Source organism: Callospermophilus lateralis, chromosome 19 (genome assembly GCF_048772815.1).
Source record: "Callospermophilus lateralis isolate mCalLat2 chromosome 19, mCalLat2.hap1, whole genome shotgun sequence".
Taxonomy (NCBI): Eukaryota; Metazoa; Chordata; class Mammalia; order Rodentia; family Sciuridae; genus Callospermophilus; species Callospermophilus lateralis.
In genome coordinates, this window is record NC_135323.1 from 29,855,081 (window position 1) to 29,984,144 (window position 129,064).

At 45.5% G+C, this 129,064-nt stretch overlaps 10 protein-coding genes across 15 annotated transcripts; 5 read left to right on the forward strand and 5 right to left on the reverse strand.

Moving 5' to 3' along the window:
* Positions 1 to 6,939: 6,939 nt before the first annotated feature.
* On the forward strand, positions 6,940 to 8,143 carry Ppp1r35 (protein phosphatase 1 regulatory subunit 35). The gene is made up of 4 exons (XM_077106073.1): positions 6,940 to 7,247; positions 7,327 to 7,579; positions 7,660 to 7,796; positions 7,900 to 8,143. The coding sequence occupies exons 1-4, from the start codon at positions 7,017 to 7,019 to the stop codon at positions 8,071 to 8,073; spliced, it is 795 nt and encodes a 264-aa protein (XP_076962188.1). The 5' UTR covers positions 6,940 to 7,016; the 3' UTR covers positions 8,074 to 8,143.
* Positions 8,144 to 9,004: 861 nt separating this feature from the next.
* Mepce (methylphosphate capping enzyme) lies at positions 9,005 to 13,449 on the reverse strand. The gene is made up of 4 exons (XM_077105953.1): positions 11,451 to 13,449; positions 9,988 to 10,206; positions 9,684 to 9,810; positions 9,005 to 9,569 (listed from the first exon to the last, which is right to left on the reverse strand). Exons 1-4 carry the CDS (start codon positions 13,077 to 13,079, stop codon positions 9,517 to 9,519), a joined length of 2,028 nt encoding a protein of 675 aa, XP_076962068.1. The 5' UTR covers positions 13,080 to 13,449; the 3' UTR covers positions 9,005 to 9,516.
* An 8,151-nt stretch (positions 13,450 to 21,600) lies between these two features.
* Positions 21,601 to 35,300, forward strand: Zcwpw1 (zinc finger CW-type and PWWP domain containing 1). Of its 3 annotated transcripts, none has more exons than XM_077105929.1 (14): positions 21,601 to 21,685; positions 22,713 to 22,794; positions 23,247 to 23,398; positions 23,600 to 23,722; positions 28,711 to 28,827; positions 29,542 to 29,662; positions 30,348 to 30,423; positions 30,805 to 30,909; positions 31,910 to 31,993; positions 32,551 to 32,617; positions 32,983 to 33,074; positions 33,686 to 33,746; positions 34,226 to 34,360; positions 34,908 to 35,300. In XM_077105929.1, exons 1-14 carry the CDS (start codon positions 21,652 to 21,654, stop codon positions 35,225 to 35,227), a joined length of 1,569 nt encoding a protein of 522 aa, XP_076962044.1. In that variant the 5' UTR covers positions 21,601 to 21,651; the 3' UTR covers positions 35,228 to 35,300. The 3 variants fall into 3 exon arrangements, with proteins under 3 accessions (XP_076962044.1, XP_076962046.1, XP_076962045.1); XM_077105931.1 differs by having other exon boundaries at positions 34,878 to 34,999; XM_077105930.1 differs by having other exon boundaries at positions 21,635 to 21,661.
* A 701-nt stretch (positions 35,301 to 36,001) lies between these two features.
* On the reverse strand, positions 36,002 to 46,114 carry Pilra (paired immunoglobin like type 2 receptor alpha). Of its 2 annotated transcripts, none has more exons than XM_077105933.1 (7): positions 45,897 to 46,114; positions 44,741 to 45,007; positions 39,737 to 39,931; positions 37,957 to 37,987; positions 37,027 to 37,076; positions 36,763 to 36,794; positions 36,002 to 36,201 (listed from the first exon to the last, which is right to left on the reverse strand). In XM_077105933.1, exons 1-7 carry the CDS (start codon positions 45,958 to 45,960, stop codon positions 36,079 to 36,081), a joined length of 762 nt encoding a protein of 253 aa, XP_076962048.1. In that variant the 5' UTR covers positions 45,961 to 46,114; the 3' UTR covers positions 36,002 to 36,078. The 2 variants fall into 2 exon arrangements, with proteins under 2 accessions (XP_076962048.1, XP_076962047.1); XM_077105932.1 differs by having other exon boundaries at positions 44,741 to 45,127.
* Positions 46,115 to 51,729: 5,615 nt separating this feature from the next.
* Positions 51,730 to 52,912, reverse strand: Pvrig (PVR related immunoglobulin domain containing). The gene is made up of 5 exons (XM_077105997.1): positions 52,852 to 52,912; positions 52,428 to 52,760; positions 52,217 to 52,353; positions 52,081 to 52,138; positions 51,730 to 51,983 (listed from the first exon to the last, which is right to left on the reverse strand). The coding sequence occupies exons 1-5, from the start codon at positions 52,910 to 52,912 to the stop codon at positions 51,781 to 51,783; spliced, it is 792 nt and encodes a 263-aa protein (XP_076962112.1). The 3' UTR covers positions 51,730 to 51,780.
* Positions 52,913 to 60,536: 7,624 nt separating this feature from the next.
* Stag3 (STAG3 cohesin complex component) lies at positions 60,537 to 87,631 on the reverse strand. Its single transcript, XM_077105939.1, has 34 exons — positions 87,468 to 87,631; positions 86,394 to 86,490; positions 85,709 to 85,825; positions 82,283 to 82,379; positions 81,218 to 81,294; positions 80,743 to 80,947; positions 79,839 to 79,990; positions 76,623 to 76,696; positions 75,401 to 75,524; positions 74,798 to 74,896; positions 74,508 to 74,587; positions 73,729 to 73,836; positions 73,365 to 73,479; positions 73,110 to 73,215; positions 72,836 to 72,939; positions 72,483 to 72,575; positions 72,284 to 72,373; positions 71,861 to 72,061; positions 71,671 to 71,741; positions 71,485 to 71,572; positions 70,937 to 71,017; positions 70,768 to 70,860; positions 70,476 to 70,644; positions 70,230 to 70,366; positions 69,209 to 69,310; positions 68,557 to 68,705; positions 68,212 to 68,340; positions 67,958 to 68,115; positions 65,482 to 65,499; positions 62,936 to 63,086; positions 62,595 to 62,696; positions 62,234 to 62,315; positions 60,774 to 60,845; positions 60,537 to 60,609 (listed from the first exon to the last, which is right to left on the reverse strand). Exons 1-34 carry the CDS (start codon positions 87,629 to 87,631, stop codon positions 60,601 to 60,603), a joined length of 3,714 nt encoding a protein of 1,237 aa, XP_076962054.1. The 3' UTR covers positions 60,537 to 60,600.
* A 1,722-nt stretch (positions 87,632 to 89,353) lies between these two features.
* Gpc2 (glypican 2) lies at positions 89,354 to 94,776 on the forward strand. The gene is made up of 10 exons (XM_077106105.1): positions 89,354 to 89,519; positions 90,178 to 90,336; positions 90,658 to 90,980; positions 91,868 to 91,948; positions 92,542 to 92,704; positions 92,957 to 93,087; positions 93,229 to 93,381; positions 93,468 to 93,607; positions 93,700 to 93,875; positions 94,517 to 94,776. The coding sequence occupies exons 1-10, from the start codon at positions 89,354 to 89,356 to the stop codon at positions 94,774 to 94,776; spliced, it is 1,752 nt and encodes a 583-aa protein (XP_076962220.1).
* A 1,286-nt stretch (positions 94,777 to 96,062) lies between these two features.
* On the forward strand, positions 96,063 to 102,043 carry Gal3st4 (galactose-3-O-sulfotransferase 4). The gene is made up of 4 exons (XM_077106027.1): positions 96,063 to 96,135; positions 97,294 to 97,606; positions 97,792 to 98,095; positions 100,743 to 102,043. Exons 2-4 carry the CDS (start codon positions 97,482 to 97,484, stop codon positions 101,781 to 101,783), a joined length of 1,470 nt encoding a protein of 489 aa, XP_076962142.1. The 5' UTR covers positions 96,063 to 96,135; positions 97,294 to 97,481; the 3' UTR covers positions 101,784 to 102,043.
* A 313-nt stretch (positions 102,044 to 102,356) lies between these two features.
* Positions 102,357 to 107,119, forward strand: Trappc14 (trafficking protein particle complex subunit 14). 2 transcript variants are annotated; one of them, XM_077105980.1, is made up of 11 exons: positions 102,357 to 102,986; positions 103,189 to 103,284; positions 103,387 to 103,516; positions 103,687 to 103,773; positions 104,067 to 104,187; positions 104,291 to 104,438; positions 104,571 to 104,653; positions 104,741 to 104,904; positions 105,771 to 105,925; positions 106,110 to 106,303; positions 106,410 to 107,119. In XM_077105980.1, exons 1-11 carry the CDS (start codon positions 102,576 to 102,578, stop codon positions 106,561 to 106,563), a joined length of 1,743 nt encoding a protein of 580 aa, XP_076962095.1. In that variant the 5' UTR covers positions 102,357 to 102,575; the 3' UTR covers positions 106,564 to 107,119. The 2 variants fall into 2 exon arrangements, with proteins under 2 accessions (XP_076962095.1, XP_076962096.1); XM_077105981.1 differs by having other exon boundaries at positions 102,357 to 102,719.
* A 246-nt stretch (positions 107,120 to 107,365) lies between these two features.
* On the reverse strand, positions 107,366 to 110,675 carry Lamtor4 (late endosomal/lysosomal adaptor, MAPK and MTOR activator 4). 2 transcript variants are annotated; one of them, XM_077106006.1, is made up of 4 exons: positions 110,588 to 110,675; positions 110,032 to 110,112; positions 108,027 to 108,144; positions 107,366 to 107,698 (listed from the first exon to the last, which is right to left on the reverse strand). In XM_077106006.1, exons 1-4 carry the CDS (start codon positions 110,588 to 110,590, stop codon positions 107,601 to 107,603), a joined length of 300 nt encoding a protein of 99 aa, XP_076962121.1. In that variant the 5' UTR covers positions 110,591 to 110,675; the 3' UTR covers positions 107,366 to 107,600. The 2 variants fall into 2 exon arrangements, with proteins under 2 accessions (XP_076962121.1, XP_076962120.1); XM_077106005.1 differs by having other exon boundaries at positions 107,366 to 107,713.
* Between the last annotated feature and the right edge of the window lie 18,389 nt (positions 110,676 to 129,064).

The following is a 129,064-nucleotide window of genomic DNA, read 5'->3' on the forward strand; positions in this document are numbered from 1 at the left end:
GAGATGCTGCCCCCCCAGCTGCATTAGTTTCCAGTGACTGCTATAACAAATAGCTCAACACTCCATCTAGGCCTTCTGAATTCTAGCTTGGGGATGCTTGTTGGTCAGGAAGGATGTTGCCAGGAAACAGCAGAAAGTCACAGTGAGTCAAGGCCAGGACTTGGGGCCTCATCAGCGGGGTAGGTCCAGAGGAAGGCAGGAGGGTCTGGAAGCAGTCACCCCGCTCAGACTCAAACTGGCTCGAGGCCAAGATGGGCATGGATAGGCAGTCTCCAGTTGACTCACAGAGGTAAGAACAGTGAACTTCTCTTCTCTAATCTCCTACTTCCTTTCAGGGCTTCCTTCCAGAAGATTTCCCAGCCTCCAGGCTGAGCTGACCCATCCCTCTCAGAACATTCATTCCCTACATGCTGCTGTGGGTTTGCCCCATCTTTCCTGAGGGCCCTGTTCTGGCTTGGATATTAGAGCTTATCCTGAGCTCTGAGAGGGCAGACATGGCTCCTCTCCAAGCCACCCACTCTTCTCCCAGGACTTGGAAAAGCAGGTGTCAGTAAGCAGGGGGCAAGCATGTCATCTGCTCCATGGGGCTCTGAGTTCCTTAACAGGGGCCACATTTCCTGCCTTACTTGCTTTCTCCACTGTGCAGGGTTGGGGTCTGGGGCAGGGGCTGGAAAGGGGTGTGTGCCAGACCCAAGGAAGCAGAATCCCAAGGTGGGAAGCTCTGAGCCCCGTGTTGGAACCCTCCATCAAAGGGACTGTAAGCTTTTGTCCCCCACCATCTATTTATCACACCCCACTCATCTGCTTCAGAAACAATGAAATGGGGACTAGACAGGATGTCCCAAGGACCTGCTGGGGGGAAAGGAAAGCCAGAGGGTCAAGGGTAGGAGGGAGGGAGGGAGGGAGGGCAGGCAGGTAACAGCACATGCCTATGGTCTCTATCAGCTCCTGAAAAGCAAGGACTTGACATTATGAGGGCTTCAACTGGGCCCTGATTACCACTTAAAGCAAACTTTCCCCTCATTTTCCAGATGAGGAAGGGAGGGTTCCTGGGGGGAAAGTGAGGATCCCCAGGTCACGTTGTGAGTGCATTCTCACATGCAAAACATCATTGCGGCATCTGCTCTTACCGTGCCACTGCCTGGTTTTCCACAGGCCATCCTGTCCAGTAGCTGGGAGCTGGAGTAGGAGAGAGGGCAGATGGAGGGGGACTGCCTGACACCCCTGCCCAGGGCTCCCCAGAGGAGTTGGCAGGTCTCCTTTTGTTATATAAATTAACTAGTCCTCAGGTTCATCTTCTGCTCTGGCTACCAGGCAGTTCAATGCTAAAGTTTGGGCCAGATTGCAATAACTAGTCTTGCCTTAAGTTTCTAGCATGTTTCTGTCCTTTCACACTTAAAAATGAATGTTAGATGGGTGCAGTGATGCGTGTCTGTAATCCCAAAAACTCAGAATCACGAGTTCAAAGCCAGCCTCAGTAACTTAGCCAGGCCCTAAACAACTCAGTGAGACTGTGTCTCAAAATAAAATATAAAAAAGAGCTGAGGGATGTGGCTCAGTGGTAAAGTGCCGTTGGGTTCAATCCTTGGTACAAAAAACACAAAAAAACAAAAAAGAAAGAAAGGAAAAGAATGTGACACCCACATCACAGGAGTACTAGCAGGATTAAAGAAAAGACTTTGCATCTTTCAGGACCTGCTACATGTAAGGCATCTGCTTGAAACAAATCTCTCTAAGGTATTATCATTCCCATTTTGCAAATGAGGAAACAGAAGCACAAAGAGGCCAAGTAATTGGTTCAAAGTCATACAATAAGTAGGTATAGGAAATAGGCCTCATGCTCTGGTGCTCTTTCTTAGATCTAGAAGGTAATCTGTGAGAAAACGTCCTCCAAGGATGACATTTCATGCAGTTGGGGCTGCTGTTGGGATTGCAGACTTGCCTAATGCTCCTCAACACACCTCCTGCATTACTTCTCAATTGTAGCTCAGTAAGGTCCTGGGGCTGATCCTGTCAATTAGGCTGAATCCAAAGAGCAGACCAGTAGGGAACAGTCTCTGAGAACTAAGATGAGGATGCTCATAGCCATGAGTGCCAAATGGGGCATGGGGGATGGATGCAAAAAGTTCTTAAACTTTCTGGGAGAGGCAGTATAGTTGCATGGAGAGAATTGGGCTTAGGGCCTTCAGTCTGGTTATACATCCTGCGTCCCCTTCCTTACAGTGGGTAGGGAGTCAGATAATCTCTCTAAGCGTCATTTTCTTCATCTGTATAATAAAGAGATGATAAAACATCTTTCACGAGACACTTGGTGAATGAGTGAGTGTATGTGTGTGTGTGTGTGTGTTACTGGAGATGAAACCCAGGACCTTGCACATGCTAAGCAAGTGCTCTACTACTGAGCTTCATCCCTGGCCTTTTTATTTTGAGACAGGGTCTCACTAAATTGCCAAGGCTGTCTTTGAACTCGCAATCCCCTTGCCTCAGCCTCCTGAGTAGCTGGGATTATAGTTGTATATAACTGTATCTGGCTCACCTGGTGAGTTCTAAAGGTTAAAATGCTCCACAGACTAAATATAAAGCCACTTCACGTAGGGTGTTGTCACCATAACAAGCTGGCTCCCTGGGGATGGTTTCAAGAGCCTTTACCCCAGTACTCCATTTTCTTGGATTATAGCCTCATCTTTTATGCCTTTGACTCTGCCACCTTTCACATGGCCTCTGCCTGCTTTCTTATAGTTCCAGTGGTCTTTGACCAGTCTTTCCTTGGGCTCTTTTAGGCTCCAACCAATAAGTGTCAAATGCCTGGCACAGTGCACATGCCTGTAATCCCAGCAATTTGGGAGGACTGAAGTTTTGAGGGTAGCCTTAGCATCTTTGTAAGGCCCTCAGCAATTTAGTGAGACCATGCTTCAAAATAAAAAATAAGCAGGGCTAGGGATATGACTCAGTGGTAAAGTGCCTCTGGGTTCAATCCCCAATGCCAAAAACAAACACTGAACAAACAAAAACTGGCATTGATCAACCTATTCTGTGTTGATATCAAGGACATCCCCTCTCTAGCAAGCGCAGGACACCCTCCAGCGCTCTGTGCCTTTCCAAGTCCTGCTTCATTATAACCTCCACCTGCACCCCAACCTCAAAACCTGCTTCTCTTTTCTGGCTTCATCCAATTTTCCTTTTTCTCCACTCTGTCCAGATCATGGACAACTTCTTTCAAATGAAGTTCCCTCCCTCCAACTCTCCATTCCAGTGAATAGCCTCATGCTATGTCCCTGGAGACTTACCTAACAGGTCCCACCTTGGCCCTCCTCTTCCTGTTCTGCTGCTATAGGGGCCTGTGCTGCAGTGTGCTGGCCTGTGGTTATAGCTCACCCCAGTCCCTAGATTCCAGTCTGTCTGTTCCTCTGGGTTGGGAGAAAGGAATAGGTATGGTGGGGTGTGATGGCTTCAGGCCAAGGTACCTGCGATTGGATAGGATAGGAACATGCACTCTGGAGTTGGATGTGTGTTTGGGGATGGGCCACTCACAGTGTAATAGGGACACACTTTCCTATGGAAGTGTTTCTGCCTTGACCCCTACCCAGAGCCAGGAGCCAATTTGTGAGTAGGAAACAGGAGATGAGCAACGCTCGCAGGTAAGAGTTGGCAGAGGGTGTCTTTGACCTGTATTGGCCCTACTGGGGGCACCTTCCTGAATGGAACCCTTGTTCTTCCCACCCTCATCCCCTACCCCAGCAGGTCTTCTCATCTGCCCTTTGTACCAGCCTCAGCCACACCATAGCTCACTGTGTACTGGAGGCCTCCACACCCAGGGCAGGACCTCTGACCCTGACGGTCTCCTGTTTTACGTAGCCCACCTGTAGTGTCTGGTTCAGCAGGAAGCCTGGGATAATGCTGAATTACCCCTTCAAGCACCCAGACTCACCTTCTCAAAACCCATATCCAGTTTTGGGAATGTCTTCTAGCAGCCTCAGATGACCTAGAACATCTCTCTCTGGTGAGTTCTAACCCAAGATAACCTAAAGTCTTAAGTAGGACTTCCTTCTGGGGAATCTTCTCTTTCCCTCTTACCTCTCCCTACCATGCCCTGGATGGGACATAATGCAAAGGTAGAAAATCCTCAGACTGGAGAATGGAGGAAGGGCTGGTTGGTGAGAGCTTTGGCAGGGCTTCCTCTCTTTGGATCAGGGAAACTTTTATCTTCTTTTTTAGTGTGTGTGTGTGTGTGTGTGTGTGTGTGTGTGTAATAGTTCCTGGGACACCCGGGGCATATTTATAATTTTTTCTCTCTCTTTTTGGTGCTGGGGATTGATGTAGCTCAGTGGTATAGCGCTCACTTTGCATGTGGGAAACTGGAGATTTAATCCTCAATCCTGATATAACAAAATAATTCCTGCAAACAAAAGAAATGCCTTATACCTATTAGCTAGGTTCAGCAATCATCAACATTTGGCTAATCTTTTTTTTCATTTATATATTTTCAAGCATTGTTCTCAACTCCAACATAATTTTTAATAAGAACATGATTGAGATAAATTTTGGTTCACATATAATTGTTAAGAAATAATACAGACAGATCCCTTGTATATTTTCTCCAGTTTTCCTAATGGTAATTTATGTTTTTAGTTTTTAATTTTTTTTTTTTTTTTTTTAGTATCTGGATTGAACCCAGGGCTTCACAGTTGCTAGGCAAATGCTCTGCCACTGCCAACCCCAATGGGAACAGCTTGCAAAACTATATTATCACAATCAGAATAGTGACATCCATACAATCTACCAATCTTATTTACATTTCCCAGTTTTGTGCTCATTCATGTTTGTATGTGAATTTCATCATCTGTGTTCCTGGATCTACCACCAAAGACCATGAGCTTCTCAATACCAAAAGATCCCTGATGTTGCCCTTCTGTCACCACAACCATCTCCTCCCAGCACCACGTCCACTTGGTCACTAAATGTTTTCTATTTCTAAACTTTCATCATTTCTAAAATGCTGTATAAATGGAATCAGACAACATGTCACTTTTGGGGATCAGCACTTTTCATGTCAATAATTTGTTCCCTATTTTGGCTGGTTACTATTCTATTGTATGAATACACCATAGCTTAACTCTTTATTTGCTAAAAGACATGTAGGTTGTTTCCAGTTTTTGGCTATAATGAATAAAGCTGCTATGAACATTTGTGCACAGATTTTCAAATGCTTAGTGATGTGAAATTCAAATTCACATTTTTGGGGCCAGGAGTGCTCACTGAATCTGTCATTGTTTTTGAGGGCTTTTTAACGAACAGAATTAGGATATAGATTTAAAATTAAGGCAAAATATACCATGAATTCATACAGATACTTCTTATCTAAATTCAAGACTGCACAGATTTTGTGTATTATCATTCACTGATTTTGCATCTCCTACACCAAAATTCCAGTTTGTCCATTCCAAAATGGACACTATTGTTTTATCCTACATATTTTCACATCTTCCAACAAGATTACTAAAAATGGTTTAAGATTTTTATGGCAGTTTAAAAATGTCAGTTGCTTTGGTTCTCTAGGAGATGGGGATGTATAAATTAGTTTTTTGTTTGTTTTCTATTTTGGTCATGCTGAAGATTAAATTTAGATTGCATGAACTCTACAACTGACCTATATTCTCAGTCCCCAAATTACTGTTTACAGTTATTTCTAAAGACATCTGACACACATTTCACTTTCAATTTTTAGAGATTTATTTTCAAATAATAATAATAATGATGATGATGTAAAAATATATTTCCAAATTCATATATATTAAACAAAGTATATTCAGAGACTTTTAGACTCTTTTCCTTTCACTCTGGTCTTTTCCCCAGGTCACCATTTAAATAATCTATACTTGCACCGTTTATTTATATTTAGATTGCCCCATTCCCTTTAACAATCCGGTAAACCTGGTCTTGACTTCAACAGGAAAGGCTTTAGTTTCACCATTGAGATCCTCCTTTAAATTCCTTTTCTTTCTTTCGTGTGTGTGTGCGCGTGTGTGCGTGTGTGTGTGCGTGTAAAATGTGGGCTACGCTATCCCTTCTATTTGATTTCCCATAGCATTTCCTGGGAAGATAAACGATGTGAAACTCTCAACATGCTTGTACGTAAACATGCCTATTGACAGATCATCGGTCTCCTCCGGGAAAGCCTCAAGAGTCTGAGTCCAATCTACACATTTTACACAAGAATAAACGGAGTCTCACAGAATTGAGGGGACCTGCACCAGGGAACGTCCGAGCAGGCGGGCGCTCCAACCTCCCGCGGTCCACCGGTCTTCCCCAGCCTGGACAAGAGTGGAGCCGGGTTAAATACAAAAGTTAAAAAAAAAAAAAAAAAAAAAGTACAGAGCATGCAGATATCTATTTTATACCAGTCAATATTTCAGGTAACCCTCGAAGGAAAAACCAAGTCACAAAACGCTGCAGAACGGCTAAGTGCCTGGCGGGAGCCTGGGCTGGGGCCCACGAGAGCCTCCACTCTCGTGGAGTGGCCCAGGGAAGCAAAGGTCTGCGTTCCGAGGTGACGGAACCGGGGGATGCGGTGGAGGCACAGAAGGGGGAGGACTAGATGCGTGGACATGGGCGGTTTAGTTAAGGTTGCCCCTCTTGGCGTCCCAAAGAGAGGACGGACACACTCGGGACCACAACACAAGCCGGGAGAAGAGCCACACAGGTCGGATCGTCAAATCCGAGTTTTCGAAAGAAGTGGTCCTGCTGAGCACTCGTAGGGCTTCCAGGTCTTCGGCTCGCTCCCGGGCCTAAGAGGCGGTGCCAGACTCTGCGGGCGGAAGTCCGCCGGGAGGCTGGGGGCGGAGCAAAGGAACTGACACCGTAGGAACGCCAATAGGCGGGGTGGGTGGGTGTTGTCCCCGCCCTCGTGGGTTAGGGCTAACGGTTTCCTGCAGCGGCATCTGTGAGGGGTGGGGGAGAAGAGGAGGAGGAGGTGAAGCTGTGCCTAGTGGCTCCTGCGACCCTGCACCAACTCCAAGATGAGGGGCTGCGGGGAATCAGAGCTGAAGTTCGTGGAAGGGGAAGAGGCCGTGGAGTCCCCGGGACCACCCCCAGAACCACGCGCCCAGGAACCCCGAGCTCCAGTGCCCGAGCCCGGCCTGGATCTGAGTCTCAGCCCGCGGCCCGAGAGCCCCGAGCCGCGGAACTGCAGTCCGGGGCGGCGGAAGGGGCGGGCGGAGCGCCGGGGTGGGGCTCGGAGGGGGCGGCAGGTGAGCTGGGGGGAAGCCTGGCCCCCATCCCGCCGACGGCCAGGAGCGTGTGTCTTCACGGTGCTGCTCTGTGCTCCAGGTCCGTTTCCACCTGGCGCCTCCCTCACCCGTCCGGCCTGAGCCGCTGCCCGCGGCCGCTGCACCTAGCGACAAGCCCGCGGCGCCGCAGGAGCTGGAGGCGCCCGCGCGGCAGAGTAGCATGGCCCTGAGCCTCGAGCTGCAGGCCGCGCGGGCCGCATCCATGGGCCAGTTTGATGCCACGAAGGCCGTAGAAGAGCAGCTGAGAAAGTCTTTCCAGATCCGCTGCGGCCTGGAGGACAGTGTGGCCGAGGGTGAGCTGGGCGAGCGGCCGGTCGGGCGCGGGTATCTGAGTGAGGGGCATCACTCACCTCAACCCCCTCTGCGCTATCAGGATTGAACGTGCCGCGCTCCAAGCGGCTCTTCCGGGACCTGGTGAGCTTGCAGGTGCCAGAGGAACAGGTTCTCAACGCTGCACTCCGGGAGAAATTGGCACTCCTGCCGCCGCAGGCCCGAGCCCCACCCCCAAAGGTGAAGGGACCAGGGCTTGGACTTACCTTGGGTCTCCTGCCCTCGCGGATTCTCCTTCCTCCCAGCGTGTAACCTTGCTTTGCCACCCCCCCCCCCCCAACAGGAGCCACCAGGGCCGGGACCCGACATGACCATCCTGTGCGACCCGGGCACATTATTTTATGAATCTCCGCACTTGACCCTGGACGGACTGCCCCCTCTACGGCTTCAGCCCCGGCCCCGCCCTTCAGAGGACACCTTCCTCATGCATCGGACACTGCGACGGTGGGAAGCTTAGACCCCAAGGCTCCCTGGATAGCTAGTTCATATTTTTGTAGGTTAAAAATTTTTTTTTCAGAATAAAGTGGTTTTGCTAGTAAATGTAACTCTTTTTGGGAGCCAGGAATGGACTAAAACCCCTCCAGGGGTCTTCCACCTGGGGTGCATGTTGGAAGCTGCCTGGAAGTGAGTTTTTGGTCGTTTTAGGAAAGTTCCCAATCAGGGATTAGATCCCCATCAACTGCCTACCTTTCCCCTTCTTCAGTCACAGCCACCTTTGCACCACTAGGGTAGGTATAGATCAGTGGTAAAGTGTGTGCTTAGCATTCATAGGTCTTGGGGTTCAATCCTCAACAGCAGCCCCTACAAAAGCTTTTAAAACTTCCGCATTACCCATGAGTAGATACAAGGTACACATCTGGGTCTTGGCCTATTGCAGTTTATGGAGGCTTTCCCTCATTACCTGTCTGGAGGTATCTGCAAGGCTTGCTTTCATCTTTAAGGGCCTTGCCCATCTTATTTACACTTAACCCCAGAATTTTCAGTATTTGTTGAATCAATGTTCAGGATGCCAGTAAAAATTGACAGACCACTGAAGAGCTTCATGTTAATTGCCTTTGCCTAAGTGTGAAGCCACAGAAAAAGAGAAAAAAAAAGTGTCTTTGGCCAAAGTGCCCTCTGTTAAGACCTCCAAAATTAGCCTTCTGCCCAAGGTTCCCACAAAAATATTTTTCAACAAGGTTTTTGGGGTTAGTCAGACTCAAGTTGCACATCAAAATTTGTGTCACACTCCTTTTGTGACCAGGGTTCTGTGAAATGAAGTGTAGATGTGATTAGCACCCAGCAATCTTGCCAACCATTAAAAAAAATTCTCTTTGAGATCCTACAGTAGGAACTGGTTTGACAGGAGGTGCCATCCCTTCCCCAGCTAGAAAGAGCCACATACCAGGTGTGTGTGGGGGGCCACTGCCCTAGACATTAAGTTTATTGTGCTGTTCTCACATTCCAAACCCAGCCCCCACTCCCACTGGGGGACAGCAGAAGGAAGGATTTTCACAGTACCTGTGTGCCTCCCTGCCAAACTTCCCCCTCTTAAACCTCAGTCCATCTATTCATGGTTCACTGAAATGCAGTTAGGGGCAAGGGCTGAGGAGAAACGGGAATCTCCCTGGGAGAGCAGGAGGAAAGGGTTATGAGGATTTGACATTCCCCACTTCCCATGCCCTAGGAGAACAGAGTTCAGCAAACAGTCCAAGCCATCCAGCCCAGCAGGGCTTGCTGCTCAGGTGCCAGAGGTATAGGGAGGAGGCCGGGGCAGCAACTTAATAAGTATTCTTTGCAGATCCAAGAAAGGAAACTGTTTTTGGAGTCAGAAAGGAAAAACCTTGGGATGCTTTCCTCTTTCCCCAGGTCCTTAGGAGCAGCAAGGGCAGCCACTTTGCACTTTCTGTTCAGGGGCCACTTAGTGGCTGGGGGAACGGGCCTTGTGGAACAGGTACACAGGACGCTGGAAGCCTAAGGGGAAGAGTATGAAGTCAGGAAGCAGGTTGGCATATCTTCGAACTCTCCATTGGTTCTGCACCCTTTCAGCCAGGACCAGCCTCCCCCAACTCAAAGAACCAACCGTACCTTTGGAGGTGTTGTGGGGTGTGGCCACAAGCTCATAGCTGGAGAAGCCCACCTCTGGGGACATCAGATAGGAGCTGAACTGTTCTGGCTTCAGTTGGATTCGAAAGTAGTTCTTATAGATTGTTTCCTGGGAAGAAAGGCAGGAGATAATACCTCTGCTTGCTGCCTCCTCCCCCTAGCCAAGAATGGTGCTCACCCAGGGACCTTCTCCTGTCACTCAAATCTTTCTCTTTCTGCTTCCTTGAGACCTTTTTTTTGCCTCAACCAAAAGATTATTTCCCATTTCCACAGAAACCCAACTTACTGTGAGAGTCTTTCTCTTGCCATAGGATGACCATGGTTGGGGCTCCAGGACCAGGATGCCCCCTGGGCGTAGGTGCCGGTAGATTCGACGGAACATGCGCTTCAGTCCCTCGTCTCCCCAGTTCAGATGCACCCACTTGGTGAGGCTGAGGCAGAGCACCACATCATACTCAGGTTTTTGGGCCTCCACTAGCTCATCTCGATCCAGCACATAGTTACCCTGAGGGCAAGAATTGCGGGTGAAGTCTACAGAGGGAAAAGAATCACCACTGGCCCTCACAATTGCTCTTCAAACTTTAGAAAAGTCCTATTTCTTCACACTATGGTTACACTTGTCTCTGACACTTCTTACACTACGTTCCAATGGTGCCCTCCTTTCAGTCTCATTTTCTCTTTACATCTTCCTGCCTCTGCTTCCTACTGGTGGTAAATAAAAATAAGCTTGAAAGGAAGCTTGGTTAATTTTAAACTGAGCACATTATCCTCGAGATCTTCCCAGCTGGGGTCAAACTGTAGCTGCTCTCCAGAATCTATTTATTCCCACCTACAAATATGCAAGAGGACCCAGCCCAGGTATCAAAAGAAGACCCATGAGTCCTTCCCTAAGTTGGGGTTGGCAAAATGTCAAGCCTGTTTTATCCTTGCTCTGAGACAAATCAAGAGCCATACCTCCTAGGAAACCTAACATAAGCTCCTCACCATCCCCTAGAAAGTCCTCTCACCTACCCCAGTATGTTGGCAAACATTGCTGTAGATGGCCTAACTGTACTGTTTTGTGGGGAGCTATGTATAGTCAGAGGCCAGATGCCCTGCCAGGCTCAGTATTCTCCCCTGCCTTTCGGAGATGTCTCTGGCTGTTCCCCCCATCCCCCCCAACTACCTAGGGTCAATGTGGAGATCTAAAACCAAATCTCTTGGGTTTACAACCACTGACTTGTCAATGAAGTCTATATCTAAGGAAACAAAAGAAGCTGATGCAAATAAGATCCACATAAAAGGTCAGAAATCACAAATGTCTCTCACTGCTAGTGTTCCTCCAAGAAATTCCCTTTTGGAAAAAACCCTCATGCTCCCTCAGCAAGTTTAAGAACAAGGTTCCATCTGGAGTGAATCCTTTAATGAGTGGCAATAGCTGCCCTACAGGGAAGGTGGAATGGCCTGACAGTCTAGTCTGGGAACAGCCCAACAGGGGTCAGTCCTTATGTTGGGGAAGAGATCCCAACAGTCATGAGAAATGACCCCAGGGTTAAAGCCCCAAGGTAGAGACCCTAGCTTTCCATTATAGGAGGGGAGAGAAGACCACTAGTATTAGTCTCACCAATCCAGACCCATCTCTTGAGGAACTGGTTCTTAGGAGTAAGATACAGGAAAATACCTCTGGGTCATAACCTTCCGCTGCCACATTCCCATTTAACTTCACTTAAATATCCCATCCCTATTCCAAGACCCCCAGGACCCTCTTACCCTGACGAAGACAACATTGTTGGGGAAGACAGATGTGTCCGCTCCATCCAAGGGCAGTTGGGGTGCAGCAATGGGACCCCGGCTGGCTGTCAGTGAGGCTGGGAAACAGCTCCTTTTCCGAACAGTGGCAGTCCCTTCCTCACCCTCTGCCCCTGGGTCCCCCTCAGAAGTCTGGGGTGGGAGCCGCAGTTCCTCAGACAGGTAGTGTCGGATATTTTGGCGGGCTGAGTGGATTAGCCGGGCATCAATATCCAGCCCCACCATGCGGGATGGACCCCACTTGCAGGCAATGCTCAGGGTCAGATGGCCCACATTGCAGCCCAGATCTAGGACGTCCCGGCCGCGAAACCACTCAGGCTTCAAAACCCGAAGGCGCCCATCCTCACAGGAAGGATTGCGGTACCCATAGTACTTGCTATAATTTCCATACTGGAACTTGCGGTGTTGCTTTTTGAAGCCTGAGGCAGGTAGTGGGTGGTGATGGTGACGACCTCCCCCACTCCCTCGGCCCTTTTCCTTGGAACCCTGGCCTCCACCCCTAGCCCCTGCCTCCGACTTGCTGGAAGTCCTGCGACGTTTGCGATGTCGGGAGGAGGAAGACGAGGGTGCAGAGGTAACTGAGGCAGTTGGAGGGGCTGAAAGGGAGCCTGAGGGACCTTGCAGGGCAGATGGAAGGGGAGACACGACCTCATCCCTGCAGTTGATGGCTGTGTTGAGTTCATAGGGTTGGGGGGCATCCCGGTTCTGGCCCCTGTGCCGCTGCTGCTGTGTGGCGCCCTCCCCGTGAAGTGAGGGGGTGAGGGGGGCTGTGGGCAGCACGGCATGGCTATCGTTCCCTCCAGATGCCTGCTGCTGCTGGTGGTGCTGTCCCCGGTGCCTATGCCGCTTGCGACCAGTCTTGAGTGGCGAAGCGAGAACTACTTGGGCCTCATCAGTGCAAGTATTGAGACTGAGCGGGTCAGTGATATCTTTGGGGATGAGGATCTCCACTGGATCTCGCCCCTTAGCCGGAAGTGGGGATGACTTAGGGGTCTCCGCATTGAGTGCGCGACTCACTTCCTCATCCAGGAGGCTATTCAGGTTCAGGGGATCAAAAATATTGCCCCCCAGGAGGAAGTTGGAGGGTAACACAGAGTCACAGTCCGAATTCACCCGTCGGCGCCTCTTGAAGGCCGGATGTTTAAAGCCTCCACCGCCTCCCCCAACATTACAGCTATTTCTCCTCTTGCCCCCTCCCCCACCAGGGGCCCGGTGGGGCTGGTAGCCATTGCGGGGCCGTGGAGGGGCTGGGGGGCCCAGTTCCGTCCCGCCCCCTCCCCGGCGCTCCTCCCCCACGTCCGGGGGAGCCGCTCGCCCTGGGGGATCGGACAAGGGGGCCTCCCCGTGCGATTGCGCCTGGGGGCCGCCCCCTCGGTGCTGCTGCCCCTGGCCACCCCGGGGGCTGGCCGTGGCCCCTGCCGAGTGTGCGCTCCGTCCAGGCCCGCGCTCCGTCCTTCCGCGGAGCTCCCCGGAGGCGGCCTCTCGGTGTGGCTGCACCGCGGGGCCGCCCCCTCCGCCCGACTCATCTTTGAGCGGCGGCGGCGGGGCCGGCACCAGAAACGGCTCCTTCTCCGCCGCCATCTCGATCATTTCCTCCCCTTATGCCGTCCCAGTCGAGGGTACCGAGGGGGATCAGGGGGCTTAACCCCCCCCTTCCTGGCCCCTACTCCCTTCCCCCCTTTCCCGAGTGCGCGCGCAGCTCTGTTCTGCTCGCCTTGAGCCCAGGCGCCTCCCCCCGAAGCGCTCCCCACTCGCCCGCGAGACCAAAACAAGATGCCCGCGAGACCCAGACAACCCGAGAAATCAACAGCGCGTGCGCCGACCCCTTTCTCCACCGCCACTACCACTCGGCCGCGAGCGCGCACGGCTGGCGCGCGTTCCTCTCCCTCCGGAACCACGCATGCGCACTTCGCCACCGCCCTGGCTGCGCGCGCATCAGAGTACGAACCAACTTAACGGCTCCGGGAGTTTAAATATAGCCCCCCCAAGCCCCCCAGAAGCCCCCCACCCCAAACGGGCACTCTACTTCCCTTCGTAGCTATGTCCGGCCCTACTGATATCCTTTGTCTCTGCAGCGCGATCCCCCCCTCTGTAGGCGGGGGAGCTGGTGTGAAAAGGTCTCCTTGACACTCGACCCTTGTTCCTGAGGAATGAGTCTCAGCGGTCTCCGCCCGGCTCTAAACCCGACAACCTCCCTACCCCGCCTCCTTCCTCCCCCTAGTGGGTAGCGCCTGCGCACACCCTTTTGGGCTTGCGCGGGTAGCTGCAGCACGTGCTGGAGATGATGCCCCGCCTTCAGTCCTAGGGGCGGGAACTATTACGTCGCTTCCTCAGGTTTGGTATACGCAGCGTGCGTCCGCACGAATCCGAGGGGCGTGGTTTTCCCAGTAAAGGAGGCGTGTCCATAAATTATTCATGAGGCGATCGCACTCCTCCCTTCAGCCCGCCTACTTAGTAGGGCTTCGGAGGGAGTAGAAGGGAAAACATGAAGTAGAGACAGGGGAGAAGTGGAATGTACTGACCGTATTCTTACGAATTGTTCTCAGCAAAGTGCGATTGTGTCATTTTAACTCACCCCCCCCTCGGGAATATTCTCTGAAAAAAAAAAGACAACGGAAACAGCCAAGGTTGTCCCAACTTTCCCCGAAAAGGCTCGCTCATTTGCTTTTCTCCAATCGCGATCACCACAGAACACCACGCCTTACTCTCCGCCTCCACATCCACGTACTGACCCCAACGCCTCCGCCCACCAGGAGGCCCCCGGGCCCGCGGACGGCTCGCACGCGGGCCCTCCGGGGGCACCCTGCGACTTCGCACCGCCTTGCATGAAAGCGAGCGTGGGCGGGGAAATGTATTCAGCCCACCTTGGGTTCCTTGCCCCAGCCCTTGGGAAGCCGCGATTCGACGCCGTTTCCCCCGGGTGATGAATGTCCCGGTCTCCCTTTCAACAGTTTTAGAAGTGGATGGTATAAGTGGGAATGGAGGCCCAGGATAGTCTCAAAATTAAAGAGTGCGGAGACTAGAAGGGAGAATAAGTGTGAAAAGCTGACGGAAGAAGCAGTGTGTGGCAAAGAGATGGTAAATGTGCTTCAGAACACTCAGGCACTGTTGCTGCCGCCTATTTTAAAAAGTGAAGTCGACGAGGATTATGGGATTTGTAGTTTAGGGTCTTCGTTTGGAAGATGGCCGCGCAGCAGCAGCTGCAACTTCCAACTGCGCATGTGCCTTGGTCTTGAGCGCTCCCCTTGGGCGGAGCTTGTGCACGTCCTCGCGCCTTCTCCTCTTGGCGGGAAAAAAGTGGGTCGAGGTTGTAGGGGCTTGCAGAATCACGGCTGCGACACGCTGTGCTTTTCACCTTCAGGTCTTCCTCGCCCCAGAAGGTAGCTGGCTCCTCTCCAGTTGCAGATGAAGGTGCTGGGTGCTGCCAGTTTTGGCACCTGTATCTGAGGAGAAGGTTTCTTTTAAGAGCGATGACCAACTCTTGCCCCTTCTCCTCAGAACCTCTGAAACTCCAGCTCATCCCCAACAGGCGAAAATGACCAGTCCTGTGGCGGGCACCGGCGGTGTGCCAGAGAGCGAGGCTCCCAGGCCTGGGCGGGAGGGGCGCCCGGGGACACCCGCCCCAGGAGGAGCCTTGGTGGGGAGGGGACCGGCTAGTCGTCGGTCCACCCTCAGGGGAGTCGAGAACCTTTGGCTCTGTCCCTAAGAACTGGTGAGGGGAAAGGGAAAATGGAAGCTCGTCCGCAGTCGGGCTCGACCTCGTGCCCTTTGAGGGGAGGTGGCGCGGCGCCTGGGAGGTCACAGGGGACGTGCTTCTTTAAGCGAAAGCCACCCAAAAGCCCGGTTCGGGGGTTTACGGCTGCTGGGGAGGGATGTCCCACAGCAGGAACGTGAGGGCCACCAGCCATCGCGCTAGAGAAGCGGCCGACCCCGCTTCTTTGCACCCTCTGAACTAAGAAGCTGTAGTTTACGGTGAATTTATTGATAAGCTGTGAGAAGTTTAGTTCGGGTAGTTGCTTCTGAGGGTAAATAACTTGGTGTGGGCATAAGGGTTTCTGGAAACGACTTTTCATCTTGTGAAAAAGCTGAAAAATCAGGTTTGTGGAGCGTGCATGCGCCCGAGCCCACCTACGCTCAGAATGGACGGCTGAGAATGAGCGCGAACCACGTGCTGCTAGACAGTGATACCCAGGGGAGCTCAGACTCTGAGACTTTAAATACAGCCTTTAAATAAGTTCTGAGGCTCACAGAGTCCATGGTAAAGTACAATTCTAAAGGATTTGCATTTGTTAGACTAACGACTGGAGGAACAATATGAAGAGGGAATCTTAAAAGGTGGAATTAATTTTTTTTAATATTGCCAAGACTAAATTATTTTACTAGGTAAGGTCTTTAACTTTTTGATAGGAGAATTCTTTTGTTCTCAATTTATGGAGGGCTCCAAAGAGTTTTTTATGTGGTTTGTGTCTATTGATGTGAACATATTAGACATTAAAACTCTGAAACATGTAAAATTATTTACTTAGAAATAACTCATAAATTCGCTATGTAATATTTTTGGGAAAAATACATTTTCCTAAACAGAAGACATTTTAGTGGGAAGAGTGGCATTGTTTATATTTTCACAAACCTCATGTCTGCTTAGTAGAAAACAGCCAGATTCTCATCTGTTTCAATCTGTTGTAATATCTTGTTTTGGTATAAGTGTATAAGAAAGCCAGGCGTAGCTCAGGAGGCTGAGCCGGGCAACTTCAAAACCAGCCTCAGCAACTTAGGGAGATCCTGTCTCAAAAGATGAAAAGGGGATGTGGCTTAGTGGTAAAGTTCAATCCAAAGTAAAAAAAAAAAAAAAAAAAAATAGTATATGGAAAAAAAATGCAGCTTAACACAAATAATTAGTTGGAAAAGGAAAGAACTCCTCAGGGATTTTGGACTACATTTTGAGGATGCAGTCTGGGCTGGATAATTTTATCTCAGTATTAATTATGATTTTTTAGTGTTTTGTTTTTCTTCTTGGGATTGAACCCAGGGGCACAACCACTAAGCCACATTCCCAGCCCCCTGGACCCCCCACGTTTAAATAAATATTATTCAGAGACAGGGTCTCTACTAAGTTGCTGAGATTGGCTTTGAACTCCTGGTCCTCCTGCTTCAGCCTCCCAAGTCACTGGGATTACAGGCATATGTCAACACACCTGGTTTTCTTTTATTATCTTGTTCTAAGTTCTTTTAGTTCTTTTTCCCTTCTCTACTCTTTTTGTCCCCCATGTGCTGGGAATTAAACCCTTGCTAGTGCTAGGCAAATGCTCTACCACTGAAGTAAATTTCTGGCCCCTACCCTCCTTTCTTAGGTTGAGTGAGTGGGATACAGTTTATGGGATTTTTTGGTTATTTTACTTCCCATGGTAAAGGTTTTGGAACTGTCTCTGTGTCTTTATTGTCATCTCCATCTCTCCTTCCCTATCTCCTTTTCATCTAAGGTAAGAAAAAGAGAAATGCTAATCCTGGATCTAGAGTCCCTAGTCTGTTCAGAAGAAAGTTGGTGATGTTTTGTATATTTATTAACTGTGATTTCTTTTTTTTGTCTCTGAACCAGATTTCAATATTTGTTATTGTAGAAAGAAGGAAATTAATCTGAAACAGAGAGCAGAAACTTGAGTTGTCACTTCTTTGCTTTCTTTTCTCTGTTGGTGAGGCTAGAACTCTTGTTTAAAAGTAATGGTCTTCATCATATTTCTCCTTAGATTAAGGGGACCTTTAAGCATCACAACTTATAGATTTGCTATGTCTTGTTAATTTAATAATAATATACAATTCTATCCAGTTGCTTGGAGTTTCAGAAACACTTTGGCCTAGAAAGGTCTGTGTAGGTTTAGATAAGAATTTGAACCTAAATATTAGAAAAGTTTGTATTTTTACATTGGTCAAAGTATTCTTTTTATTACATTTGAAGAATTTAAAATAAAATATATATTTTTCATTGGTGTATTACAGTTGTATATAATAATGAGATTTTTTTTACATATTTGTATATGCACATGGCATAAGAGTATAATTTGGCCAATATTCTTCCCCAGTATTCCCCTCCTTCCTCTGATCCCTTTCCTCTACTGATTTCCCTTTGATTTTCATGAGATTCCCTGACTTTTCTAAAAGTTAATTTTTTAAATTGGTAATATGTATGTTATAAAATTCAGAAATAATGCAGTATCATGAAAAGCTTCCTTTCATTCTCATCCACCCAGATCTACTGCCCAGAGGCATTTTGATTAATTTTTTATATATTCTTCCAGAGAAAGTTTATGGATAAACAAGCATATTATGTAGACATACATTTTGAATAGCCAAATGTCATCTTAAAAACATTAATTTTCATTCTACTTTTCCTCCCTCAGTACAGCTGTTATAATTTAAATTATCTTCATGGGTACTTTTCATGACATTTTTCAAAATTTTGGAGTCTAGGAGAAGATATGTTTGTCATTTATGGTCACATTTTCATTTGTGGTTAGATATTCCTTTTGCAGCTTATTAAAGTTTCTAGCTTTTACTGAAGATCATATTAAAGAAAGAGAACAATTTGCTTCAGTGTTTCTCCCCCAAATTTCTACTTGCCTTTTTTTTCCCCCCTGGAGAAATTATGTTTGGGAATTGATGGTGATGAGTTAAGATGGACACAGTGAGGAAATGTGCTCCTTAATATAAGGGAAAACTAGTTACTTCATAAAACCATATCTGAATTGTTCACATTTATGAAGTTAAGAAAAGGAACAGAATAATATCAAAGGATAATTTAAAAATACTTTGCATGTAGCCATGAGGAGTGCATGCTAATCAAGCCCCCAATACCTTTTGAATTCACCTTCTGATCTAGATGGTGGAACTCTAACTTGAACAAGTTTGGCATTTGAGTATCTTAAAATCTTCAGATTCTTTAACCAGAAGTGTCTAGGAACCAAAAAGTCTATTTTATGTTGCCTTTATGTCTCTTTGTGGTGGGAGATTAAGTAGTTAGAAGAATTGAGTGTCAGTTCCAGGGTCTTCAAAATTCAAAACCAACAGCCAGAAACAAGATCACTAAGTAGAATGGATGTGTTTTTAGGATTTAGAAGCAAAAGTCTGGGTTGGTCTGAGTTCTAATATGTATTAAGACTAAGACTTTGGGCAAATCATTTACCTCACATTGTGTATTTTTCTTCTGTAAAAAGAGGAGCTGAGACTTTATGCCTCTAAAGCCCTCCTAGAGCTATATTGTTTGTTACAGTCACCAAAATAAGGAGGCTGGGATGTCATTGGGATAATGTTTGCCTAGCATGCTCCAAGCCTTGAGTTCAATCCTCAGCACTGAAAAAAAAAAAAATGGCGTGTATGCTTTAAGCCTACGTATTTTAACGTGTATTCTTACGTATGCTTTCTGTATGTTGTGTTAAAATGATGGTAAAGCATTGAATTAGACTATTGGGTTTCAGCACAGCACAGTTAACAGCACCAACTTTGACAGACATGTTCTGATTCTGGTTTTATGGTTTATTAATTCTTCAATATCTCTAAATTTTTGTAAGCTGCAGTTTCTTCACATATAAAATGGTATCTAAGATTTGTTGAGAATTAAATGAGATAATATATAAAAGGTAAAGAAAATAGTGTTGAATATATGTTAACCATTATCATTAATTGCAATAGTAAGAATGAAGCACATTAGTTGTAGTGTAGAACCCCTCTGAATAGATTGCTGAATAGCTATGAATATCAAAGAAGGTGCTGAAAGTTCTTATTACTAGGTTTTAAGTAGAAGAGTAAGATAGAAGGTTCAGTTCTCTGAAGACTTCTGCTGGTTTATGAATATTTCTGAGCTATAAATAGACATTGGTAGAGTCCAGTATTTGGGAAAACATTGGCCTTAGGATCTAAGTAAATGGAAAGCAAACATTACAATGATGTCAAAAAGGGGATTCTCTATGCATAAGAGAATTGCCAAATTATTGGTATTCTAAGTATGTAGTGGAACTTCAGGAAATGGAGAGAAGTGCTCACTCTTGAACTCCCAGGACTGTCCAAGCCCTACAAACACTACTTTTACTAATGCTTCCACCACTGCCACTCCTATGGCTACCTAGTATGAGTGCCCACCTTACATAAAACATGGTTCTAGGTACTAAAAATACTAAGGATTTTTGCTCATATTCCGTGGTATGTAATTGGTACTGCTGAATTGGGGAGAAGTATTGTCAAAAAAGCAGAAATGTAGTCAAGATTCCCAAGCAAATAGATATTGAACTCAAGAAAACAGGGAGAGGAAAAAGTTATCAGGGTCCGGGGTTTTAGCTCAGTGGTGGAGTACTTGCCAAGTGTGTGTGGGCACTAGGTTTGTTTCTCAGTACTACATAATAATAAAATAATAAAGGTATTGTGCCCATCTACAACTAAAAGAAGAATATTTTTTAAATGACCAGAATCATTCCTTTTTTCTAACAGAGGCAAAGAAAGCTGTGTTTCTCAGCTGAATGATGACGACATTGCAGAAGAAAGAAGGTGAATGAGGGGACTGGGGATGAGGCTCAAGCAGTAGCGCACTCGCCTGGCATGCGTGCGGCCCGGGTTCGATCCTCAGCACCACATACAAACAAAGATGTTGTGTCTGACGAAAACTAAAATAAATAAATAAATATTAAATTTAAAAAAAAAAAAGAAGGTGAATGAGGGAGGTTCACTTTAAACATTTATCTCATTTTCTCTTTCTGAACATCCTTCCCACCAAAGGGCAGTTCAGTTCATATATATTTTCTGTTCACTCTGTTCAAATTTCTACTCTGAAAGATACTTTGAGCAGAAATAAATATGATTTCTGAACTCATAGGGATAAGAAAGACATTTAAACATCTATAACATAAAGTTAAATGTGGTAAGTGCTATCTGAGAGGTGCAAAGTATTATAAAGGCTCAGAAGAAAGAGATATTACTTATACCAGAGAGGATCAGTGTAATTTCATGGATGAGGTAGCAAAGATTGGCCCTTGAATAGTTTGTAGATTTTGGCTAGTGCTTTGAAGCTAAAATTCTCAAAAAATTTTATTCAAAGTTAAGCAAATTTTTAAAAATTTACACTTGAATACTCAGCTTTCTATATGCCTATATTTTTATCACCTTTGAATTGGTTCCCAAACCAATTTGGGACTGTGCCAGAATCAACTAGTCTTATAAAATTATAGATTTCTGGGCCTCACTTTAGTCTACTTCATCATAATCTGAAGGGGGGGTGATGTGGAACAGGCAGGGACAGACCTAGGAATCTGAATTTATTAAAAATTCTCCCCATATAATTCTCATGTGGCTAGTAAAGAGACAGTGTTCAGCAATGTCTGTTAGACTGTTTCATAAATTCCATTTGATCAATTTCAGAATGTGGGAAGGGATCAAAGAAACCCTTTGCCCCACCTACACAAAAATTGCATAGCATGATACCGCATGGCCCCAACTCACACAGAGACGAGACCCTGGGGATCAGTTCTCCAGTGGCAGAAGCCAAGGCAAGCCCACCAAAAGCCAGGTTAGAGAAGGAGGAAAAGGCAACTACAGAGGATGGTCCAGGGGTTGGTCAGGAGAAAAAAGGAAAGGCTCAAGACAAGCCAGCAGAGAAGAAGGAAAAGGTATGAGTCACATTAATGAACTCTCATAGGAAGTTTCCTCCTACACTGCCCCCAGCCCCTGGGGCTAGACAAACAATCTTTTCATGTTGGGGAACTTCATCCTGTAGTTACAATATTATATTTGTGGTTTTTATTTTTTTAACTTCTGTTTTCTTCCCTAAGAGACAAAAAAGATATTTTGATGGAATAATAGAAAGAGGTAGGTTAGAGGTGGGAGTAGAAGTAGACAGAAATATTATAAACATTTCTCTTTTCTTCTACTCCTTTATTCCCAGGACATCTGGGATAAAGTTTATGAACTCCTTAGGTATGTTGACTTCATACCTTCAGTCCTGTGAACTTAACTGCCTCATCTAAAGGAGGTTTTCCTGACTGGCCAGAGGAAAGAACTGTGAAAAGATAAGCAGTTTTCCCTTCTTACCTCATCTCTGCAGGGAAAATCAAGTCTTACCAATGCAGAATTTGAAGAGATTGTCCAGATTGTGCTTCAGAAGTCCCTTCAGGAGTGCTTGGGTATGGCTTGTGGTAAGAGGAAAAGGTTTCAATTAGGTAAAGTGACTTATCTGAGAAGTAGTGTAAGTTTGACATCTTTTCTTCTCTTTCTTCCTCATAAGTAAAGAAACATTAGACAAGACTTTGAAATACTTAATTCCTTATCAATAGGACCATGGCTAACCCACCTAAGATAAAAGGTACAGACCTTTAGAAAAGTGGATTACATTGACTTCAGAATATAGTCTTAAAAAAAAAATGGGGGCGCAGGCAAAACTGGGAATTGAACCCAGGACCACTCTACTAAGCTACATCTTTAGCCCATTTTATTTTTATTTTGAGACAATGTCTTGCTGTGTTGCCCAAGCTGGCCTCAAACTTATGATCCTCTTACCTCAGTCTCCCGAGTAGTTGGGGATTACATGCAGCACCATCATGCCCATCTCACCTACATTTTTAAAATGCTCTTTTTTATAATATTTTAAACTGCAATTTTAATTCATTTCTATATGTTTACAGTCTACTTAGGAAAGAAAAATTGTTTTCCCAGATTTGAAGAATTTAGTCTCCATCCATCCTTCTATATTTCTGTTTTTAATGTTTTAACATCTTAGGGTTTTGGTTTTTAGAAGAAAGAACTCTGTAGTATAGGCCCCAGGGCCTTCTCCACAAAGTTTGAGGCTAAGGAGAATGGTCTGACACTTCAGCCATTCTCAGGTATACTTCTGTTCCTAGAAGGGGTTTGAGGAAAAGTGATATAATTTGTGTGTGTGTGTGTGTGTGTGTGTGTGTGTGTGTGCATTATTTTACATATAAAAATAAAGTTATAATTATCTAGCTGTCCTGGAGTGAATCAGATCAGTCTGGAAAGGCTTCCAGAAAGATACAGATTTTTAGCTTTTTTTTTTTCCTGAAAATTTAAAGATTTAGGTTTTATCATATGACAAGTAGCCAAAGGTAAACTCTTCTAGGCACAGGAAAGAGACAAATGTTATGGTTAGTAAATACTGAGTGATTGTTTTATCACTTTTCTGCTTATAATATTCTGTTTTGGGAGGGATGGAATCTGGTCTTAATTTTGCAGAGACTTCCTGTGTTCAGACCACTTCCCAGTCAGACAAACAACCAGGCATTACTTCTGCTACTGATAATGATAACGCTGTTGGGTAAGTTTATCCCAGGGAGGCAAGTTAAACATGGGGAATTAACATTGGGAAATGGTGATTTATCTATATATCTAGTCATTTATGGTGTTTCTACTGATTATAGGCATGTACCCACCATGCTCATCTCACCTAAATTTTTAAAATGTACTTTTACAATATTTTAAGATGTAATTAAAAATTATATAATTTTATTTCTACTGATTTCTCTCAGCTAAGGAAAGAAACCTCTTTCAGCTGAGAAAAAAATAAGCAAGTAGACGAGTAAAATGACCTCAGGTGGCTTTAATGGACATAGGATTGGTATTTTTTTTCCTTATTCATTCTAATTGTGTCCTGTACCACCAAGCTATACCCTTACCCCCAAATCTAGAAATCTTTTATCTTTCTTTCACCCTTGAGGTCTTTCAAAAGTTGCTCCTTTTGACTTTTTCATTTGAAAATATCATTTTCAGAGAGAGGAAAATGATACCTCATACTCCAGAGATTTCAGCCTCTGTAGAAGATGTCCCAGAGATAAGAACATCTAAATCAGCCCAACTGGTTCCTGTACCTTCTGAGAAGAAATTTAATAGACTTTCCTTAAGCAAAAGAAAGAGGGAAGCTCGTAAGTGTAGTCAGATACAATTTGATTCCTGACTTAGATACTTAAAGAAATGAGAGAATGGAACAGTTAATAGGCTGAGAATTTTCAGTCCAAGTCTTGAAATTATTGGGCTTTGATTCCTCTTTTTCACTGACCTTTTCTATCTACAAAGATTCTTTTCTTCATCTCCTCACCTCATAATATTTTGTTTTACCTTCCCAGAAGATGAAAAAATCGAGAAAGTTCAAGGTGGACATGAGTGCAGAGAGAAAGACCAACCAGAGAAAATGATTCAGGGTGATTCTCAGATCAGGGGTCAGCAAAAAGGGGAAGAAAGTGGTTTTGGTGAGTTTATCCAAAGTTTATCACTTGGTTTGGCAAGCCCACCTGGGCTGAATATTCAAAATGGAGGAGAGAGACAAGGATTAGAATGTTAGAGGAAACTGCAAAGACTCTTAACTTTCACAGTTGCTTGTTCAAGAATATGCTACTGAGGAAGAGAAAGATTCCATTCATTCAGTCATTTATTCACATAATCCTTACGTATCAAACATTTTAGATAGTACCCAGGCAGAAAACTAAGATGTGGTCAGAAAGGTAGAAGAAAAATTATGAGAGTAGTATCACAGATATCAGAGGAGGAAAGAATTTGAAGAAAGGGAATGCTTAATCATGTCAAATGCTATCATGGAGAAGCCAAAGAGGGTAAAGATTTGAAAATTCTCAAGGATATCACAGTTAGGAAGCCATTAGGGTTTGATAATAATTATCCTATGGATTGGTAAGGGTGTATGGATGGTTACAGTTAGTTGCAGAGTAAACACTTTTTAGTTAGTGTACTAAAATTAAGAAAATTAAGAGGGAGAAAATGGATAGAGTGGGAGAGTTGTGGGAGGGATATTCAGTTTATAACTTTCTTCTATCTATCCATCTATCCATCCATCTATTCATCTGTCTATGAATAACAAATGAGACAAGGTCTTCCTGTGTTGCCCAGGCTGATCTCAGACTCCTGAGCTCAAGTGATCCACCTGCTTCAGCCTTCCCAAGTACTGGGATTATAGACATGTGCCACCATGCCTAGCATTATCTTTTAAAAGAGAGACTTGATCATATTTATATGTTGAGGGAAATTTATTTATAGAGGGGGAGAAATTGAGATAGGAATGGGAAGAGATTCAAGGAATTTGTCCTTCACCAGGAAGGACACCTTAGCCTTTGAGATGGGTTGAAGGCAGAGTCACAATGAATATGGATTTATTTATTTTTATGAAATTTTTTTTTGTGCTGGGGATTGAACCCAGGGCTTTGCATATGCTAAATATGAACTCTACCACTGAACTATATCCTCAACTTATTTGTTTTCTTAACTACACTTATTAGTGTGTTAATTGTGTGCCATGTACATTAGGAGCTAGAAATACAGTGATGAATAAATTTGATAGCTCTTATTCATAGAATTACAGTTTTTGTGTGTTAGATAATAAAAAATATAATATGAAATAATCAAGGTGACATTTAGATATTTATGACAAGAAATAAAACAGATCATACAATATATTAGTAGGTTCAAAAATTCAGACATAAATAGCTAATACTTTGGGAGAAAACAGGCTTGTGCAAAAACCCCCAAAATAATAGAAAACAAAATCCAAAGTATAAGGATTGGTATAGTAAAAAGTCAGGTGGTATCTAATATGTATGTGTATATGTACATTGTTTTGATTGTAAAAACATAATAGAATTTGCACAAACTTGGAAAAAAACTCTAGAAAGACTATGCGGGTACCAACAAGAAAGATAGTCCAGATTAGTGTTAAGAACTATTCTTGGTATACTGTAGACCCTGTTGACCTGCTCTCCAGTTCTTCCAAATAAACTAGTGTCATTAGGTTTATGTGGTTTATGTGGCTCCCTCTTCTGTACTCATTACCGCCAGGATAGGATTTTAGATTGACAAATATGAGTTCATTCCCTAGGTGGCGCCTGTGAGTTGAATTATGATTGTAGTGAATTTGTCAGCCTCTTGCTGTAAGTGAACCATTCCTTCTGTTTCTTACAATTGCCAAGGAAAGGAGAGTCTTCTGGAGAAGAAAGTATAAAGGGGTGAATCCCATAAATACAATTTTCACTAAATATTTTGAAGGAAAAGAAGAGTGTCACTAGGAAATGATGGAGACCTAAGTAAGATTGGGACAGTCAGGGAATTTCTAAGGAAATTATATTTCAGATGAAACCTGAAAAAAAAAAAAAGGTTATTCACGTGAAGAGTAGGATAAAGTTTTAGGTAGGGTAAGTTTGTCATATTCCCAGTACCAAAAAAAAAAAAAAAGTATGATTGGAGTTCAGAGAGCAAGGGAGGGAAGTGGGAAAGTGCCTCAGGAAAAATGGAAAGAAGTAGGCAGTGGTTAGATCAATGACCTTGACCATGCTATAGTGAAATTTTATACTTTAGTGCAGTGTGTCATTCTTAATTTTTTTTATGTGCATGATACTGGGGAATAGAATCCAAACCCTTGCACATGCTAGGCAAGTGCTATACCACTGAGCTACATCCGTAGCCCTTTTTAAAATCTCACTTTGAGTCAAGGTCTTACTAAATTGCTCAAGCTGGTCTTGAACTTGTGATCCTCTTGGCTCAACCTTCTGAGTAGTTGGGATTACAGGTGTACATCACCATGCCTGGCCAAATTAATGTTTAAAATGATCCGTTAGTGATAAATTAGTGGTTGAAATATGGGGAAAAGAAGGAGGAGTCAACCAATTACTAAGTTAGTGGTAGCATGTCTGGGATTAGGATGATAAAAATGGAGAGAGAGAAAGAAATAGTTAGTTTTATGATAAGTTTTAGAGATAAAATTGTGACAACTTGGTAATGAATTGGATATTGGGGACAGGAAGAGAGGAAAGGTTCTGTCAAAGATGTTTGGTTTTTGGCTTAAGCAGTTATGTAAAAGAAAGTGATAAGAGTGGAAGAACAACACATTTGTGGGATAAACTTAGGTGTACTAAACTTGAGATCTTTGTGAAACTTCCAAATAAAAGTATCAGGGTTGGGGATGTAGTCCAATGGAAGTGTATGTACACATGGCCAAGTTCAGTTCTCAGCAGAACACACACACACAATGCCAAAAGGCAATGTGGAATCTGTAATTCGGGTATGAAAATGGATTTCAAAGATATGGGAATGGGTGAGCTTGTCTAGGGGAAAGTATAGTGTGGGGAAAGAAAACCCATGATTAGGCTTTGGAACTGTGACATTTAAAGATTGGATGGAGAATGAGGAGAATCCAGCAAAGGAAACTGAGGAGGAAGCTGTCTGAAAGATGAGGGGAGGGGACAGGAGAATGAGGTAACACAAAACTCAGGATGCTAGTGTTTATGGAATGAATGGCCAATTGAAATACTGTTAATGTGTGTCTGTGACATCAGTCTTCATTATCCTGGAACCACATATGGTGAACATCAGTTTTTCAGAGCACATTGTCTTTTCCTTTCAGTTTTTTGAACAGAAACTTTAAAAAATTGCTGTCATTGAATATTTCATCCCAAGTCATAAATATCCAGTTTTATATCATTAGAGTGGTTTCTTTCCATTCATTTTCTTGTGAATAATTATCGCTTTCACACGAGAGAGTGAACTTACCAGAGGAACATAATGGTTGGTGATATGAATTGTGAAAATATAGTGATACCTACGTGCCTGGTTTTTCTCTAGCAACTTTCAGTTTCAGGAGTGTAAGCACAGAAAAGGTAGAAACTGGGTTCATTCAAGGTGGTGTTTCGTCATGGGTGGAAGAAAGGACAGATAAAAAGGCAGCTGATTTCTGCAAGAGAGTCTAAGGAAGTGTTAGAGAACCAAAGGTGATTGGTTCAGAGTGAAGAACGGAGGTTGTTACCAAGCAGAGAAGATGGGAGATTGAGAAAGTTGATATAGGGCTCATTGAATAGGTGAGGTAGGAGAGGACAGGGCTTTTTTTTTTTTTTTTTTAGTTTTGGGTGGACACAATATCTTTATTTTACATTTATGTGGTGCTGAGGATTAAGCCCAGGGCCTTGTGCATGCCAGGCGAGCACTCTACCACTGAGCCACAACTCCAGCCCACACAGGGCTTTTTTTTTTTTTTTGTCAGAGAAGATATTTGAATAAATGGATCAAAGGGTTTACGATTCCCATAGATGGCTGGTTGGGGCATGTGGAAGTGGGAGTGGATTACTGAGGTGGCATGGAGGAAAAATTTAAGGAACTGAGAGAATGGGTTTTTTTGGGTGGTTTTCCTGTGGTCATCTGGACTGAAGTCTAGAAATGGAAGAAAATAAGACAGCTGGATACCAGCATATTTACAGGGGAGATTAAAGGATGGTAGAACCTCAAAGGAAGAAGAGATTTAAATATAGTAGCAATAGGAGTAAGGATGATGCTGGCGCAACATTCTGTCCTGAGAGACATGGATAGTGTGAGAAGGGACAGAATCCACTTAGAGGGCTGGAGTAGAGGTCAGGTTGAATGTCATTAGTATGTCTTCAGGCTTCATAAAGGAGGCAGAGGCTCAGGGGTTAAGTGTATGTGAACATTTGTTGCTCAAGTCTGGAATTTCAAAGGACACTGTGGAAGAGTTTGGGAGGGGAAGTGTGTGAGACATGAAGTCAAGATGTGGGGATACAGAGGTTGAGATGGGAATTTAGAAGATAATGGATAAATGGAGGCTTGGCCTTTGGGGCCCAAAGCAAATGGGAGAGAAGTGCTAGACTTAGATCAGTGTCTTTGGGAGGAGGGTGAACCCAGGGCTGTTGGTCTTAGAGGTTTCAATTTGGTAATTTGGTAACAGGTAATTCAGTTGAGATTCAGATAAGAACTGTATATTGAGCACAAGGGAGGCTGGTTAGCCCTTCAAAAGAACCTTTCAGGAGTGTCATGCAACAGAGAATGAAGCACTCTCAGGAAAAATACCAGGCAACTTTTTGTTGATGGGGGGCAGTGTTGGGGATTGGACTCAGGGCCCAACACATGCTGTGCCAGCACTCTACCACTGAGCTATACCCGCATCCCTAAGGCAATCTTTTTATCTAAGAACTATTAATACAGGAAACTATCCTATCCTTCTGTTTGCTTGAATTCCAAGTTCTAATTTAGTCTGATCTTCAGCAAATAATTATCTTCTCTGAGCATTGGTTTTCCCAGTCATAGGGCAGGGATTGAACTAGTTGATATGTAAGATTTATATAGAGATGTGATTCTGGGGGAGTGGGAAAGTTATATTGATTTTTAGTTGGATTGAAGAAGGAATAACCTATTTTTGAGTCTTTTATGAAAGTTTTTTTTCTTGTCACAGGTCAATGTTTAGTTTGGGTCCAGTGTTCCTCTCCTAACTGTGAGAAATGGAGGCGACTGCGTGGAAACATTGACCCTTCAATTCTCCCAGATAATTGGTCTTGTGACCAGAATACAGGTAGAAAAAAGTAGATTTTTTTTTTCAGGTTTTATCGTTCTTCCTTCTTTCCTGATATGTATCCCTTAGATTAACTATGACATAGGTGTATGTATTTTATACTCAAGGGGTCCTTGTAGTGACTGGGAGAAAGGAGCTTCTTATCCTGTGGAGATGACTATGGGCATAAATAGTGGGAGAAAGACATCCTGTAGAGTTACACGAAGAAAGGGCCTGGAATTCTGAATATATGTATTGTGTGAATTTCATTTTCTTCAGTATTGGTCTGATCCTCTCAATCCTGATTAGAATATTGGGCTGGTAGATAGCAAGGGATATGGGTTTATAGGGGAAAGCAGGTGAGAAAGACCCAATGATCTTAGAATTATAGAATGTTTGAAACTACTTTGAAGAAATAATGATGATCAGTTATTTTACATATGAGAAAATAGTCTCAGAGAAATTACTCTCATATTGCTCCAAGGATGGGAACAGAGTCACACCAGGGTTTGTAAGTGGGAGTTTGGAATCTCTATAGAGTATCAGGAGGTAGCACTCCTACTTCTCCTGGCTCAGGCTGCATTTCTTCCATGGGTCTCTATTCTTTTCCTCCAGGTGCTACTTTTGTTCTGCCTGCTTCCTATACTACTTCCTTCTTGTTCTCTTATAACCTGCATCTAGATTTCTACCTCATGAGTGTCTTTCTATCCCTTCATTCCTTCTCTCTCTTGGCAGACTTGGATTATAATCGCTGTGATATTCCTGAGGAGATCTGGACAGGGCGTGAGAGTGATGTGGCCTATGCCTCCTATGTCCCAGGATCCATCATCTGGGCCAAGCAGTATGGTTACCCCTGGTAGGGCACCATGATAAAGAGAAAACATCCATCCTGAGCTTGAGAGTGGTAGATTCAAGCAGGGAGGGAAAGAAATGGCAGACATTTGTAATGGGAACATTACTTGCCTTAGAACAAGGTCTTTCTAAGGTTTCTCAAAGTTAAGGTCTCGCTTAAGTTAGACTGATCTTTAGCAAGTAATTATTTTCTCTGAGCATTGTTTTTCCTAGTCATAGGTTGGGGAATCATGAGGTGAGGGAGAAGACAAAATATCAATCTCGAGGGTTTTGAAAGAGCGTGTTTTCTTGAGGTTTCAGGAAGAAAAGTCTGGCAATGCTGCCATAACTGGGTAGAAAATGGAGGGGGGATCCAAGGCATTTTAAAATATTGAGTTGTGAGAACATGCAAAGTGAAGAGAATGAGGAAGATTAGGATAGTTTCTTCCTTAGAGATTTTGTACTCAGGGTTGTGGGAATGTGCATAAGAGTAAGACAACTCTACTAGGAAGACTCTGACCTTCTTTGTACATTGATGGAAGTCACTTTAGTCATTTGAAAGTGACCATTGGAGGGGACTAATGAAAGACCTTTTGGATCCTTTGTTCACTAAATGTATTGCCTTTTTCTGTACATGTATATTGATTAGCTTGTGTTCTGTTTATCTTATGTCTTCTCTTGTATCCCCTATGCCTGTCTCTCTTCCCCAGGTGGCCAGGCATGGTCGAATCTGATCCTGACCTGGGGGAATATTTTCTCTTTGCTTCTCATCTTGATTCTCTGCCGGTGAGTAATAAACAAGCATATCCATCCTAAAAGATATTTAGAGTTGGAAATATAGATTTAGGCAGCAGACTTGAGTGCAAAAAAGACCTTAATTAGAGCTAGAAATATGGAGGTAAGTTCTTACCCCTAGAAATAAACTTGTCTTTAATTAAATCTTTACCCACTTGTAGGGCATTTATGTTTTGATAAAGATGCTTTGACTAGAATTCCTGAGGTCAAAATGGAGGAATAGTGGGATGAGGTGGAGTAGGGGATTCAGACTTCAGGGAACATATGAAGCACAACACCTTCTTTGTAAGTCCCCTTATCTTTCTCCACTACTTGTGGCAAGAGGAGAAAAGTAGATAGGACAAGAGCCAAACAGACTATCTTTTATTACAGTCTAAATACCACGTGACATTTTTTGGAGAAACAGTTTCTCGTGCTTGGATCCCAGTCAACATGCTAAAGAATTTCCAGGAGCTATCCCTGGAGCTAGCAGGAGTGGTGAGCAAACCCATGTGGACGGGTGGGGGGGTGGGGGGGGGTGGGGTGGGGGGGTGGGGGGGTTGGGGGGGTGTCTCTTGTGATACAAGGAACTGGAAGACAAAAATCTTCCCTTTATTAAGTGTGGTCTGCTCCCAGGGGAAACTGTCTGGAGGTGGTCTTTGGTCTGATCAGTCATGCCAAGGGCAAAATTATGCACGAGGCACTCTTCTTTTTGCTGGGTTGCAGTAAGGTAACAATTTTTTTCAGTCTCCTTCCCTGCTTGCAGATAGTGGATCTTCCTGAAGATGAAGGTACTCTACAGTTGAGCCAAATCAGGACTGACAGACATGAGGGCCCAGATTAATTTAGGATTTACCATTCTCAGTGCTGTGGACATTTTGGATCAGATAATCTTTTATTGTGGAAGGCTGTCCTGTGCACTATAGAACGTTTATCAACATCCCTGGGGTCTTCTGGCATCTAGTCCTGCCCCTGACCCTGCTTCTAGTCATGACAAATGAAAAATTGTCTCCAGACATTGCCAAATGTCTCTGGGGCACAAAGCCTTTCTGGGTTAAGTATGTCATATTTCCTTCTTAGAGTTACTTTGTGTCCAGTGGCTATAAGATGAGCAAAGGCTCAGAAATTCAGGGGTCTTAGAAAAGGAAACAGAATTAAATCAAACAGTTGTATCTAAAGAAACTTGTGAGAAGCATAAAAGTGAGATCACCTAAACTCCTTTGTTTTTTTTAAAATTACCATTAGATTTACTTTGGAGACCAAAATATCAATTGAAAAATTTTCTAGGAATTGGTGAGAGGTTTATTAGAAGGAAGAGGAGTGCTGTTTCTGAGTGCAGAAGACTGAGAACAGAGGAGTGTTATATCAATAATTGGAAACAAATAGTTAAAATAATGTCTGGTGGGTTGCAGCATGTTGAGATCACTTCTCTAATATTTATTATTGACTTATCTTTAAAGCAGTATCTATTATTGACTGTAATCTTCTTCCATTTCAGAAAAAGTGCAGGAATAAGGACTACAGCCAGAAACTGGTGGCAGCCATCATGATGGCTCAGAAGGCAGAACAGATCAACATTGGGGTGGGAGAGTGTTCAGATCACATACTTGCTTTTATTTGGGACTTAGACACAAAGAAAACCATACTCCCCACTGCATTCCATAGTTGTTATCTTAGAACTGCTCTTTTTTTTGAGACCATATTCCCTTGATTCCTGAAGTCATCCATTTCTTCCCATGTCCTTGAACAAGTGGGATCTTCTCTCAGCCTAAAGAGACACAGTTTGTGGTAGGGGTCAGCCTACCTCCCTATTTAACTTCAAGTCTCAGATATTTGTACCCTAATCTCTTTTAATCTGAGAGTTTTTCAGTCTCAGATTCTGCCCATGGGGGTAAGGGTGGGGTTGAGAATGACGAACTGAATTTCTCTTTCCCTGTTACTTGTTGAATTATGAATAAACTGGGAAAATAGATTATAGTTAATCTCTATAAAAGTCCAGATAGGCCTAATATAATATTTCAAGTGAAAATGGTGTGGAAAATGAATACAAATTTTGTCAGAACTAAAATTTAGAAGACAGAGAGCAAAGGCTCCCTCAGGAAGATAGTGGATGATGTTTTTGTTTCTTGGTTCCCTCAGGAGCGGGTCAACTTATTTGGTTTCTGGAGTCGTTACAGTGGATCTGACAGCAATGGGAATGGAAAAGGTAGTAGTGGAGGGGGAGGCTGAAGAGGAAGGGGAGAGACTCTTCCATGAAAGTGGCAGCTCAAGCTTGGTTCTGGGTTCTGTAATAGGAGACTCTTGTGAATTTCATTGATCCAGTATTCAGGATGGATCGACAGATGGATGGAGAGAAGAATGGGGAAAAAGATGGTGAAAAGAGAATGTAGATGGATAGTAATGAGCTTTGAAGAGGGTGGAATCATGATATTTGGGAACTAATTTTATGAGGAAAATGTCATTTGGACACAGAAGTCAGAGTTAGAAGATGGATTCTCTGGCATCAGCTTCATAATTCACCAACTTTTTTTGTAAAAATTATTTAGCCTTTCTTTTCTTTTCCTGTTCTAGACCTAATACTTTCTGGGGCTAATAGCCCAGAGTCCTACTTGGAAAAAGAAGAGGAGGAATCAGAGATAGAGGAGGAGAAAGAAGAGAAGAGAGTAAGATTAGCTTTAAATATTGGTTAGATCAGGACTGCCTTTTAGGAGAGTCCTGTAAGGAACTGGTTGTGATGGGTTTACATTTGCTATTATCCATTTCATTTCTGTCTCAAGGAAGACCAGCTGGCTGGTCTTATGTCCTAGAGGTCTCCACCAAGGAAGGCTCTCTGCAATCCTCCTTGTTCCCTCAATTTCTCACATCTCTAGAACTTTTTTTTATTAAAATCTCAATTTATACCATATTTCTGTGGTCCTTTCTGGAGCAATTTGAGAGAAGAGCAGATTGCCTTTCTACTCTTTTCTTTTCTCTGTGGACCCTTAGGATATTCATTCACTCAGTTACTTAGCATCTCTTATTCAGGAATATGAAATATAGATTTTTCACTTTCTCTTTTAATTATTTTTAATTTTTAATTTATCAGCTTTTATCATGCTGTGACCTAGCTTTATTTCCTTCTTTTATGCATTAAAACCTTGCATTGACTAATACCAAACAAAATGGGAACGTGACTATTGATTCCCTAAAACCCACCCGCTATTCTACAACATCCCTGTCTATTAAGACAGTTATATGACTGAATTTATCCTTTTTTCCCCTGTTCTATTCACAGGATCCAACTTTGCCTGGACCAAAGCCAACCAAAACACATTCAAAAAAGCCCAAGGCAAGACGTAAGCAAGCCTGCTGGAAAGGGGCTGCATCTCACAGTTAAGGCAGGGCAGAAGCAGAGAGTATTAGGAGTCTTCAGGTAGCTGGGTCCATCTATCTCAGCTCCAAGACCTGAAAACACAGGCAGGACTAGCTGATTGTATCAGGGAAGAAACTGTAGGTTCCTCATTTCTGTGTTTTATAAAATGTTAGGTTAAAGATGGGAGGTTTTAAATTCTTAGCCAATAAGGATGGCTTCCTAGAGAAGGCCGACTCTCAGAAGAACAGTAAAGAGAAGGAGAAGATGGGATGGGGGGGGTGTAAAAAAAAAACCGAAGCAGGATGGGGAACAGGAAGCCACTGAGAGAGCTCACTAGATTGAGAATGAGCAGAAGATGTGGAGCAAGGCAGAGGCTAAATGTGGGGAGACAGTCTGCCCTTTCCAAGTTGTTATGAGAGAGAAAAAATGTCCTTGATATTTTGGGGGTTGGGGGTGATACAGGCATGGCAGATAGACAAGACAGGACCCTGAAAAAGAAGATAGTGAAGAGACCTCTGGGCAGTGAATCCATAGTGCCTCCTGCACCCCTAACGGGAAGGAAAGAAGGACAAAGGAATTCTGATCTGGACCAGCCAGGTAAGGCTCAAGGTCTAAAACACTGGAGAAATGAGATCCATATCTGCATATCCTCTCTAGGATCATTTCTGAACAATTCTACAGCTTTTCATTACATTAAAGAAAGAATGAAAATCAGACTGAAAGCTCATGCCTCACATTGTACCCGGCACACACAGTATGAAAGCATGATGGGTTTTGAGTTGATTGATTCCAGGGAGAATACTGAGGAGAAGAGAATGTTTATTGAATGTTACTGTAGACTGGCTAGATGGGTACTTTCCTGCTTGTTCCTTTTCTTTCTTTCTGTAGCTTTATGACTGGATATTTGACATTTTAAATATAGGACAGCTAAAACTCAAAAAGAGTTTAAAATTTGTTTTAAGACCCATATAGAGCATATGGATATCCTTGGCTTTAATCCAAGTCTTTCTGACCCAAAAGCCCATGTTCTTTATACTGCGATCTTTTCCACAGATATGTTTTCTTTGCATAGGTATTTAGAATTTTACTAAGCCAGCATAATCTTGCCTTTTAGGACTCTGAACTTTATTCCCATTGCATCTAGGCCTTAAGAAAAAATTTCAAGTTCCCCAAACCAAGGCCTCAACAACCAACTTGTCTCAGGAAAAAGAAGTTAGAATGATGCCAAAGGGCCTGACCCCACCAGCTCATCACGTGGCCTGTCCCTTGGAGGGGAAAGAAGGGCCTAGACCCCAGGAACCACCAACTAAGGAGGCTGAAAGTATCCCCACTGAAGATGAAGCTTCCAGTGACCTGGACCTGGAGCAACTCATGGAAGATATTGGAGGAGAGTCCAAGGAGCAAGGGGAGCCACAGCATGGAGAGGATGCAGAGGGGTTCCCTGCAGCCTTCTTTGAGGAGTAGTCCTCTGCTCTTATCCTACTCTTCTCTGCAGCAGGGGAAAGAGTCTCTTGGGAGGTCCCTGAGCAGTTGATAATTTTGGGGTTGTTAATTGGCTACAAGTTCAAGTCAGTTGTGCAGTTTATGTGTTAATAAAGCAGGTTACTGATATGATTTGTTTGGCTTCTGTCTAAGCAGTGCTTCATTTTGGCTTCTTTCCTTCCACATGTTACTGTGGCATATCAGTGCCTCTGATGGGAGGCTTGCATGTCATAGGAGCTGGGGAAGGCAGTGAGACCTGAGTCCTGGGAGAACCTCCAGAAGGATAGGTCTGGGTTCAGATCCTGGCTCAGTGATACTAGCCAGCTCTATAGCCTTGGGCAAGTACTTGAACTATCTCTTCATGCCTCAAATGGGCACATGGTCTAAGCAGGATTGATGTTTTCATGAGGTGATGGAAGGCATCAGGATAATGCTAGTGGTTACGGTGAGGGGAGATGATGGTTAGATCAGAAGCAGTCCTTGGTTCTGTGGTGGCTACCAGGGTTTGGGGATTTGTGTTTCCTGGCCTGAGATAGTCACTGAGAAAAAAAATTTCTAGAGGAGGTGGCTTGACTATAAATGGCTGTACCAATTTCTTTGTGTCCTTCAAACCTCCTGATTTCTGAGTTGTCTGGTTTTAGTAATTGGAAGCTGTGATTTTTCCCATAGGAAGCATAGTTGATTCTTTTTTTAAAATATTCTTTATTTTTTTTAATGTGGTGCTAAGGATCGAACTCAGGTCCTTGCATGTGCTAGGCAAGTGCTCTACCGCTGAGCCACAACTCCAGCCCTAAGCATAATTGAATCTAAGATCATCATTTCAATCCCACTCTTTAGGTCTTCAGAACAGAATATAGGCTCTTTTCCGGGGAGCCCCCATGAAGAGTGTGGCTAGGAGCTGCTCCTGGCAAGGTCAAGTTGGAGAGGGAAAGGGAAGCATAGACAATGTTGTCTTCCTGGGTGAGAACCAAAAGAAGAGGATGTTAGTGGCTTTAATCCAAGTTTTTCTGACCCAAAAAGCCCATGTTCTTTATACTGCGATCTTTTCCACAGATACATTTTTTTGCATAGGTATTTAGAATTTTACTAAGCCAGCATAGTCTTGCCTTATAGGACTCTGAACTTTATTCTCATTGCATCTAGGCCTTAAGAAAAGATTTCAAGTTCCCCAAACCAAGGCTTCAGCAACCAACTTGTCTCAGGAAAAAGAAGTTAGAATGATGCCAAAGCGCTGAACCCACCAGCTCATCATGTGGCCTGTCCCTTGGAGGGGAAGGAAGGGCCTAGACCCCAGAATGGAGGCTCCCCGGAAAAGAATCTATATTCTATTCTGAAGAAGTAGGTTATAGGGAGTATAGAGCATAGGGAGGCAAATCATGTTGGGGCCTGGCTCTCCTATCCTAAAGCAAAGACCTACATCTTGAGTACCTTGCCTACACCACAGGCCCTCCATTCCTTGCATGCTACCTTCTCCAAATCCCCCTTACCTCCTTCAGGGCCAAGTTTGAGCTGCTTACCTCAGGTTTCATTTTCAAGTGTATGTTGTGTCCTATGGAGGGGAAAACCAAGGAGTGCTGAGAGCAAGTGGTATGGCAAACAAGTGGACAAATGATAGGGGCTGTAGCACCCAGTATCGTTAGGTTATGGGCAGGTCACATGGGAGGGATGAAGTGAGGAACAGAATGGGGGAGAGCACAGAGGTGGTGCATGTGGAGGTAGCAGGTGTTTGGTGGAAGAAGGAAGGGCCCGGGAAGCTTGGGAATGGTGATTGTAGGACTTACCTCTATATTCAACATTCTCATATTGCTCCTCAGTGTTTGAGAAGAGTTCACTGCATGGGGACAAAAGGTTGAGAAGTAGGTTAGAGGTTGGGCATAGGGAGTCAAGTCATGCTGGTTCTCCTTTTGGGGGACACTACAATCTGCTCTGGTACACAGGATGAATGTGATGGTGTTAGGCCCCCCCAGAAGGAGGCTGCCTGGAAGAGGAATCAGAGCCCTTGGTGGGGCTGTCCAGCAGAGGTCTTAGCACCAACTAAAGGTGGGTTTTCTAGGGAAGCTGCTTGTATTGGGGGCACTTAGGAGAGGTAGGGAGGGTATTGCCTTGGCTAAAACTGGGAGAACAGAATAAATTCAGGTTTTCTGGGCCCTTGCTCAGTCTGGGTCTCTGGAAGGAGAAGGGACCTGGAGATGGGGAAGAAGAGCAGCTGGGCAGGGAGAGAAGAGAGAGAGAGAGACCTTAATTGGGAAAGTATGGTAATGGGAGGATGAAGAGGAAAGAATGAGAGAGATGGTGAGCTGGGGCAGAGGATGCCTGGGGTTTGTGGGGTATTCATCAGGAGAAAAGGACAGACTGGACAGGCAGCAAGAATGACAAGAGGATCTGGGGAGCTGGATGTGTCCAGGAAGACATGTTCAAGTCTGAGGGGAAACCAGATGAACATAAGTTGTAGCTTAGAAATGAAGGAGGGAAGGAAAGAGGATCCAGGAGAAAGACTGGAGGGAGCAGTTCTAAATAGGAGAATCTCTGAAAACCTGTGCACTCTGGTCATTATCAGGGGATAAAGCTTGTGAAGGTAAAGAGCCTAGTCTGTTGGAGGACAAAAGAGTCAGGGATGGGAGAGTGGCTGTAACAGGCACCTTGTATGGTTTTCCCAAGGAGACTTCCCAAACCAGCTCCTCTCCCCCAATCTTGGGAGGACAAATACTCACCTGGCTGGGCTTTGGGCTTTGGTAGGCTGATCTGTAGGAGGACCAACAGCATGTCAGTGTGACATCCATGATGATCCTGCATCCCACCTTCTCAGCTGTGTCCTGCACTCAGACAATCTTTCAAGGAACTAGGGTAACAGAGAAGTTCTGCTCCAACAGTCAGGAAAGGGCCTGGGACTCAGCTGGCATTCTGCAACCAGCTCTCACCTCTTACAGTCCTGTACAGCAAATCCTAAGATAAGCTCTTCTGGTCAATTGCTCCTTCATCCTTGCCCTATCTCCAAACTTTACTTCCTTCTTCCCCCTTGAACTTCTTGCCCACTCCTATGTTCCTCCTTGCTTTCCTCCATTGTTCTTTCCTTCCTTTCACAAAAACAGCTTCTAGCACTTTCTCCGTAGTGCTGGCTGCTTCTGCCCGTTGCAGATTCAGCCCCAGGGTTGGAATTGTGTTCAAGACTTCTACTGCCACTGTGGACCATTCCTCTTAACTCTCAGTTGGTCCTCTTTCTTTTTCCCTATTTAGACATCTTGGCACTCTTGTTGAAGATCATTTGATTGTAAATTCAAGAGTTTATTTCTGGGTTCTCTATTTTGTTCCAATGTCTGTCTTTATGTCAGTTCCAGGCTGTTTTGATTACTGTAGCTTTGTATTGTTTTGAAATCCAGAAGTGTGGGTCCTCCACACTTGGCTATTTGGAATGTTTTTGTTTTTTAGTACCAGGGATTGAACCCAGAAGTGCTTAATCAATGAGCCACATCCCCAGCCCTTTTAATTTTTTTATTTGAGACAGGGTCTTTCTAAGTTGCTGAGGCTGGTTTTGAACTTGCCGTCCTCCCACCCCAGCCTCCTAAGCCACTGGGATTACAGGAGTGCACACCATGACTGACTTATTTGGTGATTTTTGAAATTCTAATTTTAGGATGAAATTTTCATTTCAGAAAGTAATGCCATTGGGATTTTGACATGGATTGCACTGAATCTGTAGATTCCTTTGGGTAATGGGGCATCTTAACATTAATTCAATTCATGGTTACGAGCTGTCATTCCAATTATTTGTGCTTTCTTTAATTTCTTTCCATAATGTTTTAAAATTTATTTTAGTTGTAGATGGCTATAATACTTTTACTTTATTTATTGTTATGTGGTCCACAGGATTGAACCACATGCCTCACACATGCTAGGCAAGTGCTCTACCACTGAGTTGCAACCCCAGCCCTTCCACAATGTTTTGTACATTGTTTCCAAGTATTTTATTTTATTTTTGATTCTATAATAAATGGGGTTGTGATCTTTCCCCACCTTGCTTCTCCCACCACCACCACCTCTACTACTAAGTTTCTTGAAAGCTGACTCCACTCTACCCACTTTGATTCTCCAGTTTCAAACCAGGCTCTTTGGAAAGTGGGCACTGGACCAATCCTTGCTGAGCTGATCCAACTTTCTGTTCCTTCTGCTCTCTCCTTTACTTTTCCCAGGGTAAGCCCTCCCTTCTCTATGAACCAAAAGGTAAGAATTGATGAGACATGACTATTTAAAGTGAGAAGAACTGGCAGATGACCCAATTGTGTAGACAGGGATTGGTGGTTCTCAGAACTTGATCCCACTTGTAGGGATTATAAAAAGGCAGATTTCCAAGCTCAGACCTCAGAGCCTGACTTGGTGGGTTTGAGGGGAGCCCCACAGTGAGTTGCATTTTTAAGAAGCACCTTCAGAGATTCTGATGCAGGTGAATGTTAAGGATCACCCAATTTGGAAGTTTGGGAAGAGGGTCAAGCTTACCTCTTCTTCTCTTCCACCTGAGGAAGACCATCAATGCCAAAATTGCAGTTACAAACACAGCAATGGACAGTGCCACTCCTACTGCAGCTCCCAGACTCAGGGGCTGAGACCCTGATCTCCTTTTGCTCTCTGTGACCTTGATGCCAGTCGTTTTGGAGGCTTTGCTGATGGGAGTCTGCATGGTGGTCTTGGCAACTGGGGAAAGATGAAAAATAACTGGAGAAGTGGGGGTATCTGGGTGAGGGTTTTGAATCTTGTTCACTAGTTGGGAAATATGGGTAGGGGAGCAACCATCAGGAGTTCATATAAGGAGAGAGTAAAAAATGCTAAATGCTGAGAAGTCAGACAGCCCAACTTACATCTGACTCTACACCACTTACTGATCTTATCCAGTCACATGATATTAAATCCCATTAATATCCTGATTACTCCCAAGAATGTCTATCAGTCAACTTTCTCCCTGCACTGCTGATTCATGTCTTAATGCCTCCTCATGCTGCCATTGGTAGTCTAATAACAACTCAGACTTAAGTGTTCAAAACAGAGCTCTTCGTTTCTTCCCACACCTGTTCCTTCTCATTTTCTTTCCCTTCCCACAATAAATGGTAATACTGTCCTTCAAGATGCTTCCAGTCAAGGGCCATGGAGTCATCATTGGCATTCCCAGTTCAATCTGTATGAAGAAATACCCTTAGAAATCTCTATCCTACTCTTTCTACTGCTTTTTTCTCCTCTGCTTTTTTCACTACCAATTGACTCACATACAAAATTCATTTATACATTTTTTTCTTCCCCCACTCCAAAGTAGGTCCTATCTTTTGGGTGTTTTTAATGACTTTCTCCAGGGCCCAGTTAACACCTGACATGATAGGCACTCAATCTATATTTGTTAAGTGAATGAATGAAATGAAATGATTTTCCTTGGGAATTCCAGGCATTCAACCATGGTTTTTCAGCTTCCTATGTTACTATAGAGACAGTGACAGCTGTTCTGATTCCCAGATCTGCATATGGGACCTGTTTCCTTCCTCCCTGGAGGTCATCTTTCCCCAGATTCCATTTTTCACTCTCCTGTTTGTTTTGCTGTCTGCATTTCCTGGAAGGAGTTGTTCCTAAGTGTTCAGTGTAAACATAGTTGAAAAGTGGGGCTCTAGCCTTGGGTTTCCCAGGCACAACTGACACTAGGCAACAGTCATCAGTGTGGGGGGGATTCCGTGCAAGGATGAGACCCCAGTCTTTTTGCCCAGTTGTGTCTGGGGTTTCTCACCCCAGAATCCCTCTGGTTCACCTGTTCTGGAAAGCAAACCTCCATTCTTTGCCTGGGAGGAATGGAGTTTCCCCAACTTCTTAAGATTTTCAACTGTGTTGTAATTTCCAAATACATCTTCACTCCCACTTCCTGGGATACCTAGGGTTGGCATTATAGAACCCTCAAGTGATTTTGTGTTGGAACTGTTGTTGTTTTGTGCTGTATCTTCTGAGTTTCCCCACTGCTGGCTTCAGCAACTCTGGTCTCCTGAGTCAGTTCTAGCAGTCTTTCCAGCCTCCCAAGTTTGCCTTTGGACACTTAGCTCACACATGTTTTTTTGTTCTTGAGTATTTTTGCCTAATAAAGTTCTCTTTGCTGTCATCTTAGTAGATTTTGGGAGTGAGTGGAGGAAATAGGGAAGATGCTGCCATAAATCAAAGCTATCTTGCTTAATTAAGGCTGTAGTGACATTAAGGTAGACATATGCATACAGGACATTAAGGTAGACGTGTGTGCACGTGTGCGCACACACACACACACACACACACACACACACACTTCCACCTGGATCAGAATTTATGCTTTAATTTTTGTAAAAACTTGTTGAAGATATCAAAAGCTAATCTAGAATATTACCTACTTAAAAATGGATTAATTAAAAAGGAACATCCTATAAAACATTTACAAGACCTTTTAGAATACTGCCAAGGTCTAGTGAGGGGTATAAAACAGAACCCTTTCCTGGGTGGGAAAGTGGCATGTCATGCTGATCTCAGTTTCTGTTGATTGCTTTATTGATATAATGCCATTATGTTTTAAAATATCCCAATGAGCATCTTTCATTTTTTTTCTTTTGTTTGTTGTCAATAGACCTTTATTTTATTTATTTATAAGTGGTGCTGAGAATAGAACCTAGGGCCTCACATGTGTTAGGCAAGTGCTCTACCACTGAGCCAGCCTGAGTGTTTTTTTTTTATTTTCCTGAATTTGGCAAACCAATCCAAACCTCTAAGTGTAAGAATAGGAAGGCCATAATATCACAGTGTTTGAGACAAGAATATGTGTTTGAGATAGAAATAATTTTTCTATTGAAACGTGAAAATTAGTGTCACTAAAACAGCATGCTACTGACATAAGAAAAACATCAGTGACACAGATGAAGACCAGGGCTGCTGCTGGGGGTGTAGGTCAGAGGTGGAGAACTGTCGCATGTGTAACGCCTGGGTTCAATCTCCAGCACCACAAAATAAAAACAACAACAAAAGGATTGGGATAATATATTAGTTACTTTAAAATCAATTTAGTTGATTAAAAATCTAGTTGTAGAAAAATCGATTTAGTTTTGTACTTCATGCCATATATAAAAATAAGTTCTCAGTATTTTAAAGATGTTTTGTGAAAAGAAATGAAACTATGTAAAGATTTGAGCAAAAATTTAGAAGAATTTTAAAGTAAATATTTTCAACCGCTAGTGGGAGATGGAAATTTTTGTTTAAAATAGAATTTTTACAAATGAAAACAATTAGATTTGGTTATAAAAGTAAAGTTATGTAAAAAACTTAATAAGCCAACCACAAACAGTTATATTTACTGCAACTATTCTTTCAGTTGTGATATCTTGCATGCTGGTACTTCAATTGGATCAAAATCTTTTTTTTTTTTGTACTGGGGATTGAACCCAGAGGCTAAACACTGAGCTGCATCCCCAGCTCTTTTATGTATTTTATCTAGAGACAGGGTCTCACTGAGTTGATTAGGACCTCATTAAGTTGCTGAGGCTGGCTTTGAACTTCCCATTTTCCTGCCTCAGTTTCCCAAGCCCCTGGGATTACAGGCATACCACTGTGCCTGGCAACCATATCTTTTTTTTTTTTTTATCATTTTCTTTATTTCGGCTTTTAAAATTATGGGTGTGAATATTAGGTTACTTGGATTAATTAAAAAGTAATTTATTAGCCTCAGCAATTTAGTGAGGCCCAGTTAAGCTCTGGGAGAGTGCTTGTCTAGCATGCACAAGGCCCTGGGTTCAATTCCCAGCACCAAAAAATAAAGAAAAAAAAGTAATTTATTGATAAAAAACTTACTGCTGGGATGGGGGTGTAGTTCAGTGGTATTGAACTTGTCTAGCAGGTGCAAGGTCTTGGGTTTGGTCCTTAGCACCACAAAACCCAAACCCAAACCAAAGCAAAAACCTCATAGTAAATCTGACTGAAGACAAAGAAAGGAGAAAAGCAAACAGGAATTAGAGAAGGAGGAAGAGGGGCCTGAGAAAACCCAAAATCTCTCAGAAAAGGCCATCTAAGGAAGTGGGTAGGAGGCACTGGAAATATAAATCCAAGCTATCTTACTTAATTAAGGCTGTAGCGAAACTATTTACTCTAAAACCAGCACAGTGGTTAAGATAGGACATGGTTCACCATGGGAGGCTGGGTCTGCTCTGGTAGGGAGGAGTCATTAATCACTGTCATGGAGATTTGCTAGCATGGGTTATTATGAAAGGGAAACCCACTTAGTCGATTATTAGATTCCTGAAAAATTTCTAGAGGCAATGTACTGCCTTATAGTCTCCACCTGAAGGCCTCCTGAGAGCCCCCCAGACACAGACAGGTCCCAATTCCAACGCCCCTATGGAGTGCTACTGAAGCGTCTGTGAATGGTCCTAATTATTAGGTTAAAAAAATAAGTCGAGAGACGAACTAGGACCAACTCAATAGGCAAGGCGTGTGGCTGATGGTTAGGAGACCAGGGTTCTGCCGTTTAACTGTCCCTTCACATCCCATGTATACTACTAGCGTGACTTTGGGCAGATGTTCAGATTCTGCTGCTCTCAGTTTGCCTATCTTTAAAATAAAGATGAGATGACCTTTTCTGTTACTGCAGGGTCGTGGTGAAGGTTAACTGAGAAAATGTCCAGTTATCTGGCAGGGCCCTGTTGCAGCTAGCAAGTGAGAGCTGCTGTTACTGCCACTGCAGAGGTGACAGAGGATAAAAACATGGTGCAAGATGGGGACATTGTGATTAGAATGTGTGTGGGAGAGGAGGAGAGGTGTGTAGGAGAGGAGGAGGGGTGTGTGGGAGAGGAGGAGGCTCCCTAATGTTGAGGGATGAGGAAGGAGAAGAGGGAAGCAGGTCAGGGGAGAAAAGAGCCTGGGCAGGGAGAGTTGAGGGGTGGGTTCTGGGAAGCCGAGCAAGAGAGGAGGCTGAGAGATTAGCAGACTGGGGGCTTCCCAGGGCCTGGAGGTGCACATGCTGTGTATTCTGGGCTGAGCTGAGGGCGGTGGGGACTCACAAGGTACATGCTCCCCCTGGGGGTAACAGACACAAGGCCCAGACACAAGACCAAGGGATGGCAAGCTGCATCTTGGGCCAAATCCACCTAGAAGTCATGGGGCAGGGGCAGAAGGGCCCGTTTGGAGCAAAAAGGAAGGATAACTGGTGAGTCTGGTGGGTGCTGAGGCCTGGGAGTTGGATAGGGCTGGATCTGGAGGGGACCTAGAGGGGCAAAGTCCTGCTTCTGCTGCTGCTGCTGCAGCTGCCAACAGCATCCCTGAAAGCTGGTGAGTGGCCAGGACGCCCCTAGAGGGGCAAAGTCCATAAGCAGATGATTACGGGGAAGAACAAAGGTAAAGTTGGCAGAGGTGTGGGGAGGGGCCAGGGAGCAGGGAGGGGGTCCTGGGGAAGGGCAAGCAAGTGTGGGGTTCAGTTAGGGGATGAGAACTCCAAGGACACTGAGGCCTCAGCTGGGGTGGGCTCACTGTGGGTGATGGTAACTGTGGTCCCCTTGATGGACTGCCACTGCTTTGTGCCTTCCTTCGTATTCAGCTGGACTCGGCAGAAGTACGTGGACTCATCCTCCTCCCGCAGGTTCTGGATGATGAGGGAGCCGAAATTCTGACCCTTTTTCCAGTTCAGAGACAGCCGGTTTTTGTAATCCTCATGGGTAAAAGATGAGGTGTGGTTGTAGAAAAATGGCCCATGGAACTCCTTCCGTCTCCAGGATATTCTCACGTCGGGATTCTCGGCTAACACCCAGGAGTAACAGAAGGAGAAGGAGATTGTAATGGAGTCACCCTTGGGGGCCTTGAGGTGTTTTGGTTGGGTGACCCAATAGCGGTAGCCTTTGCTGCATGCTGCTGAGTAACCTTGAGGAGGGAGGGGAGAGAATATCAAGCCACCATAAGAGACAGAGAAGATTACCTCAGATCTCCTAGCACCTTCCTCCACAGGCAGTTGTGGGACAGATGACAGGGCTGTCCCTCTGGTGCCCCCTCTCTAGGCTTGGAGGAGGAAAGAGGGTAAAGGGTTGAGGTGGACCCACACCATGGGATGTCTACCTCTCTACCATGCGGCCAGCGCAATGGTTTCATTAATGAGGTTCTTGGCATAAAAGTTAGCTAGCAGAGATCGAAATAAACACACAGACTCAGTTACCTTTTTCTATGACCAGGTCCGAGACGGCTCCCCTCTCTGGTTCCCTCCTCTAACCGCCCGGCAGGGCAGCAAGGATTACTCAGGGCTAGCAGGAGAGAGAGAGCCGAGCACGCCAGGGAGTAGCCTTTTATTGGGGAGCAAGAAACTCAGGGGATAATTCCATCCAATGAAGGTTGAAGGGGGGGCCGCACTCCAAGGTCAGGGTCAGTGATTGGGCCTCCGGGGTCAGTGGTCAGTTACACCCCCACACGGACAGGTTCTCTCAACAGGAGAGGGCCGGGAAAGCTCCGAGACAGCCAGAGCTCCTCAGACCCTAACCGGGAGTCACCCAGTGTGAGAATGGCTCCCGACATACCTCCTTGTTGGGGGTGGGAGTTTGGCTGGCCTCTCCAACTGACCCCTCTGCATATGCCCAGCCATTACCACCAGCCCCTTCTGTGGCTTAGGCAGAGCCCCACTAGGGGCATCCTGGCCACTCACCAGCTTTCAGGGATGCTGTTGGCAGCTGCAGCAGCAGCAGCAGCAGAAGCAGGACGCAACCCATGGTCTGCCGTCCTCCAGGGGATGAGACAGCAGAGCTGTGCAGACAGGAGTGGAGGCTTGTGGAGGAGCCAGAGCCAGGCCCCTTCAGAGGACTGCAGGAGGCTGGAGTCCTTCCCACTTCCCTGGGTGACCAGCACTTCCTTTGTTAATCTGGCTTCTTCTTTTCCTCTGTTGCAGAAGAGCCTCCCTGTGGTCAATGGCAAGGCGACCCTGTCCTTGGGCCACAACCCAGGATGAGGTGGCATGTGCTTGCTGAATGGACAATGGGAACAGGAAGACATTATTGCACTAGAGGAAGTGCATTGGCTTCCTTGAGTTGAAGAGCTAAGAGCAACTTCCCTTTTCTCCTCAGCCTCTTTGCTAATCCCAGTGGACTCTCCCGTGCTTCCCCTGGGGCCACACAGGCAGCCTGACCTCTCTGCTTCTGTTTCCCTAGCCCTCCTCAGGTTTCCTGTGTTCGCGGGACCCCCTCCACCTGATCCGGGCTCTCAACACCCACTGCCTCATTCCCAGCTTCACATTTTCTGGTGGATGTACTCTTATCTCCAGAGTACCCACAGGGAAACTGAGGCATGGGAACTTTGGTCTGAATGGGTCCCAGATGGAAAGGTGGGCAGAGGAGAAGGTAAGGGACCCACTGGCTATCCAAGGTGGCCTGCCCTCCCAGAGCTGACCTGGGGGTTCTATTTTGGCCTTGCCCCACTGGCTGTGAGCTATTGGCTGATATTCACATGATTGCTGTATCTCTCGATCAGGGGCTGGACCCCAATCACAGCTGCTGTGGGCCTGCTGTTGGGGGTACAGAACTTTCCCAGAACAGGCTCAGGGTAACTTCGTGGGATGCATGAAGGGTCAGGCCCTGCTGCTGTTACTGTGTAGCCTGCTCAGGGTTATCTCAGGCAGATGGTCAGGTGGGCAGGTCACTGTGTTGCTTTTAGCACCCTGGACCAGTTGAATCCCCCTAAGGATATGTTTCCAGCTTGGGGGTGTGTGAGGACCCCTGGGCCTGTCCTCCTGTCCTCCTGTCCTCCTCCAATAGAAATGTCAGGGCCTGCAACCACGGCGCTCCACAGAGGGGGTTTGTGCAGCTGGAGGCCTTCAGTTTGGGGGTTTGAGGATGGGCAGAGACTAAATGCAGCCCTTTAGCCTGACAGATGGCTACTGGGAGGAGCAGGTTCCCTGCACTTCCTGTTCCCTCCCCTTTGCTCTCCTTTCACACACAATGACTTCCTGTAACCCTGGCAATGCCCAGCCCCTCCCGGCCTCTGAGCCTTTGCCAGGACTTCCCCTGATCTCCCCAGTCTTTGCCTAGGCTCCTCCCGCCAATCTCCAGGGCTTGTTTGGAATTTCATCTGCTCAGAGATGCCCCATCATTCCCCCTTTTCCTTAGGACATTTCCAATGCTGTTGGTCTGCTCATTGACATTTTGCTTGAGCATAGACCACAGGAGACCTGACTTGCCTCCTCCAGTCTCCTGGCACCCAGCCCTGTGACTGGTACCTTGGAAGTAGTAGTCATTTCTGCAGGAGGAGGTGGGGAAGGGGCTGGCAGGGCCGCTGGGGCAGAGTGTGGATGGGCCTTGTTCCTTCCCTTTTTGAGCCCCCTGCCAGGCCTTGCTGGCCAGCCTCTGAGGCCATCTGACAGGTTGGTTTCCTCTTTCTTCCCACCACCCATGCTCCTCCCCATTGGCTGCCATCCTGGATGTTGCTATCTTGAGGACAGGTACCCCTCTTGTTTGGAAATCACAGCTGGACACCTGTCTTGAATGTGAGTTTGGCACTTTTGGGGAGTGAGTGTGGGGTGGGGGCTGGGCAGGGCCAGGCTCATGTAGTTCTCTCCTACCCATTTTTTCTTGTGGTAGTTAATGTGACTCTGTTTCAGAGGGTGAGGCCACTGTGGCTTCAATCCCTGCCCCCCAGCCCTTCCAAATGGTCAGTGGCTTAGCAAGTAGCAGACCTTGGACTCTCCTCCAGGCAGCCCCACTTTCTGTATTTCCCAGATGCTGAAATGAAGCCTTTTTGGAAACAAATTTCCATGGAAATTCCATGTGTCCCTGACCCCCTTCTTGCAGGGGTTGGCTGGAACCTGAGGTTCTGGACCTCTGGCTCCTCCCCACCCCATGGTTGTGCCAACAGACTAATGTCCTGAGCATTTGTCTGTGTCTTGAGACCAGGGGCACAGCTGGTGGTTTTTTCCTTGGGAGGTTCCTCCACCTCCAGCCTGGCCTCTACCCTCTGGTGTCCCCCGCATCTCCAGCTGACTGTGCCCCTACCCTGACACTTGCCTCAGTCAGATTTGTTTTTCAAAGGTTCTGTCCCCTGCCATTCACTATTGAGATCTCCTGGCTACTTTGTGAGTAGGCTGGGTTCCACAGAGCCAGATTTGAGACCCTGAGGACAGGGCAGGCCTGTGGTAGACACCCTCAGGGCTGGTCATTGGCCTGATGTCACATGCTCGGCTCATGGTTGTAGTCCCTAGTTCTGCAGCTCTTCCAGGATGGTCCCCTGGAGGGGCCAGCTAGTGGGGGAAGGAGGGCTTGAGGGCTGGTACAAGCTGGTGGCAGGTGAGGACCTGCAGCCAAAAGGGGTTGGGCAGTGGGCTACTTGGAGGGCAGGAGCTGGGCTGCTGGGCTGTGGCCCAGGGGGAGGGCCAGGGACTCCATTAGAGTAGATGGGAAGGGAAAGGACAGGGCAGAATTGCAGCCTGGGCTGGCTCTGGGCTACAGGGGACAGGCAGAGGGACTAGAATGGGGAGGGGGACTCCAGCCATCAGTAAACTGATGACATTTTTAGAGCAGGGTTGGAGGGGGTTGGAGGACAAGGACTGGAAGCCTGAGAGTGGCAGGGGCTGGGCTGAGTGAGAGGGCTCAGGGTTATCTCAGGCAGATGGTCAGGTGGGCAGGTCCTGTGGAACCAGCGTGGCCTGTATTGGCAGAAGGGGTGGCTGATGGGCAGGCAGCAGTCCCCAGCAGTGGCTGGGTGTGGCCTGGGGGTCTGAACTAGGCCCTGGCCTCCAGAGTGGGCTGCTAGGCTAGCCTGTGGCAAGGGGAGGGTGAGCCTGTGGAGTCAGGTCAGGGATGCAGAAAGGTCACATTCTATCCCTGCCAGCCTTCCTCCTAGCATCAGGGCATCCAAGGCTGGGACCTCGCTGGGGCCTGGTGTCTTGGGCCCTCGCACTCTGGCCCTCTGGGGACTGTCTGGCCCCTCTGTAACAGTGTCATTCACCACCTGGTGGTGGTGGTGGCCTAGTGAAGACGTGCACCAAGATAAAGTGCCATCTTGTGGTCCTTGTTATTACCTCTGGAGGGCCCAGCCAGCTGGCTGTGGCCTTTGCCTACCTGGAAGCAGCATGCAGTTGAGTGTCCTTCCCCCAAAAGCCCTTTCTCGGTGCTGTGACCCTGCACAGGTTCCTGAGCTTCTCTGGACCCCAGGCTCCCGTCTGTTCAATGGCTCTTTTGAAAATGCCTACTTCCTGGGTGGCTGCATCCTGATGAAGCCAGTCCAGGCCAAGTGTCTGGTACTTGAGAGTTGGCTGCTGGCAGTCCTCATGCCCCTTAGGCCTCCTCAACCCTTTTTATCTACTTTAAGAGCGACAAGTGTCTCCTGAGGTTAGCTGAGCCACTCAGGTCACCGAGTGGGAGTGACCAGGGATCCAAACCCAGGTCTGGTCAGGCTGAAACCTTATGGGTATGGCAGGAAGGTAGGCGTTCTCCTGGACATCTGGGGAGCTGGAGGGAGGAAGTGGAGGTCTTAGCCTCAGTTCTGTCCCTTTGGGTGGGTCACCTTTCAGTCCTCATATACTGAATGGACAGGGCTCAGCAAAAGGAATCTGCGGACTGCTAACCCTGGGTCTGTAGTCCAGCTTGTCCCAGGGCACCATGCATGCACCATTCAGCTCTCAGGGGCCCTTCTGTGTGCTGCTGACTCTGGCACTTGGGCTGGGGAGTGGGGAGCCACTGGCTATGGGAAGACTTCCTGGGTCCCCAGGTGTTCAGCTCTGAGCACCATGGGGTTCAGGCTGCGTATGGCCTTGAGTTGGTGGAAGCCATTCCCAGGCCAGGGGGTTCTCCCTGACTCCATGGGCTGGGGAAGCCCTCAGAGTTCCCCTCTCACTTCTATCTTGGAGAGCAAAGCATTCTGGCGCTTGGGACTAGGCTGTTGGCAGTATTCATGCCCCTTAAGTGTCCTCAACCCTTTTTATCTACTTCAAGAGCGATAAGTGTGAGACCCAAGCTTCCTGTGAGACCCCACAAGTCCTATAATGGCCCCACACTCCTGTCCCAGGTTTGGACAAGGTTCAGGGCTGCTGGGCCCTAACTGACTCCCTCCCCGCTAGATATCTCCCTACCAGGTCCTCCCTCTTAGGGACCTGTGAGGGACCTCTTCTGTAGCCCTTTCCTCTCTCCCTTGAACTCCCAGCCCTGGAGGGGCCACGGAACTGTCTGGGCCAGTGCTGAGGGCTTCCTGAAGGAAAAGATAATATCCTGTGGAGAAGGGCAAGCCTGACCACCTACTTCCCAGCAGTGTGGGGCCAGGGGCTAGATAGGGCTTGGTCCAGGGAGGGCCACATCAGAGCAAGCCTGGGCAGGGAGCTGGTCTCCTGGAAGAGACTGTGGCTGGACTCAGCCTTTGGGCAGGCCTCCCTGAGCAGAGAGAGGCCGGCAGCCAGCACTGCCTGGGACCCCAACCCTACTGAGCAGCTCCAAGGACGGGATCCTGTGCAGGTGCTCCCACTAGCATTCTCCCTGGGTGGGGATTCAGGGCCACACTGTCCCTTGCCATAGGGAAACTGTCATGCTCCTGGGAGACTTGCAGCTTACAGAGCACTCTCACCGTTGTGAAGGCCTGAGGAGGCCCAGGCTGGCCCCTGGGCAGGACAGTTCAAGGGTAGTTGAGCTTGTGTTCAGTCTCTGCATTTGTGAAGGCCTGTCTGCCTGCCCAAGTGGCCACTTGGGAGCAGTGCCTGGTGCCCTGGTAATAGGGGAAGACCTGGAGGTTGTGACTGTGGGGAGCTGAGGTAGGTAGGTCTCCCCAAACATTCTTCCTCCCCTGCCTCTGAAGTTCAGCTCAGTGGAAGAAGGCACCAGGGTCCCACCTCAGGGCATCTGACCTAGGGAGGCAGGTAAGACCATAGAGACCTGCTTCAGGTTGAAGCCCAGAAATTCCTGCTTCTGCCCTAGAGAGCAGCCAGTGTTGTGGGGCTTGAGTTGGTCCATCCAGGGGGTCACAAACCCCCAATCCATCTTTCCAGACCCTCATGTCTCTTATCTCAGCAAGGCCCGCAAGCCAGGAGACCCCTCCAGCCTCCATGCTGAGCCACTGTCCCCTTCTGGCTTCTACCTCCCAGAGGTTGAAAGTACCTCTAATCCCTTAGCCCCCCCAAATAAGAAAAGGCCAGCCAAGACCAAGTCAGAGGAACTGCTTTATTGACAGTTACTGACATCACCTGAAGGTGACATGTACAAAACAGGAAGTAACCTGGAGTGGGACTTTGTCACTACTCATACCCACACCTGTGCCCACATGTGCACACACACTGACCACATCCGCAGCGAGGGGGGCCCTGGCTAAGTTTGTGAGACACTTATTAGAAGGTTAAGAATAAAACATGATGTGGAAAAAACAGCGGGTGCCTGGGACACAGACACGCAGCAGAAAGGGGTCCCTGAGGCCTGGGAAGGGAGGCCAAGCTGACCTGGAACCTCTCTCATCAAACTCCCGAGTACCCCTCCATGACCCTGGGCCCCAAAGAGTCAGGGGAAGGGCTGAGGTTGGGGCTAGTGCAGGGAGGCCTCTCTCCTGCCCAAGCATAGAGTCCATTCTCAACAGAGATAAAACTGCTGTGTGGAGTGGCCAGCAGGGACCCACAGGTGGCAGGTACCTGGGTTTGGCATGCAGTGTGAGTGGGGAGCAATGCCCACTGGGACAGTCGCTGGTGGGGGTGCCCCATGTTCGGAGCTGCTGGGCAGAGGGTGGTGGGGGTATCGGGGAGGTGAAGACTGCACAGGGAGATTTGGCTGGTGGCCTGTGGAGAAGGGAAGGAGGGTCGAATAGGGTTCCATTCCCAGGCCTAGCTCCAGCCTCTCCTCCCAAGGCTCACCTGAGCTTCCCCCAAGTCTCACCTGAGTTCTCCCCTGGGCCCGGACACTGGAGAGGGGTGGCTGAAGCTGAGTGATAGACCTGGGAGGGAGAAGAGGGGTCAGAGGCAGAGTGTCACTAGCCCAGTGATGCAGGGACATAGCCTGGGCTGGTTCTCACCGATGCCTCTGCCGATGTATGAAGTGTAGGACGAAGATGCAGCCACACAGGAGGATCCCTGAGGCTCCAAAGATCCCGGCCAGGTCTGCCCGCAGAATAGGGGCTGGAGAGGGAGCCGGGAGAGGGAGCCGGGAGCCCTGGAGACAGGGGTATCAGATGGGCAACCAGTGCCTAGGCCCTCCCTGTGCCACAGGCCTCTCCCCAGTCCCACCTTTGTCTCCACAGGCTTCCTGGGAGCCACTGGGGAAGGAAACGAACTTGTAGCAGAAAGTGGTGTTGGCCCAAGGGCTTCTGGCCGCTGACCCTTCCAGAGTGAGGGAGATGCTGCTTTTGGTTTCCCAGTGGGCCTGGCGGACAGGGGCCCTATACCTGGTTCCAAATTCTGGGTGCAACACAGCCAGACTGGTTCCTCCAGCACCATCAGGCCCCCCGCAGCTCACGGTCACCAGGGAGATGGAGCCAGACCCAAGGAACCCACAGCGGACAGTGAAGGTTGGGAATTCAGTGGCCTCCATCTGGACTTGCACCCACACCTCGGGGGTCCCTGAGGAATAGGGACAGGAAGATCAGTGGACTGATCACTGACCATGGTCCCTGCCCCATGGCCTCTGTATCTCTCTGGCTTTCCCACTCACCTGCAGAGATGCAGAGGGTCAGCAGTGCCCAGAGCAGGACCAGAGGCGTGGGCCCAGCCATGGGTCCCTGGCTGCCCAGGCTCTGGGGGCTGCCAGGATGACCCAGGTGATCCTCTTCTCATTGAAAGAAGTTTTCATGTTGTCAGCAGCCTGGGTGACAGGGGCTCCTCAGAGCCCAGCCCCACTTCCTTCTCCGATGCCTTCCTCCAGAAGTGGTTAACACTCGGTGATGGGTTCCCCCCTTAAAGTGACAGTGACAGAGGTTCCTTTGTCCCCAAGAACTGTGCTTCCATGAGAGGGGTGGGGTGGCTCAGATCCTGTAATGGCACAGATGTTGGCTATGCCAGGCCCTCAGGGAGAGGGCAGAGGGGTGCTACAGGGGATGCTGAGCAGTAGCTCTTTCTTGGGGACAGGGGACACCTGGCTATTGATGATGAACAAGGCTCTGACCTGCCTAGATAAGGGGTAGGGAAAGCAGGAAAGCCAGTGGGGAGACCACCTAGGAGCCAGGCCCAGTGGCCCAAGGGCTTCTGGGCCAGTACACATCTGAGGTGGCCCTTGGATGCTCTGTTTGCCACTGTCCACATTTAAATCTGCTGCCCAGCTCACCCTCCTGAGCTCCTCAGCCCTGGTGCAGTTTCTGGATGCCCAAGAGTTGAACTTAACCTGTCCCACTTGGAGCTCTACCCCTTCTGCTGCTTTCTTTACAGTGCAGGGCACCCAGCTTCCAGCTGCTTGGACCCAAAGCATTGTCACCTGTGGCTCTTCTCATTTGTCTCCAACATGCCAGGACACTCACCTTCCCATCCTGATCAAATAGCTAACTCAAGCCATCTGCCCGGATGAGCACAAGTAATGTAGAATTAGCCCGTCTCCCTGCATCTCCCGTGGCCTCCCCATAGCAAGCTCTCTTTGCAGTAGCCAGTGTGACCCTTGGGAACCCATGTCACACAGGCCACTGCCCTTCCTAGCTCAGACCCTATATCATCCAGAGCCAAAGACTCGAAGGCCCTCCATGATCTGGCCCTGTTTCCTTCTTGCCTCCCTCCCCTCGTACCTCACCAGCACACCTATGTTGTCATCTGGAGGTGACATGAACATGCTGGCCCTTGGCCGCAAGGGTGGATTGGGGGCAACGAGAGACCCCTTCTGGCCTCCACTTCTGTTTTCTCTTCCCACCAGGTGTTGCTTCAAATCCCTGTCCTGTGTGTGTTCTTTTACGAAAGCACGCTGACCAGGCTGTATATGCAGTGACAGGTGACTCTTTCCAGGCGTCAGAAAGCTTTGTGTGCTGTGAGCCTGAATCTGGGGCTGACCCACACCTGGTCTGAGGACTGTTTTGTTCAGATGTGGTGAGGATTAAAGAGACAGCCCTGTCCTGGGTCCCCTCTCTGAGGCTTGGCCTGTGTGTTCTAGATTCAGCATTTTTAATCCTGTGGTGATGGCCATAAACCAATTTGGCCCTTGGGCAAACTCATCTCATCCTTAACCTGTGGCCCATTAACTGACCTTCACAGGTGCCTCCAGACCAGTTGCCCCACTGTTCTGGTCTGGTCAGGCCAAAAGTACTCACCTGGCTCAGACCTGCTATTACCACTTCTTGAACTACTGAGCCCAGATGTCAGGGTTGAGACCTGGGCAGAGATGACCCACCTCAGCATGTCCTAGCCGTGTAGGTGCGGGGCATCTGGGGCATCTCTTAAGCTGCTGGCCTCAACCTCCCTTCTGGACACTCTTTCCCACCTGCTGGGATCCAGCCTACTTTGCATGACCTGGCTCCAGGAAGCTGTTTCAGCCTGAGTGCTTCCTTCTCCAAATCCGTCACAGGAGGGCAGTCACTCACAGCCAGGCTCTCAGCAGCCCGGGGGTGGTCTTCACTGGTTGACTCTAAGACCTAGAGGAAGATTCTCTTTTGATCACAAAGTGCACAAGAAGAGCTCAGAACTTACTTATGGGTTTTAAAGTCATGGCAGGAAGTCAATGACCCGCCAACATTCTCAGTTTTGAAATTTCAATCTTGGAAGCCATGTTGTTCCTTCAGTAAGTTTTCACTGTGTAAGATTCAAACAAGATAAAATAGGAGGTTTCTCCATAAGCTCTATGGAGAGCTTAGTAAGTGCCCTTATTTGGGGGTGGCGTAAAACAGCTGCAGATCATGTTAGGTGGAATGCCAGACGCCAGCAAACCATTTATTAACCAGGCTCTTGCCTAACCATTTCAAAATGTCACCTCTATCAGAAAATGAGTTCTTATAAACAGTCTATTTTGGCTTCTCTTTCTTAATCTTGCCATTGACTTGCTCATTCCTGTTTTAATACCACCTGGTCCTCAATGGTCCTCACTAGAATATTCTATGTTTTGATGTTTGTGATGGTAAGAGCAGGTCTGAGCCACGTGAGTACTTTTGGCCTGAGGGCTCATGGTCTCAGAACTTCTTGTCTATTCCTGAACATTCTCCAGAATTTTAACTCCAGAAACACAAAAGGTCCTAAGCCAAACAATGTAAGCAAGCCCTATGTCATCAGGTTGGCATTGCTGCCTCCCCACCTCGTGACCCACAGTACAGGCAAAATGACACTGACTACCTCTTGCCCAGACATTTCTTGGTGAAATCCTTGCAGCCACAGTCTGAGGCCTACTGCGGTGAAACAGGCTTGGGCTCAGTGTGTAGTTAGGCCATGAATGTTAGAAATGGCCACAACTTCAGGCAGAGCTGCACATCCACAGGCCAAGCAGCTTAACCTCTCAAAGATGCACGATCTCAGCAGGGAGGGTGCTGTCTGCTTCACAGTATGCTTAAGAGGACTGAGTAGGTCACTGTAGGTGGACCTTGCTCAGCCTGGCTCAGCCCTCAGGGAAGGCTTCTGTAGGAGACATTCCTTGAGTTCAGCCCATTCTCTCCAAGATACTGGGGTGAGTTTTCTTTGTGGCTTGTGTGGAAGACATGACAATACACAACTTGATCTTTATTGCACCTTCCCAGCAGATCAAAGCCAGGATTGTTTTGTGGGGGACAGTATTGGAAATTGAACCCAGGTGTTTTTCCACTGAGTTTTATCCCTGGTCCTTTTTATTTTTCATTGTTACCTTGGGTCTTGCTACATTGCTGAGGCTGGCCTTGAACTTTTGATCTGCTTGCCTCAGACTCTCAAGTTGCTCAGATTACAGAAGCATGTCACCATGTCTGGTCCCTTCCTTCTTAAAACTTTTGAAACAGGATGTTTCTGAAGTAATCATCAGTTGTGCTTTTCCCTAGTATTTCTTCTTCCTTTGCTTCCTCTCAAACAGAGCTCTCTCTGAGGAAGATGCCTTGGCTTCTGCAGGGTTGTGACAGGTTGGAAGTGAAGCGGAGAGTGTTGACTAGTCCGGCTTTTTGTTCAAAGGCCTGACATCCTCCAGGAATCTCGGAGAAGACAGGGAAGAGAGGGCAGGTGGGGAAGCCGTGGCTGGGGCAGCTCTGAGTTCAGGAGGGCAGACTGGGAGCCATTTAGGACTGTGGAGAGGCAGGGCTGCTGTGGGGAGGCTGGGCAGATTCTTGTGGCCACATCTGGCACAGGAACAGCGAGGGTGCAGGCTGTGTGGGCAGAGGACCAGAGGCTGCTTCCCTCCCCCACACGCCTTGGCATTTGACACCACCTTAGGAAAAAGGATGGAAGCTGGAAGAATCGGGAGTTAATTTTTCCACCATCTGGGCAGGAGAACAGCTTGAAATTATAGAGGAAAATAGTTTTCATTTCTGCTCATCTGAGCTTGTAGTTTGAGATTCATAACAGCTACATTTATTTTTGCCTGTTTTACATGCTGTGAAAAGATCACGTATTCCATCTTATATTTGTAATTACATTTTACCTTTTATTAAAGTAACATAAATAAGAGTTAATATCCGAGTGTGTATTATATGCTTAAGTCTATTCTGAGTGGTTCATGCTTTAACAAACACTTTATGAGGGACATGGCTTGCCCAGGGCCAAAAACCACTGACAAAATTTTTAGCTCCAGAACCCACAACATTAACCACTCTGCCGAGCTGCTTGTCCCACACAGTTAAAAATTAAAAACTGATCTACAAGGTTGTGTCAATAAACAGCAGTCTTCAGTCCCAGAGTGAAGCTGGGACATGAACTGTGCCTTTCCATCACTAGGTCAGGCCACTTCCCTAGGCTCTGACAGGGAGGCTACTGCACTAAGAGGGACAGTTTTGTGGCTTTCACACACATCATTTGACCTCTTCATTGCTTCTAATCTGCTGAGGTGAACTAAACACAGTTGCCTTCAAGTTTCCCTGGAGCCTGGGCTCCCCTTTGTCTTTGCCAAGTTTTCCACTCCTCTCCTGTGTTCCATGTTCCTTCCTGACCTCAGCTCTTTGGTGCTATTTCTCTGTGCTGCCCTAGTTTGGCAACACTAAGGGTCGGCCACTAGTGAGTCTACTCTAGAGGCTGGTTTTGTGAATCCTTCTGGGACTGCATTATTTCATCCTGTCTCCAGGGCAGGATCTAAAGAGTTCATCAAGGGAGATTTCAAAACATCTGTGTGTGAAAAGAAACCTTTCCCTTCTGGCCACTGCCTCTTCTCCCATGATCAAGGCATACATTCTCCTTTTATCCCATGACTCCTGGGCCAGCAATCCTGGGGTTCAAAGATGGGGGTGCATTACAAAGTCTTGCATGCCAAGAACTTCCTTGGCCATCCAGAAAAAACATCTCTTCATGTTGTAATTCAGGTAATACCAACAACTCACCTCTGGCGGAGCTCATCACAACAGACACAGGTTAAAGAAGATAATTATTACCCAGTATTGGAATAATAGAATGTGACATGCAGCAGGCCAGCCCCTGGAAAAGCATTGCTTGGCGTCACTCATTATGCCATCAGAGATCTGCATTGCCTTCTGAGCTGGCCTCTGGGGCTGGGAGGTCAAGTGTGGCCTGGGCCTGACTGTCCCAGCCAGCAGGGGGCAACAATGAACTTGGCAAGTTGGGCTGAGACCCAAGTGGTAACACCCAAGGCTGTGCAGGAGAAATGCTCAATTCTAACTTAAGAAAAAAACACAATGAAGTTAAGTTTCATAACTATTTAGTGACACTGTGCCTTCACTGGAAGGATCATGGTTCATCTCTAGTAAGATCAAAATCCTGAGGGAAGAGAGGTAAACTCACAGCCCATTACCAGACTCTGGCTTCCATGCCACAGATGTACTGGCTTTGAGATACCAAATATGTTTCCCCTGTAAGAATGCTGCTATTTGCACTTGGAAATCACTTATCTAACCTATTTGTGAGTTTCCCAAATGAAGGCTTTCAGTGGGCTTTGAACTTCTCTATGAAGTGGTAAATATAAAGAGGCACCTATCCCCTGTGGGGTTATCTTGAGAGGCACTCTGGAGCTTTCAATTGGAATTTCAGGAAGTGCTAAACTATGATTTAAAAATGTTTCTCACTTTGCTTTAAGAAAGCATATTTTTAGAGCAAAAATATATTTTGTACTATTAACTAATAAATATTTTAAAGACACTTCATTAACTCACCCAATGTATTTCAAATGGGTATTATAATGTACAAAATAAGGAGCAAAAGTTCTTTTAGGTCAAATTTGTAATAAAGATTCCTAAATTTTTGGAGTCATGGAACTCAAGTTCTGTTCCCATTACCATGGCAACACAACAAACCCCATTAGACTCAGTAGTGTAAAAAATCACTTTCTTACTGGGCTCTCAAATTTTGTGCTCAGAAACTTGGAAAGGACACAGGAAAGATGGCTTAGCTGGGGGAACTTCAAAGGCTGTGGCTGGAATCATAATCCATGTCTGGCAGCTGATGATGGATGTCGGGTAGAACCTCAGCGAGGGCTGTTGGAGCACTTGCACATGGCCTCGGCCTCCTCACATGGCCACGTGGCTTCTCACAGAATGGTGGCTAGGATTGAAGACTGATCATTGGAGGAAACAGGAAGTAGAAACTACCAGTTTCTTTAAAATTTGAGCCCACAAACTGGCACAGCATCATTCCCACCTATTCTGTTAGCTGAGCAACCACAGAGCCCATACTAGATCCAACCAAAGAAGAGTATCAGAGGGTTTGGGGAGCATGGTATAAAACTTGGGTAGAATCTGAGGTTGGGGCTCAATCCACCACCTTGGGCTGTCTGGCTGCACAAAGATATCGTTTTACAAATCCTCCAAGTTTCTCTTTTGACCTCTGAAGTGCCTTAGCTTGGCTGGTATTTAAATTCCTCAGGAATCTCCCCTCCTGGGTTGACCTCCATGTCTTCCCAGGAAAACCAAGATTCCAGGAAAGGCCCCTCCTCCTGAAGCTGTTCCACTTGGACAGAGGCCTAGCTCTCCAGTGGGTTAGCTGCCCCAGGGCACTGTCAGGCTCTTTCTAAGACTCATACCCAAGTTCTAGCTTTTACCTGGGAGTGTGTGGCAGGTAAGGGAGTGAGGAAGAGGAAGGATGCAAAAATGGTTGGGCTGAGGCCCCATCACCAGAAATCAGGTTTTTTGTTTTCCCCTGTACAGTCACTGGCTGGTTGGCTGAGTCCAGCTTGGAGGACCACAGTGAGAATCTGTAACTAAAGAGCCCTCTTGGGATTAGGAAGGACTGGAAATTGTATCTAAAAGGAGAGGTGGAAGGGTTCCTCAAACCACAAAAGCCAGCCGTAAAACCAAAGCAACCCACGTCATCATATATGCAATTGACTGTCAAAGGGAAGACAACACAGGTCCTGTGCTATTGAGAGGCAGAACAAGAACCAGCAAGTCTGTGTTCCAGGAAGGCAGTTCCTGAGGCTATTTTGTGGCAATCTAGGTGAGAGACACTGATGGCAGTGAGAACAGACCAGAGATATGCTTTGGAGAACATGTGACTGTGCAGAAGAACTGGCTGGGGAAGGTGAGGGAAGAAGGTGGTGTCCAGGACTTGCATTTGGGGTTGGGCATTTACAGTAACTTCTCAGTTTCCTCCTTACTCTTAGCTACTCTGATTCTACAAAATTCCAAATTATGTCAGGTATCTCTGGGATGAGGAGATGAAATTATCCTGTAAAGAACCCCTGGGTGAAGGCTGCCAACATACACGGCTGGGCTGGGGCTGGGCCTCAGGGAGAGTGACAGGCAGTTTCACAAGGTCCCCACCCTGTCTGCTTATCAGCATCATCTTCTTTCACCTTAGATGAAACTGCTGCTACCAGCTCAACCGCTCAATCGCTCCCTATGGCTCTGCCCACCACTGTCTGTCTCTCAGTAACTGAGCAATACATCCTTGAGAGCCTGTAGACCGAGCACATGGGGGGAGGGGTGACACACCTGCACACAGGCCATGACACCAGGCATCCAAAGAACCTGACCCTCCATCATTGTGACAATCTCAGGTCACACCTAGGAACTTGCTGATTCAAACACATTTATTGAGTTTATCACCAAGGCTCAGGAGTGTGGGGAAGGAGTCCCAACAGGAAAACCAGGGATTCATTAAATGCATGGAGGCAGTACCTCTCCACTGAAGAGGTGATACCTCCCACCCCACTCCAAATAGAAAATGGACAGAGGGATAGAGCCATGGTGCATTAGGGAGGACAGGGGCTCATGGCTTCTCTACCCATCACCATCAGGAAAGGTAGGTGAGAAAGGCAAGGCCAACTCTCCAAAGGCCAGGGCTGGGGCCTGAGAGTCTTTATTTTGTTTCTTTCTCCTTTTCCAAGTGGTCATGTGCTTCAGGTGGGGAAGACAGAGATGGGGAGAGGCCCAGAGTCCTGTCAGAAATCCTATAAGGAAAAGGATAAAAGAACACGTGAAGTCACAGCAATAGACCTAAGTGCAACCAGAAGGCTGCATCCTCAGCTAAAAATTCTAACTTCCCCTCCTAAAGCTCCAGAGACAGTCAAAGTGCTGCTCGAGGGCACACCAGCTCTGCTCTGGGTATACCTACCTCAATGTTCAGCTCTGTAGTGTCTAAGAGGTCCAGCCCAGGCTCACTGGAGGAAGAGTGGTCCCCAGGTTGCTAGAGGAAATGGGGTCAAAAGTCAGAAAGGACTTTCCCCATTCCTACCCATCATGTGGAACCAGCTCCTTTTTCAGCCTCAAAAGGATAGCACAAGGGACCACACACCAGGCATGACAGAAGTGCCTTCTCTCCTGGTATACTGAGTCCCTTAAGAGCCTTCAGCTTTGGAACCAGAGAATGGAAGTCTCTGAAAGAGACCTTGCTTGCTGGTTTTTGGTATGGAGTGTCACTGCCTGGGTTCTCTTCTGAGCATGAACAGCCTCCTTTCCCCTGCTCTCCTCTACTATCCTGTTCTTTCCCTTCCCCAGAGGAGAGAGCAAGAGAATGACAGCAGAAGACACACATGGCTTAGTCTGGGATGATGTCCCCCTCAAATCTATAACCCAGTTCTAGGTATGAGGAGGTAAATACCTTTGGGAGGCATTTAGGCCACAGGCCAGAGCCCTTGTAATGCACGTAGTGCCTTTATTAGAAGCAGCAGCTGGAGAGTTAGCTTGCTCCTTCCCCCATGTGAGGACACCAGTAGTTTCACCAAAACCCACTGTGCTTATTAATCTGAGCTTTGACTTCCAGCCTCCAGAGCTGTGAGAAATAAATGCTGTCTAGAAGCCACCAGTCTATGGTGCTTTGTTAGGGTAGCCTGAACTAAGATACAGCCCTTTGTTCTCTACAAGGTGCTTGTACTTTGTAGTTTGTGTAACTGAGGAAATGGAGGGTGAGAGGGGGCAACAAACTAACTTGCCATGGAACTGAGGGCTGGTGCTCAGGTCCCTTGAGTTCCCAGATCTTTCACACTAGACTGGAACACTTCTCCTGGGGAAGTGGGTGGCCAGGGCAGAGAAGGGACTGTGGAAAGACAGGGATGGGGCAGACCTCTTAGCAGAGGAGGGAGGAGGGGTGTGGCTGTGTCGGGGAGAATTACCAAATGGGCTGCAAGGGTAGCCTGATGACCTTCCACCCTGGCTCTAGGGCTCCTTCCAATTCCTAGAAGGTTCAGAGGCAATAATACTTATTTGGGGACAGAAAGGGAAGTGCTATTCCAACCCTTTTTGCCATTTTTAACCCACTCTGCTACTAGGATACATTTTGTTTAAACTTTGAGTCAGGGTCTTGCTAAATTGCTGAGGCTGGCCTTGAACTTGCAATCCTACTGCCTCAGGCTCCAGAGCAGACTTATTACAGGAATGCACCACCAAGTCTCGGCTCCCTATTTCTTTAATAAAAGCAGTCTGCAGTAATAATCTTTCCTTCCTTTGCTCAACGTTTCTTTCAGAAAGTCCTAAGCAACAGAGCCAAAAGTATCCACAGGACCAAGAAGAGAATCCCTGTGCTCCTCCCACTGACTGCCTGCAGTTCTGGAGGAGGGGAAGGCTGGGTTCACTCACCTTGTCAATATCCTGCCATTCTTCACTTGATTCATCCAGAATTTCTAGCTCTTCTTCTTCATCCTCTTCCATAAGGCTGAGTCTGACAACAGTGACAGAGAGAGGGGATTTTCAAACTGTTCTTTAAAGGCCCCTGAGAATTTCTCAAAGGCACCCAAGAAGTGGGGCTCCCGGTTCTCATCCCTGCTTCAGTGGAAGCAGTTCTTTAAGTTCTGGGCTTTCACACTATGCTGGAAGGAAGTATTGTGGGGTTAAGACAAGTCCAAAAAGAACTGGCAGAAAAACACTGGCCAAGATGAGAATCCCCTCAGAGTGGGTGACAGATGTGAAGCAAAGACGGAATTGGATGAGGAAAGCTCACCGAGTTAGCTGGTTGCCATGATCAAGGCCTGAAGGATTGTGCGAAGTCTGGAAATACTGTGTACCCAAGAACCTTGACCTTTGGGGGCCTGAGAGTGGCCGGCTGTCAAGAATGAAGCAGGATCAGTGACAGGATAAAAGTAAAGGGTAAAACAAGGAGGCTGGGTGGCTGGCATCAAAGGGGAGAAAGGCTTAAGAGTATGGGGGGAGACATTTTAAAGTTAAAAAGAAAATAAAAGGACAAGCCTTAGAGAAGCACTCAAGATGCCAAGTGGAGGGCATCCTGAGGGAGGACACACAGAAACTCCAAAAAGCAGCCAGCCTGATGCTCCCCTGGCTCACTCGTGGGTGAAGTCTGATGCTGAGCTGCCTTCTTCCATCTCTCCCAGCTCCTCCAGCAGAGGCCTGCTCTTCACAGTGGTGGAGGTGAGGATGGGTGTGTGCAAGAGGCTAGGCAGCTGCAGGCTCTCTTCCTGGGATGAGGAGACATCCTCTCTGTGAGGCTGCTTCACTTTCTCAAGACCTGCCCAGGATTTAATAAGGGAAAGTTAGGAAGAGAATGGAAAACCTATTATGATTCATTCTGTTTCATCTAAAAAATGAACAGAGTCCCGCTATCCTTTGTGTAATAGTATAAAGCTTATAGGGTTGTATCTAGGCTTTGTCCAAGAAAAGCTTACTACACAGCTTAGAAAAACAAGATGGAAAGATATAAATATACATTTCATAGATAAACACTTAATTCATCAAGATGAATGTGGGAGAGGGTTGGGTCTGCCAAGATTGAGAGGCCCAAGTTAAGCAACAAAGATCATCTGAGATCCTATTCGTTCCAGATTTCTGTGGTCAGAAAGAGCTTAAAATGGCAACAGAGTTTGGGATCAGAGGCCAGAGTGGGATGTGTGAGGGCCAGGGAGGAATAGGAAAATGGGAGACAAGATTTTCTGGGGCTGGGGATGTGGCTCGCCTGGCATGCGCGGGGTGCTGGGCTCGATCCTCAGCACCACATAAAAATAAAGATGTTGTGTCCACCGAAAACTGAAAAATAAATATTAAAAAATTCTCTCTCTCTCTCCCCGTCTCTTCTCTTCTCTCTTAAAAAAAAAAAAAAAAAAAGATTTTCTGAAAGCTTGAAGAAAAGGGGGTGGGGACGAGCAGGCGGGAGGGGGATGGGGGGAGATGGACAGACAGACACAGACACACACACGGAAATAGAGAGATATATAAATAGATATGACTACAATATCAGTGTAGTTCTGACAGAAAGGCTGAGTGGAGGACCCCTCCCATGAAGACTGCAGATGATGGACAGATCTTACCAGAGGTTTCCATTGCCTGAGAAAACTCAGGTGATGCTATTTTAAATTTCCAGTCAATGGACATTAATGTTTGTCAATGGTAAATGTCCACCCGCTCCCACTTACTCTCTTCCACAGCCAAGTTTGTACACTGAAACTTAACAACTCAATGTGAGCTGCCACTGGTTCACTTGAAGGGCTGTAGAAAATAGAGTCACATCCATGAACCTGTACTCAGAGAGGAAACTTCGGACCTTCCTGCAGATCCTCCTAAGCTCCCCAACCTACTTATGGTATAAAGGTTTCTACTCTTCTCCATTTCACTGGTTTCCTTAGTCCTTCAGGTTCATGCCTATAAATATCACCTAGTCTCTGCCAACTTCCAACTGACCCCAGCTGTTAGCCCTCCCTTGAACTCCAACTTTTGATCTCCAACTGTCTGCCACACATCTGCACCTGGACGCACAAAAGTCCTGACGTTTCTCCACAAACTGCTCCATTCATAGTGTTCTCTTGATCAGAGAACATCAATTCCATCCTTCTCAGTCCTTGGAGTCATTCCCAACTCCCCTTTTTATTTTATATCCAACATCTAACTTGTCAGGGAATTCTATCAGATATTCCTTAGTAATACTTCCAGAACCCATCACTCCTCGCCGCCTCCCCCATCCCCTGGTCTGGGCACTCTCCTCAAGTGGGGCAACTTTTCCAACAGCCTTCTTTCTTCTTGCTTTCCCCTCTACCATCAATTAAGGGTCCCTGGTAAACACAGACCATGTGTTCTTCCAGTGGTTTCCTGATGCACTCAAAGTAAATACCAAAGTCCTTAGTCTGCCATATACCCCTAGGCTCCTGTGACTTCTTTGGTTGAAAATCCTATATACTCTGCATTCTAGCCATAGTGGTCTTCTCTGCTATTCCTTGAACACACCGGGAGCATTCCCTTTCATGGCCTTTGGACTGGCTGCTCCCTATTATTTTGATATACTTTAGGAACCCTCCTTCACTTCTGCTAAAAAAAAAAAAAAAAAAAAAGAATTGGGAGGCCATCAGATGGAGACAGTTCCAGTGCCTTGGATTTCCATATAGGCAAATCAGAACCCAATGCAGAGTAAATGTGCATAATTTAGGAGATCAAAACTTAAGCTTAACCAGTAAGAAACCACCCACTAACCTCTAACTAGATTTTCCACTTTAACTGGTCCCATACTTTCCTTCCTCTTATTTCAGCAAACACCTTTGGGAACCTCAGTCAGTGGAGTTCCTGATCTGCCTGTCTGGTGTTGCCCCCCTCATACACTGCTGAATGCTCAAACAACTAATGTTTGTTACAGCATTAATTAACAAATTAATGTGCCCTAGCGCATCTTGTAGCACCTCTTCCAGGTTTTTGCCCAACATTCATGTTCTCTGGGAGGCCTTCTCCTTCCTGTGCCCTCTCTGGCATTCCCTCACCTTCCTGCTTTTTTGCCACAGCATTTTCATCACTACCTGTTTGTGTTTACTGCTGTATTCTCACCACACGGTGCTCAGAATCCACCGACTGAACAGCAGAACCAGTATTTTCAATTTTATCTCACCTTTGCAGACCTTCTGCTTTACACAAACCTACTGAAACATCTATGCTTTGGCCAACATACATCGTTCTATGTTGTCTGTGCACATGCTGTTCTGCTAGCCCCTCATGACCACATTTTTCCTCTGTTTAATATAATTCTTACTCATTTTTAAAGCTCCAGCTTAAATTCTACCCTCTTGGTAAACCTTCTATAGACCAACTAAACAAAAGGATACTTTCCTTCTCTGGATTCTATAGAATTCATTTGTACAAACCCTCAGGCAGTTATTTATTGGTGAGTATTCATAATTCAGATTTTTTCTGAAATATATTTCCTCTTTTTGAGTAGATGGAAGTTACGTTAAGGGCCTACTATACTCAACACAGTGTCTTGTGTATAGTAGGCCCTTAATGTTTATTAGTTAATTGATAAAAGTAGAGTTTCCTAATGATGTAAAATATAATTTCAGGTGGTATACAGAAGACATTAAAAGTGGGGCACAATGGTGGACACCTATAGTCCCAGCCACTTGGGATGTGAGGGGGCAGGCTGAATAACACAGCAAGATCCCACTGCAAGAAACTCCTACCCCGCTCCCAAGAGCAAAAAACAATAAAAAGAAATCACACCCTATCTCACACAATATACAAAAATTAACTCAAAATGGAGTACAGGGGCTCAGGTTGTGGCTCAGTGGTGAAGTGCTTGCCTAGCATGCATGAGGCACTGGGTTTGATTCTCAGCACCACATATAAATAAATAAGAGGTCCACTGACAATTAAAGAAACATTTAAAAAAAATGGAGGACAGGGGCAGGGGCTGTAGCTCACTGGCAGAGGGCTTACCTAGCACGTGTGAGGCACTGGATTCCATCCTTAGCACCACATAAAAATTAACAAATAAAATAAAGGCATTCTGTCCATCTATAACTAAAAAACGATTTTTAAAAATTGGAGCACAGATTTTAAGAGCTAAAAGGAAAAACAAAAAGTAAATAGGAAAAAGTAAATAAGAAAAAGGAAGAAAAAACGAAAGTAAATATTTTGATTAGGCAATGATTCCTTATGATATGATACCAAATGCAAAAGCAAAAATAGGTTAAGTGTATTTCATCAAAATTCTGAACTTAGGACACTATTAATAATGTGAAAAAAACACCCATGGAATTCAAGAAAATTACTGCATATCCTATACTTCAAAAGAAGATCTTATGTCTGGAACATATAAAAACTCCTACAACCCAACAATAACAAAACAAACAACTCACTTGAAGAATGAGCAAAAGGGGTTGGAGATGTGGCTCAATGACAGAGGGCTGCCTTGTATGTACAAGACCCTGGGTTTGCTTCCTAGCACCTCAAAAAACAAACAAAAAGCCTCCCAAAGGATCTAAACAGACATTTTTCCAAAGAAGATCAATTGTTATAAGTGCATACAAGAAGCTCAATATCAGTAGTCAGAGAAATGCAAATTTAAACTATGAGATATGATCTTATAGTCATTAGGAGATGAATAAAATTAAAAAAGACCAGTATCAGAGAAAAAGTGAAGAAATTGAAGCCCCAAATATTGTTCATGGGACTGTAAAATGGTATAGGTACTTTGGAAAACAGTTCGGCAGTTCATCAAAAACTTAAATGCAAGTTACCATATAACCCCGCATTTCCACTCCCAGGTACATCTCAGAAGAACTAAGAAAATATGTCCACCCAAAAACCTGTACATGAATGTTTAACAGCATCACATGTAACAGTAAAAAAAAAAAAAGATACTCAGATGTCAATCAACAGATAAATAGATAAAGTAAAGTGAACCCATACAACGGATTCTTGTTCTGTCACACACACACAAAAAAGGTACTGATACATGAAAAAGCACAGATGAACCCTGAAAACATGCTAAGTGAAAGAAGGCAGATACCTAAGGCTACATATAGTATGATTCCATTTAGATAAGGTGCCCAGAACAGGCTAATTCAGAGACAGGGAGAAGATTAGTGATATTGTGTAAGACTGGGAGGATGGGGAGAAGAGTGACTGCTATAGGTCACCTTTTTTTCTAGAATAATGAAAATGTCCTAAAATTAAATAGTGGTGATAGCTGCACAACTTGATGAACATACTAAAAACCATTGACGTGTACAATTTAAAAGGGTAAATTTTATGGCATGTGAATTATGTTTCAATAAAGCTGTTAATATTTAAAAAGTCACATTTTAAAATGTATGCTAGAAAACACAGTACGAGCAGGTCAAGCTGTGACCAGATGCTTGATGAAATATTTGACAAAAAAAGGTTTGAAGGAGACCAAAGACCATCTCCTGATTATCCAAGCAGCAGCAACCAGAACTGCAGTGCTGGGCTGGGGTTCAGTGGCAGAGGGCTTGTGGCACTGGGTTCGATCCTCAGCACCACATAAAAATAAATAAAACAAAATAAAGATTAAAAAAAAAAAAAAAAGAAAGAACTGCAGTGCTGAGTACCCGATGCCCAGCCTTAGCACTGTACCTTCAATACGCCTTTTCTTGGAGCGGGGATGACCCTGAGGGCTGGCCTCTGCTGCACTCTCTACAGGGCTGAGGGAGTGGCAGTAGGTGGTGACTGGACCCCACTGATGGCCAGGTGCCTGGGAGACACGCTGCAGACACTTTTCCAGGTAAGACAGTCTGAAGGAGGGGTGGAGCGGAAAGGCTGGGGTGGGTCCCAGCCCTTGCCCAAGCCTTTCTGCATCCACATCTCTGCTCACCCACCCTCTAACTTACAGCAGCTGCTTATCCTGGTGGAAGAGGCGGGGGGAGAATTCTGAAAGGAGCTCCAGGAATGCCAGATTTGGGGGTTCACTTGAGGAACCAGGAGGAGGAAGTTCAGACAAGGAGAACTTGATGCCTTCCCTTGATTGGGCAGAACTGTTTTAGCAAGACAGGCCCTTCCCATTTCCCTCCCAGGTCTGAGATATCTCATCCAAGTGTGCCCTTCCCATCCCCACTCATCTCTGAGAACATGCCCACTAACAACCTTACTACTGCTTCTTCATGGCCTACCCTCCCCATCCAGGGCCACATTCTCAGCCTTTTCTGTACCCAGCCTCTAACCCAGCACTTCCTCACTTGTGCAACATGACTACCAGGTCTCGATTGTGCAGCTGCTGGGGTCCAAAGCTCAAGGCAAATCTCCGGGCCAGATCCCTCATCTCAATGAAAGCTGGCAACTCACTCAGGCCCTGAGGCCCCTGTTCCTGCAGCAGTTCTGTGTACAGCTGTGTCCAAGAGACATGGTGTGTTGGGAGAGGGAAGAACAGGGCAGCACTAGAAAAGCACAACATTCCCTTCTCCTCAAAAATTCCCAAGGGCTTGGAATGCCATCTCCTAATTTTACTCTTTCTGCCCCCAGGACACTGCCCTGATCTCTGACACTCTGCAGCAGACAGAGCCTTAGCCCTTCTAACAAACTACAGTAACTGAAGAAGGCTGCAAGAGAACAGACTGAAAAAAATAATTAGGGATTCCCTATCACCTCATCTTTGCTGCTCTAGGTGCTGATAGTTGATTTCTATGGGTTGGAGATGGAAAGTTCCAGGTTAGTTAAAAGCACATTTTCTAAGGATCTACTAGGTGTGAAGGAGCCTGTTGTGTAAAGTAAAAAGTCAAAATAGGAAAGGGCCTTTTCTTAATGTCTTGCTTTCTCTGAAGGTGGACAAAGAGGTGGGGGACTACAGGAAGGCATGCCAGAGGTGTGAGGTCCTCTGGAGAGAAGCAACACCTGCTTCAGGCTCAGCAGCAGGATTCGGGAACAATGACTTCGATCAATCTGCCTTGCTCTAGTTAATGTTTCCTTGATGATGTCACCATAGTCATTGTAGAACTGCATGAGAAGAAATGGAGAACGTTATGTTTGACCACAGGAAAACACTGTTTTGTTTCTATCTTCACATCCCTAATCTTGCCTTGTTCCCAAAGAGCCTGTGATAGAAAAACAGGAATCTAAGCATAAAATAACTCAGACTAGACCTCATCTCTAACCAACAGGTGCAGAGCCCAAAAGAAATCAGAGTTTAGGTAAAAGAAAAAAAAAAAAAAACACATCAGGGATAAACTGTTGGAGCCCAATTCTTGGTGAAGAGGAGGAGGAGGCCTGCCAGTGCCCATTCTCGCTTAGCACTGAAGTCTCCACATGTATTCCCACTAAAAAGGAAGCCCCAGGGAACAGGACTTTTGTCTTTTTTGTTCACTGCTGTGCCCTCAGTGCCTGGAATGGCAGGTACATAGGAGGTGCTCAGTAAACAGAAATTAATACAATGGTGGGTTGAGACATCTAGGTATGTAGTGAGCACTGATCCCTCCCCCATTCTTTTTTTTTTTTTTCCTTTTTATATTACCCTGTTCAGAGGACTGGGTTGGAGAAAAAAGATTTCTAGATGGGAAGAAGCAGCTATTTCCCCTCTACTGAATGTCTTAATAGCTTTTTCTCCATAATTACTTACTACTGAGTCATTTTGGTTTCTTTCTTTTTTAAAAAAATATTTATTTTTTAGTTGTACACAATACTTTTATTTATTTGTTTTTATGTGGCGCATGCTGTACTTTTATGTTGAGCCACAATCCCAGACCCCACTTTTGTTTCTTTATTCTAAACTCCTACTGCCATTCCCTCCTACTTTCCCTTTTTAAGCCTGATCCCATCAAATCCATCCCTCTTCATTTCTGAGATGTCATAGTGTCTCAAGTCATGGCTTTGTTCAACATGGTCCCCTGTTCTTTGTGGCTGTGGGGTCTCACTATACCTTATTGTAGTGTTTGAAAACATCTGAGGCTGCATCCAGCTCTAGAACCCCATAGAGCAACAGCTTGCAGAACCCGGCCAAGAGTCGGCGCCGCTGGTGCAGCTGCTCTATCTGTACATGATCATCCTGGGAATGTCCTGCCCATCAAAGGCAGAATGCAATCACACACTTACATCTCCCACACTGAATCACTGAGCCAGGCCCAGCCCCAAACCCTCCTGAGCCCCAAGCACAGAGTCCCTGTACCACTGCCCAGGTCTCCAGGTTGGAGGAAGACATGGTCCATGAGGAAGCTTGCTAGCTCAGATTGGAGAGAAGCTTCTGGAAAAAAGATGAGGGGTCTCAGGAAATCCCGCCCCCCTAAAATCATCTGAGGGCTGAAGATGAGAAGCATATCACTTAATAAGACAAAAGCCTGTTGGTGAAAAAAAGAGGACGATTAAAAAACAGAATTGTTATAAGACTGGAATTACAAAGTCAGCTTAACTCCTCAGACTCCAACACTCGCCTCCCTCCTCCCTCTGGAGGAAATGCTCACCTGCTCCTGGATCTCCGGGTCCACATCTGAGAGGCAGCTCTGGCAGAGTTCACAGAAGGCCACCATTCTGCTCTTAAGATCCAGCACCTGCTTCTGCAGAGATAAAGGCTTACAAGGAGCAAGACAACATGGCTCCTCTGTCCTAATCCCTGCTCAGACCCACACTCACCTGAGAAGCATCTGGCCCTGAAATGTGGGTTAGTGTCCAAAGAATGGAAAAATAGACAAGAGTCAAGGCTGGAAGGACCACCTGTAACCATGAAATTTCAGACAAATGAGCTTTTGCAGGAGAATGAAGAGCGATAGTGAAGGGGAGGGAGAGGCAGCTGAGGAGGGAGAGATGGGCAGGCTGATGGGCTCAGACCCAGCGTGGAGGAGAGAGAAAAGGAAACCCTTTTCTGGTGGAGATAAACTGATATTTAAAACAGGCTCCAAAGGCAGCTATTCTATGCAAAAATATCATGTCTCCCTAATTCACTCACGATCTCCTAGAATCCCTCAGTCTTCTTGACTCCTAGAAGACTGAAGAGGATGACAGTTTCCAGGAACTAAAGCCTGGTCCATCTTTCAAAAGAGGATGGAGGGGCCGCCCCATCAGATCTTCCTCTGTGTGCCTACTTTATACCCTGTGACTGGGCCTGCCTGGGAGAGGTGGCAACCCAGAATAATCCTTAAGAATGCCTCTCCTGCTTCCACATCTCCAGCCTGTCTACCTGCCTGGTGAGGAACCTCTCCAGTGTCTACGGCCTTCCGGAGGAGTCCATAGCATGGCTCGTAGAGCTCCCAGCGAGTCAGGTCATGAGCACTTTGTGAAGAGAGATGGAAACATTATGCTGGAGCAGAATGAAAGGAATAAATTCCACAGACACAGAAATGGGAGGGAGCAGGAGGGAAGCTACTCACTTGTAGAAGGCAGAGAGCCGCTTCAGAGTGGCCGCTAGACTGTACACCTCATCCTCATCCAAGAATGACGACTGAGGAAGAGAGAAGGTCCACAGCAGGATTTTCCCAAGAACTCATCTATCCAAGCTCCCAGTCTTGGGGCCCTCTCCCCCTCATTTGGTGTGTCCCGCCATTCAGCCTCAGCTCCTACCTGCAGCAGCTCATCAAGCTCTTGCTGGAAACGGTCAGTCAGCAGATCTACTAGTTGGCTGCGGGCAAAGTCCACCCGGCTGAAGAAAGTGAACTCAGGCTTACAGAGCAGATACAGGGCATGCGCTCCAGCCTCAAGCACTGCTGGCTCTGCGTGCTTCACCACCACCTCCTGGAGTTGCTGCAAAAGCAGCTCCAGATGCTGAAAGGGAGAAAGATGGGAGAAGACGGTGTGGAGGAGATAGGTGGGAAGGTGAGAAACAGGGCTGAAAGCAAGGGACTTCAAGGAAAAGATGCCTGAGAAAGGAAGGGCTTATTGGATTTTTCTAGAACCCAGGTTCCTGTAAAGATATTGACAGTAGACCCCTCCAGCCCTAGAAGGTGGGCAGTGAGGTGTAGGAAACAGATCTTCCCACCTCCTCACCTTCTCCAAGCGCCGAGTGCAGTAGATGCTGAGGTCAAAGTAGTTGAGAAGCTGGAGCAGGGGAGCGACCTTCTCTGCATCGGCTGAGAACTGTGGTGATAAAGAGGGTGTACGTGGGCTGCCAACTCTTCTCCCATCCCTCCTCTAGGCTGTTTCCTTTTACCCACTTGTGCCTGGTGCGGAATAGGGGCTGCTCTACCTTGGCCAGGAGCTGGGGCAACAGGGGAATGAGGTGCTCAGTCAGTTTCACCTTGTCATCAGCTTGGAGTTTGCGTTCTTTAGCAGTTAGGCCCTGGAATGAGAGTCATTATGGGGTGAAAGACGTGCAGAAATGCCAGGTGCAGTGGGTATGTCCGTGCATCCCTCCTCCCCATGATCTTTTCTGCCCAGGAAGGAGAAAAGAATTCAGCAGCTCCCTTCAGATTTCTTTTTGCTGGAGAAAAAAATCCTTTGGGGGCAGATGGAGTGCCCTAAACGAGGACTTAAGAATACTGAGAGAGAATACATATCTGACTTCAATACCTGACCAACCCAACTTGCCTCATGCCATACCTTCCTCCCAGTGACCCGCCCCACAGGCGGGTGACCCTCTGCAGCTTGCCGGGCACTGGACACAAGGATTTCTATCAGCGTGTTTTCCTGCACATTGCCCAGGTCTGGGTTGGTGGGAGGATCAAAAACAGAAATGACATATGAGCCACTCACCATCTAAAATTCCACTCCCACCCCATGTCCACTGCTGCTTTTTATAAAGCAGGCAAGCAGTCTCTCCCGGTTTCACTTGGAAGTGCAAGGTCCCTGTCCCCAGCTACCAGGTAGCACCTACTCTGGTCCTTCTGCAGCAGCAGGCTTGTCATACTCTCCCAATCCTTCAGCTGAGTCCCTGCACAGTCCCAGAGGCTGTCTACTAAGTAAGCGGCATGGTCATGGAGCTGTGAAGAGGGCACAGGGTGTTACCAATGTGATGGAAAACTGCGCCAGGAAGCGTTTGTTGATAAACATCACCCTCCTTCCCACAGTGGCCACCCTGTCCTCTACTCAGGTTTCTGCACAACACTCTGACTCTCCCTTCATGTGTCACCTCACTCTCCACGAAGAAGGACAGCAAAAGATGGAAGAAAGTTCTCTGAGCACTTGGACTTCGGCGTCGCTCTCTTCCAACCCCTGCTTTTGTCCCACACTCAGGATAGAAGAGTCTGGAGGGGAGGGCACAAGGAAAGGGCACAGCACAGGAGGAGGTGAGGCACATGGCAATCACCATGGAGAAAGAAACAGCCCAAGGAAAGGATGCATGGAAAAGAGGAGCAGAGCTAAGGGAAGCCCAAGGGGTTAAGAGGAAAAGGGGTGTCAAGAGAGACCTGTATAGGTATGGAGAGTCCTTAGGCAGCCGATGAGAAAAATGACAGAGGATGGTGTGAAAGAAATGCACAAGGAGACCCACTCACTTCCAGTATAGGAATTCCCCTGCGGCAGAGGCCAGGGCACGATTGGAGGCATATACAACTGGGTAGATGCTCTCACAGTCTGCACTGGTCAGCACTCCTTCCATGTTCCTGCCAAGAGAAAAGTGTGGGCTGGGGATGTGGCTCAAGTGGTAGTGCGCTCGCCTGGCATGTGTGCGGCCCGGGTTTGATCCTTAGCACCACATACAAAACAAAGATGTTGTGTCCGCCGAAAACTAAAAAATAAATATTAAAATTCTCTCTCTCTTTTAAAAAAAAAAAGAGAGAAAAGTGCATTTGGGTGTTGTCCTCTGGCAATTCTAGAGCTAAAACCAGCAAAAACAATGAGAATATGACTCTCAGAAAACTTTTTATTTTTTTGGTCCAGGGATTGAACCCAGAGGTGCTTTACCTCTGAGCCACGCCTTCAGCCCTTTTTATTTATTGACAGGGTCTCTCTAGTTGCGTAGGTCCTTGCTAAGTTGCTGAGGCTGGCTTTGAACTTATAATCCTCCTACCTTGGTCTCCCAAACCACTGGGATTATAGGCATGCACTACCATGCCTGGCTCAAAGAACTTTTAAATGAAAAGTGGAAAACAGAGGAATGTGGAAAATTAGAGAAGACAGGCAGTTTCCCCTCTCAAGTCAACTCAGGAATGACTTATTTTTAACATGCACCTAAGAGTTAACCTGTGACAGGTGGGGCAAGGACTCTGGAGGGGCCTGCCTGATGCTACAAAGGTGTCTGTGACATGCTGCCTCACACATTCCCACGACTCACTTCAGGATAAGGGTTAGCAACCTGACAGCCTCCACCGCCACATCATACTCTCTGTCCATGACCATGGAAACCATCCGGTCCTGTCAGAAAAAGAACATTGCTCAGTATCTCCCTGTACCCAATCCAAACATCACATTTCCTAGAATTTGAGAGATTCCTAAAGAAAGGGTAATGAAGCAGATGCTGGAATAGGTAATAAAATATCAAAGCAAATGATACAGAAAGACACAAGGTGGGAAAGCAGGATACACTGCAAAGAGTCCAGCACAGAAGCAGCGTCTCCATCTTACCTTGAAGCGGCTAGTGAAGAGCTCCAGGCGTGATGTCAGCTCTTGGTTGCTGTACAGTCCTTTCAGAGCCTTCAGGCACTTTAGACGGACTTCCCGGTGCTGTCGAGGAGAGACAAACAAGAAAGAAAACATGATTGATCACTCACCCCTACTGAGCCTCCACATGAGGACTTGCAGAGTCCTCATTCTGGACCTGGGTGCCCTCACAATGAGGATTCTGAGATGAAAGAGAAAATGAACAGCTGTCTTCTTAAAATACAGAAGGATCTCAGAATTGAGCAATTGTGATGAAAAGGATCCTACAGCTACCACTCTCACATGTGAGTTACTAATCTATCAGTAATTTTCTTGTTTTTTCTTAGTGAGTTTTTCTCCCTTTTACACCTTAAGGTTGAAGGCACGGTTCTCCTGGATGTGTCTTTTTCTCTTCAACCTTATCCTATGCTTCCTAGTACTGAGAAGTTTCAAGGTTCAGTGCCTTGATGGGCTGATCAATGCTCACCAGGTGAAATGTCTAAGTGGCAGGACCAAGAAAAGCTGAAGTGTCCTGGGCAGGGAAGATGATGAGGGGAACAGGAAAAGGGAGACTGATGTGACTCCTACCTTGTCATGCAGGGTCCAGCCAATGTATTTTAAATAGCTGTCAGTGAGGAAAGAGGTACTGTAGCTCTGCATCCAACACCCGATCTCCTCCATGCAGATAGCCCGGATCTCAGGAAGGATGTCCCTAGATGGAGATATAAACTGACTTCTGTAGTCTTCTCTCCAAACTCACTTTCTTTTTTTTTTTTTAATTGATTGTTCAAAGCATTACAAAGCTCTTGACATATCATATTTCATACATTATTTTTTTTCCAAACTCATTTTCAATCCTATCAGAAAACCCTCTCTCACACAAACTATTTTTTTTTTCTTACTGTTTTATTTTCCTTAACACTAACCATACATATTAATGGAATTCAATGGGCTATTTCCATGCATACAGTGTGACTAAAGAATTTGTTTTCTTGATGAATGCCAAGTGCCATGGTTTTTCAATTTCCTTCCCAACGTAAACACAATAAATATAAAAGTAAATTCCTTTCTGTAACTAACCTATGAGATAACTGAACCAGCATGTACCATCTTGCTCACCACATCCCCTTTTAAAACTGATTTTGAAATTTTGTTTAATTATTGGCTAACCTGTGTATATTTTAATTCTACTTCAAGAAAAGATTAGATCAGGAGCTGGGTTTGTGGCTCAGCAGTAGAGTGCTTGCCTCGAACGTGCGAGGCCCTGGGTTCCATCCTCAGCACCACATAAACATAAAAAATAAAATAAAGATGTTGTGTTCAACTACAACTAAAAAAAATATTAAAAAAGAAAAAGATTGAATCACGTGAAAGGTTCTAGAAAAGCAGAAGCTGAAATCTAGAGAAAGTGAGAAACTTTTAAGTACTACAAATACTTTAATATTAATTTTTGGAGTACTACAAATGTTTAATTTAATTCTACCAGTCTTTAAAAAGTTGCCTCTGGTTCTCTGCTCTTGTCCTTCCAAGTTTCCAACCTCAAAAAGATAACAGGCAGGGACAGAGCCAGACCTTGGGCAACATTGGACCAGAATACTCAATAATGCCTTATCCTTTTATTTTCTCTCCCAGAAGAGTTTACAAAATCCTTTGTATGTGGATAAACGGAATCTTACTAATTTAAAACATGCGTTGTAAAGAGTTTTTATTCCAGCTGCCTTATTTCTGGGGTTAACTAAATATTTTGGGAATCTTACAGACTCCACAACCAAGGAACAGCTACTTCAGTGAGAGGAGCCCATTAGCTCACCTGTACCGATGAACAAAGACACCCCTGAAGATGGCATTCATCATCCCCTCAATCTCTTCTTGATGCTCTTGGAGCTGGTGGAGAAGGAGGAACAGATCAATCTTTCTTGTACCCCAAAAGCCTAAGGCTGCAAAAGTATAACTTCTACCTACTTCCTATTTATCACAGGACACAGTGTGAACCCCTGGTATCCTAAGTTTCCTTTCAGATCTTCTAATTCTAGAGGAAGCAATAAAATCAACTAATGCCTCAGAGGTTTCTCTGTGTCTGACAAAACATTATCTCCTCTATATATGATTATTTTTGCTATTCAGAAGCTCTAAGTGGTAGTTATGAATGTTTTGATTAATAGTAATTCAGAAAATGCATCTTTACTAGGTGTGGTTTGATAAATGAAAAAGAACTAGCAAAAAACAGATTAGATATGTGGTTTTCAACTGGGCAATTATGTCCCCCAGAGGACATTTAGCAGTATTTTAAGATTATTTCACTTGTTACAACTGGGGTGGGATAGAAGATAGAGATACTGCTAAACATCCTGCAAGGCCAGGACAGCCCCTCACCCCAACGTCAACTGAATTAGGATTAGGTAAATGATAGATATCAAAAGCAGAATTATAAGCAGAAAGGGAACTTTGAGACAACTGACCCCACCTCTTCAATAAATCAACATATGGGGGAAAATGGGGAAAGGCTGATGTTAAATTAAATTTTAAAAGGTCTAAGAAACACCAGTCATCAAATACAATGCAAATTTCTCACTTAGATCCTGGCTTGAATTAACCAGATGTAAAAAGAATTTAGGGGGGACAAGTGTAGGAAATTTAAGTATGAATTGGAATTAAAAATATTAGGGAATCATTAATTTTTGGATATGAAAATGGTATTGGATTATGTGATAACACATTACTTTTTTATTTTTAGTTTTTAGTTGTAGTTGAACACAATACCTTTATTCATTCATTCATTCATTCATTTATTTATTTATATGTGGTGCTGAGGATATAACCCAGCACCTTGCACATTCTAGGCAAGCGCTTTACTGCTGGACTACAACCCCAGCCCAATAATACATTACTTTTTAGAGAATACACTTAAGTCTTTGGGGTTAAGGAATCAATATGTCTATAATTTACTGTATGAGAAAAAAAACAACCCACAAACAAATGAAGAAAATACTGTGAAATATTGTTAAACTAGATAATGCGTATATGGTATCCAGTATGCCAGTGTCTCTTATCTTTCTGAATGTCTGAAAATTTTCACATTTCAAGGAAAAGGAAGGAAGTCCTTGAAAGAAAGAAGATAAATGAGTACCAGATTCTACAGAAGTCTAGATAAGAGATATTGAGGAAAGGCACTGGTGATACAATTCAGGAAGCCAGAGGTTTGGAGAGAAAATTTTCAAAGAAATGGGGATAGGAACTAAGTAGCAAAAAGGATTCAGTCAAGTGGACATGAAGAAAATAAGGAAATACAACCCTAAAAAAGGAGGAAAGAAATAAATCACAGAGAAGCAGAGTTCTTCAAAGGACAGATTCAAGAGCCTATATACATTTATAAATGAGAAAACAATATGGGGGGAAAATTAAAGACAAAAAGGAGGAATAATAACTGATGAAGCAAGAACCCAAAGACAAAAAAAGATCTGCAATAGTGTACAGTGGTCTACTCTTATCCACAGGGGATATGTTCCAAGAGGCCCAGTAGATGCCTGAAACTGCAGAGAGCACCAAACCCTATATACACAGATTGAATATCCCCTATCTGAAGTGCTTGGGACCAAAAATGTTTCTAAAGTTTTCTAGATTTTGGAATGTATGGATAGACTTTACTGGTTGAGCAAACATGATCCAAAAATCCAAAATCTGAAATATTCCAAAATGCGAAATTTTTGAGTGTCATACTGGCAAAAAAGTTTTGGAATCTGAATACTATAGAATTCAGATTTCTGGATTAGAGATGTTTAACCTGTACTGTGTTGTTTTATACACACAGCTATGATAAAGTTTAACTTATATATTAGGCACAGTAAGAGATTAACAACAATTAATAAAATAGAATAATTATAATGATATACTTATGTGAATGTTGTTTCTCTCTCAAAATATATAATTATACTTTAAATTTTTTTGGACCTTGGTTGACTGTGGGTAACGGAAACCACAGAAAGCAACACTGCAGATAAGGGTAAACTACTATACATAATTTAAGATTCTGGATAGACCTATTAATATACATAAGCCCTTAAGATTACCACGACAGTGAAAAACAGCAAAAGAGAATAAGGGAATAGAAAGTTTTACAGAAGTCATCTTTTATGAGGGCTGGAGAAAGCCAACCGGTACAGTTAGACATGATGTGTTTGGCTAACCTCAAAGTTGGGGAGTCTTAGATACTAATGGAGAGTAGAAAGGAAACAATCAGTATTCACTTCATCACAGAAAAAAAGAGATGTTTGAAGTTTAATCAGTGTAGAAGATATTACTAGGGCTTATGTTCTCTAGTGATCTTCTTAAGTTTAAAGGGAAATAAAGCTAGTCAATTTACTCTCATCTCACTTAAAGTCACAAAAAAGTAGAATTATTCCTTTTTACATATATTTTTTTTAGTTGTCCATGGACCTTTATTTTTTTCCTTTATTTATTTACATATAGTGCTGAGAATTGAACAGTGCCTCACATATGCTAGGCAAGTGCTCTACCACTGAGCTACAATCCCAGCCCAGAATGATCCTCTTTTTAAAGAAAAGAAAACTGAAAACTGAGAGGTTACATTAAGGCCATGAAGCTAGTACCTAACTGGGACAGAAGGAATGCTATATTTCCATTCCTTGAATACCTGGCTTCCCTTGTACAGGTACTACTATGGTGACCTCTACATTTAATATAAAAGTCACAACTTAACTCCTTGCAGATAGAGCACTTAAACATTTCCAATGCTGAAAAGAAATGGAAACTGAACAAAAATGGAAATATAGAGAACTTAATTCACTAGGCATGATTTTGAGCCCACACTCAGAAACAAGAACAGCACACAATGATCTCTGATGGGACGAGCGTGGTATAGCTGTTGCCAGACTCTGTTATTCCCTATCTGAAAGGCTGCTTAGGGTTTGTGCTGAACAGCCTTTCAGAAGTGCCTGATAAAGTAGTCTGCAACAGCAGTGGATGGAAGCTGGGAGAGAAGAAGGGAAGAAGCAGGGACATTCCTCACCTCTTTGCGTTTCTCCAGCAGGCTCTCTAGCCGCTCAGGGGCTCTCTGCCCTGGTCCCTTGTTTCGTTCAGCCTCATACTGTCGCTGGTTGTTGTCTTTGTGTAGACTCAACTGGAGGGCAACTCTTACCAGGGAGGTCATGAGCTTCATGGCTTGAGTCAGGAAAAACAACAAAGAAATCATCACTTAAGTCAAAGGAGGGAATATAAATTTAAAAGAGAAGGAAAAGGGGCTGGGGCGGTAGCTCAGTGGCAGAGCGCTTGCCTAGCACACTGGGTTCAATCCTTAGTGCCACATAAAAATAAATAAAAGAAAGGTATGTTATCCATCTACAACTAAAAAAAAATTTAAAAAATAAAGAGAAGAAAAAACGGTCAGAGAAAATGAGAAGCAGAGTGACCCCGAAGTACTAAGACACCCTAACCTAGAATGGACTTTCCCTACCTCTTTTGGACTTTAACCCTCAGCATATTGTGAGCTTTAGAGAAAGATATTAAGGTTGGAAACTATTACTGTGATCTATCCCTTTTCACGTATCCATTTGTGAAAATCTGGATGGAGATTTGGCATAAAAGCTGCAATGCAACTGAAGTATAGCTAAGATACAAGCAGCGTGTGGTGGCACACTCCTGCAATCCCAGCAATTTGGGAGGATGAGGCCAGAGGACTGCACTTGAGATGAGCCTATGAAACTCAGTGAGACTCTGTCTCAAAAACAAAAAAATGAAATAAAAAGGGCTGAGGATACAGCTCAGTGTTGGAACACCCCTGGGTTCAATCCCAATACTACAAAACAAACAAACAAAAAACTAAAATGCAGGTGGGAAAGATGATTTAGAACCATAGAAGAGAGGAACAGTCCTACCAAACCCCAGAAGAATACACAAGAGTAAGAAGTGCTCACCAGCCAGGGTGCTAGTGTGGCGGAAGGCACGAACTTGGGAGTCTGAGAGGCCCGTGAGCAGGGAGATGAGGTTGTCCATGGGAAAGCCATCATAGAGGAGGCTGTACTGGCACTGATAGACCAATGTTCTCACAAATTCACAGAAGCTTCCTTGGAACTTCTTCCAGGATGGACCTTGAGCTGTCAGGGGATAGTCCCCTGAGTCCTAGATAAGGGTTATGAAAAGAATGGAAAATTTGGTTTTTTTTTTTTGGGGGGGGGGGGGTAGTATCAGGCCTATGAAGCCAATAACATAACAGTCTAATCTCCAATATACTTAATTTCCTGATATCCTTCCCAGCTCCAGAGGCTTATCAAATAATATATATGAGTCTCAAGAAGTTGAGCTTTCCTTCTAAAAGCTACCCTACTTCCCAGAATCAGAGAAGAGGGTTGAAATAAGAGGAGAAACAGGATCCTGGTTGTCTTCCTCCACCTCATTAAACTGCTCTGTTAGGTGCCGGATGATCTCTGAATTGGACATCTTCTTGAACATCTCAGGGGTCACAGTGCCTGAAGAATGGAAAAGATGAGGTACTTAAGAGGAAAATAACAGGACACTGTGATTATTTACAGATAACATCTGAAGATAACCTAGGGAACATACTGAAATATGCTCAATCAGGTAAGGAATTAGAAGAATTAAAACTTACACCATTCAACCGTGTATCCATTATGAGGAAACCTCTCTAGAAAACCCAAAGGAATCAAGTGGAAAACTATAGTTTAAAAAAAGACTCCAGATGAATTAAAACAAACAAACAAACAACAACAACAACAACAACAAAGAAACAAACTAGGCCAGATGATGGATTCTAACAATACAATCAGATCAATACCATCTGCCCTAATATAACTAAGCCATGGCATGTGGAGACTTGGCTTACTTAGAATGACTAAGAAGTAAGAAAATCAGAAAGAAAGAAGTAGTTAAAAAAAAGGAAGAAAGAAAAAGTAAGAAAAGAAAGAAGTAGAAAATAAGAGAGAAGAAGTAAGAAAATAAGAGGTTATCTTATCTACAAAGACTAAAAGGCATTTTTTTGAGAGAGAGAGAGAGAGAGAGAGAGAGAAGAGAGAGAATTTTTTAAATATTTATTTTTCAATTTTCAGTGAACACAACATCTTTATTTTATTTTTATGTGGTGCTGAGGATCAAACCCAGCGCCCCGCACATGCCAGGCAAGTGTGTTACGGCTTGAGCCATATCTCCAGCCCGACTAAAAGGCATTTGATAGTCTACTTTTCAATTTGTGAACATCATTATTATCATATAAAGATGATTATTTTCCCCCAAAAGGTCTTGCCTCAAAACCAACACAGTTCACTACTGAATCATTTTCCTTATATACTTATCAAAAATATAGTTAAATAAATGAAACTCTCCATATGCTTTGCTTCTTCCTTTAGGAAATGTCTAATCCTACTTGTTTAAATGAAGAGTTTCAGAATATAGGAGCAGAAGGGTGGGAACAGAAAGAGAAAGGGGTAGGAGTTTTCTCACCTTTACATCCACAGGATCGGATGAAAAAGTTAATAAGCTCCAGGAATCCTGCCTCCTCATCTTGCTTATAGCTCTCCAGCCACTCATCCACCAAAGACTAGGGGGGAGGAAAAGTGGATGATTTCTATTTCTAGCAATATAACAGAACAGAAATCCTGTTTGGTCTTACAAACTAAAGCATATAAATTTCTGATTAAAAATAATACAAACATCTTTTTAAATGTATTGCTGAACTAAAACCAAAGGTAGAATTCCATATAGGCTCCAAATGAGGTGAAGGTAAGCAATCTAAGGAGGCAAGTAAGTTGACTTTTGCCCTGAGGGGTTCAATAAACCCTAAGGATCCTGACTTTGTGTCCAGATGGCTGTTTGGAGTGCACAGCACAGGGGACAGAATCTAATGTCTTTCAAAGAGTGGTATGAGAGAAGGTACCTACATAAAGCTATGTCCTGCAGTCACAGCCTCACAAAAGCAAGAATGAAAATAAATCTATAGTTCAGACAGGGACACCAAGAAAACTAGCTTGTTATGACCTTAGTGTGGTGTGGAGATAAAAAATGAACTGTCATTTGACAATTCATATCTGGATTTGATGTCCAGATGTACTCTACCTATATGATCAGAATAATCTTAATCAGAAAACTTAATTAAAAGTGATAATGGAGTGCCTCCAGGCAACTACCAGAAGCAAATGCAGGTTCTTCTCTTAAAAACCCACCTTTGACCCATGCCCCAAAGAATTACAACACATAGAGCTCCAGGAAAAATAACTGGATCATTTTCACAAAACCTAGTAAAACATATTAAAAAAAAACCAGGACACTGAAAAAAAGAATTAGAAAAAAACAGACATCAGATTGTATTCACAAAAACTTTAGACACCAAAGTTATCACAGGCTATGATTTAAAAATAAAAGAGAAGCCTGAAAGTAGAAGAAAAGACAGAATTTGAAAGACAACTTGGTATAAGTGAAAAATATTTAACACTTAACAGACATTCCTATAATCCCAGATACTTAGGGGGCTGAGGCAAGAGGATTGCAAGTTCAAGACTAGTCTCATCAGGTTAGTGAGATCCTGTCTAAAATATAAAATAAAAAGGGCTGGGGATGTAGCTCAGTGGTAGAGTGCTTGCCTAACACACATTGACACATTGAGGCCCTGGATTCCAATTCTAATAATGAAAAAAAAAATCTTCAATGGATGGATTAAAAGTGGATTGGTGGGGGTGGGTGGACAAGGGTTGTGGCTCAGCAGTAGAGCGCTTGCCTAGTTCGTGCAAGGCCCTGGGTTCAATCCTCAGCACATAAAATCAATAAATAAAGGTATTATGTCCAACTATAACTAATATATATATTAATATTTATTTATTTATTAATTAAAAAAAAGTGGATTGGTCAGGCTTGGGATGTAGCTCAGTTGATAGAGTGCTTGCCTTGCATGCACAAGGCCCTGGGTTCAATCCCCAGCACCAAAAAAAAAAAAGTGGATTGGTCACAGCAGAATAAGAGATGTGTGAACTGAAAGTTGAATTAAATAAAACACCCAAAATAGCAAACGAGATGCAAGAGACTGAGAAATTCTAATGATGTCTAACTGAATTCTAGAAAATAAGTGAGGAAGTGAGGAAGAGGCAATATTTGAAAAGCCCAACACTGTTGTGAATATACGACTGCATATAAGTTGGAAGGAACAATTAGTTTTAAAATGTATACAGTCCTGGTAAAAGACATCAAAAAAAAGCCAGTAAAATGAAAACAAAAATGGAAAAGATACAGTGGAGGTCAAGAAACTGGTAGAAATTAATTTAAATATATCAACAAAAACAATAAATGTTAATGGACTAAATTCTTTATAGATCAGCAAAATGAACAAAGAACAAAATCAAATGGATGATGTATGTAAAAGACAGATCCCAAATACACATAGGAAAATTAAAAGGATAGAAAAAGATACTAGGCAAATTCTAACCAAAGTTAAAGGAGTGTTAAGATATATTAATATCAGACCAAAAATATTTTCAAAGAATGCCAGTATACAACAAAAGGTTTGATTTATCAGGAAGCTATAACAATTATAAACCTATATCCAAATAAAAAGTGTCAAAATATTTAAAGCAAACAGGGATGAATACAAAAGGGATAACTGAAGAAGTTAACTTAATGGATTTTAAAGCATCTCTCTCTGTAACCAATTTACCACAAAGACCCAAAAACTTCAGAACAGAACAAAACCCAAAAGGCAACAGTAGAAATATCAAAATAGTATCACATTTAACACATTTTACACAATCTCACTCAAGAGAACAGTACTTCATAACTGAAGAATACTCATCCTTTTCAAGTACCAACAGTTTTGGGAGCTGACAATGCTAGGTCACAAAGCTAAGTCTCCATAAATTTCAAAGACTGCATCATTTTCTGATAACAACGCAATAAAGTTAGAAATCAAGTAACAAAACCTAACCAGTAAAACTCCATGTTTGAAAATTTAAAATACTTTTCTAGAAATGATAAAAAAATCTATATTATACATTGATATGAAATTTTTAAAAAATGTGAACTGAAACATGTCACAGAAGACTAAAAAATGATTCATTTATATAAATTAAAGAACACATTCATTAGTGGTAATACTATAATTAAAAATAGGAGATTAATACAAAATTTAGTATAGTGGTTGTCTCTGGGTGGTAAGGGAACTTGAAGAGTAGGATGCAGAGACGATATGCCATGGGCTTCTACAGATCTATTAATGTTTCATTTTTTTGAGCTGGGGGCTAGAGATAAGGGTGATCATTTTTTTAAATCTACATATATATACCTTATTCACTTTTAGATAATAGATATGCAACAGATAAAAGATGTGGGGGGGAGTAATTAGATGTAATTGTCAAGGTGGAGGTAAAAAATTAACAAGGGTGAATAAACTGCCATCCATATCCAGATCCAGGCTTCCTTCCTAGTTCACTCAATGCTCTCTTTGCCTCTTGTTCTGTGATACCTTTCCATAAAGAATATTCTTTGTCATCCAAGATCTCTCTTGAATCACTTCAAGGATGTACCATTCCAAGAACTAACTTCATGGTCTTTTCATTTTTTTTTTTTTTTGGTACCGGGGATTGAACTCAGGAGCACTCGACCACTGAGCTACATCCCCAGCCCTATTTTTGTATTTTATTGAGAGACAGGTTCTCACTGAGTTGCTTAGGCTGGCTTTGAACTTGAGATCTTCCAGCCTCAGCCTCCCGAGCTGCTGGGATTATAGGTGAGTGCACCACGCCTGACTGGTATTATCTTTTTTGATACATGCATACTCACTAAAATGTCCATATCAAATCAAATTTGAAGACACCTGTTCTTATCTTCCCACCTTACAAAGACTGAGGGAGGATCAAAAAATAGAGATAAGACTCTTTACTTTACCTGCATGTCACTTTTGGCGGTTTTCACAGAATCAAAGAGATCGCTGGTTGGTGGTTCTGATTTTTTCTGGATTTTACCTTCTACTATTTGGGACCCCTTCTTTGGATGTTTTGCCACCTAGTAAGATCAGAAATATAAAAAAGTGAGTGGTATTGGCACTTAGTCTCATCATTATCACATTAAGTAGACTTAAGCCAGCTAGGTGCTTTAATCCCAGCTACTTGGGAGGCTGAGAGAGGATGACTGCCAAGTTCAAGACCAGTCTGGGCAACTTACTGAAACCCTATCTCGAAATACAAAGTAAAACAGGTTAGAGATGTACAGCTCAGTGGTAAAGTGCCCCTAGGTTCAATCCCCAGTATTGGAAAAAACAACAAAGTAGGCTTAAGCTGCCAATTTCACAGCAGAATATGCATTACTGTCTCATATCTGAAAAGAACTCATTTTTTCACATGTGGTTTATTATTCCTAACCTTTTCTCCTTTTAAAGTATGTGAGCATTATTCCTGTACCTCCAAATCCTAATGCTCTCTTTTATTCTTTTCTCTTCAATTTTTTTTCCTTCCTATTTCTGTCCCTTAAGAATCTTTCAAATTGTGTCCTTTCACTAACTATATCACCTGAGCCTCTTCTAGGTTTTCTTTTGCTGCTTCCCAAACCAGGTTCCAAAACAAAACAGACTCACCGGTGGTGTTCTGAGTGGTCGTTTTGCTGATCTCTTTCTCACATTGCGTCTCAGGCTTTCTTCAAAGTCACTGCCTTCATCAGTTGACAGAGAGTGACTATCCCTATAAGGAAGTATGGTATACTCCTTAAATAAAACCACTCCTTCCCCCTACCATAAAGGGCTAATTATAATTTTTCTTTGTCTCTAACTGTATTCTACCTCCATGAGTAAAAGACAGATTATGAGAGATTGCTTACTGTCACAAGTAATGATGGAGGAACTAGAAGTTACAGGAAAAATTTCACTTGAAAGCAATGAAGCTGAATAAGGTATTGAGATGGGTGAAAGACAATCCCTTCTTAATAGTCTCTCCAAATAAAAGCATCAAATTATATTCATAGGCAGAGGAACTACTGTTCTTGTGGAGAAAAATCAGCATGGCTCAGGAAGTTACATACCATTCAAATGTAAGTAAGAGAATAATGTGTGCCTGGAGTTAAAGTCTGAAACATTGATACAATCTGATCCCCAATAGTAGTACTCACAGAAAGAGAAATGATTAAGAGAAGATCAATTAAAATAACCAGGGAATAAAGTAAATCCTTAGTTTTTTTCACTAGAAAGATAAAAAACAAGATATACTACTATAACAGAATTTAAACTCATAAACCATAACAGAGAATGGAAGGACCTGTTTAAAAAAAAAATCCCAAATACAAGAACTACAGGACACCAACTAAAAAATTCATACAATTTGTCAGACAACAAATAAAGCACTCTTTACTTGTAATATTTTCTACTCCCCAGCCACCATCAGCATTTATACTGGCTAAACACAGAAATGTGTTCAAGGTATGTGTAGACTGCAAGTTGAGTGACAGATTAAAGAGATGCTCTTCTTGATATCTACACGGTCTAGGGTGGCCAAGAAACAGCTAGCGGATCACTGTTCTGAACCAGTACAGCTTTTCTGAGATTTTCACACATTTTCACACCTATTACAACCAGTGCAGTAAAATGATAGTAAGGAAAGCTCCCGAAGATACAGGAGGCAGCAGCAAAACGCAAGAGCTTCTCACCAACACCACTCACCCCTCTGAAGGGTCCGAGTCCCTGTCATCACAGGGCAGATTGATGGAGGAACTAGAAGTCGACAATGCCCTCAGTGTACTTCCAACAGTTCTGTGCAGTGGGGAGGACACACTGCTTGGGGAGGATGAGCTGTGAAGCCGAGAGGAAGACCTCAGGGTAGGCATGTTGATCTGCCTGAGGCAAGAAAGACAGGGAAAGGGCTCCTACCCCACTTCTCCATTCCCACTTCTCCATCCCCAGCCCTGCCCAGTCCCTTTCTTTCCAAGGAACTGCTCTGGGACTCGGGGGTCGGCGCGGGACCTGCCAAAAATAAGACAAGAGATGACTTAACCATATCAAGGGATATTAAGGGATTAATGACAGCGGCACCTCACGGGCTGGGGTGTAGCTCAGTGCTGGTTTAGCACGCGCGATTCTGGGTCTGGATTCCAGCACTAGCCAAAAGAAAAAAGAAAAAAAAAAAAAAAAAAGCCCCACCGTCCCAGAAACTGGCCAGAGGCACGGGAGTTGCTCTCCAAGCGCCTGGTGAGGCACAACCCACTCCACACGCGACCCTCCCGGGGACTTCCGAGGAAACGTAAATCGCTTGGTGTAGGAGAATTAGGCTCACGTGGTAAATTAAAAATAAAACGGAAATGAATAAGGGAAGGGCAGAATCAATCAATAAATGAATAAATAAAGCACCCTGGGCTGTGGTTCCCGGGATCCGTTTCCTGATTCCACGTGGGACGGGAAGGGAAGCTCTCACCGCCTCGGGGTGGAGGCGCCATTGGAAACGCTCGAGGAGCCAAGGAAGGCGAGCGCTCTACTTTTCCCGAAAGCGGAACCTGCGTCGCACCCTTACTTAATTGGACTCATTCGGGCTGAAGAGCCTCCAAACCTCACCGGAGCCCACCCTCTCGGGGGCTGGAGATGGGATTCTCCGCGGCGGAGGCCACTGAGGCACAGACGCGGCGAAGGGGCTCGTCTTCTCGGGGCAGGAGGGTTGGTGTGGGCTATTCTTGGGTCAAAGGGGAACCTCACTGAGTCGGGAAGTGACTTCTGGCTGAGTACGGTTGAAAAAAAGGTCACCTCCTGGGCTCCTTTGGGTCTCTACGTGGCACTCCACCTCCACCACAGGAGACCGCGGCTTCCCTCTCAAAAGCGGAAGAATCTAGAAAAACGCGGGAAGGCACGAGGTACACTGTGCGCAGGCGCGAGACCAACGCTCGCCCCGCCCCCACCTCCAGGGCTAGGAATTGTCTCGAGGGTTTTGGAGCTCGTGCTTGCCACGCTTCAGTCACGCTGCGGTAGGCGACCTCGTGTAGCCGCCAGGCATGCCGTTCCGTCCTGTGGACTCCCGCGCTCTAGCCCTCTGCTTTAACTGAGCTCCACCCCGGCCCCGCCCCCTCTGCGTCCAGTTTCCCCCTCCATTGGTCAAATTTCGGACTACATTACTAGTCCGAATGTGGTGGATGAAGCCACCCCTTCCATCAGGCTTCTGGAGTGCAAAACGCTGGATTCCACCCAGGCCCCGCCTTCCGAACCGAATCGCCACGCCCCCAAGGAGGACCACGCCCCCACCTCGCTAACACCCTTCGCGTGGCCGCGTCCCGCCTCCTGCCGAGCTTCCCCAGTACATTGGCTTAATTTCTCTCTTGACCCCGCCCCCGAGGCCAGCTTCTTATTATCATTGGCGGGGCCCCGCCTAGGGCCCCGCCCCTGTCCGGCTCCGGGCTCCCATTGTCTCAGCAGATGCTGCTTGGTCCAGCTATCGTGCCCAGTTTTCAGTTTTCTGGGGTCGTGCTCTTTCTCTGGCTGGTGGAGCGGTCCTGCGGCCAAAAGCCAGATTCTGGAGTTGGGGCGGCTCTTCTTTCCTTCTTAGACGTCCCAGGGAGGCTACAGCTATGTCCGTGCTGCGACCTCTCCTGCTTCTGCTGCTGCCTCTGTGTCCCGGTCCCGGACCGGGACCCGGGAGCGAGGCAAAAGTCGCCCGGAGTTGTGCAGAGACCCGGCAGGTGCTGGGGGCCCGGGGTTATAGCTTAAACCTAATCCCTCCCTCCATGATCTCAGGTGAGTAGAAAACAGGATGACTAGAGAATAGCGGGGTGAGGGGCGGCGGCAGACCCTTCCCATGTCACAATAACTCTTTTCCTTTTCAAAGTGAACGTTATGATAATCTTTTCATCCCATAAAATCTCTCTCTTCCTCTTATAACTTCTTTTCTACGATCACAATAAACCTCCTGCTCACATAATAGCTCTTACTCCACCCCCACCACGGGAATCTCTCTCTGGTAATTAAGCATCCCTCCCCAAGTGTCTTTCTTCGCAGTGAGGTTCCCTTCACTATTTCTAGAGACCTTTCTGTGATAAGACTTCCTTGCTTACCAAGTAACAACACCCTTGCACATCCCATTCTTGCACAACCCACCCTTGCACATCCTATGGAAGCTACCCTGCAAGTTCCTTGAGGTCCGGGTGCCTATTGGGGAGGGTCACCTAAGGACACTGGTCACTAATTGGGTCCTGGGTCATCAAAGAGATCACATGACTAATGGGAATGGATTTGGGATGGGTGAGGAGACAATAAAGAGGGGTCAGGTGGGGACGAGGAGGCAAACAATAGAGACCAGACAGGTGAGAGAAAGAATAGCCCCAGAGATAGGTGGGAGATGGACGGAGTTTCATAATATCCCTTGCCACTATTTCTCCCTGTTTCCTCTGCCCAGGTGAGCACCTCCAGATCTGTCCCCAGGAGTACACCTGCTGTTCCAGTGAGACAGAACAGAAGCTCATCAGTGATACTGAGGCCACCTTCCAAAGCCTAGTGGAAGATAGTGGCTCTTTCCTTGTTCACACACTGGCTGCCAGGCACAGAAAGTTTAATGGTGAGGATGTGGGGTCCCCAAATGCACTTCACACCTCTCCTCTATGCTTGTGACCCCAGCAAGCTTCCTGTCCCCTTTCTCTACTTTAACCTAAGATATTCCACCCCAGCCCAGCCCTGCTTATCCCCAGTCCCCATCCGGAACTCTTGCCAGGACCTGCTTTCCCTCATTCCCAGTCTGCCCAGGTCTCTGAGAATTGCTCAGTTTCTAATTCACTTTTCTCTTCTCTCCCCATCCCCATTCTGTCCTACCTCTGCCCTTTCACTGTTCTTCCCTTTTCTGTCCTCACCACCCTCTGCCCTTGCTCCCTGCCTTTGCTAGAGTTTTTTCGGGAGATGCTCTCTGTATCCCACCAATCCTTGGCCCAGTTCTTCTCGCACTCCTATGGCCGCCTGTATTCCCAGCACGCCCTCATCTTCAACAGCCTGTTCTCTCGCCTGTGGGACTACTATGAGAAGTCTGGTGAGGGGTTGGAGGACACCTTGGTGGATTTCTGGGCACAGCTTCTGGAGAGAGCATTCCCCCTGATGCATCCACAGTACAGCTTCCCCCCTGACTTCCTGCTCTGCCTCACACACCTCGCCTCGACTACTGATAACTCTCTGCAGCCCTTTGGGGACTCGCCCCGCCGCCTCCGCCTACAGGTGAGGGGTCTGGAGGCCTGAGCTCAGCCACCGCCAACCTAGTGACCTCTGAACTGTGTGCCACTCAGATCCAAACAAATGACCCTCTCAAAAAGGAGGTTACCCCTGATCTCATGATTCCCCCATTTTGTGTCTCAGCCAACTCTGACCTGGTGGTTCCTATCTCAAGCTTCAGTCACCTGAGGTGCTTAATCCAGTGCTCATTAGTCTCCTTTAATTGGATCCCCACCCCCATTCTTTTTTTTTTAATATTTATTTTTTAGGTGTAGATGGACACAACACAATGCCTTTATTTTTATGTGGTGCTGAGGATTGAATCCGGATCCTGCCTGTGCTAGGCGAGCGCTCTACCGCTGAGCCACAGTCCCAGTCCCCCACTTCCATTCTTTACCCTGGTTTTATTACAAACACTAACCTGCTCTCAGCCCCAGCCACCTTTCTGCCAAGTTTCCCAAAATCCTAACATCTTGATTTCCTCTGGTTCAACTGAACATGTACAAGGCATGCAATAATCAAGAAGCCTTTTGACCTATGTTGTTTTATTCAATTGTCTGAATTCTTTGATATAAATAATAGTATCCCTGTTTTACAAATGAGAAAACCAAGGTTCAGGTCTCACATCCAGTAGTAGTACGGTGGAGCTGTGTCTCACACCCTGGTCTTCTAGCTTCAAATTCAGTGTTCTGATACACAGCCTGTGGAACACTTGATCCAGTTCCCTTGATCCCTCTAGACTTTAATTCCTTTGGATCTCTTGAACCTGCCTCTCTGTACCACCCAACACACTACCCACCCCAAGATAATCCCACTGCTCATTCCTTGGCCCCAGTCTCAACTGACCTATGACAACTTTGTGGAGTTTTTTCACCTTCTTTCCCTTCCCTCAGATAACTCGGGCCCTGGTGGCTGCTCGGGCCTTTGTCCAGGGCCTGGAGACTGGAAAAAACGTGGTTGATGAATCACTTAAGGTTAGAAGGGGCTTGAGTGTGGGCAGGGACCAGGGAGGGGGAGGCAGAAGTGGGAGAGACCCCTTGAGGAAGACAGGCATCAACTGGTAGTAGAGGCCTGAGGCCTTCCCCTATCAGCCTCTAGGCTCTGGCATCCTTGGGTAAATCAGGAAGGAGGGAGTCAAAGATTGGAGTACTGGGTCTCCCAGGACTCCTCCATGATTGACTCCCCTTTCCCTGCTGAAGCCCTCTCTCCACCACCTATCCTCTCCTAACCTCCCAACCTTACCTCCTGCCTCTTCCCTCTGGAATCATCATGGACTCACTCTAGTCCTTGGGTCTTTCCTCAGACCTATCCCCACAATAGTAATACACCTCCCGTGGGGGAGGATCTGTGAATTGGCCCCTAGGAATCTCCCTCCCCAGCTTGGCAATCCTTTGGTCTCACCTTCTACAACATGGGGTCAACAGCCCTGTACCTCATATGCAGCAACTTATTGTTCTGTAACTTAGGGAGATGGGACCAAGTACTGACTTCTTTGTGCTCAGTGTCAGACTTGACTGAGAGCAGCCAAGGTGTTTGTGGATGACAGAGTCTGGTTCTCTGCCCCAAGGTGCAGGTGTCTGAAGACTGCAGGAAAGCTCTGATGCGTCTTATTGGCTGCCCCCTTTGCCGGGGAGTCCCCTCACTTATGCCCTGCAGGGGCTTCTGCCTCAACGTGGCCAGTGGCTGTCTGAGCAACAGAGGACTAGAGCCAGACTGGGGCAACTATTTGGGTGAGGGGATTCAAAAAAGCCTGGGAAAGAGGAGGACCTGGAGGAGGGCTGGAGATTGTGTAAGGGTGGGTGGGATGAACTGGAGAGAGGGGGTCTAAAGCCCTACTGAGGAAGGGAAAGGATGGGGGTCTTCTCATGTGAATGCCCCAACTCTTTTCTGCTTCCCTCTGAAGCCCCCATAAGGATCGTGGGAACATCCTAGTTCACTGTACACCCCCTTGAACCCCTTTTCTCTTTCTCCCCTCCTTCAAGATGGTCTCCTGTTCCTGGCTGATAAGCTCCAGGGGCCTTTTTCCTTTGAGCTGGCTGCCGAGTCCATTGGGGTGAAGATCTCAGAGGGTTTGATGTATCTGCAGGAAAACAGTATGAGGGTGTCAGCCAAGGTATGAGGAGGAAAGAGTGGAAATGAGGCCTTGGCTGGGGAGAGTGGTAACAGATTATGGGCATCTGGGGAGGCTTTGGGTCCGAACGGGGATAGGGTGGGTTCACAGGGGGATGACTGTGTAGAGCTCTCTTGTGCGCAGGTGTTTCAGGAATGCGGGACCCCCCACCTGATTTCAGCCCGCAACCGCCGAGCGCCCGCACCCTTGGAAGAGGCAGGTCGACCATGGCCGTGGAGGGTGGCACCAGAGGAGGAGCGGCCCACGACGGCAGCGGGCACCAATCTGCACCGGCTGGTGAGTGACCGCGGCGGGGCGGGGCGGAGCGGAGGGCGCGGCCTCCGGGGCGCTGCAGCTGGACATGTGGCCTCTTGCTTGCTCAGGTGTGGGAGCTCCGAGAGCGTCTGAACCGGCTGCGGGGCTTCTGGGTCGGGCTGCCCCTGACGGTGTGTGGGGACTCGCGCATGGCGGCAGATATCTCGCAGGAGACGGCGCCCTGCTGGACCGGGACTGGGCGAGGCAGGTGAGAGCTGGGTGGCGGCGGCGGTGGCAGTGGTGGCGGGCGGAGGGCTGCACGTGGGCTCGCGGGAGTTTTCGCGGCTTCTGTACTCGCAGGTACCAGTTGCCGGTGGTGGTGGGTCCCCGGACCGATCAGACCCACAACCCGGAGTTGGGGTTGGATACCTCGGGCCCCGACGTCCCGACGCGGCGTCGCCGGCTGCTGCTCCGCTCTGCCACCGCCAGGATGCGGGCGGCGGCACTTGGACAAGACCTGGACATGCAAGACGCTGGTGAGGCCCGCCACCTCTGTCCGCGAGCTCCGCCCACTGCCCGCGGTCCCACCTGGCCTCTCTTAGTTCTCATTCATTTCTTTATTGGGCACTTACATCAAAGATAGAGAGGGGTAAAAGACCAATAAGTGGGTCATCATCCTTGAGTTTATGGTGTAGTGGGAGACACAGAAATGCAGAATAATGGGGGATGTTTTTAATAAAGGGCAAAGAATTGCTGGAGAAGGGTGGGGAAAGGAAGGGGAGTGGAGGTGACAGTGGGTGGGCACCACAAGTTGGAATTTTCCAGAAGGGGAAGCAAGACACATTCATTTTTTTCCCCCTCTCCTGTCTTGTCTTGCTCCTCCCCACCTCTCTTCCCGCCTGCTCCCTGCTTTTGTGTACTTCTGTTTCTCTCTTTCCTGTTTATCCTCTATCTGTCCCTTTTTTCTGTCCTTGTTGTGTTGTCTCTTCCCATCTTCCATCATCTTCTCTCATCCCCATATCTGCTGATCTTGCATTTTCTTCTGCTGCCTTCCTGTCACTGTGTTTTACCCTTGTCTCTGTCTCTGTATTAATCTTGATTTCTCTTCCTCCTCGTTTGATCTCTCTCCAACTCTCTTTCCCACCCCATCTGTCTCTGTCCCTCATCCTCCCTGCAGAAGAGGATGCCAGTGGCTCTGGAGGGGGATTCCACTATGCAGATGACTGGAAGGCTGGAACTGCACCTGTGGCCCCTGCTGCCTGGCCTCCAAGGCCACATCACCCTCCTCGAAGGGACAGCAGCAGTGGGGGCAGAGGAAGAGGTGGTCCCCGCTATAACCAGGACAGGAGCAGGAGTGGGGGGATGTCTGTTGGTCTTCACAACTCACCGGTTCTCATTCTCTTCCCCTCAGCCCTGGCCATGCTTGGACCTCGATAACAGGGGAGGGGTGCCCTAGCATCAGAAGGGTTCATGGCCCTTTCCCCTCAGCTGGGCCTGGGGAGGAGTCAAAGGGGGCTACTGAGAGAGTAGAAAAGGGACTTTGCAGGTGAATGGCTGGGGCCCCGAATCCAGGAGATTCCCATTGGTGGGCTGGGGGTGGGTGGGTGTTCACAGTATTTATTTTTTCATTTGGTAATGGGGGTATTTATTTAGGAAAGAAGTGTGATTGCTGTCCTCTAAGGCTAGGGCTGGTGATCAGCACCCCCTCCACAAGAGCGATAAGGGTGAAAGGGGGGAGTTTTAGAGTTGCCATTGGGGGATGGAGTTGGAAGAAGTTGAAAATGGGGAGGGGTGGAACTAAGAGGGTGGGGGGGCACCTGGTCTTAGAAATGGACAATGCTGGGTGCTGATGGGATGTAGGGCTGGGGGTTGGTGTGTGTGAGTAGGCTGTGAGGCTCCATGGGCCTGCGTTCTGTTGAGTTTTTTAAATGTCATTTTTTAAAAAGTAAAATACAAAACGGGGGGGGGGGTGCTCATTGCTTGATCTCTACCATCCACTTCCTTCACAAGGTCCCATTTCATGTTTCAGTGTTTGACGGTTTATCTACAAATAAATGACAATTTACTGGACCCTTTGTGTGCCTTTCTCTGTGTTTAGCATTCCTCCTGAGCCCTGGCTCCAAACAAAGGCCTCAGGGCATCTTGACTGGCTCAGTTTCTGCCTGTTTCTTACCTCTCTTGGAATCTGTCTCCTGGGAGCAGGTCTTGGGAATGACCCCCTATCTCCAGGTTTCTAAGTCTGAGCATCTTCATCTGTAAAACTGGGAGAAATATGGAGCCCAAACAACTGCAAGGAAACACCTTGGCCCTGTGCAATTCTCTTTGAAGGCGAGGCATGATTAATATTACTACACCACTGGCCCCTGCTCTCAGGGTGGGGGCCCTCGTTCTCTGGGTGTCAACCTCTACCTCATCACCTCCCTGACAATGTTTGCTTTCAACTCTCCTCCCTTTCTTTCTTTCATCCTTCTTTTCTTTCTTTCACCTGAATGAATCTTTTGTTCTGTAGAAAGCTGAGAGATAAAGATATAATTGATATGGGTGAAAGTTTCTTCCACTGGCAGTCTGGGTGCCCTAACCAGAGGGAAATGTGCAGGGAGGGAAAAGGCCAGAGACAGCATCAGCGATCAAAGCTGGAGCAGCTGCTTGGACTGGCGGGACAAAGGGAGGGGAGGGGAGGAGCCTGGGCACTGAGAAAGTTTGCAAGGAAAGTTGAGCTGAGTGAGGAGCCGGGCGGTGGCTGGGGCAGGCGGGAGGGCCGGACCCGGTTTCCCCGCAGCTCCCCTTCGGGCCTTGGTGAGTGGACGAGTGAAACCGAGGCTGGGGCCAGTGGAGGGACCCCTTGTATTTATGGGAGGACCCTAGGGTTCACAGAGACAACCTCAGAGGACACCAACAAAGGACTGGTGACAGACCGAGCAGTCTCCAAAAGCTGGAGGAAACAGAGGGCTGGGATCAAGGGTAATGGGAAGAGATAAAAGATGGATGGAAGTGAAAAGCTGTGACAGGGGAGTCAAAGCCGGATCTTGAGGGCGATGCCAGAGTGGGCAGGTCTCTGGGTAGCAAGTGTGGGTTCTCTCTGGCTGGGGTCACCCCTGTCCCCTCTGGAAGGGGGCTGTCCAGGCTTGTTAGAGGGGCTGAGATTATGGGTTGTAATCTGAAGTGGGTGGAGCCAGACTCCCAGTTAATTAGGAAACTGGGTCTGGGAAGGCAGGCAGCAGCTCCATATGGCTTTCTCCATCTCGGTTTCCAAGGTCAATGTCTGTCTCTGTCTCTGTGTCTTTCCGCCTCTCTCTGGCTTCGTCCTCTCAGTACCTGCTCCTGGTGCACCATCGTGGTTAGAGAGTGGGATGGGAATGTGTGCCCAGGGGTCTTGTGGGTTTCATGCATAATGCCACATCTCCCCCAGCCCCACACATACACTGGTGTCTGTCTTGTGCTGGGACAGTGGGGAGACAAGCGGCTTGCATTTAGGAAACAGCAGCCCATACTAGTTACAAAGTCACTCCTGGAAGTACATCCTCCCCTCCTCTTGATTGCCTCCTCCATTCCCTTCCTAGCCACAGAAGGGAGCTCTTGATCCCTGTTTTTAACCAACAGAGGGGCTCAGAAGGAAGTCAGGGACCCAGCAGTGACCTGACCTGTCATAATGAGCAGATTGGTCTGATTTCTCTCACTGGCTGCTTCATTCACAATAAGGGCTCTGCCTTTCTCTCCTTCCGTTTGAAATCCCTGAGGCTCCGGGAAAACTGAGTATGGGATTTGGGGGGACTGGAGACAAGCAACAGGCTGGCAGCAGAAGGAATAGTTGAGGGACCACCTACAAGGATCTGGTGTACAGAGTACCCCTACTGCTCCCCTTTCCTAAACTAGGTCTCAGTAGCAGCAGCAGCAGGAGAGAAGTTTCTAGCCATCTTCTTAGACTCCCCTCCTTCCCCCTCATTTCCCTTCTAGACGCTGACAGAGGCAAAAATCTGCTAACTCAGGGGGCAGACTCAACCAGGGCTGGGAGCAGGCCTGGGGAATGACCCCCCGATCTCCAAACGGCACCTTCTGCGGCTGCACGGCTATCTCAAGCTGTCTCTGCTTGTGCTCCTGGCCCTGGCTTTGTCCCTGTCTAGAGTCCCCTTTCCCTGTGCCACATGGGTCCTTCGTCACCTGCCAGGACCATGCGACTTTGGGGGCCTCGGAGCCTGGGGGTGGCTCTGGGAGTCTTCATGACCATCGGATTTGGCCTCCAGCTCTTGGGGGGGGCCTTCCAGAGGAGGTGAGTCCTCATCTTGTCCCATCTCCCAGTAGATGCCTTCCCACTTGTTCTTCCTCCTCTAACCTGGGGCTGTGACTCCTGGGGACTTAGGGGAGCCTCTATGCCCTCTGTTTTTTCTTCACAAGAAGACAGTGGCTCCATTTGCTGGTGAAGGGCAGGATACTTCCCTACTCATCTCTTCCCAGGTTACCCAGGCTGCAGCTCAGACAGTCCTGGGCCACCTCCCTGGGATCAGCTGTTCCATCCTGCCTACCCCGGCAGCGACTTGTGTTCCTGAAGACACATAAATCCGGGAGCAGCTCTGTGCTGAGCCTGCTTCATCGCTATGGGGACCGGCATGGGTTGCGCTTCGCCCTCCCCACCCGCTACCAGTTCGGCTACCCAAGGTTTTTCCGGGCCTCTCAGGTCAAAGGCTACCATCCTCAGGGTGGGGGCACTCAGCCCCCCTTCCATATCCTCTGTCATCACATGAGATTCAACCTGAAAGAGGTGAGGGGTTCAGGGGGGTGAGGGGGTGGGGCCAAAAAGAGATGGATTTAGGGTTGTGGCCAAGACCTCCAGGGGAGGGTCTGGGGATCTCCAGGCATCACCTTACCCACAAGTGGACATGGAGGCCATAAAGGTGGGATTTCCTGTTCTTCTCTGCAGGTGTCCTTTCCCCTGGATTTTCTGGGTACCAGAGTGTTCCCCTCTCCCATCTGGGGGTTTACTTCAGTCTCTTTCCTTGACTAACTTATTCCCCTGGTGTTGTGTCCTGCCAACTTGGATGCACTTGGATGCACTCCCTCCAGGTGTCCCTTGCCCTTCACAGTGTTTACTATTATTACCAGGGATCTTGCTCTGCCATTAGGACCTTCTGACTCATCTTTCTTTCGCTCCCCTCACACCAGCTGTCACACTTTGAGATTTTTATGTCAGCTCTATGTCAAGCTCTTGGCTGAGCATGGCAGAATAGCTGGACAGAAGTTCAGTGCTGACCCTTGGGACTTTAGTTCTTATGGGGGAGACAAATGGAAACACACAAGGACCCAAGAACTCTTGTAGAAAGACAATCAACATGCAAATGAAAACATATAGGGAAGGAACTACCCTTCATAGAATACTTTTTTAAAAAAATATTTATTTTTTAGTTTTAGGTGGACACAATATCTTTATTTTATTTTTATGTGGTGCTGAGAATCGAACCCAGTGCCTCACATATGCTAGGCAAGCGCGCTACCACTTGAGCCACATCCCCAGCCCCCCTTCATAGAATACTTATTGAGTGCTGGATATTGGTCTTATCATCGCCTTGCCGTGAAGGAAGTACAAAAGTATTACACAGAAATGGAGATTGAGTCTCAGCAGGCTAAGTGAAATTGGCAACAGAAATTGGCTAACAGAAATTGGCAAAAGTAGAATTTGAACTCAGGTCTTTTTACTCTGAGGTAGAGGCTCCTTCTGAGGACCTGGATGTATTTTTGTATTTGGAATTGTAGGGAGTCTATTTATCAAATGGAGTGGGGTTTGTTAGAGAAGCAGGACTAAAGGATGGAGTGGACATGGCTTTGAGACAGTAGCGAGCGCACCCACCACTCTTGGAGCAGAGGATCAACAAACATGTGGCTGTTGATGTGCATGTGAGCATGCACACAGCTGTGCCAGAGAGGTATGTGTAGTGTGTGTGGATGGCAGAACTTCAGTGGGGGTTACAAAGTCCCTTTGTTGAAGCTGGAGGAGTGTGAGGGTGATCTGGTAGGCAGCAAGGGGCTTCTGTTGGGTGTGAGGCAATGGCAGTGAATTTTGAGGTAAGTTTCTTTAGTGGTTAGGATGGTTCCTTGTTACCACCATTCATCCAATACCTGCCATGTTACAGACATGTCCACATTCTTCCAGGTAGCTGTTTAACCCAGATTTATAGGTAGAGAAATAAAGGCTGTTGAGAAGCTTATTCATCTGCCCCAAAGTCATACAATTAGTAAATGGCAGAACTGGGATTTTATTCCAGGTCCATCTGATGCCAGAGTGTTCTCTTCACTGTTCCCTTCTGCCTTCAAAGAGACAGTTCAAAGAGACAAAGGCTCTGCCCTTCAGGCATGCCTCTGGAGCAGGTCAGAGAACATCAAGACACAGAGAGGTCAGATTCAAGATGAAAGTCCATTTCAGAGACAGAAATCCTCAGAGAGTCCAGGAGCTAGATTCTGATGTGGATAAAAATGAAGAGCTATGTAAGGGTATGATCCAGCCTGATTTCCACTATCCTTGTTCAGACGTGCAATCATGTGTCCCAGCCCTTGGGGCAACGCCTTACCAAGGGGCCAGGGCTCCCCAGGGTCCAAGTCCAGGGCTGTGTTTTGCTCTCCAAGGTGTCCAGGAGACTCTAAAGGGTTGCTACCCTGGGCTGCTCTACAGCATCATCTCTATCATCCCTTTTCATTCTCTGCTCTCAGACACATCCCACCTCCCTCCTGGGGCGGCCTAAGACCACTCCCTTTCTTGGAACTGAGACCTAGAGTCCCAGAGGAGGCACTCAACAGATTTTTGTTGAAGAAGTGAGCACAAAGTTTGTTTCCTAGAGGCTTTACCGCCAGGGCAGTCAGAAAGCCCCAAGGAAATTAATACTCTATGAACTTTGCATACTCCAATTCTTTTTCTTTCATATATATATATATATATATATATATATATATATATATATATATATATTTATGTTTATTTTTATTTTTTTTTTGGTGGTACTGAGTGTTGAACCCTGGGGTACTTTACTACTGAGCTATTTCCCCAGATCTTTAATTTTTTTTATTTATTTAGGATTTCACTAAGTTGCTGAGGTTGACCTGAACTTGTGATCCTCCTGCCTCAGCCTCCCAAGTGGCTGGGATTACAGGCGTGTGATGCTCGCCTGGCTCCAGGTTTCTTCGTTCCTTTTATATCCTTTATCCTCTATAATCACCTGGGAACCTATAATTATCCCCATTCTGTAGATGAGCAAACTGAGATTTAGAGATGTGAAGTAAAGGTCATGTAGCTAGTGAGGGAAGCTGGTGGTCCCCAGCAGAGCTGTGGGGAGGTTGTGGGATCAGTAGGGCTTTGGCTGGTGCCTATTTCCCCCAGGCTTAGTTTTTTTTTTCTTATGTGTGTCTTCTCTCCTCTGCAGGTACTTCAGGTAATGCCTTCTGATAGTTTCTTCTTTTCCATTGTTCGCGACCCAGCGGCTCTGGCCCGCTCTGCCTTCTCCTACTATAAATCCACCTCATCAGCCTTCCGCAAGGCACCATCTTTGGCTGCCTTCCTGGCCAACCCTCGAGCCTTCTACCGGCCTGGAGGCCGTGGGGACTACTATGCTCGAAATTTGCTATGGTTTGACTTTGGCCTGCCTTTCCCTCCAGAGAAGAGGATCAAGAGAGGGAATCCCAAAGACCCTGACTCCCACCAGGGGCATGTTTTGCCTTCTGGCACTGGCCCTCGAGCCCAAATCCTAGATCCCAATGCTCTCTTGCAGCCTGTTTCCACTGTTGCTGATGGTCACAGCCAGGCAGTCAGCCCTACCTCTTTCAATTTGGGGTCCTCATCCTTCATTCAGTGGGGCCTGGCCTGGCTGGACTCTGTTTTTGATCTGGTCATGGTGGCTGAGTACTTTGACGAATCACTGGTTCTGCTGGCAGATGCCTTGTGCTGGGGTCTGGATGATGTGGTGGGTTTCATGCACAATGCTCAGGCTGGAGGTGAGCAGGGCCTCAGGGCTGCTGGCACTGGTGGACTAACTGCTGAGGATCAGCAGCTGACTGCCCAGGCCAGAGCCTGGAACAACCTGGACTGGGCTCTCTATGTTCACTTCAACCGCAGCCTCTGGGCACGGATAGAACAATATGGCCAGAGACGACTGAAGCATGCTGTGGCTGAGCTTCGGGCTCGCAGAGAGGCTATGGCTAAGCACTGCCTGCAGGGGGGTAAGGCTTTAGACCCCAAATATATCACCAACAGTCAGTTCCGCCCCTTCCAGTATGGGTCAGCTAAAGTTTTGGGCTATGTACTTCGGAGTAGTTTGAGCCCTCAAGACAGGGAGGAGTGTGAACGCCTGGCTACCCCTGAGCTACAGTACAAGGACAAGCTGGATGCTAAGCAGTTTCCCTCTCCAGTCTCAATATCCTTGAAGACTTCAAGGCTACTTTCCTCTAGGCATCAAGCTACAGATTAGGACACATGTGATGAGAGTGGGGCTGCCAGAAGCAATCTCTGCATCCCTGGGAAAGGATGGAACTTTACCTTGACGCAGACCCCAAGTTTTCTGACCTGTGCCTCGGAAACCCAGCAGTGCCTCCCTCCCCTCTCCACTTCCCCAAGGCAGGTCCACGTAGCACTCTCCAAAGTCCCCGGGAGGAGTAAAAGATGGAGAGAGCCACAGAAAGTTTAGGGCATGGTGAGTTGAAATGATATGTCCATTTCTCTAGAAAACGTTATTGGGTTATGTTCACTTCATTATGAAATGTTTGTTCAATGAATAAATGATATGAAACTTCCACTTGATATATGTAGGACAGAAACGGGAGGTATGGAGAATAGTTCAGTGAGAAGCGGGATCGGAAGGGATTTTTTAGTATTTTTTTCCCCTCCAAGAAGCCGGTCTGCCATCTCCCACCCGTCTCGCAGCAACCTAACGCACCCCGACCCCGCCCCCTTCTCCAAGGTCGCGGCGCACACAGATCTTGGGGCCTCGGAGGCCACACCCCTCCCTTTCCGCTTCCGGTTTTTCACCAGTCATTCAGCCCCCACCACGATTCCGGCGCCGCGGGGTCTGGGTTCCGGGGTTCGTTGCCCGGGTTTCCGGGCCGGGCTGGCGTCTGGGGCCAGCTGGCTGCGCGCATCACCACTCAGGCGTCGGACCCGCCGGACCCAGCCCCGCGGACCCCCTCGCTTCCCGCGGGGGCTGGTCTGGGTCCCAGCCCCTCGGCCCCCGGCTGGCCCTGGTTCGCGCCGTCTTCGCCGCCCCATGGAGTCCCAGTGCGACTACTCGATGTACTTCCCGGCCGTGCCGCTGCCACCGCGCGCGGAGCTGGCGGGGGACCCGGGCCGGTACCGGGCGCTGCCCCGGCGTAACCATCTGTACCTCGGGGAGACTGTCCGCTTCCTGCTGGTACTACGCTGCCGGGGTGGCGCCGGGTCTGGTGCCGGGGGCGGCCCGGGCTTGAGCTCCCGAGGGGCCTGGGCAGAACTGGCAACTGCCCTGGCCGCCCTGGCTTCTGTCAGCGCCGGAGGCGTGCTACCAGGGGGCAGTGGCACCAGCGACCAGGACCCAGAACCTCCAGGGGGAGGGGACCCTGGGGGTGGAGGCGTGTTCCGAGGCTGCAGCCCTCTTCTCACCCACGGCCCGGGCCCTGCTACCTCAGGGGCAGCGACCACGGTGAGGAACTTGGGGTGACACGGCACAGGGCTGAGAGCAGTTTGCTGGGTGCCAAATGCAGTTTGGGAGATGGACGCTGGGTACCTAAGGCAGGAGGCAGATGATTGAGGGGAGGGCATGAAGGACCGTTACTGCGGAAATTAAAGGAAACGTTGCAGGCCGCCTCTGACTCCTGACCTCTTCACCCCTTTCACAATCCCAGCTGCCTGTGGAGGAACCCATCGTGTCCACAGATGAGGTCATCTTCCCACTCACTGTTTCACTGGATAGACTGCCCCCAGGGACACCTAAGGCCAAGGTAGGTTGAGCCAGGGTGGAGCTGATGTCTTAATTCAGACACCCTTTCAAGGCCCTGCCATGTCTCTCCTCTTGACCCTGGCCCAATGTCTCCTGTACCCAGATTGTAGTGACCGTGTGGAAACGGGAGGTTGAGGCACCAGAGGTCAGAGATCAAGGCTACTTGCGCTTGCTGCAGACCCGATCTCCTGGGGAGACATTCCGGGGCGAGCAGAGTGCTTTCAAGGCCCAAGGTGGGAGGAGACTGCAGGAGGGGAAAAACCAGAGTATGGTATTTGGGGGTACAGAGTGGAGGGGTGATACTGGAAAGTGCCTGATGGGGGAGAAGAGGAAGGTGATTACTGTGAGTTGGGGGGAAAGTCTGGGCCCAGCCCCTCATTTCTTGCCTCTCCCTCTTCTGCAGTGAGCACCCTGCTGACGCTGCTGCCCCCTCCAGTTCTGAAATGTCGACAGTTCACTGTGGCTGGAAAACACTTGACCGTGCTCAAGGGTGAGCAGATCTGCTGGCTCAAGTCTTGGGTAACAGCAAGAGAATTGATTAGATGATAGTTACTTGGGGCAGGCTGATGGGAATGCACAGGCTGAGGGTCAGCTGCCTGGCTGGACTTAGCCCCATGTGAGGGGAGGGAAAAGGAAGAATTCAAGGAGGTAGATCAGTGAGAACAGCTCAGATCTGGTGCCAGTCCCACCACAGTAGGTGACTTAAAGTGGGTGGCTCTTGCTGTGAACCTAGTGGTCTTGAGGTATCCGGCTATGCTGAGGCCGACTGGTTACTTCCAACAGTGCTGAACAGTTCCTCCCAGGAGGAAATCTCCATCTGGGATGTCCGAATCCTCCCCAACTTCAATGCCAGTTATCTACCTGTCATGCCTGATGGCTCTGTGCTGCTGGTGGACAATGTTTGGTGAGGTCCTGGGGAGGGCAGGGCTGTGAAGTGGCAGGGGTGGAGCAGGAGCTGAACTCTGACATGGGGAGTTGTTCATGTCTTGTCCTCTCTTCTCAACTAGTCACCAGTCTGGGGAAGTCTCCATGGGCTCCTTCTGCCGACTCCCTGGTACCTCTGGCTGCTTCCCCTGTCCTCTTAGTGCCCTGGAGGAACACAACTTCCTGTTTCAGCTGAGAGGGGGTGAGCAGCCCCCTCCAGGAGCCAAGGAGGTAAGAATAAAGGGCTCGTGTGTTCGAGGAAAAAGGATAAGAAAAGGCAGTGGGAGGCAAAGGCAAGGGGCTTGACTAGACTGGAGGGAAATTCTGATGCAAGTGATGTTGATGTTTGTGTCTCACCTGCAGGGCCTAGAAGTTCCCTTGATTGCTGTGGTTCAGTGGTCCACCCCAAAGCTGCCCTTCACCCAAAGCATCTACACCCACTACCGGTCAGTGTGTGGGGCCCCTACCAGGCACCATCCCGCTCACCTCTGCTGCCTGACCCACATCTAGCTTCCCTCTCTCACTGCTCCTAGCCTGCCCAGTGTCCGCCTGGACCGTCCGTGCTTTGTGATGACTGCTTCTTGTGAGTCCCCTGTTCGGACTTATGAGCGCTTCACTGTCACCTACACACTACTCAACAATCTTCAAGACTTCCTTGCTGTGAGGCTTGTGTGGACCCCGGAGCATGCACAGGCTGGTGGGTCAGCTGCCTGGCTGGACTTAGTTCCATAGGAGGGGAGGGAAAAGAAAGAATTCAAAGAGGTAGACCAGTGAGAATAGCTTAGATCTGGTGCCAGCCCCACCTAGGTGACTTGTAGTGGGTGGCTCTTGCTGTGTACCTAGTGGTCTCCTCAGGACCTCAAATAGAGTTTAGAGAGGCATTGGGACAGTGACTTGAAGGGCACGGACAATAAGGCTACATTCTATGGTATGAGCTCTACCTCTCATTGACTAGCTGTGTGACCTTGGGTATGTTATATTACTCTTTGGACACTGGTCTTCACTCCTAATATTTTATGTTTATTTTATTTTTTGGTACTAGGGATTGAACCTAGCTATGCTCTACCACTGAGCTATATCTCCTGTCCTTTTTAATTGATTTTAGTTGTACATAACACAATACCTTTATAATTAATTTATTTATATGGTGCTGAGGATTGAATCCAATGCCTCACACATACAACGAAAGCGCTCTACTGCTGAGCCACAACCCCAGCCCCTCCTGTCCTTTTCTTGTTTGTTCTGAGATAGATTCTTGTTAAATTGTTGAGACTGGCCTTGAACTTGCAATCTTCCTGCCTTAGCCTCCCAAGTCACTGGGATTATAGTGTACCGCCACACCCAGCCCTAATATTTTGGGTTGTTATGAAGATCAATGAGTTAATTGGAACAAAACCCAGCACACACTGTATAGCTGCTCTTACCCTTAACCCTTGGCAAAAGGCAATATTTCCTCAGTTTGTTCCACAGAATGCTTTGCAAATCAAATGTGACCATGCTGATGGTGGCCTCTGGGAACTGAGGAACTGTCCAGTGTTCACTGGTGCCTGTTTCTGCCCCCAGGAAAGCAGCTGTGTGAGGAGGAACGCCGGGCCATGCAAGCAGCCCTGGACTCCATCGTCTGCCACACCCCCCTCAACAACCTTGGCTTTTCCCGGAAAGGCAGTGCGCTCACCTTCAGTGTGGCCTTCCAAGCTCTGAGGACGGGGCTCTTTGAGGTGGGCTAGTGCTGCAGGATGTTGGGGTGGAACAGTCACAGCCCCTAACTTCTATGGAGGATAATGGGTGGCACTAGAAGGCTGGGCAGAGGGAGAGTGGAATGAGCTCTGACCTGGATCTGTTGAGTGGGAAGGTCTGGGCCCAGAAGCCAGATGGAATGCTGAGGTGTCTTTCCCCACCTAGCTGAGCCAGCACATGAAACTGAAGCTGCAGTTCACTGCCAGTGTGTCCCACCCTCCTCCTGAGGCCCGGCCCCTCTCTCGCAAGAGCAGCCCCAGCAGCCCTGCTGTCCGGGACTTGGTGGAGAGGCACCAGGCGAGCCTGGGCCGTTCTCAGTCCTTCTCCCACCAACAGCCTTCCCGAAGCCACCTCATGAGGTAGGAAGTGGGGCAGATGTGGCATTGGCCTTGGCAGAGGCTGGAACTAGGGAGCAGGGAGCAGTGTGGAGGCTGAGCAGAGCCCACAGTCTCTGCCTTCTTCCAGGTCAGGAAGTGTGATGGAGCGCAGGGCCATCACACCCCCTGTGGCTTCCCCTGTTGGCCGCCCTCTCTACCTGCCCCCGGACAAGGCTGTGCTCTCTCTGGACAAGATTGCCAAGCGCGAGTGCAAAGTCCTGGTGGTGGAGCCCGTCAAGTAGCACCATGCGGCTCTGCCCCCCCCATATACTACAGAAACCCAAAGCCCCTGGAGGGCTCCTCGCTCTCAGACTGTGCCTCCCCTGGGACACCTCCCACCGTGGGTGAAGAAGCCCAGCAGGGCCGCCTGTCTGTGTCTGCTGATGGATGAGGGCAGAAGTTGTGAAGTGGGTGGTGTGGCTGCAGTGCTCCGCCAACAGTGTTTTCCCAAGTTCCTGTGGGGGGGCTGGCCCCACCCCAGCCCTTCATCCTTGTTCTAAGTTTACAGAGTATTTTCCTCATTCCTATTGTGTCCTTTCTGCCTCCAGCATTCCCTCCCACCCACCCGCAGGGCTGAGATTAGAAGGTGGTGTTGGTACAGGGATTCTGACGATGACCCTCCTATCTCAGGGGTTGGGGAGATACTAGGTGGCCTCCTCTGCTCCTCATGTTTACGTTGGCAGCCTGAAGCACTTTAAGTTGTATCTTTTTTTTGTCTGTTCCTGTAACTTATTCTCGAACTACAGCTTCCAACTGAAATAAGACTATTAAATGCCCATTCAGGAGGGAGAAGAATGACTGCTGTATGATTGTTGTTTGTGTGTTGGTGGAAACAGCAGACCAGTGGGGCTCGGGATGATTCCCTTCAGCATGCACACAAATGGCTCCCTTCCTGTCCTTGTTTTTTCAATCCCCAGTTTTAGAATGCCCAGTAGTGGCCCTGTCCCACTTACCCTGGGCTGAGGTACACAACTGTCCAGGAGGTGGAAGACACAAGGTATAAACCACCCAAATGCAATCCCTCCCCCATACACACATCCTGAGTCTAGGAACACCAGACTCATGTTTATTAGAAGGGAAAAGAAAGAAACACTTGCCCAAATTCTCCTTAACACAGCATAAAGTACGCAAACCTCTGTTCTTCAGGTGGGGGGTGGAAAGAGGGATAAGCAGAAGACCCTAGTTCCAGCGAGCCAAGCAAGAAGTGGAGGACACATGTGTCTCATCACAGAAGCCAAAGGATCCAGTCCATTTCTCCAACCCTGGCTCTTTGGCAAACTCAGACATCAATGGGCTCCCGGCCTCGGTTCTGCCTCTTCACCACAAACACCCTCTGTCCTGACACAGTCACCAGCAGTGTGTGTTCTCCAAAGACCACTGGAGGGGAAACACCTTCCCCCACCCAGGAGAGGGAAGGGAACACAGAGTTAGTGGGTACAACAACCTCTACAGGGTCACAAGCTGGCTGGGATTAAAAGGCAAAGCAATTCTGAAGTTCAGGCTGGAGAGATTGGAAGAGAGGCTGCTCTGAGATCTTCCTTCTCTTGCTTACTCAATCCTGACATTAGGGTATCCCAGAGAGAGAAGTGGCTGAACCACAGACCCAGGAATTGGTGGAATGTGGTAGAAGGAGAACGGTTTCTTTCCCTAAAACATCTGGAAATATCTCCCATTTCCACCACTGGGGGCTGGGGCTGGGGCTCACCTGACAGGCGCTTGAAGGGGACACTCATGCCATGATGCAGGCGGAACCCACAGGCTGTACTGACGAGCTCAGAGATGGCGCTGGCTGCCTGCTCATCATTCTCAAGATCCCCAGATGACTGCAAGTAAATGGGGAGGGGAGGGTGCAGAAGATGAGGTTACAGAATTGGGAAGGAATCCTAGGCATAGGCCCTCTGCCTCTCTGTGCTTTCCAATACCCGGGGGTTACCCAGTTTTGGAAAACCTGACCTAAAGCCTCTTTATAATAGTCTCCCTTCTTATGCCATTCTGTTTCTCATCCTTACAATACCAGCTTCCTTCACTGAGCAGCAAGCAACTCATCCAACTCTACTGGATACTCGCCCCGCCTTCTATGGGGTATTGAATACTTAACCACAGAGCCACACCCCCAGTTCTTTTTTATATTTTATTTTCAGACAGGGTCTCACTAAGTTTCTGAGGCTAGTTTTGAATTTGCAATCCTCTTGCCTCAACCTCCCAAGCCACTGGAATTGTGCCACTGTGTCTGGCCTATCTTCTAACCCCTTGAAACTAAATGCCCTTCCTTGTCCCTATCTAGTGGTAAAATGATTCTCCAAGATTGGTGCCTATCCACAGTGACTTGTTAAAGGCTTCATCTTTTGTCAGTCTTCCCACTTGCTGCCTTGTCTTGTAAAATCTGAATTGTAAACATCTTCTTTGTTCTTGAATTACTCCCTCTATTTACTCCTTGGGTAAGTGATAATGACAGTAGTCCTGGACTTCTTTCTTTTGACTGTCTCAGCTTCCTCTTACCTCTGATATGGACTTGCACCGTAGGTTTAGTTTAGTTCTCTTTGGACCCAGATGTTTTTTTACCTCAGTTTCTTCATCGGTACATTAGGGACAATAATATCTATCTAGTGGACTTGGAAGGGTTACAAGGTATAATACCGGGAGACCCTTAGAACAATCCGTAGCAATATTTACTAACTGCTATTATTCTATCTTGAACTCAATTATCTACAATAGAACCAACAAAATTTTCCCTTATCTACCTCCCTTCCCCAGTCAACTTCCTTTCTTGATTTTGTTAGGTACCATGTCATTCTTCTAGGCTTCTCAGTGCAAAGTCTTAGTGATTGGAGAAGTATCTCCTACAAAAGAAGTACCCACAAAAGTACCTATATCAAATCATTACCAGGATATATTGATTTCTCTAGAAATTTCTTCTTGCACTACACGGCCTTCAGCCTAGTCTCATACCTAGATTCCCTTCCAGCCCATCTCCATACAACCAACAATCTTGCTCAACCATATCACTGGGTCCTGTTTCTGTAGTATAAACTTTCAAAACTTCTTTTACACTTAAGATTAAATCCAAGGCCTCTTCAATCAGATCCTTTCCCCACAAACCTTTGCATTATCAACCCACAATCAATTCAGATAGGCAGGGTCACAATCCTGTAAATATGTCCAGTTCCCAGCCCTGACTATTTTCCTTTTTTCCCCATCCATTTACAATCATTCATCCTTTAAGTTGAGCTGAACTTCTGCATCCAAGAAAGTCTTCCCATAACACAAGTTATAACGCCAAGGGCTGAATCTTTCATTTTTGGATCCTTCAGCAATCCAAAACACTTGCACTGTTTTCAACCTTGAACTTTAAGCCTTGTCTCTCCAGAAAGAGCAAATATTTCTACAGAGCTACACTATATAATATTACAGAACAAAATACAAAGATGTCTTCAAGAAATACCGAATAAAGATGTACTGGAGAAAACATCTGGGCATTGTTGATTCTTATCAACCAACCTGAAATGAGTTGTATGACTTTGTAACATTGGTAGACTTCTTTTACCTTGGAACAGTTAGAAGACTAAGATTACACAGATTAATTACCAAAAGCTTACTGTATGCCAGGGGGGATACCAGGTAAAAGGACGAAAATGAAGGCAAATTAGGTGAAACTGGGCACAATTAAAAAGGGTTACCCAGCCATGTCACCTCCCTTTCCCAGAACGCACCGCCAGCACTGCACCTTCACTCAGCACCAGGTAGCCGAGCTGGTCTGGGATTCGTTCCAGTCCCTGGGTCAGTGCAGAAGTCTAGTGGGTAAAGATGCGAGCAGTGAGGAGCAAGTGGCAAGATGGACCTCTTCACCTGCAAACCCGAGTCTTTCTCTTGACGATGGCCCCTTCCGGACCCTCTTCCCCTTATGTGTCCTCCTATGCTGATCTTCCTGAGTTTCCATCTGCCCTCTCTGCCCCGGAATCTCCTGGGCCTTCCATTCCCCCTCTTGGCTGCCCCGGACGGCCTTCACTGCCCCACACGCCCCTCCGCGCTGCCCCTCTTTCCAGTCGCAAGTGTCCCGCCCCTAACCCGCAGACTGCTCCCAGCCCCCGCACACCCTCCCACAGGTTCTTCTTCAGCCCGCTCCGTCGCCGCTCCTCCCATCTCCATTCCCTCTCCATCCCGGGACCGACTGGAGGTAAGGGTGGAACGCCGGCCCAGGAGGGGGCAACCAAAGACTGTGGGCGCAGAACCCGCAACGCGTACTCCCGCGCATGCGTCCTCACTCACCATCGCAGCCCTAGGTGCTAGAGGAGCTCCCCACTAGATAGGTAGCTTCCGGCGCCAGGCCCAGGTCACGTGTTCCCAGCCGGCGGTCTCCTCCCTCAACCCTACGCCACCGGGCTTTAGCCACGCCTCTACCCTGTGGATTGGAGCGTTGCTAAGACATTAAATTTAATCAGCCAGTACAGAGCGTTGCATCCCGGAGACTCGCCGAATTGGTCGATTATTCCCGCCCCTCGACGTCGGAGGGCGTGGGTGTCGTAGGAGGGGGCGGGCCCCGGTAGGCGGGGCTGTGGGTGTGCGCCTGCTCCAGCAGTCCTGCCCAGGGCTTCAACTGAGTTAGATTGCCCGCTAGTGACCAGGTCGTTTCCTGGGTTTGACTTCTTCACCTTAAAAGAGGGAGCCTGAAGTGAAATAATGTGAAATGCGTGTAGGAAGCTATTTAAAGTCTATTCATATGCCTAACCCAGGCTGCTCTGTGTTTAAAATAGCAATTTGTTCCCAAAGTGATTTTTGTTCCTAGATTTAATGAGGAACGTATGATGACGAATTGACTATTCCCTGCTAGGAAAACTTAGAAAGAGTACTTTGTGTCACTTTTAGTGTTCTTACAAACATCACAAAATCTAGGAAATTTTTGTTTTAATTTAGATAATTTCTATACCTGTTGTGATACTAATGTGGCTAATGAAGTATTGATGAGGTAAAAATAAAGAATGATTCTAGAACAATCTAATGATTATTAGAATAATCTAGTGATTTAATAATAATAATAATAATAATAACAACAACAACTACTACTACTACTACTACTTCTTGGTGAGGATGTGGAAAATTAGACCCTTATGCATTGCTGGTGGGACTGTAAAGTAGTGCAGTTTTGGAAACAATTCTTCAATAAGTTCAACATTAGAGTTAACATATAACCTGGTAATTCCACTCCTAGGCATGTACCCAAAAGAACTGAAAACATTCCACAGCAAGACTTGTATATGAATGTTCATTACAGTGTTATTTATAATAGCGAAAAAAGTGAAGCAATCCAAATATCTATCCACTGATAAGTGGATCAATATAATTGGTTTATCCATACAATGGATTATTATTCAGCATAGAGTACCAACACATGCTATAACCTGGATGAATCATGAAAACAATGCTGAATGAAAAGAGGCCAGACACACAAGGCCACATGTTGTGTGGTTCCTTTATGTGAAATGTCCAGAATAGGCACATGCATAAAAATAAAAAGCAGATTAGGGGTTGCCAGGGGATTGGGGGTGGGGGGATGAGGAAATGGAGAGTGACCGCTAATAGGTGTATTTTGAGGGATGATGAGAATGTTCAAGAATTATAGTGGTGATGGTTTCACAACCATGCAAGTGTACTAAAAACTGGGGCTGGGGTTGTGGCTCAGCGGTAAAATGCTCACCTCGCCTGTGTGAGGCCCTGGGTTCGATCCTCAGCACCACATAAAAATAGATAAATAAAATAAAGATGTCTGTTCAACTACAACTAAAAAAATAAACTTTTAAAAAATGTGCTAAAAACCACCAAATTGTACAATTTGGAATGAGGAATTTTAATTTTAATTAAAAACCCCACAAAGTTCTGTTGCTTGAGGATCCAGTTAGAGAAGGTGGGTTCCTCCTTACAAATGAGGTATAGTTAGGGATGTAGCTCAGTATTAGAGGGTGTGCTTAGCATATGTGGGTTCAATTCCCAGCATCTGAAAAAAAGATATATTTATAATATAAAGTTTAAATTTCAGGAGGACATATAAAGAGAGTTTAGTGGAGATGCTTAATTTGCAAAGCCTTGCCTGGCCTTACATATTGATGCCACTTAGTAGGACCATTTTGTTTGCACCTACTAATCAAAGCATTTTCATCCATATGTTCCCCTAATGCTGTTATTAACAACCCAGTAATACTATCCCCACTAACCACCCTATAGTAGTAACCTCATTAACCTGTAATACTAACAACAATAATAGTAACTATTAACCCTATAATAATAACAATCCCATTTTGCAGATTAGAAAGTGCAGAGAATTCAAGCACACAGCTGACAAGTGACAGAGCCATATTCTTGTCTCAGTTTTCTGACACTGAGGCTGATGTTTTCCCCATTGCTTTATAAGCTAACTGTGCTTAATTTTTAGAAGCTACATTTGGTTTTACCTCAGAACTTCCTGCTCTCGTTTTTACCGATACAGAGGACTCTTCACAGGACCATGCTCATCAGTCATAGTTAAAACTGTTTCCTTCCCAAACTACTGGACAAAGCAAAGCTGCTGTTCATTCAATTCAGCATCTTCTAGGTACAGACAATCTTCTTGGAATTGGGGGTGTAGCAATTAAATTAAAACAAGTCTTTAAAAATGTTTTGGGAGGGAGAGGTTAGCACACAACAATCAGCAAAATAAATGTGTTAAGTGGTGAATAATTCTGTGAAGAAGAATAGAGCAGAATTCCATGTATATCAAGTTCAACAACATGCAAAACAAAATAGTGTATTGCATACATAATGTATTTATGGTTAAAATGATAAAGGGAATGATAAACATAAAATTTGGAATAAGATTACTTCCGGAATAGAAGATGGATGGGTCAGGGAGAGATTCAAAGGATTTCAAAGAATTGGTAGTACTCTATGAGGTTTTGAGTCTTGGTACTGGGGGTTGAGTCCAGATGTGTTTATCCACTGAGCCACATCTCTGGCCCCTTTTAATATTTTATTCAGGGTCTTGCTGAGTTGCTAAGTGCCTCATTTAAGTTTCTGAGACTGGCTTTGAACTCACCATCCTCTTGCCTTAGCCTCCGAGTTGCTGGGGTTATAGGTGTGTGCCACCATGCCCAGCTTTGTGTGTGTTTTAAATGTTTTTTAATACATAAAGGATTAAATTTTTTTTAAAATCTTAGAAGAATAAAGCAGGTCTTGCGATAAAGCAATTTAGCACTTATGGAAATGTGTACATATGTTTACCTAAAGACAATTATTAGAATGTTCGTAGAAACTTTATTCCTAATATTGCAAAATTGGAGACCACCCAAATGCCCACCAATGGTTGAATGAAAAATTTGTACCATATTTACACCATGGGATGTCATAGCCCATGAGAATGAATGGACTAAAATGACACAAATGACATGAGTGAATCCCGCAAACCTGTTGAATGAAAGAAGTCCATCACAAAAGAGGTCATTCTGCATGATTACCTTTACATAAAGTAAAAAATTGGCAAAATTAGTCTGTGCTATTAGAAATCAGGATGGGCATTCACAGGGGAACATTGAGGCTGAACAAGAGGGGCACTTTGGGGGTCTTGTAAGCTCTGTTTCTTGATCTGGAAGTTGGTGTTGTGTGTGTGTTCAGATTGTGAAAATTGAATGAGTCACACACTTATGTATGATAACTTTCTGATTACATATTATATTTGAATAAGTTTTTTTTAAAAATCAAGTAAGAGAATATAGACAAGGTGGGTGTGCTATTTTCTATCAGGTGAGCAGAATTGACCTTTCTAATGAGGTGACAACTGAGCAGAGAGACATTAGAAGACAAGTTGTGTAGATTTCTATCTACCTGAGGGAATATTCTAGTGAGCCCTTGCTGAATGCTTATTTTATTTTAGACTGTGAGTTCCCTGATGGACCTGGCTTGCCTTTGGAATTCCACTCTATCTAGCATACAATGGAAAATAGCCTGTTGCTAACCTACAAATTGGATGTGTACTTTTTTTTCTGTTTTGAACTCTCAGTCACTCCCAGGAGTATTCTTCTAATTTTAGGAGACTTCTTTGGTCTCTTGGTTTTAAAAATCTCTCTTTTTACCCTTCCACTGTGCTTTCTTCTTTTGAAAAGGAGAAAATAAATCCTAGAATGTGAGACAACATGTTTATATCCACTTAAGCAGTAAAGCTGTCTTTCTTCTTCCTGACCACGCAGTTTCCAAAGCAAATACATCATAGCTGGGCTGGAAACTGCACTTTCATTATTTACCCCTTCTTCATTCTCCATACACACACAGTTTTTGCTCCACCAAACTCGATCGAAGGGACTTACATCTCTAGTGTGGCATTCACTACACCTCCGTTCAGGTCTTTGCTTGCCTATCTCACTTAGAAGCTGAGCAACGTGTGGGTGGGGGCCTGTGATACCATCAACATTTTATTCCCAAAGTACATTACTATGAACACCATAGTCTCCAATAAGTGCTGACTGAATGAACATGACAGAGTTCAGAGAACCAGAGAAGTAGGATCGGGGTTAAGAAATCTGTTGATGGATGTTGATGAAGTAGTAATTGGTACTAGGAAAATGAGAGAGAAAGAAATGATGTGTGAGAGGCAAGGAGGACTAGTTTCAAAGCAATTGCCTCAATCAAACAAACATAATCTAAATTGAAAAGAAGAATGCTAAAGGAGCCATCAAAAACCAAATACACAAACCCAACAGAAACAAGCCATAAGTTAACTGTTGTATAAGTTAACTAGTGTTCTCCAGAGAAATAGGACCAATATGTCTACCCATCCATCTATCTATCCATCCTTTTAGACTATTGAAGCATTCATTTATTTTTTTAGTTTTATTTTGTCATTTTGCCTTTTTGTCTTAAAATTTTTATAAGTGCGTCATAATCATACATAATAGTGGGATTCTTTGTGACATATTCCTACATGCACATAAGTTGGTTAATTTCATTTGCCCTGAGTCTTTTCTTCCTCTTTCCCCTCCCTCCCTCTGCTTCCCTTACTCTACTTGTCTCCTTTTTATTTTCATGATTTATTGATTTATTACAAGGAATTAGCTCATGCAATTGTGTAGCCAGCAAGTCCAAAATCTGTAGGATAGGTGGTCAGACTGGAAATTTAAGTAAAAGTTGATAATGTAGTCTTGAATCTGAATTCAGTAGGGTATCAGGCTGGAAACTTAGTCAGGGTTTATATTATAATCCTGAGAAGAATGACTGTTTCTTCAGGAAACCTGTGTCTTTACCTTTTTGACCTTCAACTGATTGGATGAGGCCCATCCATATTATAATGGTGTATTTGTCAGCTTTCTTCTACTATAGTGAAATACCTGAGGCAATTAACTTATAAAGAGAGAATATATATTTAGATCATGGTCCTGAGAGTTCCTGTCTAGAGGCCCCATTGATTTGGTTCTCTGCTGAGAGCACAGGAAGGCAATGGCAAGGAGAACATGGCAGAGAAAACCACTCACATCATGAGCAAGGTAGCAAACCCCCTGAGAGACTGGGGCCCTACAATCTCTTTGAGGATACATCTCAATGGTCTAGACCTTCCACTATGTCCCACATCTTAAAGGTCCACAGCACCTCCTAATACTGCCACCGTGGGGATCACGCCTTTATTTATTTATTTTTAATATTTATTTTTTAGTTTTCAGCGGACACAACATCTTTGTTCGGATGTGGTGCTGAGGATCAAACCCGGGCCGCACGCATGCCAGGCGAGCCTGCTACCGCTTGAGCCACATCCCCAGCCCCGGGGACCACGCCTTTAGCATACAGAAATTTAGCAACACTGTCCATAATCAAACTATAGCAGAAGGTTATTCTGTTTCATTCAAAGTCTGTTGTCTTAAGGGGCGTTCACATCTTAAAAAAAAAAATAACGTTACAGCAACTGCTAGACTAATATTTGACCAAACAACTGGGTACTAGATCCTAGCCAAGTTGACCCATAAACTTATTTGTCATAGCCACAAACCCCAAAGAGAGTGGGAGCCCTTTGAATGTGATGGTTTCTGTAGTGGCATTAATGCCTGGGTCTGCACTCCAGGACAACAACACCTTCCAATGGTTCTCTTTCTTTCATCTTATCCCTCCCATCCAGGAGCATTATGAGACAATTGAACAAAAAGGAAGAAATGTGCTTTGTGAGGTGTGCATCATGGAAAAAGCATTGGTGAACCAAAGGGGGAAGGGACATTTGGAAATCTGGACCGTGTTAGGCCCTGTGAGCCCCTAGAGCCTGTGTAATATTGTAGAATCTACGTCTGTGGGTCTCAGTACCCAAGAGGGAACAAAGTCTGTCTGATGTATGTGGGTTCCCTCAAAAACCAGGTTCACTTCCTCTTCTCCAATTTAGCAAGATATGAGAAAATAAAGAGAGCAGAATCATGGTTCCCAAACTTGGCATAATGAGAACAGTCACATTTAAAAAATGGATTCTTTTAACAGAGTGACATTATAAAGCAAAATGATTTTGATAGTCATTCAATAGTTATAGGTTTTATAAAGTTGATCCGTGGGGGGTATTGAGAGTCCTTGTAAGCGTATGGCCCACAAATGATGGGAAGCAGACCTCGGATGAGCAAGCTTTCCTTTATCCTGCAGCGAAGTCAATCCATCAGGCATGGGAGGGCTTATTTTCCGGGTAGAGGGAATGGCCCAACGGTTACAGAGTCTAGGTTTTATAGTTTACAATGAGAGTGAATTAATCATTGGAGACTGTGGGTGTGCAGTTTGGACAGTCAGGGACCTAGTTGTGCAGGTGAAAATTTTAACTGAGGAAGGTAGTTGTAAAAAGGTTAAAACTCTTTGTCACTGCAAAAAGCTCACAACTCTGTGTTCACTGCTTATCCTCCTTCCTCTGGGACTCTTTGCCACCTACAACTTCACTATTTGCTTTTTTTCTTCCAGGACTCATCTGGGAAAGGGGAAAAATCCAGGGCCCAGCATTTCAGTATTTGCCTCCTTCCTTCAGGACCCACTGGAGTTGGGAAGGGGCACATGTTTGCTTTGTCCCTCAGGGTCCATTATTACTGGGAAAGGATGTACTTGGAGAGATTTAATATTTGGCTAATTTTTCTCCCTCCTCCTGAGCCACACTGCCCCTCTGTTTTTCTTGGGGCGCTGTCTTGTACTTTCTATAACCCTTCAGTCCCTTTCTGTAACAGTTAATACGGATCGTCAATTTGAATGTATTAAGACTTTTAAAAAAATATCTTTTTTAGTTGTAGATGGACACAATATTTTGTTTATTTTTATGTGGTGCTGAGGATGCAAGACAGGTGCTCTGCCACTGAGCTACAGTCCCAGCCATTAAGAGACTTTTTGTGTGTGTGTCTATGAGGGTGTTTCCAGAGATTATTGACATGTGGGACAGCAAACTGAGAGGGATAGACCCATCCTGAATATGGGTGGTGCAGCCCAATGGGCTGGGGTCCTCGATGGAAGGAGAGTGGAGAAAGGAGGAAGCCAATGTGGATGTAGGTGCCATTTTTTTCTCTCTTGGGCGGTGCTTTGATTGCAGCTGCCTTTGCTTGAGTACATCAAACTCTGGCTCCTTGACTCTTTCAAAATGAACTTGGATCATTGACTCTACAGAGAGTTCCCAGGCTTCCAGTCAGGGACTGGGATTGCATCATTGATCCTTTTTCTGAGGCTCCAAGTTCTTGAACTGAGCAGCTACTTGCTCTTCCAGTTCTCTAGTCTGCAGACAGCCATTATGGGACTATCCAGTTTCTGATCCTGTAAGCCAATCTACTCTGTTGGATTTGTTCCTCTAGAGAACCCTAACTAACATAAAAATTGGTACTGAGAAGTGAGGTCATTACTATGACTAACCTGACCACATAGTTCAGAAGTTTTGACAACTGGTTTGCGGGAAGAATTTTGAAAAGTTTAGAGATGCAAGATGGAAAAGCTTTAGAATATTGTAAGTGGAACTTAATTGGTGGTTATGGTGGGAGCTTAGAAGACCAAAATTCCAATGAGAATATGGACTGTGCTTATGAGGTTTCAGAAGAAATAAGGACTATACTGGGAATTGGATTAGAGGCCACTCATATTATATCTGGCAAAGAATTTCTCTACATTTTTCTCATATCTTAAGACTGTGGCAGCCAGACTGGAGGAGGAAGATGCCAGGCACCCAGCCAGACCTGAGGAGGAAGTCTGGCCCCCCCCCCCCCCCCAGTGCTAGTCCGGAGGAAGCCCATCAACCCTTAAAACCCATCAAAGGGGGTGTGGCTACAAGCACGGTTCTGCGGCTGATCTAGGTACCCGGTTTCCAACTCCCCCACCCTTAGCTCCGATAACTCAAATTATTTCCCAGAAGCTTTTGGGGGTTGTAGCTATCAATGCAAAACAACAACTGTACAGGCACCTGGTTTCTACCTCAGAGACTAGAGTAGGGAAGATACAGGTGGAAGCTCATTTCCTTTCACACTGGCTATACCCACCACCCTGAATACAGAGGCTCAAGCTAGGAATAGACAATGCCACCTACTGGAAGCAAGGAAAACAGTGTTCTGAGAGACTTTTTTTTTTTTGCTCTCTTTCTCTTTTCTTCTCTCTCTTCCACAACTTCAGCATATGTGAAATCAAGAACTGTACATGAACAACCGAATTACCAAAGTAATATAATATAGAGGAATTGCATATACCCCACCTCCCCCCCATTTTTTTTCTTTATTTCTATCTTACTTCCCTTTCCCTTCTCTTATTTCTCTTTTCTTCCTTGTTATTTTTTTCTTTCTTTTTTTTAATTCGTATTCTCTCTATCCCACTTTCAATCTCCTAACTTTTGCTATCTATACATAGGGTAACTATCTAAATAGATAGGAGGTTGAATATATACATTCTTCCATAAATTACCAGTCTAGTGGTTAGAGTTCTCCAAAGGTGCTAAGTTAGTTTAACCTCATACCCTCACTCTTTTCCCTCTAAGTATAACATCCTTCGTCTGAAATTAAGTTTTCTATATGCCACCAGATATGGTACGCCCTTTTATGAAACTAAGGAATATATTCTTAAGTAATAATTAAAACCAATATCTATAGTCTTAGAATCTAACTATGAATGTATTAATAATGAAAACTTGTGCCTAGATAATGTACTGTTGATATTGGGATCTGTTAACATTGTCTTTCTCCGCAAAAGAGGGATTTTGGAGCTATACAAGAACAATACAAATATATAGGGGGAAAAACATTAGCACAACAGTTTCACAAAGCTAGAAAGAATCATGAGCAGTATGAAAAGACAAGGAAAGAAAGGACCACAAACAATACAGGTCAATTCAACATTAGATGAAGTAATATCTGTAGCTGATGGAATGTCAGACAAAGAGCTCAGGATATACATGCTTCAGATGATCTGGAGTCTCAAGGAAGACATTATAAATCAAATTCAGACAATGAAAAATCACTTTGACAATGAATTACATAAACAAATCCAAGAAGCAAAAGATCAACTCTATAGGGAGATAGAGGATATAAAAAACAAACAAACAGAAAGCCTGGAAATGCAGGAAACAATAAACCAAATTAAAAGCTCAAATGAGAGTATTAGCAGCAGAGTAGAACACTTAGAAGGTAGAACTTCAGACAATGAAGACAAAGTTTTTCAACTTGAAAAGAACATAGACAGCTCAGCGAGAATGTTAAGAAATCATGAGCAGAACATCCAAGAATTATGGGATAACATCAAGAAACCAAACCTAAGAGTTATTGGGATACAAGAGGGTACAGAGGTCCAAACCAAGGGAATGAGCAATCTATTCAATGAAATAATACTAGAAAACTTCCCAGACTTAAAGAATGAAAAAGAAATCCAAATACTAGAAGCCTACAGGACACCGAATATACAAAATCATAAGAGATCCACACCAAGACACATAATAATGAAGATGCCCAAGATAAGAATAAGGAGAGAATCTTAAAAGCCACAAGAGAGAGGAAGCAGATTACATATAGGGGTAAACCAATCAGGATAACTGCTGATCTTTCAACACAGACTCTGAAAGCTAGAAGACCCTAGAACAACATATTTCAAACGCTGAAAGAAAAAGGGTTCCAACCAAGAATCATGTATCCAGCGAAATTAAGCTTCAGGATTGAAGATGAAATAAAAATCTTCCACAATAAACAAAAGTTAAAAGAATTTGCAGCTAGAAAACCAGCTCTTCAAAACATCCTTGGCAAAACATTACAGGAAGAGGAAATGAAAAATAACAATGAAAACCAACAGCGGGAGGTAGTACAGTAAAGGAAAAACTAAGCATAGAGGAAAAACAAATCATGTTAAGTATCGTACATAACCAAATATGGCTGGAAATACAAACCATATCTCAATAGTAACCCTAAATGTTAATGGCTTAAATGCACCAATCAAAAGACATAGGCTAGTAGAATGGATTAAAAAAAAGATCCAACAATATGCTGCCTACAGGAGACGCATCTGATAGGAAAAGACATACACAGACTGAAGGTGAAAGGTTGGGAAAAATCATATCACTCATATGGACCCCGGAAGCAAGCAGGGGTGTCCATACTTGTATCAAATAAAATAGACTTCAAGCCAAAGTTAATCAAAAGGGATAAACAAGGACACTACATACTGCTCAAGGGAACCATACACCAACAAGACTTGATGATCATTAATATATATGCCCCAAACAATGGTGCAGCTACGTTCATCAAACAAACTCTTCTCAAGTTCAAGAGTCTAATAGACCACAACACAATAATCATGGGAGATTTTAACACACCTCTCTCACCCCTGGACAGATCTTCCAAACAAAAGTTGAATAAAGAAACCATAGAGCTCAATAATACAATTAATAACTTAGACTTAATTGATATATACAGAATATACCACCCAACATCAAGCAGATACACTTTCTTCTCAGCAGCACATGGATCCTTCTCAAAAATAGACCATATAATATGTCACAGGGCAAATCTTAGCAATTACAAAGGAGTTGAGATACTGCCATGCATTTTATCTGATCATAATGGAATGAAATTGGAAATCAATAATAAAATGAGAAAGGAAAAATCCTACATCACATGGAGATTAAACAATATGCTACTGAATGAACAAAGGGTTACAGAAGACATCAAAGAGGAAATTAAAAAATTCTTAGAGGTAAACGAAAACTCAGACACAACATATCGAAATCTCTGGGACACTATGAAAGCAGTACTAAGAGGAAAATTCATTTCATGGAGTTCATTCCTTAAAAGAAAGAAAAGCCAACAAATAAATGACCTCACACTACACCTCGAAGCCTTAGAAAAAGAAGAACAAATCAGCAGCAAATACAGTAGAAGGCAAGAAATAATTAAAATTAGAGCTGAAATCAATGAAATTGAAACAAAAGAAACAATTGAAAAAATTGACGAAACTAAAAGTTGATTCTTTGAAAAAATAAATAAGATTGATAGACCACTAGCCACGCTAACAAAGAGAAGAAGAGAGAGAACCCAAATTACTAGCTTATGGGATGAAAAAGGCAACATCACAACAGACAATTCAGAAATACAGAAGATAATTAGAAATTATTTTGAAACCCTATCCTCTAATAAAATAGAAGATAGTGAAGGCATCGATAAATTCCTTAAGACATATGAACTACCCAGATTGAGTCAGGAAGATATAAACAACCTAAACAGACCAATATCAAGTGAGGAAATAGAAGAAGCCATCAAAAGACTACCAACCAAGAAAAGCCCAGGACCGGATGGATATACAGCAGAGTTTTACAAGAACTTAAAGAAGAACTAATACCAATACTCCACAATCTTTTCAGGAGATAGAAAAAGAGGGAGAACTTCCAAATTCATTCTATGAGGCCAATATCACCCTGATTCCCAAACCAGATAAGGACACCTCAAAGAAAGAAAACTACAGACAAATATCCCTAATGAATTTAGATGCAAAAATCCTCAATAAAATTCTGGCAAATCGTATACAAAAACATATCAAAAAGATCGTGCACCATGATCAAGTAGGATTCATCCCTGGGATGCAAGGCTGGTTCAGTATATGGAAATCAATAAACGTTATTCACCACATCAATAGACTTAAAGATAAGAACCATATGATCATCTCGATAGATGCAGAAAAAGCATTCGACAAAGTACAGCATCCCTTTATGTTCAAAACATTAGAAAAACTAGGGATAACAGGAACTTACCTCAAAATTGTAAAAGCTATATATGCAAAGCCTCAGGCTAGCATCATTCTAAATGGAAAAAAACTGAAGGCATTCCCTCTAAAATCTGGAACAAGACAGGGATGCCCTCTCTCACCACTTCTATTCAATATAGTTCTCGAAATACTGGCCAGAGCAATTAGACAGACAAAAGAAACTAAAGGCATTAAGATAGGAAAAGAAGAACTTAAATTATCACTATTTGTGGATGATATGATCCTATACCTAGAAGACACAAAAGGGTCTACAAAGAAACTACTAGAGCTAATAAATGAATTCAGCAAAGTGGCAGGATATAAAATCAACACGCATAAATCAAAGGCATTCCTGTATATCAGCAACAAATCTTCTGAACTGGAAATGAGGAAAACCACTCCATTTACAATATCCTCAAAAAAAAAAAAAAAAAAAAGAAAAAACTTGGGAATCGACCTAACAAAAGAGGTGAAAGATTTATACAATGAAAACTACAGAACCCTAAAGAGAGAAATAGAAGATCTTAGAAGATGGAAAAATATACCCTGTTCATGGATAGGCAGAACTAACATCATCAAAATGGTGATATTACCAAAAGTTCTCTATAGGTTCAATGCAATGCCAATCAAAATCCCAACGGCATTTCTTGTGAAAATAGATAAAGCAATCATGAAATTCATATGGAAAAATAAAAGACCCAGAATAGCAAAAGCAATGCTAAGCAGGAAGTGTGAATCAGGAGATGTAGCGATACCAGATTTCAAACTATACTACAGAGCAATAGTAACAAAAACAGCATGGTACTGATACCAAAACAGGAGGGTGGACCAATGGTATAGAATAGAGGACACAGAAACCAATCCACAAAATTACAATTATCTTATATTCGATAAAGGGGCTAAAAGCATGCAATGGAGGAAGGATAGCATCTTCAACAAATGGTGCTGGGAAAACTGGAAATCCATATGCAACAAAATGAAACTGAATCCCCTCCTCTCACCATGCACAAAAGTTAACTCAAAATGGATGAAGGACCTTGATGTCAAATCAGAGACTATGCATCTGATAGAAGAAAAAGTTGGTTCCGATCTACATATTGAGGGGTCGGGCTCCAAATTCCTTAATAGGACACCCATAGCACAAGAGTTAATAACAAGAATCAACAAATGGGACTTACTTAAATTAAAAAGTTTTTTCTCAGCAAGAGAAACAATAAGAGAGGTAAACAGGGAGCCTACATCATGGGAACAAATTTTTACTCCTCACACTTCAGATAGAGCCCTAATATCCAGAGTATACAAAGAACTCAAAAAATTAAACAATAAGAAAACAAATAACCCAATCAACAAATGGGCCAAGGACCTGAACAGACACTTCTCAGAGGAGGACATACAATCAATCAACAAGTACATGAAAAAATGCTTATCATCTCTAGCAGTCAGAGAAATGTAAATCAAAACCACCCTAAGATACCATCTCACTCCAGTAAGATTGGCAGCCATTATGAAGTCAAACAACAACAAGTGCTGGTGAGGATGTGGGGAAAAGGGTACTCTTGTACATTGCTGGTGGGACTGCAAATTGGTGCGGCCAATATGGAAAGCAGTATGGAGATTCCTTGGAAAGCTGGGAATGGAACCACCATTTGACCCAGCTATTGCCCTTCTCGGACTATTCCCTGAAGACCTTAAAAGAGCGTACTACAAGGATACTGCCACATCGATGTTCATAGCAGCACAATTCACAATAGCTAGACAGTGGAACCAACCTAGATGCCCCTCAATAGATGAATGGATAAAAAAAAATGTGGCATTTATACACAATGGAGTACTACGCAGCACTAAGAAATGACAAAATCATGGAATTTGCAGGGAAATGGATGGCATTAGAGCAGATTATGCTAAATGAAGCTAGCCAATCCCTAAAAAACAAATGCCAAATGTCTTCTTTGATATAAGGAGAGCAACTAAAAACAGAGCAGGGAGGAAGAGCAGGAGAAAAAAGATTAACATTAAATAGGGACAAGAGGTGGGAGGGAAAGGGAGAGAGAAGGGAAATTGCATGGAAATGGAAGGAGACTCTCATTGTTATACAAAATTACATATAAGAGGATGTGAGGGGAAAGGGAAAAAAAATCAAGGGAGAGAAATGAATTACAGTAGATGGGGTAGAGAGAGAAGATGGGAGGGGAGGGGAGGGGGGGTAGTAGAGGATAGGAAAGATAGCAGAATACAATAGTCACTAGTATGGCAATATGTAAAAATGTGGATGTGTATCCGATGTGATTCTGCAATCTGTATACGGGGTAAAAATGGGAGTTCATAACCCACTTGAAATAAATGTATGAAATATGATATGTCAAGAGCTTTGTAACGTTTTGAACAACCAATAAAAAAAATAAAAAAATAAAAAATAAATTAAAAAAAAAAGAAATGGGAGCAGAAAGCAGAGCTAAAAGATTTTAAAAACGGGCTGGGGTTGTGGCTCAGTGGTAGAGCACTTGCCTAGCATGTATGAGGCCCTGGGTTTGATCCTCAGCACCACATATAAAGAAATAAAATAAAGGCCCATCAAAAAAAAAAAAAAAAAATATATATATATATATATATATATATATATATATATATATATATATATATATATATATATATAATTTTTTTTTTAAACTTGCAGTTTGGCCAGAAAAGTGCATGTAAAGCTGGGGTCATGGAAGTTGTGCTTGTCACAGAGATTATAGCCCCTAAAGAGACGCTAAGTACTTTTCACAAAGACAATAAGAACAATGCTTTAAAGGTGTCTCAGGGATTTGCACGAGGACACTTACTACAGAATACATAAGGGAAAATTTCTTTAAGAAGAGATCACAAGAGCTCCCTGCTCACACAGGGGGTGTAGAAAGTTGTTGCACCATGCTCAGAAACTCAGCTGAAATTCCAGGGGCCCCAGGTATTGTGGGAACTTCCAGCAATCCTTGGTGTCACCCATATGATGCTGGTTATTCAGAAATGCCGAATTCCAGAGTTAAGGGGTCATGGAGACTTTCACCAAGACTTTAAAGTAAGGCATGGGTGGCCAAGCAAAGTGTAGAGGATCAAAGTCCCTGAAAGGTCCCCCTGAGGGGATAATATGTGAAGTTGTGAAGATGAAGCCAAAACTGGAATGGAGATTCCAGGAATTAAGAGATGCTAGTAATGTGGAGTCTCTGCTGAGAAAAACTTCAGGCTGTGGAGAGAGCCAGGCTGAGAGAGAGCCCAGTGCACTGCGACTAGCAAGGCCAATGGGGCGGGACTGCCCAAGCCCTTGGGAGAGTTCATCAAGTAGCCATGTGTCCTAGATGCTGTATATGGAGTTACCAGACCTGTTTTCCTGCTGGGTTTTAGTCTTATTTTGGCTCCATCTTCTTTCTGTGTCCCTATTCCTCCCTTTTGGAATGGGAATATTTACTCTATGCCACTATATGTTGGAAAAAAAAAAAAAAATATATATATATATATATATATATATAAAACTTTCTTTTGATTTTAAAAAATATTTATTTTTTAGTTTAGTTGGACACAATATGTTTATTTTAATGTGGTGCTGAGGATTGAACCCAAGTCCTTGCATGTGGTAGGTGAGCGCTCTACTGTTGAACCACAACCCCAGCCCTTGTTTTTGATTTTTTACAGGGGCTTACAGCCAAGAGTTTGCCTTTGGTCTCAAAGGAGACTTTGGACTTGGGCCATGCTAAAACTGTTAAAATTATGGGAATCTTGGAGATGAACTAAATGCATTTTGCATTGTGAGATAGACATGAGCTTTTGGGGGTCAGGGGCAGAATGTAATGATTTCCTGTTAGTACAGGAATGTTCAGAGGTGAAATGATTAGATTATGAGAGTGTAGCCTAATAAGACCATCCTAGCTTGAATGAACTGACTATGGAAACTATAGACAGGTGGGGATGGATGGAGGAGGTGGATTACTGAGGGCCTGCCCCAAAAGGGTGCATCTTCCCTGTGGCCCTTTCCCTTTCTCTGTCTCTCTGTCTCTGTCTCTGACTGCTTCCTGACCCCACAATGAGCTAAGCAGCTTTTCTTCACTGGGCCCTTTCCCCATGAGGTGCTGCCTCACCTTGGGCCCAGAGCAATGAGACCTCTGAAACTGTGAACTCCAACTAAACTTCTCTACCTCTGAGTTGTTCTTGTTGGATATTTTGATTGTATGAATGAAAAGTGTGCCATAACAGGCCCTGAACCATTGCATGGCTTCTGTGGTCTTAAGTTGTTGGCACTGAAGTGAGTTGTATACTGGATAGAAGAAAACAAAAAAGAAAAGAACCAGTCACCCCTTTGTGCTGTTGAATACCAGAACTTACTCTACCTTTTCCAGTTACAGATTCAGACTCAACTGAATTTATTGTTCCTTGTAGGACCCAAGTTATTTCCCTGGGGCTGGAAAGAATTTGTTCAATCATTACTGAGAGCAACTCTGAGTCAGGAACTGTCTTAAAGACTGTGTGTAGAACAAAAATCTCTACTCTTGTGGATCATATATTCTAATGGATGAAGACAGAGAAGAAGCATTAGACATGAAAAAAAAAAAAGCCCTGTATGCTTGAAGATCATAACTGCTATGTGAAAAAAGTAGAAGTAGATGTAGGTGGATCTGGGGGTACAACTTGGTGGTAAAGAGCATGCTTAGGATGCACAAAGCCCTGGGTTTAGTCCTTGCAATCCTCCTACCTCAGTCTCCTGAGTCACTTAGATGACATGTGTGCATCACTACCTCCAGCTGCCACCACAGTCTCTTACCTAATTCTTCATCTTGTTGTACACACACACACACACACACACACACACACACACACACACACGGATCTGGGTGAATAGGTTCCAAAATGTGGACACAGGGAGGTTGTGCTGTAATGTGGCACATAAGGTGATCCCTGGGAGGTCCCTGGAGATGAGTCAAGCAAAAGGATGGAAGAAAGTGAGGGGTTCAGCCGAGACAAAATCTGGGAGTAAATATTCAAGACAGAAAGAACAGCAAACACCAAGACCAAGTGTTTGTGCGCACGTGTGTGTGCGCACATGCATGTGTGTGTGCATGCACAGTGTGCTTGATGGACTTGAGGAACTGCAAAGAGGCCAATGTGATAAAGCTGAAGAATGGGAGTTGAAGCAGGAGATGAGCTCAGGGTGGTTAATGGGTCCAGGTTATGTAGGGTTTGTAGAAATTTGGTTTTTTATTCTGAGCTTTAAAAAGTTTCCAATTTTTTTTTCATTATTATGCCCCTTAAAAATCTTTGGTAGACAATTTTATTTTTTCTAATTGCATTTTCCCTATAAAATTTTAATACCATAGATAAATATTTGTTTATATGCTGTGGCCTTTTGGGGGACCACAAACATTGTCATATCTGAGATTTTTTTTTCGCAGCCTCCTTCTCCCCAGCAACAATTTTCATCCCCTGGAAGGTGACATTGCTCCCATGGAGAATGCATGTTGAATGAAACAGTGAGTCCCTGGAAAGTTTGGACAGAGGAATGGCACACTCTCACTTCTATTTTTTTAAAGAAAATATTTTTTTAAAAATATCTTTATTTATTTGTTTAATGTGGTGCTGAGGATTGAATCCAGTGCCTCACATGTGCAAGGGAAGTGCTCAACTACTGAGCTATACCCCAGCCACTCTCACTTCTATTTTTCACTTTTATTTTTATGATCTCACTTTTAAAAGTATCATTCTGGCTGTTCTGTTGAGGAAAGACTATGCAGAAGTGGCAGCAAGATGAAGAATTAGGTAAGAGACTGTGGTGGCAGCTGGAGGTAGTGATGCACACATGTCATCTAAGTGACTCAGGAGACTGAGGCAGGAGGATTGCAAGTTTGAGGCCAGTCTGGCAAATTAGTGAGACCCTGTCTCAAAAAGAAAAAGATCTGGGGAGGTAGCTCAGGAGTAAAATGTCCCTGGGATCTATCCCCAGTACTGGAGAGAGAAAGAGAGAGAGAGAGAGAGAGAGAGAGAGAGAGAGAGAGAGAGAGAGAGAGAGAGAGAGATATTGAGGTGGCTTAGACCAGGGGAGTAACAGTGCAGGTAATGACAAGGAGTTGGATTATGAGTATATTTTGAAGGTAAAACCATCAGAATTGCTTGATTAAGGATTGAATGTAGGATGTGAGAATAAACAAGGAGACACGAATGATTTTATAAGGAAGACCAGAAACTAATACTACTAGAAGAAAATGCAGGGGGAAATCTCCTCAACTTTGGTCTTGGAAACAATTTTTAGATAAAACACCAAAACCAAAAACAACAAAGTAAAAAATAAACAAGTGGAACTACTTAAAATGAAAAAAAAATTCTGCACAGCAAAGGAGACAAGCAACAAAATGAAAGGGCGATATGTAGAATTGCAGAAAATATTTGGAAACCATGTACCAGCTAAAGAATTAAGGTCCCAAATATCTCAGGCTCTCATACAACTCAATAGCTCACAAAACCCAAGGAATCCAATCAATGAGTGGGCAAAAGATCTGAATAGACATTATT

Coding starts and splice junctions, on each gene's coding strand:
- Ppp1r35 (XM_077106073.1), top strand. CDS start 7,017: ATGAGGGGCTGCGGGGAATCAGAGCTGAAGTTCGTGGAAGGGGAAGAG. Junction 7,580..7,659: donor GGAGGACAGTGTGGCCGAGG/GTGAGCTGGGCG, acceptor CTGCGCTATCAG/GATTGAACGTGCCGCGCTCC. Junction 7,797..7,899: donor CCCGAGCCCCACCCCCAAAG/GTGAAGGGACCA, acceptor CCCCCCCAACAG/GAGCCACCAGGGCCGGGACC.
- Mepce (XM_077105953.1), bottom strand. CDS start 13,079: ATGATCGAGATGGCGGCGGAGAAGGAGCCGTTTCTGGTGCCGGCCCCG. Junction 10,207..11,450: donor ACAATGTTGTCTTCGTCAGG/GTAAGAGGGTCC, acceptor TCTTGCCCTCAG/GGTAACTATGTGCTGGATCG. Junction 9,570..9,683: donor ACCCCACAACACCTCCAAAG/GTACGGTTGGTT, acceptor TCTTCCCCTTAG/GCTTCCAGCGTCCTGTGTAC.
- Zcwpw1 (XM_077105929.1), top strand. CDS start 21,652: ATGGCTTGTGGTAAGAGGAAAAGGTTTCAATTAG. Junction 23,399..23,599: donor CAAAAGAAAGAGGGAAGCTC/GTAAGTGTAGTC, acceptor TTACCTTCCCAG/AAGATGAAAAAATCGAGAAA. Junction 33,747..34,225: donor AAAAAAGCCCAAGGCAAGAC/GTAAGCAAGCCT, acceptor GGGGTGATACAG/GCATGGCAGATAGACAAGAC.
- Pilra (XM_077105932.1), bottom strand. CDS start 45,960: ATGGGTTGCGTCCTGCTTCTGCTGCTGCTGCTGCTGCAGCTGCCAACA. Junction 37,988..39,736: donor CAGGTGGAAGAGAAGAAGAG/GTAAGCTTGACC, acceptor GTCCTCCTACAG/ATCAGCCTACCAAAGCCCAA. Junction 37,077..37,956: donor AAAGCCCAAAGCCCAGCCAG/GTGAGTATTTGT, acceptor GTCCCCATGCAG/TGAACTCTTCTCAAACACTG.
- Pvrig (XM_077105997.1), bottom strand. CDS start 52,912: ATGGCTGGGCCCACGCCTCTGGTCCTGCTCTGGGCACTGCTGACCCTC. Junction 52,761..52,851: donor GACCCTCTGCATCTCTGCAG/GTGAGTGGGAAA, acceptor CCTATTCCTCAG/GGACCCCCGAGGTGTGGGTG. Junction 51,984..52,080: donor GGGCCCAGGGGAGAACTCAG/GTGAGACTTGGG, acceptor CCTTCTCCACAG/GCCACCAGCCAAATCTCCCT.
- Stag3 (XM_077105939.1), bottom strand. CDS start 87,631: ATGCCTACCCTGAGGTCTTCCTCTCGGCTTCACAGCTCATCCTCCCCA. Junction 72,374..72,482: donor TGCCCCAGCTCCTGGCCAAG/GTAGAGCAGCCC, acceptor TTATCACCACAG/TTCTCAGCCGATGCAGAGAA. Junction 70,645..70,767: donor ACCCGGAGATCCAGGAGCAG/GTGAGCATTTCC, acceptor TTTCACCAACAG/GCTTTTGTCTTATTAAGTGA.
- Gpc2 (XM_077106105.1), top strand. CDS start 89,354: ATGTCCGTGCTGCGACCTCTCCTGCTTCTGCTGCTGCCTCTGTGTCCC. Junction 92,705..92,956: donor AGACTGGGGCAACTATTTGG/GTGAGGGGATTC, acceptor CCCTCCTTCAAG/ATGGTCTCCTGTTCCTGGCT. Junction 93,876..94,516: donor CCTGGACATGCAAGACGCTG/GTGAGGCCCGCC, acceptor TCCTCCCTGCAG/AAGAGGATGCCAGTGGCTCT.
- Gal3st4 (XM_077106027.1), top strand. CDS start 97,482: ATGGGTCCTTCGTCACCTGCCAGGACCATGCGACTTTGGGGGCCTCGG. Junction 97,607..97,791: donor GGGGGGGCCTTCCAGAGGAG/GTGAGTCCTCAT, acceptor ATCTCTTCCCAG/GTTACCCAGGCTGCAGCTCA. Junction 98,096..100,742: donor TGAGATTCAACCTGAAAGAG/GTGAGGGGTTCA, acceptor TCTCCTCTGCAG/GTACTTCAGGTAATGCCTTC.
- Trappc14 (XM_077105980.1), top strand. CDS start 102,576: ATGGAGTCCCAGTGCGACTACTCGATGTACTTCCCGGCCGTGCCGCTG. Junction 103,774..104,066: donor ACACTTGACCGTGCTCAAGG/GTGAGCAGATCT, acceptor TACTTCCAACAG/TGCTGAACAGTTCCTCCCAG. Junction 104,188..104,290: donor CTGCTGGTGGACAATGTTTG/GTGAGGTCCTGG, acceptor CTTCTCAACTAG/TCACCAGTCTGGGGAAGTCT.
- Lamtor4 (XM_077106005.1), bottom strand. Junction 108,145..110,031: donor GTGAAGGTGCAGTGCTGGCG/GTGCGTTCTGGG, acceptor ATTTACTTGCAG/TCATCTGGGGATCTTGAGAA. Junction 107,714..108,026: donor CCCCTTCAAGCGCCTGTCAG/GTGAGCCCCAGC, acceptor GGGTGGGGGAAG/GTGTTTCCCCTCCAGTGGTC.